This window comes from Trachypithecus francoisi, unplaced genomic scaffold, assembly GCF_009764315.1.
Source record: "Trachypithecus francoisi isolate TF-2019V2 unplaced genomic scaffold, Tfra_2.0 Lachesis_group1, whole genome shotgun sequence".
In the NCBI taxonomy this organism is placed as follows: Eukaryota; Metazoa; Chordata; class Mammalia; order Primates; family Cercopithecidae; genus Trachypithecus; species Trachypithecus francoisi.
Window position 1 is genome coordinate 107,073,069 of NW_022681454.1, and position 127,890 is coordinate 107,200,958.

At 37.7% G+C, this 127,890-nt stretch overlaps 1 protein-coding gene across 1 annotated transcript; it reads left to right on the forward strand.

The window, feature by feature from the left end:
* The first annotated feature begins 11,181 nt into the window (after positions 1-11,181).
* ENPEP (glutamyl aminopeptidase) lies at positions 11,182-95,595 on the forward strand. Its single transcript, XM_033215005.1, has 20 exons — positions 11,182-12,162; positions 23,980-24,121; positions 26,460-26,591; positions 41,851-41,971; positions 44,527-44,681; positions 45,119-45,232; positions 48,578-48,712; positions 50,536-50,601; positions 55,461-55,526; positions 55,667-55,818; positions 63,749-63,828; positions 75,588-75,724; positions 75,858-75,913; positions 81,055-81,205; positions 82,231-82,304; positions 82,413-82,517; positions 82,601-82,771; positions 86,341-86,481; positions 92,946-93,024; positions 94,699-95,595. The coding sequence occupies exons 1-20, from the start codon at positions 11,519-11,521 to the stop codon at positions 94,849-94,851; spliced, it is 2,874 nt and encodes a 957-aa protein (XP_033070896.1). The 5' UTR covers positions 11,182-11,518; the 3' UTR covers positions 94,852-95,595.
* Positions 95,596-127,890: the final 32,295 nt, after the last annotated feature.

Here is a 127,890-nt window from a genome sequence, read left to right on the forward strand (position 1 = left end):
CAAATTAATCAAATTGTTAGACAAATATACATGTATCTTTTTGCCATGTGTGGACATGGTTGTGTTAGAGTCAGCAGTATTGAGTTTCAGTTGCTAAAGAAAAGCAACAAAGCAAATAATTCTATACTAAATGACACACAGTCATTATGCAAATTATTTTATAGGCAATTGGGGAAAATAAGCAATGCCAGCCTTCAGAAAGAAGCAGAATAGAAGGATCGAGTATTATGATTGAAATCACAGGATTGGTTCAGAACTTGAACTCATAGCCAGAATCACCACAGGAAAATGATGTGGCGAACTTCTTGAATGTGGATGTGGGTAAAGTTACTTTATATCTACAATGCTGTATTTGAAATACATAAGAAAAATCAATCATTGAGAAAGCAAAATAGACAATTAAAATAATCACATAATTAAAATCATCTAAAATTTGAGAAGACTTGATAACTTAAGTCTATGATTTGTTTAAAAAATAGAATTACAATTAGTTTGCATTAAACAACATTAGTGCATCACACTTGGCTACCTTATTTTTGTTGTTCTTTCCATATTCTAACATTTGTCATCATTTAACATGTAAGCTACACAGTATTTATGCTACCTAAATTACAAGGCTACTTTCTGAACACACCAAGCAGTTAGAGACTCCCCCAGGACACTGGAGGAAAAAAAGTAATGCAATGTCCACCTCAGTTGACACGTGTTGGGGTGGAGATTCTCTCAGTGTACTGCTAGGCTTGGCACCCAGATAAATATATATGTTGGATCTTGTAATACAGTTTTCTTTAGAAACTGTATTATAAATGTGATTTGTTGTCTATGCTACCTGCAAAGGTCTGGATAGCTGATCATGTAGCTAAAATACAAAATTATTCATGGAGAGGTCTGGACTAGGCCATAAACAGTACCAAATCCCTTCTATTAGATTTGGAGTCAGCCTACTACGGTAAGTGGCAGCTGGGGCTCATAATAACAAACTCATAACTTTGCCGGATGCACTAAAAAGACAGCAAATAAAAGACATCTGGGACCAAGTATGTGCCATGAAGGTTGGTTCTATTTCACTCAGTTTCCTTCATCTTTTCTTCCACCTGAATATAATTACCTTAACTCCCATCTGTTTCTATGGTATTCTGAAGTGCAAATAAAATTATCTTTTGGAAAATAAAATAAGCAGTTGCTGTACCTGAGCCATCTCTAGAAGCAGTGTGGGCTCTAGGGCAAATCACTTAGCATGTGACCCTCTCAGAGTAAACCAAGTCTGCTCAGGAAAAAAACAGTTAAAATAAATATTCAGAACAGCCATGATGAGAAATAAACATAAACTGTGAGCAAGTAGCTGAATAGTTTTTCTACAAGTGTAAAGAGAGGAGAGATTTTGCTTCTGTACAAATTTTTGCAGCAACAGTGAAACATTTTTCTTCTTATGGCCTGTCCATCTGAGTAATTGCACTGTACAAACAAAGTAAGTCCTAAAATGAGGGGAGGCCAGTATAGGACAGAGTGGCTAGGTGATCACCAAAGACACCTTCTCCTCTCTCTAAGGATGGTGTTGTTGATCCCTATGTATCCCAGCCCCCTTGCTATTAAAAGTAGTCGCATGGACAGGGCGCAGTGGCTCATGCCTGTAATCCCAGCACTTTGAGAGGCTTAGGCGGGTGCATCACTTGAGGTCAAGAGTTTGAGACCAGCCTGGCCACCATGGTGAAAACCCGTCTCTACTGAAAATATAAAAATTAGCTGGGTGTGGTGGTGCATGCCTGTAATCCCAGCTACTCAGGAGGCTGAGGTGGGAGGATCTCTTGAACCTGGGAAATGGAGGTTGCAGTGAGCTGAGATCTACACTCCAGCCTGGGTGACAGAGTGAGACTCCTTCTCAGAAAAAAAATAAAATAAAATAAAAAATAAGAGTAGTCACATGATTCATACTGGCCAATGAGTGTGAGTGAAAGTGTGCATGACTTCTAGGCTGAGGTGATTTGTCATCCAGTGGAAGCTCCTCATGCTCTTTTCTGTGGCATCCTCAGAGGCGATATGAAGAGGGAAGCACCGCAGGATGAAAGGAGCCTAAATCCCTGAGTCACTGCTTGGAAAAATGCTTTCCAGTAGAGTTCTCCAACAAAGAATATCCACCTTGGATGTGGCCAGAGTGAGAAACCCATGTTTACTGTGTTCTATCACAGATATATTGGTACTGTTTGGGCATTAGACTCGTCTTATTAATACACAGCATAATTGGCCAGATAGGGGTTGGTCTGAAGATAGCTGGCAAGTGAGTGATATCAAGTGTAACTATTTACAGGAGATGAGAGAAGGATTGGCCATTGTGGGTCTGTCCAGATCAATGAAGGTTTGCTCGGGAAGAGAGCTAAGTTGGGTCCTGAGAATGTATTAGAAAAGAGGGAGAGGAAAAGAAATCCAGGCAGGAGCACAGTGATGATAGAAATGTGTAATTTATATCTTAAGACGTAAATAGATCAGTTTGGCTTGGAGGTAAATTTGAAAAGGGATTTTGAGAGGCTAGGAACCCTTTGGAGAGAAAGGAAGTGGGGTTTTGAGTCCCACACCAAGAACCTATCATATCAGTGAGTGGAACTCACTGAAGATGTTTACATAGTGCAATGGCAATGTGAAAGATGGTTTTAGGAAAAAGTGAAGAGGTAGGAGAGAAAAAAGAAAAGAAAAACCCAGCCAGTTAAGGTGCAGGGGAGGAGACGGGTGGCAGGTAGTGAAGGACGGGAAGTGCAAACTTCCCGTTCTCCTCAGCCCTGTCTTTCCCTCTCCCACGAGTATCTTGCATTCAGTCCATGTTTGTGCTCCTCAAAGTGTGGCAGCAGTCTTATCGTCTACCCCAAAGCCATTTCCCCCTTCTTATTTGCCAACAAATGTTCCGACTTTGTGGCAGCAATGTGTCCTGTTCTGGAGATGAACTGGTATTATTCAAGTCAGTCGCTTCTATTACATTCCTCTCAACAGAATGTGGCTGAAACTACGGAAAGAACTCATGATTTAGGCTTGGACAAGGCGATATCAGGGGAAGCCTGCCGAGGGCTTCTGAGAAACATCTTCTTCACTGATAAAAGGAAAGAACTGCTTAAGATAAAATCTTCTACTCTTCTTCCCTCTCTTCACTTCTTGCTTTCGAATGATATTGTGATAGTTGAAGCTATGGCAGTCAGCTTGAGTCCACACAGTAGAGACGGTGGAATGAAAATATAGGCAGAGCTTAGTTTCTTGATAATATCATTGACTGCCAAGGCATATTGACAGTCTCTACCTCCACACTTTTTATTTTTTGAGATAAGGTCTCACTCTGTTGCCCAGGTTGGAATGCAGTGGTGCAATCAGAGCTCACTGCAGCCTCGACCTTCCAGGCTGAAGCAACTCTCCTGCCTCAGCCTCCCAAATAGCTGGGACTGCAGGCATGCACCATCACACCCACCTAATTTTTGTATTTTCTGTGGAGACAGGGTCTAATTATGTTGCCCAGGCTGATCTCAAACTTCAGTACTCAAGCTATCTACTTGCCTCAGAGTCCCAAAGAGCTGGGATTACAGGCGTGAGCCACCGCATCTGGCCCCAGATTTCTTATGATGAGAGATAATTAGATGTCTTTATAGATTAAGCCAGAATTAGCTGAGTTTTCTGTTATTTGGAACTAAAAGAATCCCTGACTACTCCAAAATAAATTCCTTCTCAAAAGGTATTAAGATCTAAAGTTTTCATATGCTCCAACCCATGGTGGGCCATAGCTGGTGATTTCACACATGAAGACGTATCTGAATCCTTAGTAAAGAGATTTAAGCAGTGAAGCTAAGACTCTTACAATACATGCACATAAATATCTTAAGCCCAGATACAAATGATAAACCAAGAATGAAAGAGTCACGTGAAAACCCTTTAAAAGCTGAACGGAAAGTGAGATATCAAAGGAAAGTATCTAAAATATAGAAGTCAAATAATCCACCAGACTAACCATCATTGAGGACAGTAGGAATAAATGAGCCAAAGCATTCAGAAGATGGAAGGAAATTACTGTATCCACAAGAAATAGTGTTATCTTGCCCTGGATTTGTATATCATTAACCTTAAAAAGGCATCTGTAATTAAAGCTTCAAAATCAGAGGTAGGTATAAAATTTCCCCAGACACAAATTTAATGAAAGACTCAAATAAAATCAGTGGGCGTCATATTGCTTATACAAAACTACATACAGCCTGTTAACTGAACAAATAATTTATTAACACTGTAAACAAATATTCTGCCATGAAGACAACTAGAAAATAAACACACAAAAATCTTTGAAACCTTGAGCAAAATACCTCCCAAAGAACAAAAACCAAGTTGTCAAGTATATTTCTAGAAAAGCGGAAGTGAATGAAAAAAGAGAGTGTGTTCTTATTCAAAAAACTAATATTCTATCTCATTGTGATCCTCTTTCTACTTAAAAAAAACCACTATTCTGTCCTGAGGCTATGTTTTCATTTGTGTTTTTATTTAGTGCTTTTCAACAACATTTGAAGTGCCTGGGACATTATGGTTTTCAATAAATGTTTGTTGAGTGAATATGTAAAATCTGCTGTACTCTTTTTCTGTGGCTGCTGTAACAAATTACTGCAGACTTGGCTTAAAATAACAGAAATGTATTCTTTCATATTTTGGAGGCCAGAAGTCCAAAATGAGTATCACTGGGCCAAAATCAAGGACAGCAGGGTCGTCTTGATCCAGAGGCTGTAGGGGAGAATCTGTTGCTTGCCTCTTCTGAGGACTGTAAGCATTCCTTGGCTTGTGGCTGCATCATTCCAATCTTAAAGACCAGCACCTTCAAATCTCTCTTCTCTGTCTTTACATCACTTCTGTCTGTGTGTAAAATCTCTCTGCCTCCCTTTTATAAGGACACATGAGATAGCATATTAGGACCGACCCTAATAGTCCAGGATAATCTCCCAACTCAAAATCTTAAACTTAATCATATTTGCAAAGACATTTTAAAAAAACTATATTTTGTAACATGCACAGGTTCCAGGTATTATCATGTGGATATCTTTCAGAGGGGGGCATTTTTTTTTAGCTTAAGACAAAAACATTCTAAAAAAGTCATAAACTGAAAACAGAAGAGATGCTAAATAAAGAGAACAACAACAGGAGAAATAATGTCTCTATTACCCACACGGATGACTTTGATCATCTTAGTGCAATTAAAGTCTTTACTTCCAAAGAAAACAAAAATTGAAGACAACTTTATTTGGTTAAAGTTAATGGGGCAATAAAGAAATTTTCAAACCAAACAGCTAGCACTAATAAATACAAATTGTAAAATTATAGGCCTTTCCTCTGAAATAAATAATTAATATTACCTAAGGTAAAGAATGGGTCTATTAGAATTTTTGTGGAGAACATAATCCAAAATAATCATCGCTATTATAATTCACTTGGACTCTTTATGGAGTAAAAGAACATTGGATTAAATAGTTTCCCTATACCAACATTATTTTTGCAGACTTCTACAGATAGAAGAGAAGAATATATTGCCTAGAAGTCTGATACCACAAAGGCTGAAAGGAAATGTTGAGTAAATTAAACATTTCAGGAAGTTTTAAAACTCTTCAGAATATAGAACTATTATTTAGTGCACTCAAAAAATATATATAAAGATAATTTCAAAATTCTTAAAACAACAGAAATTTAGACTATATTATCACTATAATTTTTCTCCTGCTGTTTTTATATCCAACCACTTTCTCCCACTGCATTATTGCACATTAGGGAACTCAATACAAAAGAAGTTAAAACTTATAGGAATCACGAATCATTTAGTTTTATTTTGTTTGCTTTTCTAAATATTTTCAAAATCTCTACATGCTGAGAACAAGGCAGGGCTTTACATATATGCCTTTAAGAATATTAAGAATATTCACTATTATTTCTTATAATGCTCACATTTTAAGGTTTATCCTAGCATTCCTTACCTAATAAATATTTGTTGAAAAGTAAATATTTATTTTGTCTACAAATATTTGTTGAGTTATTGAATGAATTAATAAACAAATAAATAGTGGCTGAGAAACAGTTTTCTAGGCAGGGCGGGGTGGGAGATGTGCGGGCGAGGAGCAAATGAAGTGAACAGATTCTCTCTAGAGTTATCGAAATGGCTAACAGGAGCATAATCCTTGCTTGTGAACTGACATCTCCTGGCATTCAGGGATTAGCGGTGAGAGATATTATGAGCATCAGTCTGAGTATCCCAGAAAACTTCAGAGAATTCTCAAATCAGCCTGGAAACAACAAGGAATAGAGAAGATAGAAACTTATTGTTTCACTGATTTTTATTTTTATTTTTTTGAGACAGAGTCTTGCTCTGTCGCCTAGGCTGGAGCACAGTGACGAGATCTCAGCTCACTGCAACCTCATCCTCCGGGTTCAAGCGATTCTCCTGCCTCAGCCTCTTGAGGGATTACAGGTGCCCACCACCACGACCAGCTAATGTTTGTACTTTTAGTTGAGATGGGGTTTCGCCAGTTGGCCAGGCTGGTCTTGAACTCCTGGCCTCAAATGATCCACCTGCCTTGGCCTCCCAAAGTGCTGGGATTACAGGTGTAAACCATCTCACCAGGCCTGATTTTTTTAAAAATTAAATTATATTTGGATGTGTTTTGGAGGTTTATTTTCCTTTTCATCTATTTCGAAAGTCCTCCTTCTTTTTCCTCTCCCTTTCGTTTGCCTCTTGTCTCTTTCTTCTTCTCCTTTTCCTCATCTTTCCACCATCTCCCTTTATTGCGCCAGTCATTGGACAAATTCATCATTTTCCCACCAATAAAAATTAGATGTGGCGTGCTGAACATTTTCTGTCTTAAAACTACTCCTGACATCTGCATCAGTTTTCAGCTCTTGGGAAAAGTTAATCTAGTTCACTTAGTCTTAAAACCAATTGAACCTTTTAAAACAGTTGTTGAGGCCAAATAAAAGATGACAAATAAGGCACAGGCATTGGAAATACAGCATCACAAAGAACATTGCCAATATGGATTTAGACCTCATGGTTAGCCAAGTCAGTTGCAGTGACTCTCTCCTTTTACAACTCTCACTAAATCTTTAAAGTTTGGAAATGCCTGAATTGACCAAGGCTGTTTACAGAATTTATGTACTTAATAATAGTGGCCCTGTGGCAAGATGGAAAGAAACCGGTTCATGCCCTCCTTGTTCCCTATATATACAGCCTAATTTGCAGATTCTATTTCTTCCATTGTGAATCTAGCTTGCCCCCCACTTTTTTTTTTTTTTCTTTTTGAGATGGAGTCTCACTCTGTTGCCCAGGCTGGAGTGCAATGGCGTGATCTCGGCTCACTGCAACCTCCGCCTCCCGGGTTCAAGCGGAATTCTCCCACCTCAACCTCCCAAGTAGCTGGGGTTACAGGCACCCACCATCACGCCTGGCTAGGTTTTGTATTTTTGTAGAGATGGGGTTTCACCGTGTTGGCCAGGCTAGTCTTGAACTCCTGACTTCAGGTGATCAGCTCTGAACCATAGAATTCAGCTCAGATCACTGATTAAAGGGCCAGCGAAATAATCACACTGTAGTGTTAACTGCTGACTACATTTCCTGAGATGCTCCTGGTGCCCAGGTGAGCCAGCAGCACATGTTATGGTCTGGATATGGCTTGTTTGTTCCAACGGAAACTCATGTTGAAATCGGATCTCCAGTGGCCGTGTTGGGAGGTGGGGTCTAATGGGAGGTGTTTAGATGGTGACAACTCTGGCCTCATGGGTGGCTTGGTGCCCTTCTGTATTCTACAGCAGTAAATGAATTCTTGCTCTGGCAAGACCGAATTAGTTCTTGTGGGAATGAATTAGCTCCCGTGAGAGTGGGCTGTCATAGAACCAGGATGCACCTTGGGTTTTGCCACTTTACACATGTCTGTTTCCCCTTTGACCTTCCCTAATGTTGTGATGGTGTGAAAGCCCTCACCAGAAGCCAAGGAGGTACTGGTGCCATGCTTCCTGTGCTTCCTAGCCTACAGAAATGTGAGCTAAGTAATCCTCTTTTCTCTCTAAATTACCCAGCCTCAGGTATATGTTACAGCAACAAAAAACAGACTAAGACAGCACTGTGTATACACAGAAGGCCCAGTAGTTCTGTGGGATGTGTAATTCCTGGTACCTAACAGAAAAGCTTTAAATGGAAGCTCTAAGTGAAAAAGAGAGGTGCATACTTGGCCTTTGATGTTACAGTGAGTCTCTTACATCAGTCTACCGGCTACGGGAAGGAATTTGCCAAGAATTTCCTCACCTACTCAAGATCAGATGTGATTTCCAGGTCCTCACCCCAGGAAATGTCTTTCCAGTCTTTTCTGGAATTTGAACAGAGTTTCTCTCAACATTCCTGGCACGGTATGTCTATTAACCTTTCCCATTCTGGATTATTGTTTTTTGTTCATTTATTTGTTCATTTGTTTATTCACTAAGCAATCAATAAACATTTATTGAGTGTTAAATAGGGAACAGATATCTATTTAATGTTAAATAAGGAGCAGATACTGGAATTTCAGTACTCAAAGTAGATGATGATAATGTATGTGTCAAAAGGGATGGAGATTGTCATATAGAACTTATGGTAAACTATTGTTCTTGCAATCCACTGGCTTGGACCTAATAAGTGGAATTGACCAGCAGTAGCCTTTTGAAATTATTTCTATCCAATGTAGATTCATTCAGTGTAAGATTACCCAATATCAACTATTTAATCTAGGAGAGTGCCTGTGATGGTGCACTGCTGGCTCTTCTACCTCCGCTCACCTGGCTGTATTCGGTAACCCTAATACGCTGACCCTCACAAGATGTGGTGCCCGTCATTGAATGCAGTCAGCTTACACAAGTTGGTATAATAAGATAATGTGGCTAGAACTGGGCCGTGAACTCAAAACTTACACACACACACACACATACACACATACACCCCATATGTGGTCTTAGGGCACTTTATTTCTTCTGGCAAAAAAAAAAAAAAAAAATGCATTTAAATAGTATATTTCTTATGGTAGAATTCCAGGCAGAGTAGAAGAGCTATTTCATAGCAGGTGGCCATTCTTAATCTTCCTTAAGTGTAGCCAATGCAAAGGTCTATTATCTTCTCTGTACATAAGACCTGGTGATAAGATTGTTGTCTTTCTAAATAAGGTCAAGTTTAAGAGATTTCATATATGTTTGCCACATCTGAGATTTAAAAAAATACTTCCAGTTTAACATAATTTTATGTACATTCTTCCAAATACTTTTTGCTTTTCCTTTCACTATATTGAGGTAAATGTGAGCCACATTTTTGCCTTTCATTCCTAAGAAACATATCAAAATATTTGACCCATCAAACTTTTATTGAAATGTCAGATGATCTTTTCAATAAAAAGGGGTTTCAAGGGCTAAAATTCAGGGAGTTAATGTGCCAAACTTAAACATACTATGATCTCAAGAAGTTTAGGATTGCTTCAGAATGTAAAATTAATCAATACAAGATGGGTCTACAATTTAGAAAAGCATATCCCTTTTTCCTTTGGTTCTTTTTCTGTTGCTACTATTTTGTGAGAAAAACAACAGAAATGTTACAGAGTAAAAAGGACCTGTTTGCTTTTAAAGTTTTGTTTGTTTGTTTGTTGAGTTTGTAATTTAGAACAGTTTGAAACAACGTTTCTCAGAGTGTGCTCTACGGAACATAAGGCCCTCAAAAGGTACCTCACCAGGAAAAGCTCTCTTGTCAACTAAATGGGGAAAGTACTCCATTGCGTTTCCTCTCTGGGAGGCTCATAATGTGTGTCACCATCTGGAGGCTCTGCAAGAATAGAGAGTAGTAAAAGAAGATTTTTCACTTTAACCCAGCATTGTTTGCTTGGCAAGTAGATCTGTTAATATCCATGGATTGCATTTGGGGAAATACCAAATGTTTCATAGTTACTTAACCCTTGAATATGTATCCTTTAACGAATATTTAACGATTGCAATAGAATGCAATCATTGATATATGGACTTTAATTTTTTTTTAAATTTTATTTATTTATTTAGATGGAGTCTCACTCTGTCACGCAGTCTGGAGTGCAGTGGCACGATCTCTGCTCACTGCAACCTCCGCCTTCCAGGTTCAAGTGGTTCTCCTGCCTCAGCCTCCTGAGTACCTGGTACTACAGACGTGTAGCATCACGCCCGGCTAATTTTTGTATTTTTAGTAGAGACAAGGTTTCACCACATTGGCCAGGCTGGTCTCAAACTCCCGACCTCAGGTGATCCACCTGCCTCAGCCTCCCAAAGTGCTGAGATTACAGGCGTGAGCCACCACACCTGGCCAGATATATGGGCTTTAGACTCAGACAACCTGGGTTCAGACCCCAGTTCTGCTATTTGCCACGCGTGTGACCTTGAGCAATAACTTAACCTCTCTAAATGTCAGTCCATAGCTAAGCTGTCAGTAAATATGAAGTTCATTGCAATTTTTCTTTCTGATCTTGTCATTCAGAAATAAAATGATAGATTTGCATGGATGATGGATTTACCAACAGGTTAATTTTCACATCTGGAATCTACTTTAAACGTGCCCTACCTCATCAAAGTCTAAGGAAGTCCATCTCACTTGGAGGCACACTGCAGAGACAAGCAGGGCTTCTTCCTTGTCCCTCTGTCCTTTCAGACTTCTCCCCCTCTTGCTCTCTCTCTCTTCTTCTTAAGCTTTCCAGCTCCACTACTGCTTTGGCTAATTTCTTTGAGATCCCCCTCTCGCATTCATCCAGCACCAGCTGAACTGATTTAGCGTTACCTGGCTACGCTTTCCTAATCTAATTCCACAAATATTTACTGAGTACCTAGGTGGTCCTTGAATCACCCTGAGCACCCAATTCCAGGATATGACTTCTCCAAAGGACAGATTTTGAATGTTTACATACTATGAGGGGGAAAAAATAAAAGAAAACATTTAGTGTCTTTGGCAAGCTATCTGATAAAATAGCTGAAATTCAAGAAGCCCTTTAGTTAGGAAGGAGAGATTGTGAACACAACAGGAAGAAGCCCCAGGCTGAGTGGCAAAGGTTGAGATTTTCTATCGTAAGCACACCTCTCCCAAACGCTTCCTCCCTGAAAGCTGCTGACGGAGCTTTGGCAAGGGCTCATCCTCCCCTTGGCTGATAAGCGAAGCCCTGTTTTATATTTAACTCGCTGCAGTGCAGGAGGGGTAAGGGTGGAGATGCGTGGTTTATAAGGGGAGCTCTGACAGTCTTCTCTCCAGCCCTCTTCCTCCCACTCGGCTCCTCTTACGGAGTCCTCATTCCACCCTCCTTGTTTCCGCATTCATCCTGAGTGGCTGGTGGGAACGTGAAAAGGGAGAGGAAAAGGCACAAGAAGCCAGAGAGAGAGGTGTGGGAAAAGCGAAAACAGGCTGCCAAATCAGGGGATTCCTTCCAATTTAAAAAGGAAGTCTGCTGACGTTAGTTAGTTAAATTTGACATCTTTTTATGTGTAACACTTGACTTCGGAAGCAAAAATGAACTTTGCGGAGAGAGAGGGCTCTAAGAGATACTGCATTCAAACGAAACACGTGGCCATTCTCTGTGCGGTGGTGGTGGGTGTAGGATTAATAGTGGGACTTGCTGTGGGCTTGACCAGATCGTGTGACTCCAGCGGCGACGGTGGGCCGGGCACTGCGCCGGCTCCTTCCCACCTGCCTTCTTCCACGGCCAGCCCCTCAGGTCCTCCTGCCCAGGACCAGGACATCTGCCCGGTCAGTGAGGATGAGAGCGGAGAGTGGAAAAACTTTCGACTGCCGGACTTCGTCAACCCGGTCCACTACGACCTGCACGTGAAGCCCCTGTTGGAGGAGGACACCTACACGGGCACCGTGAGCATCTCCATCAATCTGAGCGCGCCCACCCGGTACCTGTGGCTGCACCTCCGGGAGACCAGGATCACCCGGCTCCCCGAGCTGAAGAGGCCCTCGGGGGACCAGGTGCAAGTCCGGAGATGTTTCGAGTACAAAAAGCAGGAGTACGTGGTGGTCGAGGCGGAGGAAGAGCTTACCCCCAGCAGTGGAGATAGCCTCTATCTCCTGACCATGGAGTTCGCCGGCTGGCTGAACGGCTCCCTCGTGGGGTTTTACAGAACCACCTACACGGAGAACGGACAAGTCAAGTAAATATTAATTTTTGTTTTACCTCCCTTAAGCTCACATATCTGCTTTCCGTTTCTTTTCCTTTCCTTTTCACTCTCCACTTTTAATTATTATGTTGGTCTGATCTTGATCGGCTCTTGGTTTCAATTCTGGCTGTCCATCTGGGAAGCCAAAATTGTTGCCCTGTTGTGTTTCCAAACCCTGTCATAAAACTTGAAAGTAGTGAACGAGCTTTGTGGAGTCAAAAGTTAGTGTAAGTCTTTTATTCCATCAGGAGAAATAATAATATACTGCACCCTATCTTGAAGATTTCCATACATTATCTCAGGTGTAAAAACTGCTTTTGGTAAATTTCACTAGTGATATTCCCAGGCTATGTAGCAATATATATATAGCAATGTATGTGAATTTTTAAAGTGGTATTACACTAAATTTACGTGAAACATCAGTAAATTTCTGTTATTATTTTGTCCATTTTTTTTTTTTTTTTTTGTCCAATGTCTCTTTTTTGGAGAAGAGAGACATTGAAAAATCACATGTGATCCACAGAATTGTCTTTGTGTCTTCATCTGGAAAGGAAGACATGACTGCTTTTTTTTTGTCTCCTATGGCCAGAACCATGCTTTGCACATAGGCTTTCAGGAAATACCCATTGAGTCCACACATCAGTGGCATAGATAAATTTTGGGGCTTGTTGCTTATCATGCAATATGCAAACGTAATGCTAAGTCTTTTACAACATAAAAGATATATTAAATAGTTAAATACATACAAATATTTGTATACAAATATCTATCTAGGTAGATAGATATTTATTCTACTTAGCCACCTATTTAGCCTTTGTATCTATCAGTGGCTACTACCAGAGCTATGTTAAAGGCATAAACTCTCTCACTGAACTCCAAAAATCTTCCTTCACACTGTGGATGTAGCCCTTGTATCAGGGAGGAAGGCTACACTACACCTTGTGTTGTCTCCGGACTGCTTTGCTGGCTTAGATTCTGAAGAGGTAAATGATTAAGAAAGATTTGTGTCATAGTTTAGAGATGTGAGCCTTGGGCCAGTCCACCCACAAATATCCCTTTTTCTTGTTGTTTTAAGCATCCTACAGAGCAAGCAAAATTTTTGGTCAAAATTCTTTCTATAGTTTGTCAGACAGACTCATGGACTAAAACAAAACATTTAAATATTCCTATATTCCTGTGTGGTAAACTGATAAATTGAGTAGAGTGATAGTTTGAAGAAAATATCTGGAGGGGTCATGCTTATATAGATCCTATATCTTAATATTGCTAGCAATAAAACACTCTTACCATTTACATTTTTTTATGTTCATAAAAATTACATCATTGAAAGCATAAAAATTATCAAAAAGGATAATCAAAAGAATCTGTAAGTAATTTCACTGCCCAATGGTAATCCCTGCTAGCATATTAATGTATATTCTAATGTTTTTCTAGGCAATCAAACCTTTAATTGCATTATATCTGTCTATCTACATGCCTTTTTTACTTAATGTCTTGGGAAGTTCCCCTTGTTCTTACATGTTTTCAAGAATCTGTTTTTTGTTTTTTATTGAGACAAGGTCTTGCTATGTTGCCCAGGCTGGTCTTGAACTTCTGGGCTCAAGCAATCCTCCTGCCTCTACTTCTCAAAGTGCTGGGATTATAGGCTTGAGCCACTGCACACAGCTAAGAATCTGATTTTAGAGATGTGAAATATTCCATTGCTTGAATTCATTGTATTTTTTTTTTTTTTTTTGAGACGGAGTCTCACTCTGTCGCCCAGGCTGGAGTGCTGTGGCTGGATCTTGGCTCACTGCAAGCTCCGTCTCCCGGGTTCTCGCCATTCTCCTGCCTCAGCCTCCCCAGTAGCTGGGACTACAGGCGCCCGCCACCTCGCCCAGCTAGTTTTTTTGTATTTTTTAGTAGAGACGGGGTTTCACCAGGGTAGCCAGGATGGTCTCGATCTCCTGACCTCGTGATCCGCCCTCGCGGGGTGCAGTGGTTCATTGTAATTTTTTAAAACAAATTCTATTGTTGAGCATTTGAGTTGTTTCTAGTATTATATTATTATAAACAAATCACCAAAGAACATAGTTCTAAATACCTCTTTGTATGTGCATCTGTTTATTTCCTTAGGATATAGTCCTAAAAATAGAATTGCTGGGTCAAAGTGTTACAAATATACCAAGATATTGTAATAGTTACTTTGTTTATTGATAACATAAATAATATACATTTATTGAAGAAAACTCAGAAAAAAGAGAATAATTATAAGAAAAAATAAATTCATCCATAAATTCTTTACCCAAGTATAGCCATTGTTAACATTTAGGCAGAGACTCTTGTAGTACTTTTCTGGACATAGATAGCTGTGGCATAATTATATTATACATAGTATTGTGTAACATGCTTTTTCAATATAGCATCAATGCTTTAATACGGTCATTTGGTGTTCTTCCACAAACGATTTGATGGATACATTGTAGGCCATTGTATGAATACAATGTAGTTGATTCACTTTTCCATTAAATGTGGGTATTTAAGTTGCTCCTATTTTTTCACCTATAAGGATCTAGAAGAAGGCACATACTTATATTGACTATCCTTGTAAATAACTGTTTATGAATATTTTCTAATATTTCTTTAAGAAAATTCCTAGAAGATGGGCCAATACTACCTGTGTATAAACACGTGTATGTCTGGGTATGTATGTGTACATGCATATACATATATAACATATATATGCATGAATATGTGTATGCATGTGTGTGTGTCTCCAAACTGACTTCCAAAAAATATGTCCCAAACTCCATTTCCACCAACAATGTATGAAAGCACCTATTTCTCTAAGCCTTATTAATAATACAATGATTTTTTAAAAGTGTTTGCCAATGGTCGAAGGAAGGGCGATATTCTGAAGAATATCCACCTTAAAGAGATTCTAAAAATTCATTAAAGTGAAAGCGAGTCAAGATTTTTCAAATATTATTGCTAAAACTTTAAAACTGCTTCTTAGATCATAAAGACAAGAGAAATTTTATCTGAGTAAAACCATCAAAATATTTATAAAATAAATGAAATAAAATTTTACACATATTAGGAAGGCCAAAAATGGGAACTACGTAGTTTCCATTAATGTTTGTATTATGTACTTTATAAGTCTAAAAAAGCATTATATACACAAATACTCTCACTCTTTGAGTTAATTTACAGTACCAGTTAATTTTGCCATAAAGTGTATACCACAGAGCTGCCCTTCTGAAGCTCAGTTGACTTAACTTTGATTGGAGAATGTGAAATGACGGCAAGATCGGTGAGGAAGGCTGATGCTCAGTTCAGCTCTCTCTGAGGACTGGTGTTCCCAAGTTTGTGTGTTTCATTGGGAGCAGTTGAAGCTCTCACATTACAAAAGATGCTGCCAGTTCTGTACTGCACACACATGGTTTTGGAACAGATCTGGCGTCAGCTCAGTAACCTCATTTAGGCTAAATGGAATACTTTTTGTTTTCCTTGTCTGAAATATTTCAAGCATATGAGAAAAGTGCATCATGCTTTTTTTTTTCAAGCCTGTGAGTAATATTTTGGCAATGCAGCCTCTAGGAGTTCTCATCCACAGGCTCCATATAAGGGCCGCCAGAGGGAGTTCACCCGGGGCAGAGCCTTTCTTTCATACTATAGAGTGAGTTTCATCATATGTGACATTTGTATCATTTTAAACATCATCATAGTAATACATGTGAAGTACGGCGTCAAAAATTGTATTTTCTGACCTTAATGTAAAATGTAGCTCCAGGATTGAGTATTAGCAGTTAGGGATATTAATGTGACAATCACAGTGCAAACTAAACAGGATTGCACTCAGCAGTCACCAAAATTACTTAATTTCTGCAAATGCAATCAGGACTTTGAGCTTCACAAACTTCACAGCTACCTAAGATGCTTCCTCTCAAGATTGAGACATGGGGAAGAAAGGGGGCACAATTTAGAATTCCACATTGTCTTTCTGGGAACGGAGTTTTAGTGGGGCGTGGAAGGAGAAAGTTTGAGAAACATCCAGTCACTTTTCCTTTATTGATCTACCTCTTCCTACTTTCTAGTCTATTCTTTAGGGTCTGAGGAAATTCACTTGGAAGGATTGGAACCTTTGGAATGTTCCTCTGACCACACCCTCCTTTTTCCTATTTTCTCACCGTGTTATGTAGGATTTCCAGCTGTTCCCTTCCCTAAAAGAGTTTCCCTCCACCCAAACTCCAAAGTATATATTTTCTTCTCTCCAAGATTTGACTTTTCCTTGTAAGCATTTGAATTATGCTTACTTAGCATTTCCCAAAGTATGGACCACAGAATTCCAGTTGCATGGGGATTTCAGTGGATATTACCAGAAAAATGGCAGGGGAGAGATTCTGTGGCTAAATCAGTTTGTGCAATAATACTAAATACACAATGATCTGTTTTGGATTTTGTTTTTTAATTATGGAATTTTTAGAGACTTTTTTTTTTTTTTTTAAAGAGATGAGGTCCAGGCTGGAGTAGATCTTCTGGCTTGAACTCATGAGTTCATGAGTTCAAGTGATCCTCCCACCTCACCTTTCTGAGTAGCTGGGATTATAGGGTTTTCAGAGATTTTTATATGATAATGTCCTCTATGTAATTTCCCAACTATCTGTGGCTATAGATTCTTCTGTGGGGTTCTTAAGAGTAGGGATATATGTCTCTCATTTACTGTTTGGCACACAGTGAGCACTCAAATATTGTTAAATGGAATATATGGAAATATTTTCATATAAGCTCTCACATGACTAGTATCCTCTGGCAAATGCTGGGACACATTGCATTACCACAGCTCCTTTCCCATAAACGAGCCCAACTTCCACCAAGAACATCTCTACCTTCCCACTTAGGTAAAAACTTTCCCTTGGTTCCTTTTCTCGCTGCCCTTTGGAAAGGAAGAGTTTATATGTGTGTGTGTGTGTGTGTGTGTGTGTGTGTATTTGTACTTAGGAATGTAAATTCCATAGTTTAAAGGCAGAGAAACAGTGGAATTGACAGGAAGTACAACCAGAATTTTAAAGAGATCATTTCTAGTTTGGGCTTCCAAGGTGTTCTTTGTAGCACTAGTAGGATTTAAGCTGAATTTTGATGTTATGGTGGGAGTTCAGCAGCAGAGACCAGTGAGAAAGTAAAAGCAGGCGTAAGGAAAGGCACTAAGTCAGAAAAGCATAGTGGGGACAAGAAAATTAGTTTGTAGGGGAAGTTTATATGAAGAGGCTAGCTAGACATCACTGAGGAAAACCCATATGGAGGAAAAGGAAAAATAGCCATGATAGGCATTACGAAGGAGGAATTACCTGGTGACTTTTTGGATATGGATGGTGAAAGAAAGAGTTAACTCAACTATACACTTGGATACATGAAAGATATTGGAGCAATCCAGGAAAGAGAAGATAAGAATCAGACAGGAAAAGTAATTTCAGGATAGACAAGAGAGGGCACAATGGAGAAAATAGTTTGGAGGTAAAGTAGTCAAGATTTGCAGACTGATTGACTACGAGGAAGGGTGAGTTAAAGTTATGGGTGTAGGATACCCCAGCTAGCCTTCCCCTCAGTTGATATTGGAAATAGGTGGGAAATAGCCACGTTGGAAGGGAAGGTCGTAAGTTCAGTGTCAGATGTGTTTATGGCTTGTCAGACATCTAGGAAGAGATGACTAGTAAGCACTTGCATATGTAAGTCTGAAGCACAAAGTTAGAGCTTGTAATAAAGATTTAGGAGTTGAGTGGAAACATCGGTGAGATAATCATTATTAAGTGTGTGTGTGTGTGTGTGTGTGTATGTAATGTATTCTTACATGCATGGATGTGTATGTATACTCAAGCACATGTAGCTTTGACCTTGAAATTTTTATTGTATGTCAGTTTGTTGATTATATTCTTAGATTGGTATGCTGAGCTATTATCCCATTGTCAGTAAGAATGTCAATAAGGAATAGATTTTTGGTTGGGCAAGGTGGCTCATACCTGTAATCCCAGCCCTTTGGGAGGCTGAGGTGGGTGGATCACCTGAGGTCAGGAGTTTGAGACCAGCCTGGCTAACATGGAGAAACCCCGTCTCTACTTAAAATACAAAAATTAGTGGGGGGTAGTGGCAAATGCCTGTGATCCTAGCTACTCTGGAGGCTGAGGTAGGAGAATTGCTTGAACCCAGGAGGCGGAGGTTGCTGTGAGTCAAGATCGCGCCACTGCACGCTAGCCTGGGTGACAGAGTGAGACTCCATCTCAAACAAACAAACAAACAAAGAATATATTTTCTTTTTGGTCTTGTTTACTTGTTGCAGGAGGCTAAGTAAACTTATTTTATTTTAGAAGCAAGAAAACAAAAAGAAATTTTACTTGACCTTGAATATCTTCTATATAGAAAAAAAGCAATTGGAAAATAAAATTAAATAACTAACTGGATAATTCAAACCACCATAAAAATACACAGAAGTCTGAACAATCTAAAGGGGTTGTTTTTCACCAGTCTGCACCTGTACATAATTCTGGAACCCTTTATTTAGTCTATATAGACTTCTAGCAATTGTGACTACCTGTTCTGAATCAGAAGCTCTGTGTTTAAGGATTTCACCCAAAACTTGCTGTTTATTTTGCTGGTTCAGCTATAAAATTGCTCAACACAGCTGGAGAGTCTTCCCTGGAAGCAGTATACCAGATGATTTATGAGAAAATTAGGTACCTTTCTTGGTTTTTGTTTTTAGAATCGATTCAGAGTGATCCAAGCCATAGTTTGTGCTATCGTCCCTTCTCCCTCAGTTTTCTCTGAAGTCACCTTGATCTGATCCACTGAGAGATGCCAGAGAAATGCTCTTCCCTTTTGGAAATGACTAAATTGCATAGACTATCATTTTATTGTTCTAGGTCTAGTAAGTGACCTATTAATGTGGCATGGGGGGCCCTTGTGGGAAGGTGGTTTACTCCAACACATTTGCCTGGTGTGATAATTATTCAGGACATATCCACAAGTCACTCCTGAACATATTGTGCTATTAGTCAGCCTTTTTCTCTTAATTTGCAACACAAGTCATCTGATTTTAATTACTGAATGAAACCTTCCCAAATAAGTTGTGATCTAGAATTGTTTTGTATTGTTATCTCTTATTCCTTGTTTTCAACTTTGCATACACTTAGAAAAATTTAGGGCCGACTGATGGAATTTAGGATATATAAAAAGGAGCTTTTGAGTTATTCTAAAGTTCATGAGAAAAAGAACAGGTTACCATTTTAAAAATGCTTATATTGCATATAGTGTATATACACCAAGTAATTTTGTTCCAGTATGTATTACAGTCAAATGAAAGAATTTGAAATATTTCAGATTGCGAAAGTGCTAGGTCACAGTTAGCATTCTAGATTTATAAGAAGTAGATTCTTATATTCTAGATTTATAAGATGTAGAATGAGGTATATCCTAACCGCATTATGTAAATTTTAAGGGAGTTTCAAATGTATTACTACATGTAATCTACCCCTTCTCCTTTCCCCATAATGCTGTGAAGAGGCCATACATGCTCTGGTGACCAGGTTTTACAGATGAGGACACTAAAAGTCTGGGGTTTTGTGACTTGGTCAAGATCCCACTTAAGTAGCTGAAGTGGATTAGAATGTAAGAATGTTTGCTCTTAGAAAAGGGTTTTCCCCATAAAATCATATTGGCTCTGAACTTTAAAAAAGAAAAAGAAAATAAACATTATATAGCTCTTCTGGTTGATGAATGTCACTGTATCTATATCTGGGTCACTGTGATTGAGTTAGACTTGCTGTGATTGACATTTGCTGAGAGGACCACTAAGCTGGACCAAACACACTGCACAGAGAAATCTCCCACACTGTTCTGTTCCATGTCCGTTGGCAAGCTCAGGAGTATGCTAGTTTAGAAAGGTAGTTTTTGCCTACAATCAAGCAGAATATCTTTTAAAAAGAGAAGGTAAGAAAAGGATTGAAAATTATTTTCTTTCCTGGATTCTTAGGAATATATATGTGTGTGTGTGTGTGTGTGTATGTGTGTGTGTGTGTATTCATATTCTAGCATCCAGCCAAGAGTAAAATAGAGTATTTGAAAACATACCCCATGGCTATAGCTTAGGAAAATGTAATTCCACTCCCTCCTTCCTCTCACCTCCCACACACGAAGATGTGTGTGGTGCGCGCATGCACGCGCGCACACTCACACACACTCATTTTCTCAAATTAGTTAGCTGGCCTATTTCTGAGGTGTGACTCAGCGGAGACATTCTTGCAAGGAGTGACTTTTCCTTTTCCTCTGCCTCTGGAAGACATCAGAAGCCAGAAGAATTCAGAAGAAAAAGGCAGCTGACTAAACATGGAGTTGGAGCTTGGTGGATCTTACTATAAAACTTTCATACTCTGGGAAAATGTACAGGCTTTTTTAGAGTCTGATATATTTGCAATTAACTACAATCTGCAAGGTGTTTAGAAACTTCAATTGACTAAACTGTTAATGTCACAAAACTAAATCAATGATTATTCTTTTGCAGAATGCATTCTTAACTGAGGCTTTTCTTGGGTAAGTTTATTGTGACATAATTTCAAACTCATAGGAAAAGTTATAAGAATGGTACTAGGAATTCCTAGAAAGACTTAACCTAGATTCACCAATTGTTTACATTTTAGCCCATAACCCTTCCCCTTCCTTTCCAGAGCACATGGAAACATCCTCTCCCTTTATCCCTTAACATCAGAGCATATTTCTTAAGTACAGGGGCATTCTCTAAAATAAGCATAGTGCAGTCGTCAAAATCAAGAAATTTAACATTGATACAATTATCTAATTCACAGTCTGTAATAAAATTTTATCAACTAACCTAACGATGTCTTTTTAAATGATTTTTCTCCCAGTCCAGTACCCAGTCTGGAATGGTGCATTGCATTTAGTGTCATGCCCTTTTAGACTCCTTTAAACTTTAAACTAAAAGAAGTCCCTTAGTCCTTCTTTGTCTTTCTAAAGTTAGTATTTTTGAAGAATACAGGCCAGCTATTTTGTAAATGTCCCTCAGTTTTAGCTTGTCTGATTTTCCTCATGATTTAAAAATGCAAGTTAAGCTTTCTTTTTTTTTTCTTTGTCAGGACTATTACAGAAGTGATGTGTCTCTCTCAGGAATCACATTAGAGACACATGGTGCTTGTTTGAAATCTTATTAGTGATGCTTCCTTTGATAGCTTGCTTAAGGTAGTGTCCAACAAACGTCTCCATTGTAAAGTTACAATGTTTCTCTTTAGGTAACTTTCAGGGTGTTTTTTTGAAACCTTGCAAATATCCCTTCCTCCCCAAACTTTCACCCCCTTGATTTGGCACCCACTGATGATTTTTTAAAATCAATTTTCCTTCAAATATTATTAGTAGACAATCTACTGGAAGGAAGAAATTTCCCTTGTCACCCATTTATTTATTCATCTTTAAAAGTTAGAGTAAAAACTCAGAGATTGTTAATTTATTCAATGAGTTATAATCCCATTGTTTATTTTGATGTTCCAATACTCCCATATTTGGCCAAAGGCAGTCAAATCATTGACTGTAATAAATCCTTCAATCAAAATAAAATGCATGCTCTTCTCATGATCTCTGATATTTTCCTGATCTGGCCTCTGCTGACCTCATGTCCAACTTATCTCTGGCTCCAGTCCATCTGGATCAGTGTTCTTTAGCCACACTGGACACCTTTCAATTCTTCAACCACATCAGGTTCTTTTTCATCTTAGGGACTTTGCACTAATGGTTCCTTCTACTTGAACATATCTCCCTGAATCTCCACTTGCCTGGCTTTTTCTTATTATTTAGATCTTGGCAAACCAAGAGATTGTGACTACTCTACCTAATGTTGTTGCTTACCACTTTTCCTAGTCATTCTTTGTCTCTTCCAGTGTTTTATTTTCTATATAGCTATCATCACTCTCCTAAATTATTTATTTATTTGTGTATCTCGTCTAACACCCTGTAAGCCATCTGGAATCTAATCTATACATGTAACCGCCCAGTCAGTTCACCGTGCCCGCTGCCTAGACAGAGCCGATTTATCAAGATGGGGGAATTGAAACGGAGAAAGAGTAATTCATACAGAGCCGGCTGTGCAGGACACCGGAATTTTGTTGTTACTCAACTTTGTCTCCCTGAGCATTTGGGGATCAGAGTTTTTAAGATAATTTGGCGGGTAGGGGCTTGGGAAGTGGGGAGTGCTGATTGGTCAAGTTAGAGATGGAATCATACAGGGTCGAAGTGAGTTTTTCTTGCTGTTTTCTCTTCCTGGGTGGGATGGCAGAACTGGTTGAGCCAGATTACTGGTCTGGGTGGTGTCAGCTGATCCATCAAGGACAGAGTCTGCAAAATATCTCAAGCACTAATCTTAGGTTTTACAGTAGTAATGTTATCCCCATGAGGAATTTGAGGAGGTTGAGACTCTTGCAGCCAGAGGCTGCATGACCTCTAAACTGTAATTTCTAATCTTGTAGCTAATTTGTTAGTCCTGCAAAGGCAGACTGGTCCCCAGGGAAGAAGGAGGTCTTTTCAGCAAAGGGCTATTATCAATTTGGTTTCAGAGTCAAACCATGAACCGAATTCCTTCCCAAAATTAGTTCAGCCTGTGCTCAGGAATGAACAAATACAGCTTAAAGGTTAAAAGCAAGATGGAGTCGGTTAGGGCTGATGTTTTTCACTGTCATAATTTCCTCTGCTATAATTTTGCAAAGGCAGTTTCACACAGCAGCCAGAAAAATGTCTGCAAATGTGTGCATGCATGCATAGGTGCTTGTGTGTGCATGTGTGTGTGTGTGGAAGGGACTCAATTAATATTTCTTGCATGAATGGATAATGTAATAATTTAGCCTGATATTCTTTATGGTATGTCTTTCTTAGTTTTGAGAATCCTGAACGACAACATTTTTCTTTATATATATTATTAATGAATAGAAATTACCATTTCTTTACTTTTATATTTTTTACTTTGCTTGATTTTCTAATAAGCAAATATACAATATTCTCTTACTGTAATATGTCTACATGTAAGAAGTGTATGCTTATTGATTTTTTGAGCAATTACTCAGAAAATAATATTTTCACCTTGAAATTATGAAAATAGTAAACATTAACATTTTAGTTTACACAAGCATATGCCTAGTTAGAGCCATAAAAATAAACACTGCTGTCTCTTTTTAAGAGTGAGCTTTAATCTGGGACAAAGGTTACTTCACCTAGGAGATTACTCAGCACTGCCTTTACATGGAAATGAAACTGGGGGTTTTGTCCCTGGTGTAACATAAATAACAAAGAATGTACCATTAGAGGCAGGGACTGGGGACTCTGTAATAAACTCCACTCTGTGACAGAAGACAGCTGTTCACTTCCCATAAGGGCAGTTAGACACAAGCTTTTAAGTTTGGCTCTCTGTTTATCTACTTGTTGCTCAATGGGTTTGGAGTGGAGAGAGTACTAGCTCATAATTGGATTTATTTTTGCTCCTCCACAGAATTTTAGTTATGGCACCAAAATAGCTGTTAGGTTGATGCAGAAGTAACTGTGGTTTTTGACAAATAAATATGTGAATGAAATATCTGAAGCAATCTGTCTCAGAATTTTTAAAAAATTTGTTAACCTAAAAATTCCAGGAAAACTTTTGACAAGTATTTGATAGTCTTCAAATGGAACCTCATTTTTGGAAATGTAATAGTTATAATTGCATAGCTGATTTTTTTTTTCCCCAGGAATAGAGACGTAGGGGTTGTCAGAAGAAGCAGCATGCATTTTGTTTGTGTGTTTCTTTCTAAGGAGCATAGCGGCCACCGATCATGAACCGACAGATGCCAGGAAATCCTTTCCTTGTTTTGATGAGCCCAACAAAAAGGCAACTTACACAATATCTATCACCCATCCCAAAGAATATGAAGCACTTTCAAATATGCCAGTGGCGGTAAGTATTTTTTAAATGTTTTGTTTGTGCAGAGAGTCTATTGACAACATTAGACCAATTACCTGATTTTCTGTGAAAGAGAACCTATTGAAGTCTAAAACTAAATGTGCACTAATAGTTTATTTAGCCGAGTGAAATACATTTTGGCATTCTTTTTCTTTGAGTCCTAGAAGTCTGTAAGATATCACAGTCTGGTAAGAAAGGCACACTGGTGTTTCCATGCAAGAGACAATGCCGTAGACACATACATCTGCTTGGGCTCTGCTTAGCTGCCAGCATCCCTGAGTCATGACAAATTGCAGTAATGGCAAGCTAATGGAATTACAGACTTGAAAATATTTGAGGGCTACTCACTATTTAGTTTTCAGGTGAATATAAACCCAGTTTTTGTTTTTGTTAAAAAAAAAAAAGATAAAGCTACTATAAAAAAAAATCATCACTTAAACACTGGGTTGTGGAAGCAAGCTCCAGGGAACACTTTGCCCATAGACTCTTTTGGTGAATGGGAAGTGCTTGTTAAATGTCTGGAGAAAAAAAACAGGCTATAAAAAAAGATGAGTTCATGTCCTTTGCAAGGACATGGATGAAACTGGAAACCATCATTCTCAGCAAACTAACGCAGGAACAGAATAACCAAACACCGCATGGTCTCATTCATAAATGGGAGTTGAACAATAAGAACACGTGGACACAGGGAGGGGAACATCAACACCAAGTCCTGTCAAGGGGTCGGGGGCTAGGGGAGCGATAGCACTGGGAGAAATACCTAATGTAGGTGATGGGTTGATGGATGCAGCAAACCACCATGGCACGTGTATACCTATGTAACAAACCTTCATGTTCTGCACATGTATCCCAGAACTTAAAGTATAATAAATAAATAAATAAATAAAATTAAAAAAAGAAAAAAGAGAAAAAAATTTTTAAAGGCTGATAATTTCTGCCTGCATAAATTATTCATTAACATAAAACACTTTTCTCTGTTATTGCATCTATCCCCATAATGGATAATGTTGTTACCTAGAGTTTCATTACCTCAAAGTTGAGGTTTACATACTTTATACATTTGACATGTAAAAGGGTCAGGCTCATCTTTAGGTATAATAATCAGAAGGACACTGGCCCCAAATTATGTCTCCCATCTTTTTGATCCACTATTTTCAATATTATCTTAAAATTCATCTTTTTAAATGATAAAATGTTCCTTGAGAAAGCAACAACAAAATGAAGCAAATAAACACTGGAGGATTAAAATGGACTCTTAGCAGCCATCCATGCCTCAGTGAGAATTAATTACCAATTTGTTTTCTTCTAAGGTTTGATTGGAGAAGAAAGAGGAAAGGATAAACTTAAAGTATGACACACCAATCTAGATGAAGTTGGGGGGGAAAATGGCAAATTCACCAACTTCTGCTTAAGATCTTCCCTTATGCCCTTTTCACTGTGCAGAGTTACACTTTACCTTCTACTAGATCCAAATAGTAGTCCTGGAAGAAGGAGAATATCTGGGTTCTTAGGAGATCAAAACTAACACTACTAGGTTTTTATGGTAGAGTAATGTAGCCTGGAGCCCCACCACGATTATACAAGGGCATGCACACACATGCTTGAAGTGTCAGCGGCACCCATTCTAGTCCAGCCTCCCTCACTTAATCTGTTTTTAAACCATCCCAAATAGAGTGGCTGCAGGAAATGTGGAAATGTTTAATAATGGAAGCAGGAGTTGGGCAAGTATTCATGGTTGAAGTGTTAGGATTGGTGATCGACAGTGAGGACAGCAGAGCTGGCACGGACAAAACAAGCCAGATAGGTCAATAGTTGTGTCAAGCAATAGAATCCTTCTCTCTGTCCATGGAGACCGAGGCACCGACTTCAGTGACGATACCTTTGGTCTTTGAAGTAGACAACCAAAGATGGAAAGGAGAAGCCAATGTTCCACTACACTGGGTACAGCAATTGCCCTCCTGCACAGTCGAATCAGCAAATACCTGAGCACAAGCCTGTTTTTCATTAGGAGATTGCAGTACTCTCAAATATTATGGTCAGCATGATGTGTTTAGTGTAGACAGATAAACTCCTATTCAACTGATAGTCCAGTCATCATTTTATTTCTCCCTGAAAAACCTAACACAGTGTGTAATTCAGTCAGTCTTTAACAGTTCTAAAAACAAAGTAAATTTTCCTATAGTCTTTTCCACAGGACCACAAACAATTAGACTGCTAAGCTTTGACAAAGGACTTCTGACTAGAAAGCAAGGTTTGGGGCAATCGTTTGTTTGTCTTGCATATATATGATTGATATTTTGATAGCTAAAAGTTTATCTTTTCTTTTCAATAGAAAGAAGAGTCAGTGGATGATAAATGGAATCGAACAACTTTTGAGAAGTCTGTCCCTATGAGCACGTATCTGGTGTGCTTTGCTGTACATCAATTTCACTCTGTAAAGAGAATATCAAATAGTGGAAAACCTGTGAGTCTCATTATATTTTAAAAATTTACCACCTATGCATTTGTAATTAATTTTCTACCTTTTTTGAGTAGGTTTTTTTTTTTTTTTTTTTTTTTTTTCCCAAACAACATGCCAGAAAAACCCATTAGTCCCCAGGGTCTGTGAACTTGATAATACATAGAACAATATAGAAAAATGTAGGCTGAAAGGACACAGGTAAAAAAAAAAAAAAAACAACACAACTGACATAGATATTTATGGCCTTAAATTATTTCAAGAGAACATTTGCTATAAATCAAAAGCTATCTCCTAAGTATACCAGCACAAATATGTTAACATGTTTGGGTATGCCCAATGTAAAAAAAATGGTTGGGTATATGTGTACCTCTCTCAGATATAAACTAGAGAGAGAGGAAGAAACCTGAGGTAAAGGAATATCCTTCAAATTACGAGGCACTGAGAAGTTTATGGCTCCATCCCTATATGTAATCAAAATGGGTAGCAGCAAAGTATCCAAAAGCATTTTTTAAAAGTATGATAAAATATAAATAAGCTTTTCAAAAAAATATCAAGACGACTAGTTCAATGGTTTTCTTTTTTTTTTTTTTGAGATGGAGTCTTGCTCTGTCACCCAGGCTGGAGTGCAGTGACGGGATCTCAGCTGATTGCAATCACCACCTCCAGGGTTCAAGCAATTCTCTTGCCTCAGCCTCCTGAGTAGCTGGGACTACAGGCGTCCGCCACCACGCCTGGCTAATTTTTGTATTTTTAGTAGAGACGGGGTTTCACCATATTGGTCAGCTTTGTCGCAAACTCCTGACCTCAGGTGATCCACCGGCCTTGGCCCCCTAAAGTGCTGAGATTACAGGCGTGAGCCACCGCGACCGGCCTAATCGTTTTCTTTTGAAGAACCACATACTTTTACCTAATTAATTTTTTCATTTCGGAGGCCCCCATTTTGCTTATGTCCTGAACATATGTTCAGGTTGTCTATTGAGCCAGTTCCAATTAATCCACCTCTGCGCCATATAGTTTAAATATATAAAGCCTCGCCATCTTTGCAATATAATTTTATAAGGAGGAAATCATCACCCCCATTTTAGAGATGAGAAAAATTGAAGTTTAATGAATTTAGGTTATTTATTCAAGATGACCCAGCTGGCAAGTGGTAGAGACTTAAATTCCAAACTCCTTCCAAATACTGTATCTTGTTTAGCCTTCTGAAGTGTGGTATTCTGAAAATATCTTTACCTCTTCATCAGTCATTGGAGGAGAGAGGATGGGTTCCTCTATTTCCTGTGAAATTAACAAAGGGAAAATTTGCCTTTGCTTTGGTGTAGTAGGAGTTGATATTTAGATGTCCTCAACCTGGGTTGCCAGCATGCTGCCTATACTGTATCGAAATTATAGCGAGTGGCGGATGTCCACAGACCTTTTCAAAGGGGTCGCATATCATGAGGACTCATCCATATTCTAACTTTCCCTTGCCACATAGGTTGCTTTGATGCAAACTTCAGTCATGGTAAAGGGAACTACCAGTGGCTGACAGATAATATTAGGTATGAAAAGGAAATGGCTTCAGAAAGAGGAAGTTGTTTTTTCTAGATTGTGCTGAGTGCAGTCGATGGCATTCCTCTTGCTTAATATAGAGGTGAGAACATTAGTCAAGCTTGCTTTTTTCTTTCAGTCTCATAGCAAACATGCAATTTTCATCTGAAGCTGCTTTCTTCATCATTGAAAATTCTATTGCATGGCTGTCTTTCATCATGTGCAGGTGTTTCCCATACCACGTTTTAAAAATTATTATTACATTCTGGGCAAATTTTTCTATTTGAGGTAGAAATACCAAGAGGAAACAGAAAGGCTAAGCAATTGTACTAAAGATGACAGAGTCTCGTAGGTAAGAACAATGCATTTAACCAATCAGCAGAGGACATAGTATTTGCAGTTATTTTCTAATAATGACAGTGAGCTTGAATTTCCAATATGACTCTATCACCAGGTCCTCTGACCAAGGACACTTACTTGTAATATTATACTAGCTAGGTAAATTGTTAGAGCCTGTACAAGTTAGTTAGCTGGGTTCTTAGGATGGGTTTTATGTAAAGGATTTGAAGGGACATAATGAAAAACTACAGTTTTGCAAAAGATTTCAAAATGTCCTGTAGGTGGTAATTATTTCTTAAATGGTTTTTCTATGAAAACTGAAAGCATAACATTTTGTCTTAAATAATGATACATTCCATCATTTGGGAGGGAAACAAACATAATATTGTTTTAATACATTACTTTCCAATCATCTATTTTATAAAAGATCAACAGAAGCCAAATTCCCTTTTAAAACTTCTCAGAGGCTCTGAGCCAGAAAAGTTCCAAGAAAACGAGATGTGCCGCTTTCCCCTTCCTCCAACCCTTCCATAGAAGATAGGCAGCCAGAATTTCCCCTCCTGAAAAAACTGTGGGTCCGTTTCCTTTAAAAGTTGAACAGAACCTTATGGGAGAAATTTAAGGCATCTAGTGTGAATGCAAATGCTCCACAGTGAATTCCTCCTATTTGGCATTTGGGAGGTTCGCCTCCTGGCTCCCTACCCACTCACTGTAAGTTGAAATCTAATAGTTGACACCCACCCAAGTACAAACTGCTCCTGGTATGATTTCCTACTCCAGAGAGTTACAGAAAAACCAACCTACTTAAATCTATTGAAATGTAACACCAGAGGAAACTCACACCAGCCTCAGAGTCCTCCGTTCTTAGAACTTAATAGACAAGCTAAGAACAACCAGGTATGTGAGGAAAACAAGTAACATAAAAGAAAAACATCTAAGACAAATAGAAACACAGTGGGAGAAAATAGTGATAATTGGAAAAACAAAAGAGAATTCCAAAAAGTCATAACAAAATTAAACATGTATACACACAACCTTTAATTAATATATTCAAAAATTCAAGAATATGATTGTCATAGAATAAAAACCTAAAAGTGATGAGAAAGCAATCAGAAATAGTAGTCAGAGTTTTAGAACATGATTTCCAAAGCATGACTTGGGTCTGATCCCCAGGAACCTGTTTCTGACCGATTCCTTCCAAAACTGGAGCTCAGTGTGCTTATAGCTCCCGATCCTTATGTCTTGTTCCCATTTTTATATTTTATCACTAATTTCTGAGTATTAGGATTAGTGGGGTACATCAAAGCATCCCTTTACTGTACCACCTGGACCCAAAGTCATTTTATTACTTTTTTAGTAAAAAACAAAAATAAAAAATGAAGCCATGTAGCTGTTTTGTACACCATTATTAGGTGACTATTCTTATTCACTCTTCTTCTGGTACATTAACCACCTGCTATTCATAATCAGATTATACTATGCAATCTAAGAATCTATAATGCCCTGATTAAACTCTCTTGGGCATATTTGCCTCTCTGACAATAGTTCCTTTATATCAATAAACACAGAATCAATGCCTGTATTCTTAATTGTTTAGTTGGAGAGAGTATAGCCGACTTTAGAGTTGAACCATTCATTATGTTTAAAATATCCTTGTTGCTCATGAGAAAAATTAAACTGGTTTTGAAGGTAGCTCAGAAGTCTTTTCTCTCTTCATATTTTCCTTTTAAATTAATTGCATTGCATTTTGATTCAATTCTAAACAGAGTAACATGAAGAGTTACTAAGAATAGTTTAGCAACAATTGAGGCCAGCCACTGATGGAAGGATTTTTTACAACTCTGCAAGAAATCTACTCCTGAGGCCTTCTTCAGGTTTAGTTGATTGATTAGGGTTTTACAGTAAATGAAATCACTGAATTTTGCCACAGAAAAATAAAAAAGTGGACACACCCTGAACTGTGCATAGTATGGAGAGATTATATGACTTTTTAGTTATGTGAACAAACTGTCTAGTTATTGTTTAAAAAAAAAACAAAACGTAATCCTATTGTTCCCGCAGGAGTCATCAGAGAGGAAACAATATTCCCAATAAGCATGTCATGAACCTGAGAGTTCAGCACAAAGTTCCCCACTGGAATATATTGCAATTCATTTTCAAACCAAGAACAATGTACATTATAAATATGTTTTTGAGTTTTTAAAATTATAGGTTTAATTCATGTACGTTATTGAAAATTGAGAAAACACAAAGTAAGAAAAAGAAATCACCCGTATTAGTATACATAAAATCATTTGAAGTTGTTAGGTTTGTGATGATGCCTTCTGAGGTACAGTTGGTCTACGGTAACTTTCCCAGAATGCTTTAGCTTTGCATGAGTCTTTAAGGAATCAAATTCAGGACGAGTTGTTAAACGACAATGGTGACTGGGCGCTGTGGCTCGTGCCTGTAATCCCAGCACTTTGGGAGGCTGGGGTGCTCAGATTATTTGAGGTCAGGAGTTTGAGAGCAGCCTGGCCAAAATGGTGAAACCCTGTCTCTACTAAAAATACAAAAATCAGCCGAGCGTGATGGCGCGTGCCTGTAATCTCAGCTACTCGGGAGGCTCAGGCAGGAGAATCGCTTGAACCCAGGAGGCAGAGGTTGCAGTGAACCGAGATGGCGCCACTGCACTCCAGCCTGGGTGACAGAGCAAAACTGGGTCTCAAAAATATAAATAAGTAAATAAATAAAAAATAAATGGCATGAGTGATTCTGTTGCTGAGAAACAAAAATCTCAGGAGGCCTTGAATTTCTTTGGGCACATTTGGCATCTGTATTTTACAAAGAAGTATGTGCAAAAACAAGAAATTAGCTTGTCGGAATTTATTTCAACTCTAGTCAAGTTTTCCTTGGCTTTCCTGAACAGAAGAGGAAGTTGGGAAGAATTATTCACTAAGAGAATGCTGGTGTAAGATATTATCCATTTAATTAGGCTTATACTATGACCACATTAATTCTTATATCTCAGTAGAAGGGATTATGTTGTACTTTCTTCCAAAAAGTCTTACCAGATGCTCGCTGCATAATTGCATCTAGGATTTTATCTGTGAATGGGTTCTTTCTCCTGTCTGTGTCTTCTTACTTGCTTCCATTGTTTGGCTGGATTAGAAAGATTGGCTGAGGGCAGAGAGTATGTATGTATATATGCCATGGATTTTTAAAAACAGCCTATCTTTATAACAGTTTTAGGTTTTGTGCCATAGACTTTGATTTATGTATTTCTCTTCATAGAAATAATCTTATTTTTTAAGTTTCATTGCTTTAATGCTCAGAGGTATATTTTTAAACTTCTTATTTTGAAATTTAGATTTACATGGAGATGCAAAGACACAACAGAGTCTCCATGTAACCTTCCCTTAATGTTCATATCTTATATAACCATTTATCAAACATTCGTCAAATCTAAGAAATCAATATAACACAATACTATTAACTAAACAGCAGTTTTTACTTGGATTCCACCAGTTTTTTCACTCATGTGCTTTTTCTGTTCCAAAATCCAATAGATGATACATCTACATTATACTTAGCAGTGTGTCTCCTTAATTCATTCCAATATATGACATTTCTCAGTTTTTTTTCTTTTTTACGATCCTGACACTTTTTTTAAGAGTACTGTTCAGATATTTCGTAGAATGTTTCTCTGTTTGGGTTTGTGTGATGTTTCCTTAAGATTAGACTGAGGCTTTGGATTTTGGAGAATATCACAGAGGTGAAGGGTCCTTTTCATCACATCCTATCAGGGGGTACATGACATCCTCATGACTTATTCCTGGTGATGCTAACTTTGATCACTTGGTTGAGATGGTGTCTGCTAGGTTTCTCTGCTGTAGTTTACTAGTTTTCTTTTCCATCTTCTGTTTGTTAGAAGCAATCACTAAATGCAGTCCACACCCAAAGGTAAGAGAGTTAAGCTCCACTCCCTGCAGGGAGGAGTAACAAAGAATTTATGGATATACATTATGACCACCACAGTGATTAATAAATATTTAGGGAGTGATAATGAAAGGCTGTGTAAATACCCTGTTTGTTCTTCAGTTTTTGACCACTTATTGTAGCATTCCGCAGTGGATGTCCACAACTGTTATTGTGGTGTTCTAAAGGTGATTTTTCTGTTTTCCTCAGAATTATTTTTGACATGCGTTCATTTCATTATTTTAAAAAGTTATTTTGGCTGTGGCTTTGCTAAGTTTTCAGAATGAATTTGATGTCCAAAATATTTTAATTAGTGTTTTTTAAATTAATCTCTTTACTGGAAGGGTTATCTTTAAATTGAAGGTTATTAATCTTCCTTGAATGAATCTGTTTAATTTAGCAAGCCATGGAGGATTGCTAATGATTCTTATTTTTTATTTAAATTTACAAAAATATAAGGAAAATAATAAAAATAATGTAAAATTTTATGGGGTAATTTAGATTTTTTTAATGTTCATTTTTTAATTTCTTAAAAACTATACTGCAGTAATAATCACTAAGCATCAGACAACTTAAATTTTAACTTAAGTGGAAAGTAAGCAGCCAGTAAATGCTTTGTATAACCTAATGGCCATGCTGAGTTTCTTCTCAAACAAAACTTCATAGCAGCTGAGTTCTGAACATGTTTTGAACCAGCATAGCCACAGCAAAAAAAAAAAAGTGTTTTTTCACCAAACTTCAAGCCAAGGTTTTGCGTATACATACTAATTTATCTATGAGGAAGGAGCAAACTAAAATTTAGACAGAGTATATCACATTGATAAAGCAAAACTTAAAAAGAAAAAAACTGATATATCATTGTTCCTTTCTACTAAGTACCTTCCTCTGCTAACTTTCCACCTACTGCTGGAAGAATATTTAAAAGAACATAAACTTTATAAAATTTAACACATTAATGGCATGTTCAGTAATACCAGCTATGCACCTTAAATATGCATTTATAAATTTAAAAAGATACAGTTTTATTTTCTTTTTCTCATCCTGGCTACCTCAGTATTGATACTGAAACAGTTTCTTCAAACTGATTATTGCATAAATCTTTATTGAGCATCTACTCTGTGCACAGGAGGATGCTAAACCCTGAAGGGAGTGAAATACGCTGATATCTGTACTTCAATTGAGATGTGCAACAGATACAGTCACCACTGCCCTGTGCCACCCAAGTGTGTTTTCAGGTCTTTCTTGGTGTTACTAGCCCTGAGTGCCAAGGATCTCAGCTTGTGTTTTAGGGATCCTTTAAGCACGCTCGTCATTTAAAATAATATGCCTCTTTGAAGCAGCTCAGATGACATCTTGCCAAAAAAACCTCAAGAGATAAATAGTGCTACTTCTGTGGGATGATCAGCAGTGAAAAGTCAGGCTGCTGTCAATAAGTAGAGTGACCATGTATTTTATCATCTATAAATATATATAACAAATAATAGAGGAGGTGTTATTAATTATGCTGGAACAAGAGGTATAAACAGGTAAGCAACAGATTTACATTCCAGTGACATTCCTGGGCAAACCTGAATGCATGGTCACCTCTATCAATAGAAAAAACACTCAATAGACAGGGACAGTAAGGATGTGGATCAGGGCACCGCGGGGCTGCAACACTCCCAGGTGGAACCCTGCAGGGCCCTGCCTGGCTTCTGACCCAGGTGACGGTGCAAGTGGTAATGGGCAGTCTGTCTAAGCTGATTCTGTTCTGTTCACACGGTCTTTCCAAGTTCAGTGTCCTCATCTCAGTGCCCTCACACTCTTTTAGGATCTGTTTCAGGTCTTGTCCCTTCAACTTTCCCTTACTTTCCTTGGCCCAGGTAAATTTTGTCTAGTTTTTTGAGACAGAGTAGCCTGGACATCTCTTTATTCTCTTTTCGATCTATTATTAGAGTGAAAAACCCTGTGGTTTGCTTTTTTCCTGGCCTTCTGTTTTTATTGCTAAAAGTCTTTTGGAACCAGGCCCTTGCAATCCAAAAAGTTTGGGCTTTTAAATTTGTTGTGTGGGCATCAAGAGCCTATTTTGAAAGTCAAAACCATAACATTTATTTTTTCCCCTGCATTTTCATAATGTTCTTACTGGCAATGTGGTCACCACAGTGTGAGTATCAATCACGTACAAGGAAGTATGCACACAGAAAATTACAGAGGTTAGTAAGTCAGTGTATTATCTCTAATGATACTAATCCTTTTGATGGGACACATAGAACTATTACATGTCAAACATTGCTTATGTGTTATCTTATTTAATACTTGCAATAACCCTATGACATAAGTGCTGTTGTTATCTGTATTTTACAGCTAGGGGAAGTCAGGATTCAGTCCTATAAGTAGAGAAAATAGGCAGCATGATATAGTGAAAACAAACTTTGTCCTGAACTCTAGCATCAGTCCTGTCTTAGACTTCATTTTTCTCATGTATACAATGAGGAAATTTATTTTCAAATCACCTTCAAACTCTAAAATTACAAATAGAGGTCTACAATCCTTATCCCAAACCCTCATAACCAGTTGTCTGTTGGAATTCAGAAGTTTTCAGATTTGTGAAAGGTAATGTAGTTTGAATACTATATGTTAATGATTAACTACAGTGGGATTTGGGGCAACGCTTTATAATCAGTGATACTCCTGCAGCAATTTTTTTAGTGAAAAAAATAAAGATTTTTGAAAACCTCTCAACAGTTCAGGTCATATGATATTGCCAAATTAGTTTGCTTAAACATATAAAAAGCTTTCGATTTTTAGAACTCATTGGATTTATTAGTGTGGATTAGGGGTTGTGGGAACTGGACCAGTGAAAGGATTGGGGTAATTATCAGTGATGCAACATAGTTTTTCTATTATTATTAATAATTCTGGATTCATAGAATTGATGTGTGGAGTAAAAGAAGTGTTGCATGGAAAGTGTTTATCACATTCCTTGAAAAAATTTAAGTTCTCAGTAGTAAGACTAATAAGTAATCGTGATACTCCTATCTTTGAGCTTTGTGCTTGGTTTTGGTTGCAGGGACGTAAATAATCACTGAAGATAAAGATGGTGCACAGCCACATTCAATTGTTCAAGGAAAGTTGATCTAGTGCATCCATCTAGTCATGATTGTCAAGTAAAGTCAAGTCTGGCAAAGGGACACTTAAAGAAAGTAATGGTAATCAACCAGGAATCAATTCTCATGGACTTAAGTTCTACCTCTCAAATGGTTTGAGACACTTGAATGAAAGGGATAACGTTACGAACTCTAACAGCCTACATTACAGTAGGCTCCAATATGAAAGGGAAAAGCAACAGCTATGTTAAAGCAGATATATCAAAACTCCCAAAAGAATATCAGCTGAATAAGGCTGTAGAAAGCCCAAACTTTTTCCACTGATATTAGCTCCATAGATTCAGTGCTTTGAAAGATGACTAATGGTATCCAACAGTGGTATACCAGGTAATTTAATTTGCCTAGGGAAGTTACTCTCTTCAAAAAGTAAATATATACATAAAAGTTAAGTTATTGAAGCCTTACAAACTTCATATTTATGTTTATATATAATGTTTACATATAAAGTGATAAAGTAGACATACAAACTTTATATTTAACCTTTAATAGGTTTATATTTATTAAAATATATACCTATTATATATTTAATAGGTTTATATTTATAAAAATATTTTATATTTATATATATAAAATATATATAAATATAAATAATAGGTTTATATATATTAAAAGTTTATATTTAACCTTTAATAGGGTTCTTAAATTAAAAAAGAAATATATGACTCTTTAAAAAAATAAAGAAGGAAGAAAATACATGTATGCATCCCTCCTCACTCCATGTTATTTGAATATGGGTAGTCACACACTTAAAAAATCATCTCAGTAAAGCAGGCACGTAAACTAGAAAAATGCCAATTATTAAATAATGATGACAGGTCACAGGTAATTGACTGGACTTTATCATGGACAGAAGTGCTGAGGCTTAGCAGATGATAGGGGAGAGTCAGTCACCTCTGCCAAAGCCCAGAGAGAGGAGAAGGAGATGCAGATGGAGCATACATTAAAGGTAGGGTCAGAGAGCAGGAAGTGTGGTGAGGATGAGTGAAGGCATCAGCATAGGGGAGGATGCTTTTTAAAATCACCAAATCCAAACATCACAGATGTTCTGTTGTTACATGGGTTACAGAAACCATGTTGGAGCTTTAAATGACAGAAATGTTAGCGTGTTGGTAGAGTCCTTAATATAAAATGTTTGTGATATATGGTAGTTAAGACACATTTATGCTTTGGCTACTTATGTTATAAAATTAATGGACTGTAGCTATATATTCTCTGACTGTTTGGCTCTGTTGATCAAAGTAGCAGTCATAGAATAAAATCTATGATCTGATTTTTTTATGATAACTTCCTGTAAAATATTTCTTTTTTTAAATTTTATTTTAGGTTCGGGGTATATGTGCATGTTTGCTATATAATAAATTGCAAGTCATAGGGGTTTGGTGTACAGATTATTTCACTTCTTAGGTAATAAGCATAGTGCCCGATAGGTCGTTTTTCCATTCTCACCCTCCTCCCTCTCTACTTTCAAGTAGGCCCTGATGTCTATTGCTTCCTTCTTTGTGTCCGTGAGTACTCAATGTTTAGGTCCCACTTATAAGTGAGAGGATGTGGTATTTAGTTCTCTGTTGCTATGCTAGCTCTCTTAGCTTTATCCATGCTGCTGCAAAGGACATGATCTCATTCTTTTTATGGCTGTGAAGTATTCCATGGTATATATATACCACATTTTATTTATACGTCTACTGTTGATGAAAATAGGTTGATCCCATCCATGTCTTTGCTACTGTGAATAGTGCTGTGATGAACATATGGAGGCCTGTGTTTTTATGGCAGAACAATTTACATTTCTTTGGTTGTATATCCTGTAAGAAGATGGCTGGATCATTTGGTAATTCTGCTTTAGTTCTTTGAGAAATTGCCAAACTGCTTTCCACAATGTATAAACTAATTTACATTCCCACCAACAGTGTATAAGTGTTCCCGTTTCACTACAAGTTTGCCAGCATGTTATTTTTTTGAGCTTTTAGCAATAGCCATTCTGACTGGGCAAGATAATATCTCATTGTGGTTTTGATTTGCAGTTCTCTAATGCTTAGTGATGTTGAGCGTTTTTTCATATGCTTGTGGGCCATATATGAAAAGTGTCTTTTGAAAAGTGTCTGTTCACATCCTTTGCCCATTTTTTAATAGGGTTGCTTGTTTTTGCTTGCTGATTTGTTTGAGTTCTTTATAGATTCTGGATATTTTACCTTAGTTGGATGCATAGTTTGCAGATATTTTCTCTCATTCTGTAGGTTGTCTGTTTACTCTGTTGATAGTTATTTTTGCTGTGCAGAAGCTCTTTAGTTTAAGTCTATTTGCCTACTTATGGTTTTGTTGCAGTTTCTTTTGGCATCTTTGTCATGAAATTTTTGCCGGGTCCTATGTTTGGAATGGTATTTCCTAGGTTATCTTCCAGGGTTTTTATAGTTTTAGGTTTTACACTTAAGTCTTTAAACTGTCTTGAGTTGACTTTTGTTTATGGTGTAAGGAAGGGGTCTAGTTTCAGTCTTCTGCATATGGCTAGTCATTTATCCCAGCATCATTTATTGAATAGAAAGCCTTATCCCTATTGCTTCTTTTTGTCAACTTTGTTGAAGATCAGATGGTTGTAGGTTTGTGGCATCATTTCTGGGCTCTCTATTCTGTGTCCTTGGTCTATGTGTGTATTTTTGTCTTAGTACCATGCTCTTTTGGTTACTGTAGGCTTGTAGTATAGTTTAAAGTCAGGTAACATGATTCCTCCAGCTTTTCCTTTTTGCTTAAAATTACCTTGGCTATTATATTTTTGGTGCCACATAAATTTTAAAATAGTTTTTTCTAATTGTGTCAAAACTATCTCTGGTTGTTCGATAGGAATAGCATTGAATCTGTAAATTGCTTCGGGCAGTATGGCCATTTTAACGATATTGATTCTTCTTATTCATGATGTTTCTTTATTTTTGTCTGACTGAGTTAGTTTGGGGAGCCCGTTTTTAAGCTCTGAGATTATTTCTTCAGCTTGGCCTATTCTGCTGTTAATAATTGTGATTGCATTATGAAATTCTTGTAGTGTTTTTTTTAGCTCTGTCAGGTCACTTTGGTTCTTTCTTATAATGGTTATTTTGTCTTTCAGTTCCTGTATTGTTATATTGTAATCCTTAGATTCCTTGGATTGGGTTTCAACTTTCTCCTGAATCTCAGTGATCTTCCTTCCTATCCATATTCTGAATTCTACTGCTATCATTTCAGTCATTTCAGCCTGGTTAAGAACCCATGCTGTGGAACTAGTGTGGTTGTTTGGAGGAAAGAAGCCAGTCTGGCTTTCTGAGTTGCCAGAGATCCTGCACTAGTTCTTTCTCATCTGTGTGGGCTGACGTTCCCTCAACTGTGGTGGCGGATGTTCCCTCAACTGTGGTGTAATTTGAGTACAGTCAGTTGATTTCTTTCCTGGATGTTTTCAGAGGACCAAGTGTTTGTGCTGGGTCATTATTTGTGGCTGAATTCATGTCCTTGGTTTCGCAGGGGTTTATGTTAGCAAAGTATTTTTGGTGTGAAGTTTAGGCTGTGATCCAGTAGATGGTGCTTAAGCATAATGGCAAGTAGTTAGGCTCTTGCTCAGCCACATGGCTCCTCTGTATTTCCTCCTGATTGCAACTGTGCTCTCTCTCAGTGCTCTGAAACTGTGGGCTCCTCTCCCACTCAAGTGTTGGCTGCAGATTTCAGCTTGGTACTCCTGGGCTGCTCACCACAGCCTTGGAGCAAGTTCAGGCTTTATGCTACTTCTGCAGCTTGGAGGCAGCAGGGGAAGGGACCTTGGCAGTCGTTGTGGCAGAGGGCTTTTCACTGGTCTTTTGGAACTCCATCCCAGAGAAATGCAGAGCCACTACTAATTGGTGCCATCAGCCCAGGGTCAGGTGGTTGTATCATGGGCCCAAGTCAAGGGCCTGCCTGGTGATGAGCAGGGGTAACAGGATGTTGTGGCTGGGACAAACTAGCTTCTTCTCCTTAAGAAGGGTGGCTGCAGCTTACTGGAGGTATGGTTAAAGCACTCGGTCTTTGATCCGTCCCTAGTCCAAGGGCAGCAAGGGCAGTACCATTGCAGCAGCCGTGGCAGAGGGGCTTTCAGTTGCCTCTGGGAGATCCACCTTAGAGAAAGGCAGAACTGCTGTTACTGGGAATGTTCAGCCAGGGGATGGGGCCACTGCATTGCCGGCCTGAGCTGAGGTCCCTGCTTAGTGAAGAGCTGACCCTGATTATGAAGGGTCATAGATCACAGATGATCTGCAGACTGACCAGGCTGCAAAGACAGAGGATATTTCTATGGACTTGAGTTTCTCAGAAACAAAAGAGGAAGGGACTGCTTTTATTTTGATTGAATTTACATTAACCATCAATCTTCTTTAAACACATTGCCTTCCCTGTCACCAACAGAAATACAGAGAAAGAAAAATAAATTACATTGTCTCAGAAGCGTATTGCTTAAAGGGAGTTCATTTAGTGACATGGGAAATGAGAAAATATTAGCAGAGAGAACACGTTGAGTCTTTCTCCTTCCCATTGCTCCATCTATGGTGGGAGACCTCAGCATGATCTTTCGTCTTCTTTCACAATTCTCTTTCGCTCCCCAAATATTATGTGCAGCACCAAAGCACTGAGTGTGTAGACAACAGTGCAGCGGGTCAAGAGGACTGCCCTTCCGGAAGTTTTTAATGGTAGAGAACAGACGTGATAGAAAATCTGAGAGTTTTGACACACCAGTTAGTTCACAGAGGAAAAATTCTGAGACTCTTGGTTTATGATATGGCAATCCTGTATGAACGTGGTGACCTTTATTTTAGATAGTCAATTCCCTTTACTCTGTTCAATGGCCAAAAACTGGAGACTTAGTTTCACTCAGTTTCTTGGAAATTGCCTGTCATTGTTCACAAAGAGGACAGGAGGGTAATCCAAACAGTTTCACTTTCTGATGGCTTAACAACTATTAGAGAAAATGTATCATCGCTTCTGTAAGAAAAAAAAAAAAAACTTCTAAGAATATTGAGACGATTGAGTGAGTTGTGCCATCTTCGGAGGTGAAGATGAACACATCTTTATTTAAGCAAATAAAGCAAGAATGCCAATTACCCAATGGATGTGAGAATAGTGAGCCAGCACTGGTAATTTAAGGGATGTTCTTGAATGTGTTCTTTACATTAGTGAATCATTCCAATGTTCTTTGCTTCTAGGAAAAGGTGGTTCAAGATGTGTGCCTAAATGAATACCAAAACTAGCAATGCATTGGGAATAATCAAGAGAGTAGGCAATATTTTCTTTTTTTCTTGTTTAAATCCTGAGTCAGCTGTTCTAATTAGGTAAATGATCTTGAACTTACTAAATGATTACATCTTTTGCTTTCTTTGAGGGTTTTGAATCAGGTTGTAGGCTTAGCAGGTATGTTTTATTTGAATTTCTCACAAACTTTTAGCAGACACTAGTTGTCTGAGGCACTGCTTCCTCTTTCACATATTGAGAAATGCCTAAACACCTATGATATTCTTGTCCGGAGACCACATCTGCTTTCATAACACTATATTGAAGAGGATTCTTGAAAATTTTTTATAAAGTCATATATGCTTAGAATTGGGGACAAAAATCTGTACTTGGTTTGATTTATAAATTACGTCAAAAGGACACAAAGTAGTAACTTAGGGAATTGATGTACCTTACCAAGATGACTTTCTCTCAGGAAAAGTTTGGATCATTATGTTTTAGGCTCTGGAGCTGAATAGTTGGAATATCAGAACAGTTATTTTGAAATAACTAGATAGAATAGCACAAGTGGAAAACACATATTCAGGGGCTCTTTAGATGAGAAAAATCCCATTAATTCAATTCCTCAAGGACAAATTACACAGAGAGAAAGAGACAGAGACAGAGAAAGAGAAAGAGCACACAAGAAAGAAATTGATAGGTGAGTATATGGATGGATGGATAGATACATTCATAGATTTTAAGAAGATAATATACGTTCTAAGTAGAAAAAACTAATAACATTTTTCAAATGTCTGGGACATTGTGCCAACCGTTCTGTCTTATATTATTTCTAGTCATTAGAATCACTTAGTGAGTTGTGAAGTTTTATTAACATTTTATGTAAAATTCCTCCAGAGTCTCAGAGATGTGAAGCAATTTGTGAGACAACACAGCTAGTAGGAGGCAGAATTGGAATTCAAGTTAGACATATTTGGCTCCAAAATCCACTTTCTTTCAAGTATGTTATGCATCACAGTTTTTGTGTTTTGTTGAACGAAGAATAATTTTCACTGAATTTTTTGTGTTTTGTTTAATAGCTTACAATTTATGTCCAGCCAGAGCAAAAGCACACAGCCGAATATGCTGCAAACATAACTAAAAGTGTGTTTGATTATTTTGAAGAATACTTTGCTATGAATTATTCTCTTCCTAAATTAGGTGAGGATCATTTTAAAAATTTTCTTATTTTTAATATTGCCTTTGTTTTTATCTACGTTAACTCATTTCTTCTAATTATGTCACCATCAGTTAACAGTTATCCTTAAGTCCTTTTATTATATGCCTACAATATCTTGGGCTCAAGTGAGCCACCTGCCTTGGCCTCCCAAAGTACTAGGATTACAGGCATGGGCAACCATGCCCAGCCTGTACTCTGTTCTTATCTGATAAATATGTAGTCTTGTGTTTCCAAATTAAGATGAAAGTATGTGCACAAAATTGCAGAGCTTGGTAGTGATGGAGCCACAAATAGCAACCTAAATCAGTTGATTTCAAAATCAGCATTCATCCCAATACCTGCTCTGCCTCCCTGTCATCAGTGAGTTAAAAAATAATAGGGATAAATGATGTTGTAAGAGTCCCAAGTGCTTACAGTCTTTCCATTGTTGTATAAGGCAAATTCTAGATTCCCCAGCAGTTTAATGAAATACTGGCGCTCCTTCCAGCAATAATGTTTTCTAATACAGAGGGAGGCATGCATTCTTATTAAAGCAAAAGTGGGGCTACAACCAAATTGGTGTGCATATGACATTTCTGTCAATAGTGGAAATGCTTTAATAAGCTCGAAAGCTTTAAATATAACACCCATATAGATGTTTGTAGGGATAAAATGAAGGTGGTAAAACAAATTAGCCAACAGTTGGCCTCCCTGTTTCTGTTTCTGCCTTTAGTTTAATAAACTATCAATGCAAACAAGAGGAATGCCAAATTCTTTGCATGGGAATGGCTGTGGCTCAGAGCAAGTTTGTAAATGCTGCATGTCTCTTCAATGGATACAGTTCTATTTTTTGATTGCTTAACAAATGTTAGAGAAGGAGCTGAAAAAAGAAACAAGTTTTCATCAAAATCAGAATATTGAGCCAGGTACAGTGGCTAACGCCTGTAATCCCAACATTTTGGGAGGCCCAGGCGGGCCGAGTCCAGAGGTTCAAGACCAGCCTGGCAACATGGTGAAACCCCATCGCTACAAAAAATACAAAAATTAGCCAGGTGGTTGTGGCACACACCTGTAGTCTCAGCTACTCAGGAGGCTGAGGTGGGAGGATCACTTGAGCCCAGGAGGTTGAGGCTGCAGTGAGCCATGATCATGTCACTGCAGTCTGGGTGACAGAAGACCTTATCTCAATGTAAAAATATTAGAATAATATTTAATAAAATCTTGTGCACATGAATTTAAAGATCCTTTGCCTTTTATCTCAGTTGTAACACCCAGGATAACCTGAGAAGTGGAAATCTCACAAATTTATTACTCTCTTCTTCTCTCTTTCTTCTTCTTCCCAACTCCTTTATTCTGTTTTATGTGCATTTTCAACCCTCTCAGAATTAATTATATCTTAGACTCCTTAGAAGTGACTTCTGCATTTATTAGATTCCAAAGAGTTAAATATACAAGAATTAGTTAGTTATAATGCCAATACTAACCAAAAAAAAAAAAAAAAAAGAAATTGCAAAAAATTCCTTTTGTTCAAGGATTAAGTGCAAACTGCACTCCACAACATTATGAAAAATACTGGCCCTTGGGGGAGATACTTCTCTACCTTTGAAATGACTGTCTCGTGATAAAATAACCAAGCCTAACAATGACGATAACATGAAAAGGAAACTACTATTGTAATCTTGACCTCTATTTAAGATACATCCCTCTTCATTCTTTTAGAAAAAGCTTTAAGAATATTTTAACCAGAAAGAAAGGGCTTTCTCTTATATGTTAAATGAAAAATCAATTTGTTTTCATTTCTGTGCCTCATTTAAATTATACATAATAATAAAGAAATTACATTCTGTTCACTGCTCATTGACTGAGGAAGCTGTATTTTGGCCACTAATCAACTGAGCATTTTCTTTCTTGGAATTTAACATAGAACTGATCAACACTGCCTCCTCCTGTCAGATATTATGTGTAAGATTATAGAAACTCCTATCCAACATTTTAGAACTTTAAGGGAATTTAGAGAGAATGTAGTCAACTCCATGTTTCTCCAACTGATTTAATACATAAAAGCAGATGGTAAGCTATTAGATTGGTAGAGAATCAATTAAATTTCATAGAATTAGAGAAAAATGGAGTTTTATATTCTCAAATATTCTGTGTCTTTGGATGGAAAACTCTATCTGTACACTTGGAAGCTCAGAACTTCTAAATACTAACCTGAAAACTTCTCTTTTTCCTCACAGCTTATCCCCTAAAACAGATGTAGCTAACAAAAATGAAATACAGAGAGAAACAAAAGATATAAAATTATAGAGGCATTGCCATTACTGTCCTTCTTTAAAACAAAAACAAAGCATTGATATCTGGAGCCAGCAGGGAATGCTCTATGGAAATTCTGAGTGCATTAGGACTGAAATGTTTGCACACATGATTACAGTTCTTTACTCTAAGAAATTATTTTTAGCCTTTAAAAAAAATTCATCCAAATAACTTAATTTGGTAAGAAATGCTATGAACAAATGGAAAGAATGTATTTCTCACTGGACTCTTTCTTCTTCTATAGATAAAATCGCTATTCCAGATTTTGGCACTGGTGCTATGGAGAACTGGGGACTCATCACATACAGAGAAACGAACCTGCTTTATGACCCTGAAGAATCAGCCTCATCAAACCAACAGAGGGTGGCCACTGTGGTTGCCCATGAACTTGTGCATCAGGTATAGAATCTTATTACTGAATCCACTTGTTTTTTAAAAGTGGCTTAAGACCACAGGAATAATTCAAATTATTTATGACTTAGCAAATAAAAAATAGCCAACTCAGAAAAACTTGCATGAAAATCTTTCTTAGTACTAATAAACATTTAGGCATAAAGAGACTTTGAAGCACATTGTTTTGCCTTCAGGAAATACACACGAGGCCTTCGTTTAAATTTACATACCCCAGTAATAACTAAATAAAGGCAATAAACTAAGGACAATTTAATATCATTTAAATAATCAGAATAAAGGAGAAAATAAATGTTAAATACAATGCCTGCCACTTCTGTCACAGTGACAACATTGGCACGGACAAATAAATGTTTTGATATTTTCTAGGCCTCTCTACCATAACCATAAGAATGTAATTATCTCTTTATTGCTTATAATTTCAGTGGTTTGGAAATATTGTGACCATGGACTGGTGGGAAGACTTGTGGCTAAATGAAGGATTTGCTTCTTTCTTTGAGTTTCTGGGAGTAAACCATGCAGAAACAGACTGGCAAATGGTGAGTCCTAGACACATAAACTTGAAATCTCTCCTTTCCTCATGCGAAGCAGATAGAAGACTTGGTACTATGATCATGGTCCCAAGTCAGATGGCAAGTACGGTGGTGAACAGGGAATTCCACTGTGAGGGATAGGGTGGAGCCAACTGACTTCCACTGAATCCACCTTGCCCAGAGCCTTTTCCCAGTCCCTAGAAGGGCAGCTGATCATCCCAGTCTGGGGATATCCTTGACAGAGTCACTCAAAAACACATTATCAAGGCAGGAAAAAAAAAATAGGTGGCAAAGAAAATGTGAATTCTGTGTTCCAGAAAGTATTTATAGCACTAACCCTTTGAAAAAATGTCAGAGTCTCATTTGTGAATGATTTATCTTATTTCAGACAGATTGTGGAAATAGTGTGATGAAGAGATAACATAAACTTAGTAGTTAGATTGAAGTTCAAATCCTGAACACATCATTTCTTGGATGCATGACAGGGAATATGACCTTGAGCAAGTTACATAATATCTCTGAGTCCATTTTCTCCTTTATGAAATAGAACATTATTTTCTATCTTGTAAGCTGAAAAGCTCCCAAATGCACATGTAATGACTATTAACTTGTAGTGTGTCCCTCAGAGGCCTAGAATAGAAACTTTTGTGGACCCTAAATTTTTTTTTCAGAAAAGTTAGGTATATTTGTTACTTATATTTATATAACGGGAGTATTCTTATCTGTATATATGAATGTACAAATATGTGGATGTGTCTAATTACCAGAGGTTTTGTACTATGTAAAATACCGCCCTCTACTGGACAGAATAAAAAAGTTAAATGCTTGAAGACCTTACAGTTTCCTAGCCTAATTTACAAAGTGAAAAGGCTCATTTACAACAGCTACTTCTTTAAAAATCTTATCTACATCTGGGATTTTTTCAACTATGGAACTATTGACAGTTTGGAGTAGATAATTCTTTTTTTGTGGGGGACTTTCCTGTGCGTTGTATGATACTTAGCATCCCCGACTTCTACAATTGCCAGTAACCCGCCGGTTCCTGTTGTGACAACCAAAAATGTCTCCACATATTTCCAGGTGTCCTGTGGGGGACAAAAATCTCCTCCAGTTGAAAACCACTCATCTACATGGAAAATTGCTGATTTTATAATTTATTGAAAATAAACTGTATAAATGGAAAATTACGTTGTCCTTTATTTTCTCCCTTACAGTGTCCTGAGACCCTTACAGAAAACTGTTATAAGAAATTATAACATTTTAATATTGTCTAATATTCCAAGTTCTGTGTTTCAAAAGCAGTGGCTAAATTCCAGAAAAATTTACTCTGCACTTCTTAAATGAAATTTAATCACATGGTTCAACACAATTCATTCATTCCTTCATCTGTTCATTCATTCCTTTTTCTTTTTTTTTATTTTTGAGATGGAGGCTCGCTCTGTCGCCCAGGCTGGAATGCAGTGGAGCAATCTCGGATCACTGCAACCTCCACCTCCTGGGTTCAAGCAATTCTCCTGCCTCAGCCTCCTGAGTAGCTGGGACTATAGGCCCTCACCACCACTCTTGGCTAATTTTTATATTTTTAGTCGAGATGGGGTTTTGCCATGTTGGCCAGGCTGATCTTGAACTCCTTACCTCACGTGATCTGCCTGCCTCGGCCTCCCACAGTCCTGGGATTACGGGCTTGAGCCACTGAGCCCAGCCTATTCATTCATTCTTCATTCAGCAAACGGAGGACCCCAAAATGAATAATGAATAAAACACATTTCTTGCCCTTAAGGAGTTCTCAATTTAAGATCTTGTGGAGGGAAGGGTCAGATAAATAAAGATATTTTATAAGCGAGCTCAATAAATACCACAATCACGGACCCTCGTTTCATGCGTGAAAAATCGGAAGGCCAGGAAAGTGATGTAACTTTCTAGCATCACAGAGATAGCTGGTAGCAACATCCCAAACCACACACACAGTTGGTATAGTCAATCTTCCTGACACTGAGGACAGGATCTTTCTACTCACCATACCTAAACTTGCTGGGTATACAAAAATCAAAATCCAAGTCAAAATTATCTTGATTGGCAGTCATCACTTGACAGCAGTACCTTTCCTGTTATAAATGAAATCTGCATAATTGGAAAATGTAAGCTAATATAGCATATTCTTCTTTTGGAAATGTTTTTAATTAAGGAGAGCCAATGAAATTTTTAAAGTTAGTAGTGATAGGCCGGGCGCGGTGGCTCAAGCCTGTAATCCCAGCACTTTGGGAGGCCGAGACGGGCGGATCACGAGGTCAGGAGATCGAGACCATCCTGGCTAACACGGTGAAACCCCCTCTCTACTAAAAACTACAAAAAACTAGCCAGGCGAGGTGGCGGCGCCTGTAGTCCCAGCTACTCGGGAGGCTGAGACAGGAGAATGGCGTGAACCCGGGAGGCGGAGCTTGCAGTGAGCTGAGATCGGGCCACTGCACTCCAGCCTGGGTGACAGAGCGAGACTCCGTCTCAAAAAAAAATAAAATAAAAAAAATAAAAATAAAGTTAGTAGTGATTTAGCAGAGTTAGATTTCACAATCTTACTGCTTAAGAATCAAAATAACTGCATCAGCTAATGGGTGAGGTTCTCATTCTGTGCCAGGTACTATGCCAAGTACTAACCATGAATTTTATCATTGAATCCTGTGCACAGTTCCAAAAAGTAGAGGCCATCATTTCTTCTATTTAATGGGCGAGGAAACTTGCTTAAACTTATATATCTAGAAAGCAGAAAGACTTGAGCTTTGAGCCAAGGAAGTCTGTCAGTACTGCTAGGCCTGTCACCCACTCTGTATTGCTGACAAAACCTAGGAGGGAAACAAGACGTGATTAGAACGAATGGATAAACTGCTAATATTTTCTTTCATTAATTATGAATTATCCAAATTCTGACAACAAGGTGATTTAAAAAAACCCTGAACATCAATATTTGGCAAATTGATATGCTACCTCACTTAATTCTTAGGCCAAATCTGTGGGGTCATGTCATCGTTCTCATTGCACAGATATAGAAATGGGGCTTGAAAAGTTTGGCACATGTCCAAAAGTCATACAGAAGTAGCAGGAGCAGAATTCACAGAAGTTGATGTCTTCTTGGCCTGTCATCTGGGAGAAAAATTAAAAGGAATTATTAGTAGAAGAAGGGAATGAAATCAATATCGACCAATCAGTACAAAATATGATTAATTTGAAAATCTAATGTTTAAGTAACTTAAGTCATTTATATTTATTTTCCTCCAATTTTTCTTATATATGGTATTTTAATTTTTAAACTAGTATAAAGAAAACACTATATTTCTTTGGCTCATTCTTTCATTTCAGCGTGACCAAATGTTACTTGAAGATGTGTTACCTGTACAAGAGGATGATTCTTTGATTTCTTCACATCCAATTGTTGTGACTGTGACAACCCCTGATGAAATAACATCTGTTTTTGATGGAATATCCTATAGTAAGGTGGGGGAAATAGAACATTGTTTCGAACATTTTGCTGTTTAGTGACTTTTCTTTTAGTAGATGCCTAAAAATGGTAAGAATGGTCACACTGTGCCAGTGAGCTTTGGAAAATGGTGTAGAACTTATTCTGAGTGCTGAATATTCAATAGTTCGTGCTTTTCAGTAGAATGTATTGCTGGTCATTGTCACAGGATTTTAAAAGAGATTTTAAAAAATTTCTCTTTACACATTTGTTTATAATTATTTTCATTCTGATAATTGAGTATTTAGACTTTAAACACCACAATTCAAATTGTTTTATTTGATTTTTTAAAAGACAATAAATCTTTTTCTTCTATGTGGTCAACAAGAAATGCCATATATGTGCACAGCTTTTCTAGTAGAACCTTTTAGTGTCTGCAATAAACATGTAAATCCAACTCAGAAGGAAATACTTTTATTCCTTTTAAGAAGGTGTAAAGATGAATTTGTTAGCATATTGTAGGTGAGGTTTCCACTAACATTTTATGAAAAGTTGCTGAAAATCTATAACTCCAAGATTTATGTGACACATTCTGTCCCACTATATTTCATATAATCTCTCCTTCAAACATATTCCATATCTGTATGTAACATAATTTAAATTTTTATTTTAGTCATTTTCTACCTCAGCTTCTTATGGTTTTCCCGCTACATTGAAGTGCTTAGAAGCTACTGCAAACTAATATATTTTGTTATCCTGAGTGATACCTAAAGTTTTATTTGAGCCAAAAATATTATAATTATTAAAATGAATAGTTGAGTGAAAAAAACTTCTATGTATTAGAATTGGAAATTTTTAGCATCATATTTTTTGACTTTCCCTCTCACTTTCTCATATGATTCCCATGGTGTATGTTCAGCCTTCTTGTATTCATTTTTCTTTGACATTATGAATGATTCCTTTTATCTTTATGTTAAAATGAAAATTTCAAAACCACTTATAGCCTATTCTAGTTGTTCACATTGGAGAAGTTTAAATTTATTGAACCATTTTTCCCCTTAGTCCTAGATACTCCTCAGGTTTAAGATATCAAGTCCAAGATAAATAAATGTTTCTAGGCCTTTAGCTTTCTAAATAGCTATAAAATTAATTTAGAATGCTTAATTACTTACAGTAAAAATTACTAACTTAAGTGGGGGACAGTGTTTTTTTAATTCAGTTACTTGAAAATTGATTTAAAATATTATAAATTGTGCATTTCACTACTAACCGTATAACACATAAAAAGAAAATACAGAGCCAAGGTGTTCATCAGATTCTTCAAATGAAAGAAAAGCAAATGAGATAGACCACTGAGAAGATAAAGATTGTATGCCTAAATTATGTATCCATGTATATTAAGCTGTTTGACCAGATAATTCCTTGACTATCTGCTTCCCTCTGCTAAATCTAATTCTTATTTTCAAGTATGAAAATATATTTAGTAAGTTGGCAGAATTTTACCCTGAAACTACTTTCCTCATTCATCACAGAATGTGATTTTTTTAGACTATTTCTCTTTCATTAAGAAAGCCCCATCTGCTGGTTTATTTGGGGAAGTGCAATAATTATTTGAATCTGAAGTCCCTGAAGCAATTTCTCTTTACCTTTTAGTTATTTTAGAAGCATAGATACAGATACAGGGTCTGTGCCAAGTGGTATTTGCATCCTCAAATCATAGAGCCACATCATTTAGCAGAATCCTCTTGGGGAACTAATCTAACGAATATGATCATGAAATACTAGTTGCAAGAGTAATAACTGATAATTGTTCCTTACATAGCCTTTATTAGTTTCATTTGTCTTTTTTTCTCCATTGTAGGGAGCTTCCATTTTGAGAATGCTTGAAGACTGGATAAAACCAGAGAATTTTCAAAAAGGATGTCAGGTATGATTTATTACTTTTAGTGATATCAAAAAATAAACTACACTGATACGTGGCTGGTGACTGTTAAGATATGTGTTTAGCCGGGCGCGGTGGCTCACGCCTGTAATCCCAGCACTTTGGGGGGCCGAGGCGGGCGGATCACAAGGTCAGGAGATCGAGACCATGGTGAAACCCCGTCTCTACTAAAAATACAAAAAATTAGCTGGGCGTGGTGGCGGGCGCCTGTAGTCGTCCTAGCTACTCGGGAGGCTGAGGCAGGAGAATGGCGTGAACCCGGGAGGCGGAGCTTGCAGTGAGCCGAGATCGCGCCACTGCACTCCAGCCCGGGCGACAGAGGGAGACTCCGTCTCAAAAAAAAAAAAAAAAAAGTATGTGTTTAATCAAGGATAATTTCCTTTTTATTCTCTTTACTGAGGCATAGATAATATAGCAAAAGATAAAAAGATGATTTTACATCCAATTGAGTACCGGCATTGTATCTGTAATGATCATTTAGCAGAAGTCTCATGGAGAAGTTGAAACAAATTACTTAGTTATTTTTGAAACTCCTTACATGTGTATTAGTCAACTTGGGCTGCCATAAGGAAATATCATAGACTGGGTGGCTTAAACAACAGAAATGCATTTTCTCGCAGTTATGGAGGCTGGAAAGTCCAAGATCAAAGTGCTGGCCGATTCCGTTTCTGGTGAAGCCTCTCTTCTGGGCTTGCAGATGGTAGACTTCCCACTGTGTCCTCACATAGAAGAGAGAAAGAGAGGGGGAGAGAGAGAGAGAGAGAGAGAGAGAGAGAGAGAGAGAGCACTCTGGTGTCTCTTACAAGGATACTGGTTCCATCATAAGGGTCCCAGACTCATGATCTCATCTAAATGTGACACCTCCCAAAGGCTTCGTTTCTAAATACTATCACACTGGGGGTTAAGGCTTATGTGAATTTCAGGGAATACGATTCTTTCCATAGCAACATGATATAAACATTTAAATCTGTCTATAAAGTTCATCCCTTACACTGAGTATAAGACTTTTCCCTTATTATTAGATTAGAAAAGATCAATATTGGTATGCTTATTACAGTGGAGTCAGTGAATAAAGAGGCTTCCTTTTGGTAACAGAAATGACAATAAACTTTCTGAAGCATTTCGCACATCCTATTTAAGTGTATTATTTATTTCAGCAGATGTTTCTGTTTCATTTTCGTTCTTCTAATAGACCCTAAGCCAATCGGCCCAGGTCTGTTTATTTTAAATTTTATCAAAGTAGCTACAATGTGTCCCTATAACTGCCGTCTCTGCAGGTTGGCCCCATTCCAGCCTAGAAATGAAGTTCTCTTCGTACTCTTTCCCTTCCATCTCCATCCTGCCTACTGTGGTAACCCAGGTAGTCAGGCGCAGCAGTGCTCATGGTAGCCAACCCAGAGAGCAGAAAACAGGTTGGAGAAATGCCCCCTGCTGGCTGCCGCAGAAAGTACTTCCTCTGTATGTGATTGTCCAGGAGGTGGTCACCGTTCCCATAGATTTCACTCCCATCAAGCCTTCTTATGTGGCATTTAGCCCTCTCTACACTACTCTAAAAGAAAATGGCCCCCTTCTACCCAATAGTGAAACACCTAGGTGATTATTAAAGTAAGAAATAAAGTCAAGAGTTAGGAAATATTTGGGAAGTGTATCAGTATATTTTAACCCCTTGTCTATTAGCAAAATAAGAGACATTAGATGCAAAGAGAGAAGCTATGTGCTCGTGCTTCTGCATACATGAGAACATCTTGTAACTTTTCCATAAGTTTCAAACTCAAATTTTATAATATATTCCCTCATTGTAAGCATTATCATTATTATTATTGAGACAGAGTCTCACTCTGTCGCCAAGGCTGGAGCGCAGTGGCATGGTCTTGGCTCATTGCAATCTCTGCCTCCCGGGTTCAAGCGATTCTCATGTCTCAGTCTCCTGAGTAGCTGGGATTACAGGCACCACCACACCCGGCTAATTTTCATATTTTTAGTAGAGACAGGGTGTCGCCATGTTGCCCAGGCTGGTCTTGAACTTGTGAGCTGAAGAGATCCGCCTGCTTCGGCCTCCCAAAGTGCTAGGATTTACAGCCATGAGCCGCTGTGCCCAGCCCATTGTTAGCATCTTTAATCAGGAACTCTGTCTTCTATATCTTTACCTATACTGCAGGGCCTAGTTTAATTACACATATTAAGTTGTCCTGAAAATGTTTGTTAAACGAATGAACGAGTGAATAGTCTATAATAAATTATACAGAATATAGAAATAAAGAAAATTTGTTTTCAAAAATTAAGTTAAAATTTGATTTGTATAGTTTTGATTTTAAATTAAATTGTAATTAATAAATAACATACTTTTGGCATCTTCAGAGCTGACTTCAAATTAAATCATCTTTCATATTGACTTTTATAGAGAAGTACCAAGAGTCCTTGAAAATGAATAGCTATCCTCATATTTCCTTTAACCCAGTATCTATGTTAAAATTAATACTAAAAACCAGTTTTGTCTAAAACTAATAATTCTCAAGTTAAAAGTTTTCCTTTAACTGTGATCACAGATGGTGTTAAAAACTGAACTAGGAAGTATAGATATTTATATTTCATACCATTATAGTGCTATGGAATGAATTTACACAAAACACCCAAACACTCTTTTCCTTCAATCTTCAAACACTAGCTAATATCTGAAAATAGTATATGATAGATACAGGCCACATCCAATAAGCAATCTGACCAACTGGAACATGGTTCCACAGTTCAGATAGTTTGAGCATCCCAACAATATCCTCCTTGAGTTGTCATCATCACTCTATGATTGTTGCCCTGAAATCCCACAGTCTGTGAATGGGAGTTCAAGGTATTTCCATTGCAAATACTAACTTTCTTCCCAAAGTGACTCTTTATTAGCTAACCTGGTGTGGAACTAAATCTGGGGGTGGTCAGTTGTCTATTCTCTTTCATGCTCATCACCTTGCCCCAAACTCAACCTCAAACAGCAAAATAGGTGCAGGATGGGGGAAATAAGAACAAAATTATTAACTGGAAAATCTTTAAGGCTATACTTGTACATAAAAGATGTAATAGAGAAGGGGGCATTCGTAACAATATGTGGTCATGATATAGAAACAGAATACATTCTTCCTTTCTTTTTCTTCTGGTATCAGTAGTACTGTCGATAAGACAGGAGTGGGTCAGCTGGAAAATGTCTTTTCCCTTCTTGGAATACTCGTAACAGAAACATTGTTCGTTTCCTTTTGTGCTCACTGATTCCAATTAATAATGAACTGTGACCTAGGTCATCATGTAATTTGGACTTGAATGACTACATGATTATTCAAGGTGAAGAGGGAAGTGTCTTAATATAGAATATTCAGAAGCACTAATCTAGACAATATAAAATTAGTACCTTTTATATGCTGATTACATAAATTTCCATTCAGCCTGTGGTTCATGAGAAGCAAGAAACTGCAATTTTAAAACCAGTAACAACAATAACAGTGATGAAAACCACACGCACACTGATTCAGGGTTCAGAATTCTCCTCTCAGGCAAATCTCTTCACCTCTGAAGGCACCCAGGTAGTTAGGGGGAGCAGTTTCCTTCACCTCAAAATGTGGGAGCTCTATTAAAAATATTTAAAGTCCCCTCCAATTCCATGAATGCATGTTTCTAAGCGAAAGACATTGAAGTAGTCAAATAAACTCCTCTAAATTAATTTTAAAAGACACTATTCAATAGAAATGGTCACCAAAACACAGCTATGGTTATAATTATTACTATACAAGTATTCAATTATTATTATTTTAAAATATTAGACATTTGATTTACCAAATAGTCAACTATTTTATTAAGATACGATGAACGATTTGTGCAACTCTGTAATGAATACCTGAAAGTGATTGCTACTGCTCCCTTCCTTTGCCTGCCCTCTGGTGGTAGTGCCAAGAAGTGAATTAACTAAAAGAACAAATATGGAGGCCGCATTCCGAAGTGGCTTCACCCCTCTTCCAGACTTCTTGGAGTCCTGGTAATACTGTTTTATCTCTATGCCTGAAAAGAAGAGGCATTTAGGAGGTAACGTGATTTAGGTACAGCACCTACTGAAAATTGTAGCAACTTAGAGTGAAAATGATATGTGCAAAGTTAACATTAAGAACACTGAAGATGGTTCCATTTCTATCAAAGACCTCCACTTTCAGTCAGGACAATTCTAGAAAGCAACGGAGAAGTGATACAACAGGAACTTTGGAAAGTGTACTGGCAAACTCCAAGTGGCTCCCAGTTATGGGATTAGAAGACTGAGAATTTTTTTTCTGGGGATAAATCACACTATCTTTGAAAACTCACATATAGAAAGAGGTTTTGTAAAGAAAATTGCCAAAAGAAACTTAAAGCTAAAAGACTTGTACTTTAAAATATTTGAAGAGTGAAGACTTATGCTTTACAGTGAATAATGTCCCCAATTCATCCACCACCACCACCACCACCAGCATCATCATCATTATTATTCAAAAGGTTGTATATTGATTTCCTTAGAGCAGAGATCAGCAAGCTACTGTCTTCAGGCCAAATCTGGCCCACCATCCATGTATTTTTTAAGGCCCATAAACTAAATATGGTTTCCACATTATTAAATGGTTGAAAAAAATCAAAAGAAGAAGAATATTTTATGATACATGAACATTGTATGGAATTCAAATATCAGTGCAACAGCCATGCTCATTCATGTACATGTTGTCTATGGCTGGTTTTGTGCAATGGAGGCAGAATTGAGTAGTAGGGGTTCGGTTCATCTTATGAAAGGATGAGAAAAGCAAACATTGACTTCTAACATACTGATTATCTTTTACACACAGATGTACTTGGAAAAATACCAATTCAAGAATGCAAAAACTTCTGATTTTTGGGCAGCACTGGAAGAGGTAAGGAAGAGTATATATCCCCAAATATTTCTTTGTCTGATTTACAAATGGCTTACCAATCATTTTCTAATCTAACTATTCTATCCTTTTTTTTCTTGTATTTGTTAATTAATTAGTCTCCATTTTGTTTTCAATCTTAGGCGAGTAGGCTCCCAGTGAAAGAAGTAATGGACACCTGGACCAGACAGATGGGTTATCCTGTGCTTAACGTGAATGGTGTCAAGAACATCACACAGAAACGGTTTCTGCTGGACTCAAGAGCTAACCCGTCTCAGCCCACTTCAGATCTTGGGTAAGGCTCTATAATGCATTTGAAAAAAACACAGAAATTTGGCAGAAATATTGGCCATTTATTTTATATCCTATTCTTGAGTACATGATGGATGACTGATATACAAGTATAAAGCCACAGTGCCTTTAGGGGAACAAGGGATTAAAAAATAGCCAAGTGATTTCCAGGTTTGAAATGGTGGGCAGAGCACATGCATCCATGTCCTGTTCTTTACAGATATTGAAGAGAGGAATGGAATCACCTAAAGAAATAAATCTACAGGAATAAAGAAAATAAAGGGAGGGGCCGTATGTGTCACAGAGTTCTGAAGAAGAAAAGCAGAAGGAAAAATACAGTCTGAGGAAAATACAATCAGATAATAATAAGGGAACTTCCCTATCCCTAGACAGGTTCTAGGTTCAGTGTCAGCATGAAGACTGAAGAGTAAGAGTGAGAAGTGAGGCTGAAAATAGGGCAATGAATTGATAGTCTAGTCTCAGGACAATTGTGCCAGTTGGACCAACCCTCACCCCTACTTTCTCTCCGCCACCTACCATTTCTTTGTCTGCACAGAGCTCTCAGAAATCTGGCAATGGCCCCAGGAAAAATACAGTGGGCTTGTTTCCTAAAGAAATTGACTAAAACAGTAGAGGAGAGCTAAGGATTTCCATTTGGTTGAGACTCTCAGAGTAAAGCCTCCCTCATTATGTCATTTGCAGGATGGGTGGGCTGGAGCTGACAGCATCCCTCATACACACACACAGAGCTCCCAGTCAGACCTTCTGCTCAGCAGAGAAACTTATTTCAAAAATACAACTCCCTGCAGCCTGGGCAACATAACAAGAGCCCGTCTCAAGGCACTGGAGTATGGTAGTTCACGCCTGTAGTCCTAGCTAGTCAGAAGGCTGAGACCTGAAGATGACTGAGTCATCTCAAGTCAGGAGTTTGAGGCTGCAGTGAGCCACGATCACACCACTGCACTCCAGCCTAGGTGGCAGACAAGAGTTCATCCCTAAAAATAATAAAATAAGATAAAATAAATAATAATTATATATATACACATTTAATCCCTTCTCGATAATAGAGAGTACACACCAGTCATCTGAATCAATTTAATTCTTTCTTAAATATGAATGACAAAGATCACAAGATACATGAAAACAATTTGGAAGGATAAAAGGTTAAAATTTCATGTGAAAAAACAAACAAACAAATCCTGACTTTATAAGATGCATAACTAAGGAAACAAAATAAATGTATGAGATATATTCAGAGATGAAGAACAATTACACCAGTGAACTAGGAGCAGAATGTCTTAGAAAGGACAAATTGAGAACACAAAATAACTCTGAAAGATTAAATTTCTGATTCTCAAAAAAATTAATAGACCAACTAAAAATAAATTTGGCAAATCCTCCAAAAACATAGGGCAAACACACATAGAGCTGGCAAATATGAAAGAGAAGACAAATATGAAAAGTCTAGTACCCAACAGATAGGCGTTCTTTTTGTTTGTTTGTTTGGCCTTTTTTTTTTTTTTTTAAGACAGAGTCTCACTCTGTCACCCAGTCAGCCCACTGCAACCTCCGCCTCCTGGGTTCAAGCAATTCTCCTGCCTCAACCTCCCGAGTAGCTGGGATTACAGGTGCATGCCACCACACCCAGCTAATTTTTGTATTTTTAGTAAAGACGAAATTTCACCATGTTAATCAGGCTGGTCTTAAACTCTTGACCTCAGGTGACCCACCCGGCTCGGCCTCTCAAAGTGCCGGGATTACAGGCATGAGCCACTGTGCCTGGACTAGATAGGATTCTTTTTCCCGTTTCACCCATGCCCCGTTGTTACTGCCCCCTCTTTCAACATTTGAATACTTTGTTTTAGTAGAGAGAATCTTTCACCCATTCCCACCCAGGGGTCCTATAATCTCCACTGCCTGATTGTCGCTGAAGAGACCCTTTGTCTTCTTTTTCTCTTTCTTAATGATTTCATTGACATAATTTTACAGTCACATATATAAATTATTGTAAGATCAATTATCCTGTAGCAATTAGAATAACACAAAAAGATGTTTTAGAAAGTCTTTAATAACTCTAAACTGATTCCTTTATAGTTATTGGTTTATGTTCTAGCAAATTAGATTGACCACCTCTAATACCACTAGAATGGATATTAAATCTAAAAATATGTCTCTTGTCAAACAAGCTTCCATTTGGAAAGTTTGACAGTAATTATTCTCTCTTACTATATGAGTCCACTGATTTGCTGATCCTCAATTAACTGGGAGACGGAAGCAGGAGGTGGAGTAGGGTAGGGAGGGTCACAGAAGGCTTTATTTTCCAAGGATGTGGTATTTTAGGTGAGCAAATTGGTGTGGGGAAGTGACTGCTCCAGATGTTCAAAACAGAAACTGTGGCCGGGCGTGGTGGCTCATGCCTGTAATCCCAGCACTTTGGGAGGCCAAGGTGGCTGGATCACTCGAGGTCAGGAGTTCGCGACCAGCCTGGCCGACCTGATGAAACCCTGTCTCTACTGAAAATACAAAAATTAGCCGGGCATGGTAGCACACACCTGTAATTCCAGCTACTTGGGAGGCTGAGGCAGGAGACTCGCTTGAACCTGGGAGGCGGAGGTTGCAATGAACTGAGATCATGCTACTGCACTCCAACCTGTGTGACAGAGTGAGAATCTGTCTCAAAAAAACAAAACAACTCCCCCACCCCGCAAAACAGAAACTATAACATATATGAAAGCCCCAAAGTCTTGTACACATGATTTACAACACTTATTGAACATTGACCAAGTGATTGGTACTATTTTAAGCACTTCAGATGTATTTTGTTTTATAGTAAATGAGGAATTTGTGGCAAAAGTGATTAAGTAATTTGTTCAAGGTCACACAGTGTAAATAATGGAGCCTTGATGTGAACCCAGGCAGTCTGCTTCCAAGAAACGGGAATAGCAGAGAGTGACTGGGAAAGTGATGTGAGGTGAAGATGAAGAGGAAGGCAGGGACCAGATATGCAGACCATGTTAAAGATTTTGGAAAATAGTGTGCAAATTTGAGGATTTTAAGGAGAGAATTGGCAGGATCACATTTAAATTTTTCAAAGTTCTCCTCTGGCTGCACTGTGGAGAATTGATCACAGATCCTGGGCAGTGGGGGAGGAGTGGAGGCAGGGAGACCAGTTAGAACAATATTGCAATGAGCAGCCCACGTGACAGTCGACAGAAACGAGAGGCCTGGACTAGGTAAGAGTGGCTGTGGGCTGGAGGGCATGGTAGATGTTCCAAAGATTTTGTTGAGCTAAAATTCCTAATTAAAGAACAATGTGGAAGGAATTCAATCAGGTGAATTGGCAGAGAACAATCTCCTTTTAGAATATCGTTCTCATCTTGCACCATTGTGATCGTAGTCATATTTATTCAGAAGAGAAAGATTTTTATAGTCTCATTTCATGATGAGTACTGTATAAGGGGGGTAACAGAGCCTGTTTCCTGGATTACAGTTCAGGGGTTGGGGAAATAAGTCACACTACAGCACACTCAGGTGTTTCCAAAAATTAAAATTGCCGAAACACTTGACTTTCCAAGGCATCAGAGAATGATGAACTCTCACAATTATTAAATTAGCTGCTTCCAAGATGCCAGTTGACACCTGAACTGGAGAAGCCTTGAGAAAGCCATTGTACTCACCTCGTTGAGGACCATCTTTGGCCTCTCTTCCTGGAAACCTCAGGCACCCAGCCTCGCACACTAAGTGACATTCAGAGAAACTGGGAATCCTGCTATAATGCAAGTTCTGAAAATCAATAGGTCACACTTCAACAAAGGAAATTTGACTACTTAGACCAATATGAGGTCCCTTCAGGGAGTGTCTGTATACTCCCTGAACTACAAAGGTAAGTGTACTCCTTACCTTTATTTTAGAAAGGAAAGATGAGATGATGATGGAGAAAACCTTTGTTTTTCACTTTTTCCTCTTCGTGATACATGAATTGAAACATAGATCTGACTTGATTTCAGGTGATAATTCAACTACAAAAATCATAGAATAATCTCTGTGATTGTTCTGTTAACAACTATCAAGTGTTTCTTTTATAGTTACTGTTTTGTGTTCCAGCAAATTAGATTAACTATTTAATACTGCTGAAGCCTCTGGATATTAAAATTTAAAAAGTATTTCTCTCTAGAGAAATAAACTTACACTGGGAAAATTTCCCAGTAACTGTTACTTCCTCTCATATGTATCCATTAATTTGTTAAGCCAAAGACAGTCAATAATTTAAACTAAGGAGTTTTTTAAATTAATGGGGTTGGATTTTTAAAAGCTGCTTGTTGGTTATGAATTTCTCTCCACACAAACCAAACAATTTTACTGCCAAGTGAACTAAATATATCATTAGGTATAAAATCACTTTTTGTAACAATAAATTTTAAAATTTTATTCACCAAGACTTAGAACATAGAACTTTATTAACATTTATACTTTCTTTAATATTTGTCTTCAGTTTCCATCTTCAGATACTATTTTCGTTTTATTTATATTCATAGTTGCATGATTTTTTGTGATGGCTTATCATAAATTTAATATGTTCATTCTATTTTTATTTTTTAAGAAGTCATATATGCATAGGAAAAGAAACTTAGAAAATAGGTTCTTCTCTGTTGAGTACGTTTGTTAAAAATCAGTAGTAGCTTCTGAACAAATAAGAAAGAGACATTATAGCAAAAGGATTCTTCTTTATTTAAAAGAAGAATTTGATCATAATAAATGACTTCATGCAACCAAAAAGGAATTAGCTTTTTTTCCAACCCTAACTTCCATCTGCTTTCTGTTCAGATGTATTCTTGTTTGGTAGACAGTATGACGAGTTAAGTTGTACTGTGAGTTCAATGGTCTTCTCTAAATATTTTCTCACTGTTTAAATAATCCAAGATTAGGGAATTCTTACTGACTAGAACCTTTTTATAATTTAAATGGCTCACCCATGTGTAAGTTATTGCTTTAACACCATGTCCTCAACCATCTCTTAGAAATGAGCCAGTTTCGGCCGGGCGCGGTGGCTCAAGCCTGTAATCCCAGCACTTTGGGAGGCCGAGACGGGCGGATCACGAGGTCAGGAGATCGAGACCATCCTGGCTAACACGGTGAAACCCCGTCTCTACTAAAAAATGCAAAAAACTAGCCGGGCGAGGTGGCAGTCGCCTGTAGTCCCAGCTCCTCGGGAGGCTGAGGCAGGAGAATGGCGTAAACCCGGGAGGCGGAGCTTGCAGTGAGCTGAGATCCGGCCACTGCACTCCAGCCTGGGCAACAGAGCAAGATTCCGTCTCAAAAAAAAAAAAAAAAAAAGAAAGAAATGAGCCAGTTCCACATCTCCATCCCAGGATGTCTCTCTCAGGAAAGCATACGTGTCTTTGATAGTCCACTCTGTGTAAACAGGCAGAGGGAATGGGAGTAAGTGTGTCACCTTGGTGCAAAGTCAGTTTCCTTAGAGGAAAATTAGAGTGGCCATATTTCATACTGCTAGAACTTCTTACATGGTTAGATAGTGAACTATGTCTATAAAAATGAATTCTGATACTCCTGAATTTTAGCCAATATGAAGAAAACTCAATCATTTCATTTATGTAATTTCCATTTCTTCATGTTTTATACTCTCAAGTCTGTCATTTTACTCAGCTTAGATTACATTAGATTATGTGATTCTAAAACTATAAAATTGTATAGCTTCAACTTTCTATCATTTCAATCTTATGATACTCTTAAAGACCTCAGAGTAGTATTTTTGTACATGACCTTAGAATATCTTCTGCCCTTTTGAGGCATGGTGTAGTCCCAGAGACCATGTTTTAGAGAGGATAGTCAAAATAGGAAATCTTAACTGTGGGCCTAGGTCATCCAGACACTGCCTGCTGTGTTCTTTCAGTCTGATTGGTATTGGGGAAAGAAGAGGAAGCATAAAATGTTAGTTTACGTGGCAGCAGCAATTCAGCAGAGCAGTGAAAGTGAGATATATAAGTAATATGTGGTGTTTCAGCAATGTTCTTTGTCGGTCTTCTGAGAAGCTGCAAGGGCTCTTAGTTTGATGTTCCTAGAAGCAGACCCTGAAATGATCGTGTGCATGAAAGTGACTTGTTAGGAAGTGTTTCTAGGAAAGATCAGTCGGGGAGCAGGCAGTGGATAGAGAAGGAAAGGAAGATAGAGAAGCAGACAGTGGATAGAGAAGGAAAGGAAGCCCAGCAAAGGTGCTGTATGAAGCAGGTTCTGAAGAGGGTAACTTTGACTCAGTCCTGCAGGAAAGTCCTGGAGCCAGTGCAGATCATACTTCAGAGTGCTCCTGATGGATGGGGCAGGAAACATTCTCACACCTGTCAGTCATTGCTAAGGGCCACATCCAGAAGGATGTAAATTCCCAGGAACTTTTAGCTTTCCTTGCTCAGGTAGCTGGAAGGCAGTCCTCTGTCAGAGAGACCCAGGTATTGATTGTTGGCAGAGGAAGCACACTGGCATCCAGGGTGTACAAAAATGACAAAGGGGGCTGGGCACAGTGGCTTATGCCTGTAATCCCAGCACTTTGGGTGGCCGAAGCAGGTGGATCACCTGAGGTCAGGAGTTTGAAACCAGCCTGGCCAACATAGTGAAACCCCATCTCTACTAAAAATGCAAAAAAATTGGCTGGGTGTGGTGGCAGGTGCCTGTAATCCCAGCTACTTGGGAGGCTGAGGCAGGAGAATCACTTGAACCTGGTAGGCAGAGGTTGCAGTGAGCTGAGTCCATGCCATTGCAACAAGAATAAAACTGCATCTCAAAAAAAAAAAAAAAAAGAGAGAGAGAGAGAGAAAAGGGTCTAAGAACATAAGGGCGAAGCACCAACAGTGTCCACTATAAGGCCCAAGAAGCAATTTATGTGTTGGTTTTATGAAATGTATAGCCAAAAACATTCCACTGCAATAAAATGCTCCAAAGAAGCTGATTTAAAAAAAAAACTCAATCCTGTAAAACACTTCAATAGTTATAAAACAAGGGATTACTTCTTTCAGGTATATAGCAAAAATATATTCTCCTTGAACGACATAAATTTTGTTATATCTTGAAAAGGTGAAATGTTAACCCTAATTCTCTGTTAGGAAATTTAATCTGTCAGATAAACCAACTTTGAGTTGAAACCTAAACCAGCCAATGGTACGTAGATTCACCTTCTCTCCAGATCTGCATTTTCTGATATGAGATGATATAAGAACAAACCATCAAAAAAAAAAAATGAGATTTCAAGACAAAACTGTTAAGTATATATATCAAAATACAAAGTTAGCTCCCACATACCCACTCTGCAAGAAAATATTAAGTAGCTAAAGAGAAGCACTGAAAACTCCTGAAACGTGCTTACCTGATGATTCTTCCCTTGAGCACATCAGTTCTAGTTCTAAATAAGGGATATTTAGGGGAGAGTGTGAGAGGCTTTAGGGGATGATGGTGGTGGTAGAATTTCAGCATACTTTCTAAAATGTGTTATTTCCTTTACAGAGTTTACTATTTGTCTTCTAATTTCTAAAAATGTTTTGTGTTCCTTGATGGAAATGGTAGCATATTAGACTGTGTGCAAGTATGTGTGTGAATGTTCAATATTATAATAAGATGTGCTATATTTGTGTAAGTTATGCAATATCTTTATTCTAAAATGCCAAGATATTTTATTGAAATAATCTTTTTCATGCTTAGCTAATTTTTGATGCAATTTCTAAATTTTACAGATTTATAGAAATTGAAAACAGTTATACAGCTTATCTTCATCCCTAAAATGTTGTATTAGCTACATTAATTGTATAGTATGGACTAGATCATCACTTAACAGAAAAATACACTTGTCTACTGCTTTTTAGTGATTTTTACTCTTGAAATTTTATCTTTTAGTAATAAAAGTTAAATTTTTCTTTTTTAAAAAATTTTAGTTATACATGGAACATTCCAGTTAAATGGACTGAAGATAATATAACAAGCAGTGTGTTATTTAATAGATCAGAAAAAGAAGGTAAATATTATTAATTGATTTATTTCTTCTTTGAATTGATGTACCACATTAAACTAATATAAGTATAAAGATGCAACAATAAAGCTGGAACTTTGTAAACTTCAGCTGAATGATCTCTTAAATAATTTATTGATGATTCCGAATCATCATCTACAATGAGAACTGTTCTATCTTGAGATATTCTTTTCAATGATTTATCATGACTGACTGATTTATCCTAAATACCCATATCCAAAGGAGAAGGGTCACATGCCCAGCCATTGGAAGATCAATGTGTAAGCTTCCTTCCTTCCTTCCTTCCTTCCTTCCTTCCTTCCTTCCTTCCTTCCTTTTTTTTGTTTTTTCTTTTTATCAGATAAATAAGCCATTGAATTTCTTAAACTGTTATATGACAAGCCTGAGGATTTTCTTTTAATGCTCCCATTAAATTAGACCATTTTTTGGAAATATATTTGTGTTCTATCTGCATTGATTTATTTTTTCCTTAACTTGAAAAATGTTAGAGTTATATAAAAACAAGTAGACCTTATCACAAAATTCCAGACTGATGGAAAAAATAATAGATAAGGCAAGCTTTAGCAGCAATCTCAGAAGAATCGTTCTTTTTATATTTTTTCCATTGTACTTGTTTTGGTGTTTCAAAACTATTTCTTTTCTAAGACAAACCAGACTCATCTTTGCCCCATTTCATGAGGACTTGATTTCAGAATAGCATTTGGTATGGACTGTCTCCTGGGTCTTCTTGAGGATAAAAGTAGATCACTCATTCTTTATTTACATATGCCTCATTGTTCCTGTAAAATATTTTAAAATATTAATGAGGTATGATTTCTCCTGGCCAATACATTTTTACTCTGTTTCCAGTAGATTGCCTTTTAAGAACAGCTTTACTGAGATATAATTCACATATCATAAAATTCACCCATTTGAAGTGTACAATCCAGTGGTTTTTAGTATATTCACAGATGTGTAATCATCACCACAGTTAGTTTTAGAAACCCCATACCCTTTAAGCTATCATGCCTGCAGCCTCCCATATGTCCAGCCCTAGGCAACCACTAATGTATTCTCTACCTCTACAGATTTGTCTCTTCTGGTCATTTCACGTAAAGAAAAGTGTATATGCAGTATTTTGTGACTTTTCAATTAGCATAATGATTTCAAGGCTCATCCATGATATAGCATGTATCACTACTTCGTTCCTTTTTATTGCCAAATCATATCCCATTATACGGATATATCACCATTTGTTTATCTGTTTTTCAGTTGATAGATATTTGGATCATTTCCACCTTTTCTCTGTTATGAATAATGCTGCTATAAACATTTGTGTATAAGTTTTTCTGTGGATCCAGCGTGTTTTTTCCACTTTTGGGCCTTTTAAGAAAACGTTTATTGTTAACTGTTTTTGTAATTTTTTACTATTACTACAAACTACCAGCTTTGTCATTGTAGAGGTGAAACTCCTTCTGAAGCCCTTCTGCACAGGGATTGCTATTACAGCAAACCATTCTCTTGCTTATTTATGTTAATAATTATTGTAATATCGTGGTCCAAAAAATTCTAAATTTTTCCAGAATTCCCAGATCAATGCCACTTTGTCTTCGTATTTTATGCTGTGTTTGAGTGCCAGGCTCTATCTTTGTGGTCTTCTATCCATTTTCTTATTCATAAGGACATTTGCCAAAGGAAAAGGGAGAAGACAGAAAAAAAAAAAAAAGACATTTTTAACAATGCGTAACAGCACTGACAAAAGGCATAATAAGAAGGTTAGAATTCCACTGGAAGGTTTTCAGTGGATTTGGTTTAACTATTACTAAATATTTTCCCCATTGGTCACCATAGTTAATTGAGGATTGGAAGAATATCACGGCAGCTGTTTGATTTACTGTGTACAAGTTTGAAAGCGTGAATAATTCATCTACCCTAGTACAATTCACCCAGCACTTTCATGGAATGAAGTTTCCATACAAGTGAATTTTCCAGATAACTAAAACTTACTCAAGTGCTTTGTAAAATGCATTTCAAGAGTTCACAATAGACATTGTTCTAATATGTGTTATGTACTTCTTAGAATATTTGGAATAATAAATTTCATCCTTAATTACTAAATTAATTCTTTCAAGCATGTATTGCTTACATGCCAAGAACAGAGAAACCATGGGTGTAGTGTTGGGGCAAAAAAAAAAAAAAAGAGCAATCCTAACCCTTGCATAGGTGATTGTCTAGGGATGGGTTTGCAGGCAGATGTAACGCTGTGTCCTAAGTGCCTCTGTGGCAATGCAGATCACCAAAAGCACTCATAAAAGCATCAGCCCAGGTTTGGGGATTCAGGAAGCATTCCTAAAAAATGCTTAGAGTTCAGAGGCTAAAGACAGACTATAAATGGGTGATAGAATTGACTGAATGTAGAGGAGACATGTGCTCTGGACAGAAGCATAACTGTGAAAGTGAAAGAGCAGGGAGTTCTCACACTCCTTCATATCCCTTTGTCAATACATTTCACACACTTTTTTGTTCTAACTATTGACCTATATAGGTCTCCCTTCCCCACAGAATATTCTTTGAGGAAATGGAGCTTGTTTGTTATTGTTGTTGTTCTGGATCTACAGCAGGCATCTAATAATTGTTTATTGAATACATGAATGAATAATAAATAAATGAAGAGGCTGATAGTCATCATGTCTGGTCACTGAGCCAGGAGCAAACTAGAGGTCTTTTTCTACTTCAAAGTGCCTGCTCCATTTTTAGGCTGTACAATAAGTTCCTGTTTCCTGTTTGAGGACATCTTCAGCTCTCAGCTTAGAGCACGGATGACGAACATGTCCTGAGTGTACTAAATGGGCAACCAGCTCATGTTACCAGTCCTACCTCCCTCCTCTTGGTTTCTTTGATGATTCATTAGTTAGAAATTCTTCAGGCAATAGTGGGACTCTCCCCAAGGTCTTTTATTTACATGTCTATTGTACGTGCTATTTTAGGCATTAAAACAACAACTAAACTCATAATTTCTAACAAAAGAAGAGAACCTCTATCACAAAACCTTTTCTGGCTACTCCAGTTACCCTGAATAATCTCTCCTGTCATCATCTCCTGTCATAAAATATAGTATATTTTATCCTGTCAGTTTCATCCATCCTTATTCCTAGTATTATTACTTTATATCTTAAAATCATTTATTAAGCTTCATATGCTCTCTCTTTTCTTTCTTTCTTTCTTTCTTTCTTTCTTTCTTTCTTTCTTTCTTTTTCTTTCTTCCTTCCTTCCTTTCTTTTTCTTTCTTTTCTTCTCTTCCCTCTCTCTCTCTCTCTCTTTCTTTCCTTTCTTCTCTCATTTTTTGACAGAGTTTTGCACTTGTTGCCCAGGCTGGAGTGCAGTGGTACGATCTCAGCTCACTGCAACCTCTGCCCCCAGGGTTCAAGTGATTCTCCTGCCTCAACCTCCCATGTAAGTGGGATTACAGGTGCCCACCACCACAGCCGGCTAATTTTTTGTATTTTTAGTAGAGATGGGGTTTCACAGTTTTGGCCAGGCTGGTCTTGAACTCCAGACCTCAGGTGATCCATCTGCCTCAGTCTCCCAAAGTGCTGGGATTATAGGCATGAGCCACCGCACCTGGCCTCTCTCTTTTTTTTCTCAACTAAATTATAAGCTTCCTGATGACACAAACTACACATATTTCTTGTCTCCTGTCCACCCTATTATCAACAAGATGCTATGTACATTCTAAGAGTTCAGAAAGTCCTAGTTTAATGAAGGGTTGTTTGCCCCAGACAGTTGTACTTTTAGAGGTTAACTGCATGTATTTTAGTTATGTCTCTGTCTTTTAGTGTCAGCTGCTATTTTGGCTATTGTCAATGCATCTACATTTAGTAGCATACCACCTTTTTGTATTTAATTTACTGCTTTCTAACATTTAGAAGGATTGAAGGTTGTTATATCGTATCAGGTAACCAATCTTGCTAAAACATAGTATTTTAAAAGAGACATTTCTAAGTGCATAGGATCTGGGCAAGGTCTAAGGTCTAGCAGGTGGTGTAGACTCTGTAATAGCTGTTTTCATGACTCTTACTTCCAGATTTGAGGGTGTCCCCTGGATGGTTTGGACTATCCAGACTGTCCAGTTTCTATGATAGAAATAGATTTACTAAACATCTATGACAGTTATATATAAATATTTAATACCAAAATAATGATGGGCATATATTTTTGTATTTGATGACAAAGAGGGAAGCACTTTCTTCATTTTTTTTTTTTTTTTTTTTTTGAGGCAGAGTCTCCCTCTATCGCCCGGACTGGAGTGCAGTGGCCGGATCTCAGCTCACTGCAAGCTCTGCCTTCCGGGTTTACGCCATTCTCCTGCCTCAGCCTCCCGAGGAGCTGGGACTACAGGCGCTCGCCACCTCGCCCGGCTAGTTTTTGTATTTTTTTTTTAGTAGAGACGGGGTTTCACCGTGTTAGTCAGGATGGTCTCGAACTCCTGACCTCGTGATCCGCCCGTCTCGGCCTCCCAAAGTGCTGGGATTACAGGCTTGAGCCACCGCGCCCGGCCACTTTCTTCATTTTTTCAAGCTAAGCCTCATAGAATGCGCAAGCTTTGATTGGATGATTATGAGTTCGGTTTTGCTGGTTTAGAAACTCAATTTGTCAGTTCAGCCGTGGTCAACCAAGTCTTGGAAGATTTACTCATCTAAACCAAACATACAAGAGATTAAGAATGCTAATTTGTTAATTTACACAGTTAAAATATATTTGTTAGTGAATCCAAATACTCATGTCTCATACCTAATTAGGTATCTCTTTCCCGGAAGAAAGTTACTAAGTAAGAATTAAGGGGCCAAGTGCAGTGGCTCACCCCTGTAATCCCAACACTTTGTGAGGTCAAGGCAGGTGGATCACCTGAGGTCGGGAGTTCAAGATCAGCCTGACCAACATGGAGAAACACCGTCTCTACTAAAAAAATACAAAATTAGCCAGGCATGGCGGCACATGCCTGTAATCCCAGCTACTCGGGAGTCGGAGGCAGGAGAATGGCTTGAACCTGGAAGGCAGAGGTTGCAGTGAGCTGAGATTGTGCCATTGCACTCCAGCCTGGGCAACAAGAGCAAAACTCTGTCTCAAAAAAAAAAAAAAAAGAATTAAGGAAGAGTTAAGGTAGATTAATTATTTTACAGAGGTCTTTAAATTGTGATAGTGTGATATATTGCATTAGACAGGTGAGTCTAATTATTGCACTTTAGAGACAATCAATAGTGGCTTGGTGCAATAAAAGTTTCTTGTTCATGCAACAGTCTAAAGGAGATATTCCTGACTGTCATCTCTTCTAGGTGGCTCTCCACCAAATAATGACTTGAAAATCCTGTCTTCTTCTTTCTTATGGCTTTACCATCCCCTGCATCTGGAAATCCCTCACTGGATCTTTTGCATCTAGCCCAAAGACAGGGGAAGATAATGAAGGAATCAGGCCTCGAAGTGCATCTGTTACTTCTGCCCACATTTTATAACCAGTTCTCAATCATGTCCTGCAAGGAAGGCTAACAGAGTCCAGCTCTGTACCCAGGAAGAAAAGGGAACTGTGTGGTAAACAACTAACAGGCCTCTGTCACATACACTGTTTTCTGTAAGACCAGACTTGTCAAATAGCCTGAAACACATGTTCCAACTCAATTTGGCACCTGTTTCCCTGTGCACATTGGAGACACGTTGACAGATCTTCACTACCCACCTCTCCTTTGCAGTTATTTTTTTTCAACTACCAAAATTACTGCTAATTGTAATCTTTCCTCATGGTAATTGACTTGCATTTTTCCAGTTTCCTATTCCTTGCATATTACATATTAAAGCCACAGGCATACCTGAGAGATACTGCAGTTTTTGGTGCCAAGCCACTGCAATAAAGCAAATATCACAATTAAGTGAGTTACACAAGTGTTTTGGTTTCCCAGTGCATATACAAGTTATGTTTACACTATACTGCAGTCTACTAAGTATGCAATTGCCTTATGTGTAAAAAAGTATATATGTTAACTAAAGTAATTTATTCCTAAAAATGCTAACAATCATCTGAGCCTTCAGCCAGTTGTAATCTTTTTTACTGATAGAGGGTCTTGCCTCAGTGTTGATGGGTGCTTGCTAATTAGGGTGGTGATTGCTAACGACTTGGGTGGCTGTGGCAATTTCTTAAAATAAGACAACACTGAGGTTTGCTGCATTAATTGACCCTTCCTTTCACAAAAGTTTTCTTTGAAGCATGTGATGCTCTTTAATAGAATTTTACGCACAGTAGAACTTCTCCCAAACCCTCGTGCTGCTTTCTCAATTAAGTTTATGGAATATTTTTAATCCTTTGTTGTCGGTTCAAGATGCTCATGGTATCTTCACTAGGAGTAGATTCCATTTCAAGAAACCGCTTTTTTTGCTCACCCCAGAGAAGCAACTCCTCACCTATTCAAGTTTTATCATGAGATAGCAGCAATTCAGAGACATCTTCAGGGTTCACTTCTAATTCTAGCTCTCTTGCTATTTTCATCACATCTGCAGTTACGTCCTCCATATAGGTCTTGAACACCTCAAAGTCATTCATGACGATTGCAATCAACTTCTTCCAAACTTCTGTTAATGTTGATATTTTGACCTCCTCTTATGAATCATGAATGTTCTTAATGGCTTCTAGAATGGTGAATGCTTTCCAGAAGGTTTCTAATGTACCTTGTCCAGATCCATCAAAGGAATCACTATCTATGGTAGCTATTGCCTTACAAAATGTATTTCTTAAATAACAAGACTTGAAAGTCAAAGTCACTCCTTGATCCGTGGGCTTCAGAATAGATATTGTGTTAGCAGCTGTGAAAACATTAATCTGCTTATACATTTCCATAAGAGCTCATGGAGGACCAGGCACATTGTCAATAAGCAGTACTATTTTGAAAGGAAACTTTTTTGGTGAGCAGTAGGTCTCAACAATGGGCATAAAATATTCAGTAACCCATTCTATTAACAGATGTGCTGTCATCTGGGCTTTGTTGTTCCATTTATAGAGCGCATGCAGAGGAGATTTAGCATGATTCTTAAGGGCCTTAAGATTTTTGGAATGGTAAATGAGTATTGGCTTTAATTTAAAGTTGCCAGCTGCATCCACCCCTAATGAGAGAGTCAACCTATCTTTTGAAGCTTTAAAGCCAGGCATTGACTTCTCTCTAACTGTGAAAGTCCTTAATGGCATCTTCTTCTAATATAAAGCTATTTCATCTACACTGAAAATGTTTTTTAGTGTAGCTGCCTTCAAAATGATCTTAGTTAGATCTTCTTATTAACTTGCTTTAACTTCTATATCAGCACTTGCTGCTTCACCTTGAACTTTTATGTTTGGAGAAAACTTCTTTCCTTAAACCTCCAGAATCAACCTTTGCTAGCTTCCAACTTTCCTGCTGTAGCTTCCTACTTTTCTGCTGTAGCTTCCTCACCTCTCTCAGGCTTCATAGAATTGAAGAGAGTTAGGGTATTTCTCTGAATTAGGCTTTGGATTAAGGGAATGTTGTAGTTAGTTTGACCATCTATCCGGAGAGCTAGAACTTTTTCCATATCAGCAATACAGATGTTTCTCTTTCTTATCATTCATGTGTTCACGGGAGTAGCACTTTTAATTTCCTTCAAGGACTTTTTCTTTATGTTTAGAACTTGGCTAACTGTGTGGAACAAGAGGCCTGGCTTTCAGCCTGTCTCAGCTTTTGACATCCTTACCTCACTAAGCTCAATCATTTCTATATTTTAATTTAAAGTGAGAGATGTTTAACTCTTACTTTCATCTGAACACTTGGGACCATTGAAGGGTTATTGACTGGCCTAATATTGACATGGTTGTGTCTAAAAGAATAGGGAGGCCCAAGCACGGGGACGAGAGAGAGAAAAAGAGAAAGAGAAAGAGAGACAGGGGAATGGTCAGCTGGCAGAGCAGTCAGAACACACACAACACTTACCGATTAAGTTCTCACCTTATGTGGGTGCGGTTCATGGCTCCCCAAAACAATTACGATAGTAACATCAAAAATCTCTGATCACAGATCACCCTAACAGATATTATAATAATGAAAATTTTGAAATATTGCAAGAATTATCAAAATATAACCTAGAGACATGAAGTGAGCACATGATGTTGGGAAAATGGCACTGATAGACTGGCTTTGCTACAAACCTTCAATTTGTAAAAAAATGCAGTATCTGCAAAGTGCAATAAAGTGACTTCTGTCTAGCGCAATAAAGTAAGGTATGCTTGTATACTTTTCTTTACAGGCAGATTCTCTAGGCCACTTGCTGAGATTTAGAATAGACTCTGTAATTATTACTAAAACAATCACTAATACTTTCTTGAATGGGTAATTTGTTGAAAGCATTACCACAAATGGATAACCGATCCATTTTATTATGGATCATGTTAGCTTTAGTTTCAGAAATTAAAGTTTTCTTCTACGACCCCAAAGTCTAATAATGCATTCTACTTGAAACTTTTAGGTCTTCAAGTATATTTTGCATGTCATTAGTTAAAAAGTACTACTCGTATCTTTCAGTTGTTTTTTGTTTTTTTTAAATAAATTGAGATGGGGGTCTTGCTATGTTGACCAGGCTGGTCTCAAACTGGTCTCAAGCAGTCCTCCTATCTTGGCCTCCCAAAGTACTGGGATTACAGGTGTGAGTCACTGTGCCCAGTCTCAGTTGTTTTACTATCAAGTGATACACAAAATTTAATAAGAGGTAAACTCTGTAAGTTTACATTGAAAAATAATTCACTTAAAGGATTAGTGCAACACAGCATTTATATCACCTAAGAAAAATGTTTTTTTTCTCTAAGAATCTCAGGCTATCATAAACTGTCTACTTGTCTAAAATTTGTTACAATTATTTATAACAGATAGTAACATTAAAGAACTGTTACTTGTGCTCTGTTACTGAAATGTATCAGGATTGAAATTAAAGAGGCTCTGGATGAAATTTTGAAAAGGTAATGATCACTTTTCTCTATCATCTAAGCAAATAATAAAAGAAAAAAGTAAGAATTTCTAGAAAGAGCTCCTACTCAGAAATAATTCATTCAATGCTTTTTGGCATAGATAGAACTATTAAGAAACAGAATAAAACAATTTTTAAGTTGATACAGCATTATATATCCATTCAGCTTAGATTTCCAAATATATAAAATGAAATTGCAAGGTGTTTAAAATATAATTTCAAATGAAAAAGGATTACTAATAATAAAAAGCGTAGGGTCCCATTATGCTTGTTGTGTGTTTGTGCGTGTGTGCATATAGAAGATACACACACACATACAACAGGTAAAAACATGTTAACTGTGGTGGGTAATTTTTATATTCTTCTTTATACTTTTTTGCATTTTCCAAGTGCTCCATAAAGAATACATACTATTGTTATAATCAGAAAAAAAATAGTAAATGGAGTAACAGAAGGAAACATACAGTATATTAGTCCTGTATTTTAATCTTACCAGAGTATTTTAGTTCTACTCATTATGTAACTAAACAACTGAACAGTATTTTGCTGTTGACAAGTGTTCCAAAAGTAGCATGAACTTGGAAAGTCCTTAACTACTGGCTTCCTGGATCTCAGCTTCCTCATCTATAAAGTGAGAAAAATCACAGTAACTCTAGACAGGCTTAACTAGGTACATATAAAGCACACTAAAATATGGCAGTATTTAGATGGATTGCCAGGAACTTCTCAATGTTATTTATATTTGCTTCGCTATTTATAGAACTGGCAGCACATCCCCTTTCATTATAACGGGGATAGCTACCATCTGTTGGATACGTAACACATAACTATGTGACCAACACTTTACCTATGTTATCTTATTTAATCTTCACAACAGCCCTGTGAGGGATTTTTGTCCCTGTCTTCCTTGGGGTGAACTGGGACACAGAGGGGTCAAGTGATCTGGCCAAGGTCACACAGCTAGTAAGTCACAGAGCAAGGATTTTATCCTAGGTCTGTCAGACTCAAAAGTTCACGATCTTTCTCCTGTAACATATGGCTTTATGCTTAGCAAGCAACTCTCCTTCTGATACAAACATTCAAAGTGTACAGATGCCAAAAGATTAGCTTCCTTTCAACAACTTGCCCATGGGAGGATGACGAAGAAAGAGAAATTCTACATGAGTGAGGTAAGGGTTTATAATTTATCAAATACGTACTCCAAAAGTTCCTAAAGAAACTTATTGTCTTGTTGGAGAGCTTATTCATATATTATGAAAAACTACCGTGTCCTGGATATCTTCCAGACCTTGCAAACACTTCCAAAATTTAAATCATATTTCCTCCCAAACTGACTCACCTTCCTCTATTCTCTACTGGCAAAACCATTATTCATCCAGTTGTACAATCCATTTTCCCCTCCTCTGACTGTCCACATCAAGCCAGAAAAAGGATTTCGTTGATTTTACCTGTGATATGTCTCTTGAATAAATCAACTTCTTTCTAGTTTCATCATCTCCACGTTAGTGTAAGCCCTCATCCTGTATTGTCCTACATGACTACAGTGGACTCTAAATTAGTCTTCTTGTCTCTAGAATCGCCTCCAAAATGTCTCCCATACCACTATTGAAGTTAGCTTTCCAGAAAATAGCCTTGAGCATGCTACTTTTCTGCTTACAACTCTTTTCTCTTCTCATAAGATGGATTCTTAACATGGCATGTGACTCTTCATACTGGAGGCCTGACTTTTATTTCCAGCATCACCTCCTATTTTCCAATATCACAACCTACATTATTGGTACCTTAAAATATTTGAAACTTCTCAACTATACTGTGTTCCTATAGCATTATTTAAATTGTATATTGTCCATGTAAACAAAAGAGTGTATGATGTATGAATTGAAAAGTATAGGAGTAATGATAACAAACATGGTTATATCAAAGCATAGCTATTATTTTAAGTACATATCTTTTACCTAAAACATAAGTCTCTGCTCCTTCAGCATTGGGCTTCTAAAATCTATACAACAGAGCCTGACATATAATGGATATTGTTTTAGAAAGAATGCTAATTTGATGAATCCATTGATGGAAAAGTATTGTTGTAACCAACTGAAATAGGCAGTAGACGGCTTTACAAAGATAGATAAATTGGAAAAACAGGTATGAAGTCGATTACAAAATCAAGAGTGTTTCATTCAGATCTCAATTCTATTGCAGGTCTTCTTGATACAGTAACATTTTTAAAGTGTTGCTGCTTATCAATGTATTATCCTGCTTAGCAATAGCCACTTCCATCAACTTCAATATTGATTTTAATAAACAAGGTATTATTTTGAGTGTTTACATTTTTATCCCTTCCCCAGGCTGCCCCAGTGAATATTCTTTATATAATTAGTCCATTATGATTAGGGATCTATGGTCTACCCCTGAAGGCATGGACTTCTCTGTCTTGAGGCATTGTTTTCTTATATTGATGGATTGACCAGCACAAAATTATTTTACCCATTTGGCAAACTTCTGCCAGCAAAAACTATCCATCATAAATTACAGTATAATTATTTATATTACTTATTTCTTTTTTAGCTCTCTCATTATAGTGACATTCTAAAGTTAGGCAACTAAGTAAAAATTAGGCTTTGGGTTTTGGATCCAAATCAAACCAGCCTCCTTGAGCTAATATTTCTTTTATTTTCTTTTTGCCCTCTGGGTCTAATTTCCCTGTGTTTACAGTGCATGCAAACATGTTGCTCATTAGTGTTTATTTACTACCACAGGAATCACTTTGAACTCTTCTAATCCTAGTGGAAATGCTTTTCTCAAAATAAACCCAGATCATATTGGGTTTTATCGTGTAAATTATGAAGTAGCAACTTGGGACTTGATAGCTGCAGAGCTCTCCTTGAACCACAAGGTAAGAAGAGAGAGCAATGGTTGGAAACTGTTTTATTTTTGTTCTAAGAACAGCATCTTAATGATATTAATTTTTTTCAACATGCTTTGCCTTAAGAATTGTGTTTTTTATCTCTCTTTCTCCCTCTTCCCAGACATTTTCTTCAGCAGATCGTGCAAGTCTTATTGATGATGCTTTTGCCTTGGCAAGGTGCGTTTCAGAATGAGACTAAATTACCTAAAATACTGTGGGTTTTGTCATAAATCTTTTAAAAATGAATTAAACATTGCAGTATTAATCAATTTTAGCTTAAAATATCCAAAGCCACTATTTAAAACATTATTGTTTTCCTTAACTCTCTTTTCAAAGTTCACATGAGCCTAATAGTCAAAATACTGACATTAGCCCTTACGGTATACACAAAAACTTACCTAACCTATTGACTTTGAGTATGGTTTGTCTGTATCAGGATCCTTGAGCTAATTAGGAGTGACATTTGCAAATGATCGAAAGTGTACCTTCATAATTTGATTTAATAAAAAGACAAACAACGTGTTTTGTTAATTCAGTTCTGTGAGCCCAAGCCCCGTGTAAGATTTTATGGTTGGAATTGTCAAATCTTATTCAGGTCACTGGGGTAAGAAGAATGAGCTATGGTGCTTTAGAATTGATCAGAATTAGGAGACAATTTGGAAAATTTGACTCTTTTTCTCATAGTCTGAAGGTAATCTGCTCTTTAGAAAAAGTGTAGATTGGGGGAACTAAGTAGTATCCATGGTACCTCTAATTTTTTTTTTAATTCATATAGTCTAACACCAGTAATTTAACAAGCATTTATTGAGTTCCTGGCACTTTGCAGAAGCTGGGGACACAGCCAGTTTTATTTCTCTGGCTTTGCAGTGACCTCATTCTAGATATAAGCAATGTACTAAGAATGAGGAGCCACTTCCCTCAGTAACCTCCCATGGCCTCTTTCTCTGGATTGGGTATCCTTCTTAAGGGACCCTATATTTCCTCATAATACTTTACTGTTATTGTTTAATAATTGTGCATTTCACCCATCAAACTGAAGGTTCATGAGGGTAGGCACCCAAACCCAGCTCCTGACTGTATGTGCCCAATAATAGTTGAAAATAAATACTGACTAAATAGAGAGCTGGAAGAATAGTATAGTAGTACTAAAGGCATGGGGAAACTATTTTACATAGAGTTCCTAGATAGTATATTGAAAGTCAGAAAACCTTGACATATTTCAGGGAAGGAATTATGGGGTTTGAAAACAGGCTCTTGAACCCCATTAAAATCCTGGTTCCATATAGCCTTAAGTGAGTCTCTTAACCTCTCTCTGGCTCAATTTTCTTATCACCAAAGTAGAGATGACCTTATAAAACTTCTGTGAGGAATAAATGAGATAATGGACATAAAACACTTAAAAGATTGTCTGGCATGTAGAAACTCAGTACATTGTATTACATGACCAAAATGCATCCACCATTAATTAGTAGTGAAGATGCATTTAGAAAAGCTCTTCTGAATTTGTAATCTACACTCATTTTGTAGCTAATAGACAATATGATGTTCTAGTGAATCTCCAAGTTTAACCTCCTGGATATGTAATAGATTATTTTCACTATATTACAGTATACCACTCACTCATTTAATAAATAAACATTGAGGGCCTATTATGTGCCAGGCACTGTGTAGAATAGAATCTGGGAAATTAAATGATGAAATAAGATTATCAATAAGTATTTTAAAACAGAATCATTTAGTTACTATTTTTAAATTGTCCTGTTCCAAAGCTCAGCTTCTTCACTGTTAGAAATTACAAAGAACTGTACTATCTCTACAGTTTAATTTGCATCTCAATGTAGGAGGTCCTTTCTATTCCAAGATGAAGTGAAAGCCTCTTGAACAGCTCTCTCTGAGGAACTGAGTATCAAGCAAATAACTTACACTACTGAAATATTTCCTCACGTTTGCTCAGCTCCTTGGCCACAGCCCCATAAAATTGTGAAGAGCCGTGGAGAGGAAGAAAATGAAACAAATTTGAAATTCAAAACATATGTAGGATCACACAAGAGAGCTAGAGAATACCTGCACTGTCACCTGGCTCAGTGATGTTCTGCAGCACATGAGGAAAATGGGACTCAGAGAGAAACAGATTCAACTGGCATTGGTTAGAGCCAAGAGGACAGCTTCAAAGACTACTTAAGCTAAGACCACCATGAAACTTTGGTGGAGGGGGTGGAAGAGAGAAGAAATGTGTAGTTAAATAGGTGAGCAACTGTGGCAGGATTAGAATTTACACAAGTCTACTGAGGTATTCAAAGGAAGGTAGTAACCACTATATTTAATAATCAGAACTAAATGATACATCTGAAAATAAATGTATTTTTCATTCCCCTTTCTCTTCCCACTTGATCTGAAGAGGTAGTACTCTTACTGCCCTGACTGGGCATATGGCTCTTTTGGTCAAGGAAAGAAATTTACCCATCACCACTAGTTCATCCAAACCCTCTCAATTCCATAATTTGCTCAGTCAAGTAAAATCATCAAAGCTTTCTACTTCATTTAAAGCTTCTCCCTGCTCCCACCTTAGGCCAGGTTCAGGCCAGTCACCTGCAATGAGAATGGGGTGATTGATTTCCTCTTCGTTTCTCTGCTTGAAACTTCTGCGTCTCCCCAGTCACTGTGCTGCCTCTGGTTTCTCCAAAGTTAAGGCAAAGAGAACAGGGAGGGAGAGTAGGTGAGAGGGAGAAAAATCCTGATATGCTGCCTACTTTTGGTCCTCTCTGAACTTTGTTGATGTTTAATGCTGATTCTTTTCCCTTGTGTTGTGTTTTTATGAGATTTTTGTCACCCATATTTATTCCATTGAGAAGGATCTTTCTTCTGCAGTTTCCTTCAGGTGGGCAGGTGGAAACGTCTGACCCATTTCCGATCCATAGGAAGTTGTCATGTATGCTTTGCCCTGACAATATGTGGAAGACAGGCCACCCCATGCAGTCCCACCTTTTCACTCTGAGGCCAGAGCAGCAGCCAAATAGCCTCTTGTCTTTTAGGTTTCTCAGGGTTTCAGACACCAAACCACTGTGCCTCCAAGTTCCAGGAGACACAGGTAAACCTCTTCGAGTGGTTCCACTGAAACCTCTCTCCTGAGGCTTAACTAGACAGAAAAACATCTGGTCCTCTAGCCCTTGGAGGGAAGAGCATTTACAGTGTACTCAGTATACTGACAGCACTCTTTGAAAGGCCGCCACTAAAATGTTTCTCCTTAGTTTCTTCAATCTTATTTATAAGCTGGTGTTGGGCTATCAGCAAAGAGTCACACAGTCCTGTTCTTGACCATGTTAGTTCTGCTTTGGGGTCCTGCTTCTTTCTTTGGAGCATAGGCCAAGAGACTTCGTCTTGGGGCCTTGCCAGAACAGACACAGAAATAATTCTTCCCCCGACCCCATCCCCTGCTTGTTACAATAGTTTTTTGTTTTGTTTTGGTTTTTGTTTTCTCTTTGCAATTACTTGATATTGTCGTCTTCAGCCCACTTCTTGCTACAGCCTGGAGAGGGTGGGTAATAACATAAGGGAAAGCAGAGCCTGCTGTCTGGTAGGCCTGTGAGAGGGGCAGGAGTCACTAGGTAAGGGAAGAATGGCAAAGGGAACCGCTGAAAGGACCACCTAAGCTAATGATCTAAGCAGAATTTCAGCCAGGTTTCGAGGACCACTGGCTCCAAGGATATCCAAGGTAACAGCCACGTTAGCAAATAAGAACCAGCAGGTGAACATCAGTCAAGCCAAGATCGTGGACTTAGATACAAACATTTCTGTAAGTGTTTGCAGAGATAACCAGAGAACAACACAGAACTCTAAAAGCAACTTTTCCCGTCCTCTCATGGACTTCCCTTAAAGAAAGTGAGAAGATGGGGAATGGGAAGAGAATCCAAAGGTGATTTAGTTAATTGCAAAATGACTGTTTTAAGCCAGAAATCTGAATTTAATTGGCAAGTTCAGTTGAGTGACTAGACAGCTGGGAATTTTTTATGCCCTTCACACCACCTGAAAAACTTGCCAGAGGACCCAAGCACATGGGGTCAGTTTTACTCACCCAGGCACCTCTCTCAACCATTTTTATTGTCCCTCTAGAGAGTCATGTTTGACAAGACACTATACTTAACTACTTAACTCAGGCTTCTCTAAGAAGGACCGTGCAGTCTTTCCAAATTACACTCAGGAAAACAAAAAACAAACCTTCTGCTATAAGAGTCCCCCAACCTTCCTAGGTGCCTTAGCCCAATATAGAAGAGCAAGAATGCTCTCATAGGACCTTTGTCCTCTTCTCCATTTTATTTGGTGGAAATTTTAAGCTTTAACTTCCAACCTCTCTACACTATAAGATATAGTAAACTTCTATAATTTAAGTTCCCCAGGCTGGATTCTCATTATATAAACAGAATAGTTTTGAACAAAGAAAAGTCTCAACCAAGTCTGGCCTTCAGAATTGCTCTTTGCCTATGGACTTAAATGGAGTTTGAGACCCAAAGTTGAGTAAGAATGCCAGCAGTCTTGAGTTGAGTTCCCTAGAAGCAGGGTCAGAAATAGAGGTTCTTGTACCAGTAGTTTCTTGAGAGAGTAATTTCATGAGACAGGGAGTAAAAAAAAAAAAAAAAAAAAAAAAAAAAACAGGACAGGGAAGTGGGAAAGCTGAGCTGATTTCAAAAGGTTCAAAAATTCTTTTGAAAGGGAAAGAAAGTTGATTCTTTAACCTTTGAAATGTCAATAGTATCTTCAAGATTTTCTAGAAGAGAAAAATTTGCTTTTTTAATGAGTATTACTGGGAAATGGATAAGAAAGAAGATGTTATAAAGGAAAAAAAAGTTCAATTTGAATGCTTTACGCATTCAGGATTCATGAATACTGTTAGTTATGTTTCTTCTTCATAAGCAAATGTAAATAATTTCAACCAAATACATTTATAATGTGCATTTATATGTTATAATCTGCTTGGGAACCTAGAATTTAAAAGTTTCTATTTATGAATATTAACTGTATAGCCAAATGGCTTTTGTTTTATTTGAAATTTTGCTCTTGTGCTTTTTCAAATGTACATTTTAATGCCTTTCTTCCTCCTTACTATTGAATGTATGAAAGCACTACTATATAATTTTGGACAAAACTTTTTGATTGGGCTTCAACCAATAAATGCAATTCCTTGATTGTTGAATGGAAGAATCCTCATTAACATGGAATGCTTTGATCGCCAAAACTTTCAGTTAAATGGAAACTAAAGCCTGTGGTTTTTAATTAACTGTGGGGTTTTTGTTTTGTTTTGTTTTGTTTTTTGTCTTTCTCAGAGCTCAACTTCTAGATTATAAGGTGGCTTTGAACTTGACCATGTATCTCAAAAAGGAAGAGAATTTTTTACCATGGCAGAGAGTCATTTCAGCTGTAACCTACATCATTAGCATGTTTGAAGATGATAAAGAGCTATATCCTATGATTGAGGTGATGTTAATGCTATGGTATCTTACCAAAGTAAATGTTTAGCCATTAGTAGAATAGGATGCTTTCTGAGAGAAGGAGCTCCTGGGGACATAAACCATGTTTGCTTGCCAGGTGGAATCAAAAGAAAGTGAAATGACTAATCAAAGCAAAGCTATGCCGTCTATTCTTTTTCAATTTGAAGTACATCAGAATTTGTGGTTCTGCATACATACCACTTAGGTGTATTTTAGTGTTAGAAGGAATACAACAATTAATATTTTACTTAAAATATACAACATTTTAAACAATAAATACTAATTAGATCTTTTTAAAAATGGACTTTATCTATGTTATAATGAATTCTTCTTCTTAAGTATAATGTTATATCTTCTTATTCTTACTGCTGATATTTCCACATTGAGATTTTATTATAAGTAGTCATTCTAAATACTGTTTCTTTGCTTTATGATTTCCGTAGCACGTAAGTAGGACACTTGTATTTTTGAACAAATTCTGGATTCAAATCTCTAGCTCTTCTATTTACAAAATGAAAGATCTTGAACAAATGATTTAACATTTGTGAGTCTGAATTTCCTTTGTACGTTAGGAATGCCAGCACTTGCCTGCCTACGGTAATGGTATAGTGAGGATCAAATAATATGAAAGTGTTTTGTAAAACCTAAAGCAATATACAAATATCAGTTATTTTTGTTTTTTCATATATGCTTAAACAATCTTCTTAGTGCAGAAAGTATGTTGAGTGTTTTCCTATTTATTACATATGTTAACTAAGAACTAGGGGTTAAAAGGCCTTGCCCTAACTTGTATAAAACATTACAGGAAGGTCCAGGATGGTTTATATTTTCAGGATTGAGGCAAAATTGCAATGTGATAAAAACTAAATACATTGTTATTTTAAGGACAAGCGCTAAGTCCTCTGAACTAGTAGGAAAACCGATTATAACAGGAGCTGCTGAGTATAATAATTGGGATACTACTGATACGTAGTAAATTATTACTTATTGTACATAATGCTTTTATTTCAGGAATACTTCCAAGGTCAAGTGAAGCCTATTGCAGATTCTCTGGGATGGAATGATGCTGGAGACCATGTCAAAAAGTTATTTCTCACTTTTTAACAACTAAAATTCATTTAACATTTGTTTTTTGTTTTAAGACTTGTTGAAAAGTGCTTAAGGCCATGGATTTGTGTTTGTTTGTTTTTAAGGTTACTCCGTTCCTCCGTGTTAGGGTTTGCGTGCAAGGTGGGAGACAGAGAAGCCTTGAACAATGCTTCCTTTTTATTTGAGCAGTGGCTAAATGGGACCATAAGGTGATTACTCACATTTTTATGTTTAGAAGACACAATTGAGAAAAGAGTAGTTGAAATCTCTGAAACACTGTTTCTTCTTCTAGTCTTCCCGTAAATCTCAGGCTCCTAGTGTATCGGTATGGGATGCAGAACTCTGGCAATGAGATTTCATGGAACTACACTCTTGAGCAATACCAGAAAACTTCATTAGCTCAAGAAAAAGAAAAACTGCTTTATGGATTAGCATCAGTGAAGAACGTTACTCTTTTGTCAAGGTAAGTTGGGCTTTTATTTCACATATATAAATGGCAGTCTCTTTAAGAGTCTGATTAAAGTATGATGTTTTATTGCCAAAAAAGTCCATAAAAATTATTTTCCTTGCAAGAAACAAAATATCCATATAAGACTGGCCTAAACAATAAGGAAATGTAATCTCATATGAAAACATTCTGGAGGTAGGTAGCTTCCAGTTGTATGCAGCGGCTCAACATTTTCACCCAGGACCCAGGCTCTTCTCTTTCTGATTTTCCATGATCGACATGTTGGATGTCTCATGACTTACAGAGCTTGAAACATTTTGTTTTTACACAAACATGTGTAATGGAGGTAGGACAGGAGCAAAAGAGTTTCCTCCCAGGCTCTGTCTTTTATGCCAACAGGACAATTGTCTCCAGTTCCCCTCCTAATCCAGAACTGGGTCACCCTTCATCATTGTGGCCCATACTCTGGGACTATTACTTGATCCTTTGCTCACTACGGTGAACTTGAATTCCTTTGGCTGATTTGAGCCCATTAGAATTTTCTGGGACTGGGGTAGAAGTCTGCTTTACCTAAGATCAAGGATATCTAATGGTATCAGAGCAAAACTGGTCTCTGTGATTAGAGAAAGAGGAGTGTCTGCCGCAAATGTATTTACACTTTACTCAGAAGGTGCAAAGACCACTTGAAGCTCATCTAGGACTCATTTCCCACTCTGCATTTATACTCGAAATCAACAGACTTCTTCCTTAATTCATTTTTTGCTTAGTTATAGTATCTGAGTGATTTACTTCATTTATTTAACCAACACTTACAGTGTCCTTTCTATGTATAGATATGTAGATTGTGGAAATAAAAACGAATACAACATGAATAAAAATGACATCTACCCTTGAGATACTTACAGCTTCATGGGAGAGGCAGAATGTAAACGGTAAATTACAATGCAATACCAATTTAAAAGTACGACCAGAAGCAGTTTGCTTTTACCAGGTAGAGCCAATAATATACCTTCAGCCTCTTACCTCAGGGCTATATATTAATTCTCCTGCTCTCTGCCATGACAGTTCATCAAGAACCTGATCATCTTGGCTGGGCCCAGTGGCTCGTGCCTATAATCCCAGCACTTTGGGAGGCTGAGGTAGGAGGTTTTCTTGAGCCCAGGAGTTCAAGACCAACTTGGGCAACATAGTGAGACCTCGTATCTATTTAAAAAAAAAAAAGAATTTGATCATTTTCACATTTCACAAAACATCACTAATTCATTACTTTGATGGCATTGTGCTGATTGTTATCTGGTGAGAAAATTAGCAAGTACTTTAGATGCCTTACTAAGAACCTTGTGAACTGGGGGGTGAAAGATAAACTGCGTAAAAATTCAGGATCCCACCACTTTAGTGCGGTTTCTGGAAGATCCATAGGTTAGAGCATATCATAATATTCCCTCCAAAGTAAAAGAAATTTGTTGCACCTTGACTGACATGCCACAGAAAAAGATTATTTTAGTGGGGTTAGTAATCTTTTTTTTTTAATTTTGGAAGCAGCATATCTCACATTTGAGTATGTTACCTTAACCATTTACAAAGTCTTCCAGTTTCAAATAATGACTAGAGTAAAAGAAGATTCTGTAGCAAGTCCAGGCTGCAGTACGCGCTTCCTTGGAATTCCTTTCTTCTTTGAAACATGTGATCGATATGTTGTATTTTCATATAAGTAGATTTATCCACACAACTGCAAGTGCAAAGAAAATGTAGGACCTTGATTTTCTATCTGATTATTCCCAAGAGTTCTCACACTGCTGGGTGATGAACCCATGAGAGGGAGAACAACTGATGTTGACTATTTTTGTCTGCCAGTCTAGTTTTTGAATGAGTCGTTAAACTAGAATTCTCATTTAAATAGTCTTTTGGAGTAAATGTTCAGTCTTCTAGAGTTCCTTCCCTACCTCATGCTCCTTCTGCATAGGGAGACATGCCACCTTTGTAGTGATGGAGAAAGAGACCTCTGATTTTTGCTGCTTTGGCCTTAAGGTGTTTACCTATTTTGGTCTGGGCCAGAGTCCACTGAGTTTTCATTGATCACATTTTACCTTCTGGTGCACTCTCTGTCATCCAGAGATGAAAGCAGTGGTCCCAGTCACTTGCTTCTGTTCATGAAGTACCTGTGCTGTATGTATGGTATTTTTGTGTTCCCATCATGTCTTCCAGTATCCCTGCCTCTTATTGCTAGGCTGAAGAAACTGCTAGGACCCCATAAACAGGACCCACAAGTCAAAGGAACCAGGATCGTTAGCTTAAACTCATTCATATATTCACCTCACCTTGTCTATGCTATGATGTACTATCACTCTCCCATGCCATTTTGGCATACCGCAAATGTACATGCTGAACTACAGACCTGTTCTTAAGGGGTTGTGTTTTCCAGTTTCCCATGTGGCATGGACTTTGTTTAAGCTTGAGTTTTCTCCAGTCTCATTTAGGGTAAATTTCTATGTCATGTATGCTAAGGGTCTTGATATATTAATAAAAACATACGTAATTTAGAAATATCTTTTCTCTTTGACAAAGGCTGACTCTCAAAGGCTCACAACTCAAGTTGAACAGTGATCCCTTTGTTGTAGTTATTTTCTTATATCCTCCTAAAGATATAAAGGAATTAAGCCAATGGGTAGGATGCCATGGGGCAGCAAGACTTCAGTAACATGAAAATACATCTAATCTATCAGTAGTAGACATCTATTTTTGAGGTTCCCTTGTCACAGTGAATAAAATGTGTGCTGACCTTATTTGGAAACACTTTTTCAGTAAAATATACACTTGTAAGGTCTTGGGCTAGAAATGCTACTCTAGGTATAGCCATGGCATACAATTAAACCTATCCATTTAGTCATTTAATTTATCTTGTACTTATTTGTGTTCTTAATTATTGCCAACTAATATAACCATATAGGTTACATTATAGGATTATTTCTTACACTCTAGGGAAGAGCAAACAACTGCCTTCCTATAGAATATAAGAGCATAGATACATTCTCTTAATTTGTTGGCTTCTTTTAAAAATCCAGTTGGGGCCGGGCGCGGTGGCTCACGCCTGTAATCCCAGCTCTCAGGGAGGCAGAGGCGGGAGGATAGCTTGAGCCCAGGAGTTTGAGACCTGCCTGGGTAATACAGCGAGACCCCGTTCTCCACAAAAAGGAAAAAAAAAAAAAAAAGACAAAAAAAAAAATCCAGTTGGATAATAGGGAAGTGTGTGAAGTTGTCTATTCAATAAATGCTGCTTTACAATATTAATGGTTAAAATTCTGTGTTTTAAAATGGTTTTTGATGCTTCTAAAATAATTTAATTTTAAATGTTTTTATAATTTACAGTCCACTAGTCTTTAAAATCATAGGTTGTTCTTTAAAAACAGTTAAGCATATCAGAAAATTTTAAGTTGTCTTTCATCATTTGTCATATTTAATTAACTTTGTCAGTTGATACCTCAAGAATTGAATTGCTGGCATGAAAACTATTTTGTATTGGAATTTAGCTAAGGGTGAACATTATAAGTTCACTTTGAATTGTTTTTCTGTTTGGCTTCTCTTAGGTATTTGGATTTGCTCAAGGACACAAACATTATTAAAACTCAGGATGTGTTTACAGTCATTCGATATATCTCATATAACAGCTATGGGAAGAACATGGCCTGGAATTGGATACAACTCAACTGGGACTATCTAGTCAACAGGTGGGATGATCTGATAATGGTCTGCTGTTCTCTTTGTTTCATACTATCTACTGGTTCCTCCATTTTTCTTTGGGCCACCGTCTCTGACATCTATACAATATCTAAAATGGCATATTATTAGAGGTAAAGGATCATGGTATTGTCCTTCCAGGGAATCAATGTACTAGTTAATTTTAAGAACAGTTTTTTTCTGGAAATTATTGTTTCAACTGACCTATAGGATTCTGAGATCTGGAAGACTAAATTGCATTATTTTTAGTTTGGTTAAAACAAGTTAATACAATTCTACCTGTTGTGTTAATACCTAGCATAATGCCAGGCACCTATTTAGTTCTCAATTAATATTTGATGAAAGCTAGGTAAAAATTGTTGGATCTGGGTTCAAATTAGAGTTCTATATCGTACTGAACTTATATGGGTGATAACTATTACCTATCCTGACCAGATAATGAAATTTCAAGTATTTTGAATGGTTCTTAAAAGGGAATTATACTTCCTAGGCAATAGAAGTTTTAAAATGGGAAACAGTAAGGACAAAAGCAAAATCAGTTAAAGAGATGCCTTTCCAAACTTTATATTTCTTCAGCCCTGTGCAGAAGAAATATTGCTGCTCTTGGTTCTGATACTCTAAATATAATGCACAATTTCCATCCAAAAGGCAGTTCTTTGACAGAGTATAAAATAGAATAATACACATAAATAATTCTATAAAATAGAATAAACGTATGTCCCAAATAAATGTATAAACATTGATGAGAAGACCTTTACCATTTGTAATGCCTACATTAGGAAACAGTCTGTGTTATCTCCTCTTAATCTCTCCTGTCAATCCAGCAGCACTGCCTCATTGATAATGACTGCCTTATGAGAAATACCAACTACAATGATAACTTTTAATTATTTTCTCTTTTCTACCCCACAACTCACCAGAATGCTATTATCTCCATTTACATTTCTTTTCCTTCTGAGATTCAGATCCTGTCTCTAGCTCCCAACCAAAATACACTGCATTGCTTCTGCCTGTTTGTGATAAATTTTTACCTTTTCTATTCTTGTAGCTATTGAGTGTCACTGTTCATCCATCTCTATGAAGACTGGTTGGTGTGCATGCGAGTGTGTGTGTGTGTGTGTGTGTGTGCGTGCACATATGTGCATTGTTCATCTTTTATGATTGTTTAAATGAAATGCTTAATTTAGAATGAATGAATCTAGCTATTAAGAATATGTTATTATCTAGATGTAACAGTTTATATCATGCAAGGTAATACTCTCCATTTTGAAAAATATACGGCTAGTGATAAATACTGCGTATTTTGTTTTAATTGAAAAGACCATAAAACTATCTCTTTTTTTGTGGTGTATGGTGCAAGAAACATATGTAGATGAAGCACAAAATTTACTTTTGAGTTATTATGAAAAGATAAGTAAATAATGTTTTATTTTGCGTAATAAAATGGCCATTAACTTATCATTTATTGAATAAATATTTCTCAAGGACTATTTGAGTAGCTTTGCTGTGATTTATTTCAAATAATGCATTTTTAATTTTTAAAAATTAGTTGTTACACTTCAGGAAAATTAAGAAGTAGAAAAAAATATGTTTTACCTTGTCATAAAGTTCGTATATGTATGGCCTTAAAATAAATGTATTAGGCCTGATAAATTGATTATTTTTCAAGATTAAAAAAAAGAAGATAAACTATTTCCAGAAGTACTCCACAACTCTTGACCAAGGCGTTTAGCATTTCTCATAATCTAATGATCTCATTCTCATGAGATATTATTTCAAGTGGCCCAAACATAAAATTTCATAATAACCTCATGTCTAATACACACAAACACCCAATATTAATTGTACTTGGCTTGAATAAGCAGAATTTCCCTATGAAAACTGGATAATAAAAATTAAACAAAAATGAGCCAAACTGTATCCAAATATTTCCAAACACTTGAATGTTTGCCAAATTTCAGGATGAATAGTTTTACTCTCTCCATTTCTGAACAATTTATTGTTATCCTGAAATAAATAAGCTTCTATTTAAATAAAGCTTTTGTCATGTGATTTTTATGACAACTGATGGCCATACTACTCATGTCCTTGCCAACTTGAGACTTAACCACAAAGTCCCAAAGATACTTCAGAAATTATTCTTTGCTGTTGTTTCTTCCAATAAACTCTTAGATGAAACCATGAAGCTGAGTTGACTCAATAATAATGTGGTATGATTTTAGCTTATGACGGTAGATGAAAAATTAAGTCAATAAGACATGACTGAAACCCTTCAAATACTACCTGATAAACCAAACAATTTAATAAGCACTTCAAAGTTTTGTGTGTATTAAAATTATTTCTTTTGGATAATGTAATAATACTTGTATAAATATTGAATCCAAGAAGACAATATATGTACAATTTTTTTCAAATTGTTTAAAATATAATTAAATTCTTATTTTAGTTTTCAAAAATAAGCAATATGATAAGCATGCAGTATATTTTCCCTTATTTTCTATGCTTTATATGATATTAGTTTCCTGGGATGTACATATTTTGTTCTGGCCTTTCTGGTATTTAAACAAGTAGTTGCAATTTTCACTCAGTATGTTGATTGCTAATTTCTAAATATATCCTTTAGACAAAACAAAAAAAAATTACAGAAATTATAGAAGGTCACTGAAAAAATTGTTTTATTAGCTGCAATTAGCAGCCTTTCTTTGAATCTATAGAATCTCATCAAAGCAACTCAAGTGTGATTTGCTTTTTTAAATTCCTATTTTCTTATTGTAAAACTGATATGTGTTTTTTGCACAATGCATATGAGCAAAAATGAGTATAAAAATTACCTGAAATGCAACCACCAAGAAATAACTCCTATTGTCGTATTACCGTTTCTCCTTGAGTTTTTCTATGTCTGTTTACTTAATTTACAGAAATGGAAACACATTATAAATATGGTTTATAACTTGCTTTTTTTCTCATCATCCTATATTGTGGGTGTCTTTTCATGTCTTTAAGTGTGCATCTTCAATGTTATTTTGAATGGCTTAATAATGTTTCAATGTGTACATATATCTTAGTTTATTTAGCCAATCCCTATATGTTGGACAATAGAACTGTTCCCTACAACTATATGTAGTGTATTGATGAACAGTCTTTTACACTGAATCCTTCATTGTTTTTTTAATGCCCTTGATAATTTCTTTAGAATACAAGTAATAGTAGAAGTAATACTACTGGGTGAAAAGATGTGTTTATTTTTAGGGTTTTTGATAAATGTTGCAAAATTACCATTCTAAAAAATTTTGCTAGTAACTGCCTATTTTCCCAACCCTTTTCAATGCTTGGTGTTGTTATTTTTATGTATCTTTGCTAATTGAATATATGAAAACTGATATCTCATTTTAAATTACATTTCTTTCATCCAGTAAATATTGTGGAGCGCCTACTCTGTGCTAGGCATTATGACTGGCATTGGGGATGCAATAGTAAGGAGAAACAGACCTGGTTCTCTGTCCTCATGAAGCTTTGATTAGAGACAAATTTTAAGTAAAGAGTCACACAAATACTTGTATACTTTATTAGACATAAATTATTAAAGTATAAAAAAGTTCAGGTCTTAGGCAAAAATGTTATTCAAAATGGTAGACCATCTGAACTACATAAAGAAATAAATGAAAGCAAAGGAAAAACTGATGGTTTAAGAGATAGTAGGGGTGGGGATAGTCAAAGGACCAGAAATCCAGGTACAGTGAAAGAACAGTCACAGTGGAAACTGAAAGATAGAACATGCCATAGAGGATGAATAAATTAACAATTTTAGAGGCGGATAACTTATGGATGATCACAAAGTATCATAGGAGTTTGGTGGCTGAAGTCGAGTGAAGAAAATATCATTGGAAATAAGGTTAAGGAACTAAGAGAAGAGACGGTATATCATTCATCTGTGTGGACCTGGAAATTACCTAGGATGATGGCATGGCTTGGAGGAGTGAGGTACCAAAACGTATCATTAAATGTGAGGGAATAACATAAGGGAACAGAGGTTTTTAAAGAGAGTGGAGGAGTGCTGGTCTGGAAGCAGCAATGGGGAGCATGAGCACACTGACTCCATTTCCTGACCTGATGCTACAAAGGTTGTGGGAATATAAACATTCTCTACGTGAGAATGAGAAGTAGTGTTCCCTGTAAAGGGACAGTTTCAGAGGGCTAGGTGAAAGGGTTTGAGAGCCTGGGGAGATTTAGGAAATGTGTCAGAGGCAAGAAAATACACGCATTTAGGGGCAGCGTTACTAATGCCTCAGAATCACATTTTAGGTAATGACTGATGACATTAGGGATGAAAAACATTGGCTTTAAATTCAGTGGCGTCTGTGATAAGAGTGGGCACGGCCTGGTACGCTGAAATCATGCTTGACTACTAGAACATTTTATTCTTTTCCCATTGGTACATTTTCATTCCTTTGCTAAATTCATGCTGGCATATTTCTCCCTGTTACCAATTTGGAAGGGTTCTTTACATGGCAAAAATATTTGCTCTTTATCATATATGTTACAACGATTTGTTCTCAATTAGTATTTGGCTTTTAATTTTGTATATGGTAGGATTGTGTGTGTGTGTGTGTGTGTGTGTGTTTGTATAAAACTCTTTTGTTGCCCAGACTAGTCTTGAACTCTTCGGCTCAGTGGATCCTCCCATCTCAGCTTCTCAAGTCACAGGGATTACAAGCGCAAACCTTCACCTCCCAGCTCAGTATAAAAGTTTTTAATTTGCATAAAACAAACTATCAGCTTTTATCTTCATGATTTCTGCTTTTGCATATATATGTGTGTGTATATATATATATGAAGGGAAACATTTAATATTTATATAAAATTATATATATGTACTATATATATAACTATATAAATTTTTTTTTGAGACAAGTTCTCACTCTGTCACCCAGGCTGGAGTGCAGTGGCGCAATCTTGGTTCACTGCAGCCTCGACCTCCCCAGTTCAAGCGATCCTCCCCGCCTCAGCCAGCAAGTAGCTGTTACTACTTGTGGGACACACACCACCACGCACCCAGCTACTTTTTGTATTTTTGTTAGAGATGGGATTCGCCGTGTTGCCCAGGGTGGGCTCGAACTCCTGACCTCAAGCAATCTGTCCACCTTGACCTAGCAAAGTGCTGAGATTACAGGCGTGAGCCACCGCACCCGGCCTGTAATAATTTTTAAATGTAAAATTTATCCTATTGCTGTGTACATATTTTCTTGTGTCCCTCCTCAACATTCCAGGGGTTTAAGGTTTATACATAATTTTGTGGGTTTCTTGCACTGTGACTAGTTGTGATGAGATTTTTTTACCTCTATCACAACCATTTGTGGTCTATAAGGAAACTTCTGATTCTTGCTCTTTATGAAAGAAAATGCAAAAAGAACAGGGATAGAATATCATCTTTTTAAATATATACTTTAAGTTCTAGGGTACATGTGCACAATGTGCAGGTTTGTTACATATGTATACATGTGCCATGTTGGTGTGCTGCACCCATTAACTCATCATTTACATCAGGTATATCTCATAATGCTATCCCCCCTCCCTCCACCCTGCAGCAGGCCCCGGTGTGTGATGTTCCCCTTCCTGTGTCCAAGTGTTCTCATTGTATCATCGTTAAAATTCTATCTTGGAACCTAGCTTTAGGTTTCTTTGCTTAGGCAGACTGATATAGATCATAACCCCCACATGCCAGCAACTAATAAAGCTTTTTGAAAGCAGAATAAATAGCCTATATTTAAATTTCAGTACCAGCAGGAAGATGCATAGAGTATTAGGATAACGATGCCGGAGGTGTTCTGCCGTAACGGAAACGTAGAAAGGCAGCCGCTGAAAGGGCGTGTGTGGGTAATTAGTCTCACTACGGTGAGACTCCTGAAGTGAGTGGTCCAAGTTGTGAGTGTGGTTCTGCTTTGTGAGGCCAGGCCAGTATCCTGTCTGCATGGCTGAAGCCATATCACTGGTATGTCCACGTTCTAGCTTGGAGGAACGGGAGAAAAAAAACAAGAAGTCTAGGCAAGCAATTTCCCTTTATTTAAGCAAAGAGGCTGCAGTTGAACATTGTGCTAACGTTCTGTTGGTAAGAATTGATTATCTGTGGACACCTACCTATGAGAGAGCCTGAGAAACAGTCTCTAGCAGGGTGCTCATGTGTGCAGAAAAAAAAGGAAAGATTTGGGGATGACAACAAGCAGTCTTCCATATCTGAGAGGGTTGAGTCAATTTGTCTACAAAAAGAAGTGCAGAATTTACTAAGAATTTATCTTGAATTGAATGATTTGAAGTAAAATAGGTTTTCTTACTGTGTTTTGCTAACTTTGAAAGTTACTTTTACAAACTATGAAATAAGAAGGAAACATCTGCATTTAGAGAAAATATGTAACATTCTGAGCACTTACACTTCCTTTTACTCTAAATTTCTCTCCAGATTTACACTCAATGACAGAAACCTTGGCCGAATTGTCACAATAGCAGAGCCATTCAACACTGAACTGCAACTGTGGCAGGTATAAAGATAAATTCCTCTGCATTTGTGCAAGAAAGAACAGACTGAAATGCTTTAAAAACATTGTACTTTAAGTTCTGGGATACATGTGCAGAATGTGCAGGTTTGTTACATAGATATACATGTGCCATGGTGGTGTGCTGCACCCATCAACCCGCCATCTAGGTTTTAAGCCCCCATGTGTTAGGTATTTGTTCTAATGCTCTCCCTCCCCTTTCTCCCCACACCCTGACAGGCCCTGGTGTGTGATGTTCCCCTCCTTGTGTCCATGTGTTCTCATTGTTCAACTCCCACTTGTGAGTGAGAACATGCAGGGTTTGGTTTTCTGTTCCTGGGTTAGTTTGCTGAGGATGATGGTTTCCAGCTTCAACCATGTCCCTGCAAAGGATATGAACTCATTCTTTTTTATGACTGCATAGTATTCCATGGTGTATATGTGCCACATTTTCTTTATCCAGTCTATCATTGATGGGCATTTGGGTTGGTTCCAAGTCTTTGATATTGTAAATAGTGCTACAATAAACATACATGTGCATGTGTCTTTACAGTAGAATGATTTATAATCCTTTGGGTATATACCCAGTAACGGGATAGAATGAAACTATTTTTCCAAATAGAAATGATATTTTCTCAATTCAAATCACAGAAGACAATGAGAAAGAGAATTCTTTTTGGTTTTGTATTTTTTAATCGTATACATTTAAAGTGTAAAACATGTTTTTATTTATCTGGATAAGTATACATAGTGAATTGAGAAATAATTCTTGTATCTAATAAAATGTACGCCTATTTTTTTTTCTAAACATAAAACAATTCAAAGAACCTCTGAGACAGTTTAAAAGCTGAGAAAGTTGAGGCCGGGGGTGCTGAGAAGGCCACACCAGACAGTTTAGCTCACGAAAGCATGGGCAGAAAGTCTCGCCTCTCCTGTAAACGTAACTCTGGAATAAGTTGGTCAAGATTTGATTCCATTCAGAATTCATAGTTTTGCAATTTCAAAACTAATCTCAAATCTTTCAGGTTTCAAATATCTCAAGTCCAAAGGAGGAAAAATGTCTGTTAATGTTGAACAAGTAGAGATTGTATGAAGTTTCAATATCTGTGTGTTAGATATTAGAATGCTAAGAGTTTTCTGTACGTTAAAAACCAAATTATTCTTATTTTTATAGCAAATAATCCTAGTATAGTTGAGTTTGGGGTAGGGCTTTGGAGGTCAGAGGGAGGCACTAATTTTAACAAAGATTTGTTTTGTGAGTCCTTAATAAGTGAACTGAAAGTACATTAAAATACTCCAGAATCCTGGAGTGAAAGGCTAAGCAAAACCATCACTCCATAGGTCAGACTTTCCAGGGAACACTTTGGGGAATTCAGAGAAAATAGAGAAAGCAGCAGAAATGTAAATGGGCATGCTAGCGATTGACATACTGCCATCCTTCCCCAAAATATCAGAGCCTATTTTGGCTTGACATGCTGCAGGGATCCAAAAACCATGGGTAACAATTGCTAATCTGAGAGATGGGTTCAGTCTGAATGATGCGCCAGAGGTGTAGCTCAATGTTGTACAGTGATACTGAATTTCTAGGTAAGAAGGAAGCAAATCCAGTTTGTGAATGAAATTCTTGAAGACTTATTTGGCTATAAATGACAATCCTAATTACTCCTCTCTCTTTTCTAGATGGAGAGCTTTTTTGCAAAATATCCGCAAGCTGGAGCAGGAGAAAAACCTAGGGAACAAGTGCTGGAAACAGTGAAAAACAATATCGAGTGGCTAAAACAACATAGAAACACCATCAGAGAATGGTTTTTAAATTTACTTGAGAGTGGTTAATGTGTTCAAATGTTAGAGTTTAATTTTGTGAATCTATTATTTCTCCTCTTAAGCATTTGGTGGCCTAATTTACAAGCACGATGGAGAGAGCCTTATAAACAGATAATGTTTTTACTAAGCACTGTGTTTATATGTCTTGCAAAGCCTTTAAATTGTTCCTCTTTGTTTATGAAGAAAGATACTAATAGAGTATTTAATATACTCAGGGATTTCTTTTAAGTGTACTTCATAGGAGATTCTTTACAAACTGAAGATAATGTAATAGTTATTTTAATATCTTTAAATATCATTCTTTGTATCTTAAATCTGTGAAGTAGAACAATTTGGTCTTAGCTTTACATTTTTAGTACCAAAGAAACACCACTTAATCTTCTCTCTTGATTGATTTTTAAAGTTTAAATACCAGTACTTGAGGGACCAATATTACCATCTTAATCTTTATTTTATTATTCAGAATTACACAGACCTAATATCATTTTATTCACATATGTCTTACTACTTTAAATCCTACCAAAGTAACCTGGGCTTAAGTTTTACTTGAGGATCGCATGAATTAGCCAAAAGAATGGCTGACTGTTGCCTTTGCTCTTATAAAATCAACAAGAGAACTCTCCTCTCCTTTTAAAAATAAATCTAAATGATTATCTTGAAAAAGTATTGTTTTCCAGTGTCACTTTACTCTTGAATAAAAATGACTGCAGTGTTCCCCATATAATTTAACACATTGCAAATATGATTCAAGAATCTGGCCTTTTTCATGCTTGGTACTCTCTTATCTTGCTCCATTCTTTACAAAGCTCCTTCAAATATGCTATGAAATTAGAGGGAACATAGTGCTTAACTCTGCTCCATGGATTTTAGAGGAAAAAAGCTAAATAATTGGAAACTGTTCAGGAAAGACAGAAGGCAGATTATTTCTTAAAACTAAATGGAATTAGAATTTAGCTTTGACTTCACCTAGCAATCTAAGTGTGAAAATGGGGAGACCCGTGGGCATCCCCAGCATGACTCTGCATGTCTGAGCATATATCTCCTTATAGATCAATCTTATGTATAAACCTTTAGATCCTAATCCATACAGAATAGCACTGATCAAATTTATATGCATGACTTGATTAAAGACATCAATTTCATAGAAGCTGGTGGCAAGAATATGTTTAATATGGCACTTGATACCTCCTAGATCCATAATGTAAGTCCAATAGTCAGAAAAGATGGTAAGTTACTATGTTTCAATCTGCTATATCTATAAAATCTAAATTTATTTGGAACTTTCAAAAATGTAAGGTAATTTGGAATCGGCTTGATGAGAATTGAAGCATATGGAAACAAAACCTTAGCTTTAACTTTACTTATACAATAATGCGCCCTAATCATGTACTCTGAAACTTTATAAACTTTCCTGTTGCTGTTTCTTAATTATCCCTTCTCAATCCATACAGCCAAACTAGTAAATTCGTAGACTGGGTTGTGGGTGGCAGATATAGAAGAAGAAATTTCTAGACCAAAAAATATTAAATATGATTTTAAATTATTTCAGAAGCAAAAACATATTAACATCATAACTTACCAGAAAAACCCCACTATCCTCATAAGACTTAACATTCTGACCACAATCAGAACCAGCACTTGAAGTCTATGTATTATTTCAAGTGGACATATTATGAAGTGAGATGGTTTATCCTTCTGTTCTATGAAATTAATAAATTTTAAAAGAAAGATGTTAGTTTAAGGGTGTGGTAAATAAAACAGATTTCAACTAGCCTACAAGACATTCTATTTCATGCCTTTTCCTTTTGTTGTTCTATTTCATTCTATTTTAAGCATTAAAACTGAGAACAAATTGTTTACTTCTTTTCACTCCACATGAGAAAGAGCTATATATACTTTGTCAGAATAAGTCTTCTAGATCATCAGGTCCTTCTCAAACAATACCTGTTTTTTAAAAGACTGATGCCTAATAGATAAATCTGTGCCAAGCACAGTTTATTACTTCGCTTGCTTGGTTTTGCACAGTATTCACAGGGGACAAAAAATTTAATATGATGTTTCCAAAATTAAGCCACAGTAAATTTAAATAATTAATTTTAATTGAAAAAAGTAACCATCTAATTTCAAGAATTAACTGGAAAATATGGGAAGGTCATGTAGCAAAAAGCAAGGCCAGTATTACTGCCGCCCCTCTAGGCAGCCTACTCCTGTATTCCAGATCATTGCTATGTACCCACATAATTATAAATTAGGATTTTAAATAATAAAACATAGATGTAAAACTGACAGGCAAGAAAGGTTTGGGAAGCAGGGGTGAGATGTATACCTGGGTTGAAGGCAGTGATACTCCTATGGTTTACCCTCCAGGTTGGTGAAGTGTTAGTCCAAAAACAGAAAAAAAACAGAGTAGGGGCAAAAATCTAGAACAATAATTCTCAAAAGGGATGAGAAGGGAGCAGAAAAGAAGGGATTCAAATTACGAGTGGAGCTTTCTAAAACATGGTTAGGTAATCATCATCATCAAACTTTTTTTTTTTTTTTTGCCAAACATTGTTATAAACACAAGCGCTCCATATACATTAATTTTTACAAAACCCCCTTTAAGTAGATATTGTTATTGTTCTTATTTTAGAGTGGAGAAACTGAGATGGAGAAGTTATAGAACTTGCACAAGGCTATAAAAGTTGTATTTGGCACCAGCCAGTATTGGAACTCAGGCAGTTTATCACTCTAATCTACATTTTAATCTGTATTAGAGTAAAAATATGCTTTTGAAATCAGAGTGACCTGGGCTGGAATATCAACTACTTGGTAGTTGAGTGCTTTTAACCTCTCCATTGCTGTTTCATCTATAAAGTAAGGATCAAAATAGTAGCCACCTTAATGGTAGTTGTGAGGATTAAATACAAAAATGCATGTAAAGGATATATGTATAGGAAGTAGCAATCACTCAATAAGCGTTAACTCTTATTATTGTTACTATAATATCTCCTCGTCCCTAGTTAAGACACTAGTTTGAAGAATAAAATAAACTTTGGTTCAGGAATAACCAAACCTAAGCAACTGAATGCATTAAAGGTAGGCCATGTGTTAGCCTGTGTTATTGTTCATGAATAGTAATTGCCCTGGTCTGGAAGAGGATTCTATATCCTACCCCATTGTAGTATAGTGTGGTATGTGACTTGCTTTGGCCAGTGAAACAGAGTGAAAATGATGTATGTCAATTTCAGGCAGAAACGCCCAGAGCCAGCACTCGGATAGCCATGTTCTCTGTGTTTCTTCTGCTCCCAGATGAAGCAGTATTCCAGATAGAGGCCGCACTATGAGCCCAAATTCCAGGATGAAAACAACATGGAATAGAACTTAGCCAGCACAGAGTACACATGTGCTGTGAATGAGCAATACCCTTTTGTTATTGTAAATCACTGAGATTTTGAGGTTCTCTGTTACTTCAGCATAATCTAGCCTAATATAAACACCAAACTAATATACTCTTCTACCATAGTCATTTATTTCCTGTTCTTTCTCCTCCTCCTTCCTCTATTTCAGGGTTTAGTGACTGTTTGTCTGCCTGTTTTTATAAGGCTTGAAAGCTAAACATAGTGTTACATTTTTAGAAGGTTGAAAAAATCAAAAGGAAAATAATAGTTCATGATGTAAAAATTATATAAAATTTAAATAAATGTCAGTATACTTAAAGTTTTATTGGAACACAGCACATACATTCATTTATGTATTGATTATGGCTGCTTTTCCTGCTACAACAACAGTGCTGAGTAATTGCAATAGACTTTATGGCCCACAAAGTCTAAAATATTCACCATCTGGCCCATTACAGAAAGTGTGTTGACCCCTGCTGGATATCATCTTTATTCCTTCCCTCCTTTTGCATTCATTTCTTTCTTTCTTTCTTTCTTTCTTTCTTTCTTTCTTTCTTTCTTTCTCTTTCCTTCTTTCTTTCTCTCCTTCCTTCCTTCCTTCCTTCCTTCCTTCCTTCCTTCCTTCCTTCTTACCTTCCTTTTCTCTCTCTCTCTCTTTCTTTCTTTCTTTTTGATAGAATCTTGCACTGTCGTCCAGGCTGGAGTGCAGTGGAAAGATCATGGCTCACCACAGTCTTGATCTCCTGGGCCTAAGTGACCCTCCTGCCTCAGCCTCCCAAGTAGCTGAGACCACAGGCATGTGCCATCACCCCAGGCTAATTTTTTGTAGAGACAGGGTCTCACTATGTTGCTCAGACTGGTTTCAAACTCCTGACCTCAAGCAATCCTCCTGTCTCAGACTCCCAAATTTCTTTTTTTTCTTCTTCTTCCATACTCTAACCCAGAGTTTCTCAACCTCAACACAATTCACTTTTGGGACCTGACAATTTTTTAGGGCTATTCTGTGTGCGGTAAAGTGTTTAGCGCCATCCTTGATCTTTATTCTCTAGTTGCCAGTAACACCTCTTCTAACCAAAAATGTCTTTAGACATTGCCAAATGTCCTCTGGGGGGCCAAATAGCTTCAGTTAAGAATCACCACCCAACCCTAAACTTGTGAATAGAAGCTGTAGACATTATTTAGGCACCCTTAATGATAAGAGAATGCTGCTGACTTAACGTAGTCCTACCGAAGGTTGCAGAAATCAAGAGACTAAAAATGGCTGGGGAAAGGAGCAATAATAAAGGAAATGCTAGCATCAGTCAGGGTTCTCCAGAGAAATAGAACCAATAGGAGCTATATCTATATATAATTTATATGTGTAATGGAGATTTATTTTATTTACATATAAAAGAAGATGTATGACATAAAAAAGAATTTTATTATGAAGAATTGGTTCATGTGATCATGGAGACTGAGAAGTCCCACAATCTGCCATCCACAAGCTGGAGATCCCTAAGTCTGAAGGCCTGAGAACCAGAGAAGCCAATGGTGTAAAACCCATTTACAAAGGCAGGAAAAGATGAGATGAGCTCTCCCAAGTCAAGCAGTTAGATAGAAAAAAAGAGGGGCAGGGATGGGCAAATTCCTCTTTCCTCTATCTTCTGTTCTATTCTGGCCCCCAAAAGATTGGATGTTGGATGATGCCCACCCATATTGGTGAGTACAATCTACTTTCGTGAGTCCCCTGGCTCAAATGCTGATATCATCTGGAAACTTCCTTACAGATACACCTAGATATAATGTTTAATATGGGCCCTCTGTGGCCCAGTCAAGTTGACATATGAAGCTAGTCATTACAACTGAATAAAGTACTCATTCATTCATCCATTCAAATAACTAATATTTATAAAGTTTCTGTTATATAATAAACCCTATTTTAGGTACCGGTTGTCCTACATTACTAAGTGGATTTAGAAAACAATTGGAAAGAAAAACTAAGTTAAGAGAGTAATGGGATAGGATGAGACAAATGGAACAAGAAGAACGACTAACTTCAGCAGTTGACAATATTTTCGTCTGATATTCAGCTAGAAAGTCCTTAAATATTAACTTTTTCCATGTACATAAATAAAATGTCTATGACCTAATGGCAATTTAGATTGTAAATGGCAATTTAGATGTAAAGATCTGCTAGATATTGTCTACTGGCCCTGGGCCACCATTTCTCCCACCTTCTATATCCTGTCCTCCTTAACTGCAGGGCTGGGATGCTAAAGACTGCATTCCCTAGGCTTCCACATGATTTAAGTTCCACTGATGATGTGCAGTTGTATGAGATTTGGAAGGAAGTGAGAGAAGAGGCTATTCTTCTTTCCATGACAGTGCAGGGGAAAACAATGTTGAGGGTAGACAGGAATTGGCAGCCTCTGAACTCTATGTCACTGTCTATTTACTAAAACTCTGTGGTGCAGATAAGCTCAAATATATTCTCATAAAGTCCTAATTTCTGGGTGATCTTAGCAGTTTTTAATGTCTGGATCAGAAAGGTGGAGATATGCCACCTTTAAAGCAAAAGGCTGGCATGTATCCTCTAATTTCTATTTGTCAAGACCTTTTAATGGCATGTAATTGGCCAATCTCCTGAAATAATCCATTTCTGCTTGGAATACCTTGAGGAGTCCTTGCACTAGCACCTGAATTATAAAAAGTGGAACTGCAGATTTTATTTTGGTTTATACTTTCATTTAACTCTGTGTTCCTTTCCTGCCCATTGCCTTTAGCATATAAAAAACTGCAAACAGGGTCTTTCACTTGGCACAGACTGGTGGACTGGACTGACTCTCAGAGAATCTACTTCAGCCTTGATAATTTTGGGAGTATTAGAGAAATGATTACATATAGCATTTGGAACAGATTATTTCCTGTGGTAAAGGGAAAAGCGATGGAACAATGTGTTTTTCTTTTCTGTTAGGACACATAGACCTATTTGAATGCACCATCGATAAAACCATCAAGATTGACTTCCCTAGTTCCTCAAATGTTAAATACAGAGTTACTAAATGATATAGCAATTCCACTCCTAAGAATGTACCCAAGAAAAGCAAAGCCCATGTCCACACAAAAACATATACATAAACGTTTAGAAAAGGATTATTCAAATAACGAGAAAGCAGAAATGGAAATAATCGAAATGTCCATCAACTGATGAATAGGTAAACCAAAGATGGTATAGCATAAGAATGGGTAAACCAAAGATGGTATAGCCATAAAATGGAATATTATTCAGCCATAAATATTCCATAATGTAATGACACATATGTTACAAAGGATGAACCTTGAAAATATGCTACATGAAAGAAGCTATTCACAAAATATTACATATTGTATGATTCTATTTATATGAACTGTCCTGAATAGCCAACTCTATAGCGACAGAAAATAGATTGGTGGGTGTCAGGGGTTTGGAATATGGGGAGAGACTGCTAAAGCTTTTTTTTTTTTTTTTTTTTTGAGACGGAGTCTGGCTCTGTCGCCCAGGCTAGAGTGCAGTGGCCGGATCTCAGCTCACTGCAAGCTCCGCCCCCCGGGTTTACGCCATTCTCCTGCCTCAGCCTCCCGAGTAGCTGGGACTACAGGCGCCCGCCACCTCGCCCGGCTAGTTTTTTGTATTTTTTAGTAGAGACAGGGTTTCACCGTATTAGCCAGGATGGTCTCGATCTCCTGACCTTGTGATCCGCCCGTCTCGGCCTCCCAAAGTGCTGGGATTACAGGCTTGAGCCACCGCGCCCGGCCAGCTTTTTTTTTTTTGAGGTGATAGAAATGTTCTAAAATTAGATAATGGTGATGGCTGCACAACTCTGTAAATATACCAAAACCCACCGAACTGTATACTTAAACAGGGTAAATTTTACAGTATATGAATATACCATATTTATCTTTCAATAAAGCTACTGTTTAAAAACTTATTTTTCCTCCTAGGCACTTCACTAAAATAAATCACAGAGTGGCACTGGTTGAGGAAGAAGTCTTATAGTACCTGCAACAGACAGTGATAATTTTCCTTCTGTCAAGGTGCTAATGAAGTTTGTCTCCTTAAAATTGCTTCTACTTTCAAGTTTAAGAATTTGCATCATTAATTCTGAAAAATCTTTGTATTATTATTCAGAGATAAACCCATTCTTTTACTGGATTCTTCATCATCAGGACTCCATGTGATCTTGGTAGAATTGAAAATCACAGAGCTTCATTTTCCCCTACTTCCCACCATAATATCCAATCCTCCAATTGCAGTAGTAAGTTCAAGTGTATTCACTTGATCTGAACAGAGTAAATTAATGGATTTATTCAGGGTTATGGTACATAACTATTATGGCAAAAAGTTTCTCTTTCTGCTTGGGTTGCTAATCTAGGAAATTCCTGGAGCTGTTGCTGGTCATTTTACTACTATATGGAGAGAAACCAAGCAGAAAAAAGCTGATATAAGAGAGGAAGGATACAGAGAACCTGACATTACTTGGGACCCTAAATGTATTTAATAGCTGCCTGTATATAGACATCCCCCTAGATCTTTGAAATAAATGAGCCTATAAATATCAAGGTGTAAGCTGGTTTAAATGGAGCCTCTCTCAGTTTCAATGAAGAGTCCCCCAATGCAATATTTCTTTACATCACCCCAAGAAAAATTTACAAGCTAGGGAAGAATGTTATGGAAAATAAACTGTTAAGACTAACAAAAGAAACCAGTAAATATTATTGAAAAAAAAAAGGAAGGAAGGAAGGAAGGAAGGAAGGAAGGGGCAGAAAAGAGGAAGAGAGGGAAACTGAAGCAGAGATGGAAGAAAAGATGCAAGTGAGGGAATACTTGAAAAGAAGATAATAAAATTGTCATAATTATCGCCATATATCAGCATGTGAATGGAAGGAATCTCATTTCTTTTCCAATAATTTACTTCCCAAAGGGAAAAATGATATGCATTTTATTTTTCCATTTGAAAATTTAGAAATAGAAACATTAAGCAGTAGTCCTAATGACTGAGACCAATGTTATATGCATTATCATTAAAATAAAGGCAATCAGTTGTTGAAATTCTAGGTCCATGTGAAATGCAAATAAAAACTCTCCCCTTTCACCCATAAACTGAGACTAGTACTGGGGAAAGCAGCTAAACTACATAAAGAAAAAATAAAAACAAAATGGAACGGGATAAAACACATGGCTTAAAAGATATTAGTTGGTTAACTTAATCATGTGTTGTATTAAATTGTGTATTTTTAAATGCCTAGGGAAATTTTTAATTTTTATGACAAGCACAAATTTTTACAAAGTTTATAGTGTGTTACTTTTCTACAAGAAGGAAAAAGACTGTCAACTGCAAAGCCTCATTCTGTATTCTTGAATCCTCAGACTTTTCTGAAATGTACATACTTGTCTAATTAAAAGAACATGATCTGGCCAGATGTGGTGGCTCACGCCTGTAATCCCAGCACTTTGGGAGTCTGAGGTGGGCAGATCAGGAGGTCAGGAGTTCAAGACCAGCCTGACCAACATGGTGAAACCTTGTCTATACTAAAAATACAAAAATTAGCTGGGCCCGGTGGCACGTACCTGTAATCCCAGCTACTCAGGAGGCTGAGGCAGGAGAATAGCTTGCACCTGGGAGGCGGAGATTTCAGCGAGCCGAGATCGCACCGCTGCACTCCAGCCTGGTCAATGGAGCAAGACTCTCTCAAAAAATTTAGTCTCAATAGTTGTTTCTGATCATCTAAAATTTCTTTCTTGTGCCCATTCTAATCAGACTTTCATCCCCACTCTTCCACTAACACTGTGCTTGCTGAAGTCACCTTTCTAAATTCAGTAGTCAGTTCTCAAGGCTTTCTACAGAAAGTCAAAATAATAATGTCTAAATACAGACTTAATTGATAACTGGCTAAGTCTAAAATTAGATTTTAGAATATCTGACAAATTAAATGATCTATATTCTTCAGAAAATCTCCCTAAAATACTCAGTTGAATTTTGGTAAGTTTCATGAAAACAAGTGAGTTTGAGTATAGATGTTCTCTATTGCTGCTTTTGCAGTCAGATGAACTGAGGCAATGTTGACATATTCTTATGAAAGTTGAGCGGTAGCTATCTCAATAAAATCCACTCCAAAAATAGAACCATTGTGCAAAGGTAAGGTTTTCTTACGTCAATAATTTTGTATGCATGTACTCTAACACACGGGCAAAATTATTAAGTTCCCCAAAATTACAGGATGCAGAACATGGACCCAGTTGTTTTAGTCTATAAAAAGTTTTAAGAAAACATTGCTGTGCTTCCTCCTCAGCCATCTCCCCCGGAGAAAAATAATAATAAAACAACTCTTGATAAAATAACATAAAATCTATAACTTTAATCAATACATGTTTGCAATTAACACAAGATAAATTGAACATGTATTATAATTGAAAGGATTTACGTCAAAATTGTAACAATGATTATGCCTGAGTGATATAACTCGTTCTTATCCAAAGAGTTAAAGGTCTAAGTCTAAGGATCTTTAAAAGCTCAGATGAATGTATGCTTTTAGTGAGAGATTTATGCACCACATGATTGTGAAGAGAATACATGCTCTCTAATTTTTCAGAAAAGTTCAAACTTGAAGTTTATTAAGAAGAAAGTTATAAAAATTTAGACAAACTGCCTGGTAAACTGAGGAGGGGCTTCAAGATGGCCGACCGGATGCATTTGCTGTTCGCCTTCTTCATGGAGAGAAACCAAAATGAGTAGATAGTCACTCTTCTGATAGATCATCTAAGAGAGAACACTGGAATTCAACAGAGAAGTGATGGCAAGCACCTAAAGCAAGTAAGGAGGGGGAAACAAGGCAGCCTGTTCATCTGGGATCAGCTGGGAGGCTGAAGAGGCTCCCTAATGTGGGGAAAGGGAAAATGAGAGACCCACAGCACTACAGTTCCCTATAATTCTAGGCACAGGAGAGCCCCTTGAATCTTGAAGACTTTGAGAATAACACAGGGAGCTGCCTACAGACCGTAAAAAGGCATTGCTCCAGACAGAGAGCTCATGCTGGGTCCCACCAGCCACTGAGTCTTAAGCAGCTGCAGCACGGTACCATTTTGAGAGCCCAGCCCCCAGTAGAATGCATCCTGTCCTGGGGTTCAATAGCCTATGAATCTCCACATCCCTGGAGCCCCACTGACATTGCCAGTCCACAGTGGCTACCACCTGAGCTGAGGCAGTAGCCACAATCAGCAACCCTGGCCACCTCAGCAAAGGAGTGGTCAGGCATGTTCATTGTCCTGAGGACAAAGTCCACTGTCCGCAGCTGGCATCACTGTGATATCCCCCATCCCCATCCCAAGCCACCTGCCTATGGCTGCTCCCTCTTAATGCCACTCTGCCCTCCCCACTAACAGGGCCACAGTACAGCCACTGTTGCCCCCACGTGAGCATTCAGCCAGAGGCCTCAAGATTACCCTGTCCCTGCTTCAAGAGCCATCACCTGCACATACTACAGGGGCCTGAATGCAGTACTTCCCAGCCTGGAACAATCCCCCACCCTCGTACCTGAGCACACCATCCAAGGGCCTGGGGATTGCTCAGCCTAGTCCACTGCTTTTGACACCTGAACACTCCTCCCAGGGTCTAAGTTTGGGCTTTCTCAACCTGCTGCTACCAACATATGTGGCACCCACCCACATGTGACACTTGTGGGCCTGGGGACCAATCTGCCCAGCCTGTCACAGCCACCAACACCACCAGAGCAGACCTCTTGGGCCCAAGGGGGTTGTCTCACCACTGCTACTGATATCACACACACCATGCCCACTGCCCAGGGTCTCAAGAACCTGCCCACCTGCCTGGCCCACTGCTGCCATTCCTGGTGTCTGAGCAAGACACTTGGAGGCCCAATAATTGGCCTGCCAGGACCCACTAACACCAGTGCCAACATACACCACTCTGAAACCCAAAGATAGACATGTTCAACCCATTGCTGCCACCACTGGGACCCAAAGATTGGCCTACCTGGCATCCCACTCCCCAGCAGAACTTGCCTCCACTAATAACTGCACCCTAAGCCACTGAGGAAATCACAGACACCACTGACATTGTTTACAGCCAAAGAAATCATATAGAGACTACACTACTGCATGTACTCAGAACCAAAGCCGAAGTACCCTACCCGACCAATGCCATAGATCCATCTTCAGAAAAAGTCTTTCCCTGGGAAAGCAAATTCAAATAATTAGAATAAGTGACTGTTATATCAGATACAAAAATATTAAAGTATGGACACAGGGAACATGAAAAAGCAAAAAAATAAGACACACCCCAAAAATAATTAGCCAGGAACAAATCTCAGCAAAAAATCTCAGTGAGATACACAGGAATACTGAAAAACAATTCAGGATATGAATGAGAGATTTACCAAAGAGAGATATTTCATAAAAACGAACCAAACAGAAATTATGAAACCAAAGAATTCATGGAATGAAATACAAAATACATTCCAGAGCTTCAACAATAAACTAGATCAAAAGGAAGAAAGAATCTCACAAATTGAGGGCAGGTATTTTGAAATAATCTAATCAGACAAAAATAAAGGAAGAAGAAGCAGAAGAAAATGAGTAAAGCCTAAGTGACATACGGGACACCATAAAGTGACCAAATACTTGAATTTTCAGTCACCAGAAGGCAAAAAGAAAACGAAAGCATTAAAAACTCCATTTAATAAAATAAGAGATGAAAACTCTTCAGGTCTAGCAGGAGATTTAGACATCCAGATACATGAGGCTCAAAGAGCCTCAAACAGACACAATTCAAAAAGATTTTCTCTGTGGGACATTATAGTGCAACTGCAAAAAGTTACAAGCAAAGGGAAAATTCTAAAAAGAGGAAGAGAAAAGCATCCAGTCACTTATAAAAGAACCCCCATCAGATTAATGAAGGATTTCTCAGCAGAAACCTTGCAGGCCAGGAGAGAATGGGATGATATATTCAAAGTGCTGAAAGAAAAAACTTCCAGCTAAGAGTACAATACCCAGCAAAGTTATCCTTCATAAATGAACAACAAGGTAAAGACACAACCTGTGAATGGAAAAAAATATTTGCAAACTATTCATCCAATGGGGGATGAATATCCAGAATATACAAGCAACTCCAACAGTAAAAAACCAAATAATCCCATTAAAAAGTGGGCAAAGAGCATGAAGAGATATTTCTCAAAAGAAAACACACAAATGGTTAATAAGTACATGAAAAAATGCTCAACATCATGAATCGTCAGGGAAATGAAAATCAAAAATCAAAATGAGATATCATCTTACCTCAGAGAATCTATAATTAAAAAGCCAAAAGATAACAGATGCTGATGAGGATGTGGAGAAAAGGGAACCCTTATACACTGTTGGTAGGAATGTAAATTAGTACAGCCACTATGAAAAACAGTATGGAGATTACTCAAAAAACTAAAAATAGAACTACCATATGATCCAGCAGTCCCACTACTGGGCATTTATTCAAAGGAAAACGAATCAGTATATCAAAGGGATACCTGCACTTGCATATTTATTGCAGCACTATTCACAATAGCAAAAATATGGAATCAACCTAAGTGTCCCTCAATAGAAGAATGGATTTAAAAAATGTGGTATATATACACAGTGGAGTACCATTTAACCATAAAAAAGAATGGATCCTTTTATTTGAAACAACATGGATGGAACTAGAGGTCATTATGTTAAGCAGAGAAATAAGCCAGGTACAGAAATGTAAATTTCACCTGTGCTCACTCATTGAGGTAGAGAGTAGAATGATAGATACCAGAGACTGGGAAGGGTATGTGGGTGAGAGCAGAGTAGGGGAGGGATGAAGAGAGGTTGGTCAATGGTTACAAACATACAGATAGATAGAAAGTATAAGTTCTAATGGTCAGTAGCAGACTGGGGTGACTATAGTTAGCAACAATGTAGTGCGTATTTCAAAATAGCTAGAAGAGAGAACTTGAAATGTTCCAACACATGATAAATGATAAATATTCAAGATGATGGACACCCCAAATACCCTGACTTGATCATTACACATTCTATGCATGTAACAAAATATTACATGTACCCCATAAATATGTAACATGTATCAATAAAAACTTGAATGCCTGGTAAACTAAGAGATCCATAATTTGGGGTAAGTAAAAGGCTGTGCTTTTTTTTTTTGTTTTCCTTTTAAACAGAAAGTAATAAACTACGCTCTGGATCCAGCTAAGGTTAATCAATGACTGTACATAAAGTTTCAAAATTTAGCTTAAACCCTTAAGTCAAATGCGCAGTCACAAAATGAGAGTAGAGCAGAGCAACAGAAGATCTACAACATTTAGAGCAGGTGGGCTTGATTTATGAAGCGAAGAGTCCCGGGTTTCAGTTGAGATCTAATCTTTGTCATTCACCAAATTCATGCGTCAAGTAATTGTGCCCAGGAATCCACTTTAAATCCTGGTTCTGACTGCCATGTTTAAATTTTCTCACATGGATTATTATTATTATTTTTTTCATGTTTGCGTTGAGAGGAAGAGGTTCTTTATTTTGAGGCAATAAGGAATAAGATTTAAGTGTGACAAGATCTGATGTGGATGCTTTGATTTCAAGTGGTACCTCACACATAGGGCCATAATTTTAGTTGTGCCTTGTTTTGTTAACTGCCAATCTTTTTCAAACCGACAACAAGAAACTATAACTATGAATTCAAATGTATGGGTATCCATAAAGTAAACTCAAGAGTTAGGTTAATCTTTGGGCTATTTTAGAGACAGTGGAGGGGAAGGATTCTTTCTTGAAGTTTTTCAGAATACTGATCCAAGTGCTATGAGTCCCTAGGAAACTCCTCAGGAAGAAATCTTTCCTGACTGTTAGTGTGAACTTATTGCTAACTCCTAATGTGTCCTCTAAAGGGGAGGCACCTCTAAACAGAGCAAAACTACTGGCCTTTCTCTCCTCCTCACTCATTCCTTTCTTTTTAGGAGCAGGAATCAAGCATAAATGGGTCAAACTACCCTTTATTTTTTCTTCCAGGGATCTTCTACCTGTTCCAAAAAAACATGTGTTCTAATATGCTTTCAGCAATGAAGCAAACTTAGCAATAAAGGCTCCCTATGGGATAGGGGAAGTGAGGATGAAGGTTCTCAGAATGGCTGTGACAGAGTGGCGAGTCTACCTAATTCTTTGGGTTCATTGTTATTACCATACCCCTAAGCTATGTCCTCCAATCTAGTTTTAATCTGTAATAACCCCTTACTTATCTCTTGGTTGGCTGAAAATTCAGCTGGAGGAAAAGGAGGCATATAAATTATGGATGCACTGAAATCCACTATCAATATGGAGTTCCTTCTAGAGCGGCACAAAGTTTTACTTGCTTAGCTACGTCAGTTAACTAATGGCCTATGTAGGATTTTTAGATAAAGGCAGGATTGCTTGACTACTATTATTCAGAAATAGTCCCAATTTTCCACTTTTTGCCTCTGTAGATACATCTTTAAATGTATATTTGTAAATAAAACTAAATTGTTAGCTTTTAACTGACATTTTAATAACAGAAGGTAGTCTTAATTACTAGTTAGAAGAGACAAAGTCCTAATGGAGATAGAGCTTAAACTTCACCTTGAAGGATAGTAACATATAGCTAGAGGGAAACACAAAGAAGGAAAGGGAGGCTGGAGTTTTTCATAAATTTGATATATGGAAGAGAGAGTAAGGGACAAGGTAAATCTGAATTGGCATAGTAGGGCAGAAAGGTAAATCTGAATTGGCATAGTAGGCCCCAGAATATGTGAAATCTTGAAAGCGAACCCAAGGCCTTTATCCTACAGGCAGTCAAAGAATCACTAAAAATTTTGGAACAGAGAAATAAAATGCTGAAAATAAAAAATTAGAAGGAATAAGTCAGTCACAGTGGCTCAAACCTGTAATTCCAGCACTTTGGGATGCTGAGGTAGGAGGATCGCTTGAGGCCAAGAGTTTAAGACAAGCCTGGGCAACACAGCAATACCCTGCCTCTACAAAAAAAATTTTTAAAGTTGGTCAAGCATGGTGATGCATGCCTCTAGTCCCAGGTACTTGTGAGGCCGAGGCAGGAAGATCACTTGAGCCCAGGAGGTAGATGTTGCAGTGAGCCACGATCACACCACTGTACTCCTCCAGCCTGGGCGACAAAGCAATAATCTATATTAAAAAAAATAAAAGGAGAAAGACTAATTTAATATATTTTTTAAAAAAGCAAAATGGACAGAAGTAGCCAGAGAGTCAATACAATTAAGCAAGAAGTCTGAAGTGATGAGAGCCTCAACAAACCACTTTCCCTTCCATGTCCATGTGTCATCAAGTTTATTTAAAGTAAAACCTGTGAATGGTCTGTATTTGGTCTGCTACTATGCACTCCTTGATCTGCCAAAATAGGATTTCTGCATCTGAAGTGGTTCTTGCTAAAGTTTCACTGACCTACTAGTCACCAACTCAAGAGGTGTTTTGTGTGTGTTTTTTTTTTCATTTATTATCTAACCAGAACAATCATTAGTAAGATGGGCCAGATACACAGTGGATCATGCCTGTAATCCTAGCACTTTGGGAGGCCAAGGTGGGAGGATCGCCTGAACCCAGGAATTTGAGAAAACCAGGGCAACATAGCAAGACGTTATCTCTGCAAAAATTTTTAAAAATAGCCAGGTATGGTGGTGTGTGCCTGTGGTTCCAGCTATTTGGGAGACTGAGATGAGAGGATGGCTTGAGTCCAGGAGGTCAAGGCTGCAGTGAGCCAAGATCACACTACTGCACTCCAGCCTGGTTGACAGAGCAAGGCTTTCTCTCAAAAAAAGTAAAATAAAATAAGCAAGATGGCTGACCACTCCCTCTTATTAGTTTGTTAGGGCTGCTGTAAGAAAGTATCACAACCAAGTGGCTTAAACAAGAGAAATGTATTGTCTTACAGTTCTGGAGGCTTGAAGTCCAAAATCGAAGTGTGGGGAGGGTTGGTTTCTTCTGAGGACTGTGAGGGAAAGATCTGTTCCAGGCGTGTCTCCTTGCTTGTAGATGGCACATACATGGCATTCTCTCTGTACGTGCATCTCTGTAGCCACATTTTCCCTTTATCTAAGGATATCAGTCATATTGAATTAGAGCCCACCCTAATGATCTCACTTTAACTTAACTGCACCTATAAATACTCCACCTCCAAATAAGGTCACATCCTGAGGTATTGAGGGTTACAACTTCAGTACTTGAATTCTGGAGTGCACAATTCAACTCTTAACACCCTCCTTGACATTTTACTCCCCTGGCAGCCTTACGACTCTTTCTCGTACATCTTGGACCACTCTTTCTCATTCTCTTTTTCTAGATCCTTTTCCTCCACCTGCCCCTTAAAAGTTAATGCTTTCTATGTTTCTGCACTCCTTTTTTTTTTTAGTTTCTGCTTTAAAAAATTTATTTTAGGTTTAGGGGTACATGTGAAGGTTTGTTACACAAACACGTGTCATGAGGGTTTGTTGTACATATTAATACATCACCAGGTATTAAGCTCAGTACCCAATAGTTACCTTTTCTGCTCCTCTCCCTTGTCCCTCCCATCAAATAGACCCAGTATCTCTTGTTTCCATCTTTGTGCTCATAAGCTCTTATTTAGCTCCCACTTATAAGTGATAACATGTGGTAATTGGTTTTCTGTTCCTGTGTTAGTTGGCTAAGGATGATAGCCTCTAGCTCCATCTATGTTACTGCAAAAGACATGATCTCATTCTTTTTTATGGGTGCATAATATTCCATGATGTGTATGTACCACATTTTCTTTGTCCAGTCTGTCATTGATGAGTATTTGGGTTGATTCCATGTCTTTGCTGTTGTGAACAGTGCTGCAATAAACATATGAGTGCATGTGCTTTTATGGTAGAATGATTTACATTCCTCTGGGTATATATCCAGTAATGGGATTGCTGGGTTAAATGGTAGTTCTGCTTTTAACTCTTTGAGGAATCACCATACTGCTTTTCATGATGGTTGAACTAATTTATACTCCCAGCAACAGTTTATAAGTGTTTCCTTTTATCCAAAACCTCACCAGCATCTGTTATTTTTTGACTTTTTAGTAATAGCCATTCTGACTGGTGTGAGATAGTATCTCATTGTGGTTTTGGTTTGTGTTTTCCTAATGATCAGTGATATTGAGCTTTTTTTCATATGCCTGTTGGCCTCATGTACGTCTTCTCTTGAGAAAAGTGTATTCGTGTCCTTTGCCCACTTTTTAATGGGGTTGTTTTTCTCTTGTAAATTTTTTAAAGTTCCTTATAGATGCTGGTTATTTGACTTTTGTCAGACGCATAGTTTGCCAAAATTTTCTCCCATTCTATAGGTTGTCTGTGTACTCTGTTGATAGTTTCTTTCGCTGTGCAGAAGCTTTTAAGTTTAATTAAATTCCATTTGTCAATTTTTGCTTTTGTTGTGATTGCTTTTGATGTCTTTATCGTGAAATCTTTGCCCGTTCCTATGTCCAGGGTGGTATTGTCTAGGTTGTCTTCCAGGGATTTTATAGTTTTGGGTTTTACATGTAAGTCTTTAATCAATCTTGAGTTGATTTTTGTATACGTTGTAAGGAAGGGATGCAGCTTCAATCTTCTGCATATGGCTATTGTGCTCCTTCTGTTTTTATACCACATGCTATCCCTAGGGCTTCATGGCTGCATGCTTTTAAGTGGCATCTATATAGGGATGCCTCTAAAACTTGTATTTGAAGGCCAATATCTTGCCTATGCCTTACCTAGGAATATATATTCATTTATTAACCTAATACATATTTATTGAGTGCTTATGTGAGTTACACATTACTCCACACAGTAGGCAAAATAGACAATGTCCTTGTTCACATGGACATAAAGGGGGAGAGGTAAAATCTAATAAATATATAACATCAGATCATGATGAACTATATTATACCCAAAAACAAGGCAAAATTAAGGGGATAGAGGGACAAATGCTATTTTAGATAGGGTTGTCAGGAAGTCCTCTCTGACGAGGTAGCACTAAAGAGACCTGTACCTCCAAAAGCTAAATGAAAACCTTTCACTGGATAACACCCAAACACCCCAAACTTTGTCAAGTTTCAGTCCAAAATGAAACTTGTTGTCCACAAACCCCACTAATCTAATTTCCTGTATTTCTGATTCTAGCCAGTGGCATAACCACTTTTCCAGAAACTTCTGAATCACAATTATACTATATCCAATTAATTAGTCACTAAATCCTATCCATCTATCAATTTAACTTCTGAAATATCTCTCAAATATAAGCCTTTTTTTCTATCCCCACATTGACTACCTTGGTTCTTACCAATTCTCATGTAACCTATTACAATAACCTTTCTATACCCTGCTATACTACTAGCAAAGTAGTCTTTCTTAATGAAAATCTTGGCATGCCATTCACCAGCTTGTACAGTCCCTTCCTTTCACCCTGTCTTAACAATAGACTTCAAAGTACTCAACTTGACACTCACAATCTACTGGGATCTGCACCCCTTCAGCCTCAGTCCTCATTGCCAAGCCATTGCACCCTAAGTTCCAAAAGTGAACCGACCAAACACTGTTCCGGCCCAGAGGGCCTCCTACAAATGTTATCATTTAGCAAATACTTATGTCATTTCTATGATGGTGCTTTCTTTCTCTCCCTATAGAACTATCTACTCCAACCTTTTCTTCCCACAAACCTGTAACACTTATCATATCTCATCACTATTCATTTCCACTTATTAAGTTGTCAGCTTCTTAAGGGCAGCACTCTAGTTACACCTTTGTAATCCCTTTATCTGTATCATACCTGGTACACAATAAAAATTCTATAACTGAAACTACAAAACACTTGTGAAAGAAATTTTTAAAAATCTAAATAAATGAAGAGAGATTCCACATTCATGAATTGGAAGATTCCACATGGTTAAGATATCAGTTCTTCCTAACCCAATCTCTAGATTTAACATAATCCCAATCAAAATCCCAGCAAGCCTTGTAGTACCTACCAATAAATGAATGCAAATATTACATGTAAGGTAAAATACCTAGAATAGCCAACACAATACTGAAGTAGAAGAAAAAAGTTGGAAGTCTCACACGTTCTGACTTTTTTTTTTCTTTTTTTAATGAGATGGAGTCTCGCTCTGTTGCCCAGGTTGGAGTGCAATGGCATGATCTCAGCTCACTGCAAGCTCTGCCTCCCGGGTTCACACCATTCTCCTGCCTCAGCCTCCCAAGTAGCTGGGACTGCAGGCGCCCCCACCACGCCCGGCTAATTTTTTGTATTTTTAGTAGAGACAGGGTTTCACCCTGTTAGCTAGGATGGTCTCGATCTCCTGACCTCGTGATCTGCCCACGTTGGCCTCCGAAAGTGCTGGGATTACAGGCGTGAGCCACCACACCCGGCCATGTTCTGACTTTAAAAATTACTATAAAAATACAGTCATCAAGACAGCATGATATTGGTGAAAGAAGAAACATAGATTAAAAAATACACACACACAGCAGAGAGCCCAGAAACAAGTTACAATGATAACCAACTGATATTAGACAAAGGAGCAAAGGCAATTCAAATGGAGAGAATGTCATCTTTGCAACAGATGGTGCAGGAACAATTGGAAATCATATGCAAAAAAACTGAATGCAGACACAGATGTAAGCATTCACAAAAATTAACTCAAAATGGATCATAGGCCAAAATGTAAAGTGCAAAGCTATAAAACTTCTAGAAGAAAATATAGAAAGCCTTGGGTTTGGTGATAATTTTTATATACAACACCAAAAGCACAATCCATAAAAAAAAACTGGTAAGTTGAACTTATCACAAATAAAAACTCCTGCTAGGTGAAAGATACTGTTCAGAAAATATTTGTAAGACATATCTGATAAAGGTCTTGTATAAAAAACACACATAGCTTTTTTTTGTTTGTTTTATTTTGGTTTTTTGAGATGGAGTCTCGCTCTGTCACCCAGGCTGGAGTGCAGTGGCATGATCTCGGCTCACCGCAGCCTCCACCTCCGGTTTCAAGCGATTCTCCTGCATCAACCTCCGGAGTAGCTGGGATTACAGGCACCTGCCACCATGCCCGGCTAATTCTTGTCTTTTAGTAGAGATGGGGTTTCACTCTGTTGGCCATGCGGCTCTCAAACTCCTGACCTCGTGATCCACCCACCTTGGCCTCCTAAAGTGTTGGAAGTCCAATTTTTAAATGGGCAAAAGATGTGTATTATTTTATCACAATGAAAAATATGAATACATTTTCATCTACCTCTGTATCTATATCCATGTTCTGTATCTAGTATTCACTAGGATTGTTCACAAGGTTTTGATTGTTTACAAGTTTTCTCTTTTTTAGGCCAATGGTAGAATTGCATCTTCCCACAGCAATAATCAGACATGGCCATTGTACTTGGTTTGATCACTGAAATGTAGGGGTAAGTATCATGTGCCATTCTTTTTTTTTTTTTTTTTTTTTGAGGCGGAGTCTCGCTCTGTCGCCCAGACTGGAGTGCAGTGGCCAGATCTCAGCTCACTGCAAGCTCCGCCTCCCGGGTTTACGCCATTCTCCTGCCTCAGCCTCCCGAGTAGCTGGGACTACAGGCGCCCGCCACCTCGCCCAGCTAGTTTTTGTATTTTTAGTAGAGACGGGGTTTCACCGTGTTAGCCAGGATGGTCTTGATCTCCTGACCTCGTGATCCGCCCGTCTTGGCCTCCCAAAGTGCTGGGATTACAGGCTTGAGCCACCGCGCCCGGCCTCATGTGCCATTCTTAAGCAAAAGCTTCCAAAGCAAACAGAACTTCAATATGTTCTGTTTTCCTTCTGGCGCAGCAACTGTCAAGTTCTAGATAGTGGCTGCATTGGCCTAGTTTAAGAAGAACAATTATGTATGAAAAAGAGCCCTCCGCCATACCTCAATGAACATTTAACATGAGTAAGAAGTAAACATCTTCCCAGAAGTTTGGGAGGCTGAGTGCGAGGATCACTTGAGCCCAGGAATTCAAGACAATCCTGGGCATCACAGAGATATCCCATCTCTACAAAAAACATGTTTTAAAATTAGCTGGGCGTGGACGTGTGTACCTGTAGTCCCAGGTACTAGGGGTGGGGAGACAGGGGCGGACTGAGGTGGGAAGATCACTTGAGCCCAGGTCGAGGCTGCAGTAAGCCCTGATTGCACCAGTGCACTCCAGCCTGAGCAACAGAGTGAGACCCTGTCTCAAAAAAATAAAAATAAAAATAAATAAAAAATAAAAAAAAAGAAGTAAACTTTTGATGTATTAAAGTAAAAAAACAGCCTGAACAAATGGTTTACCAATGATGATCTGAACGACAGTTTACTGATTAAAATATGTAGATGGTAAATTAACATAAGAAAATATACTCACCATCATGTGTCATTAGGAAATTGAAAAGTAACGTATCACTACAAACCTATTAATGGCTAAAACTAAAAAACTAGCAATACCAATTGATGTGGAGCAACAGGAAGAAACTCTTTCTTTTTTTTCTTTTTTTTTTTTTTGGTGAGACAGAGTCTTGCTCTGTCACCCAGGCTGGAGTGCAATGATGCAATCTCGGCTCACTGCAACCTCTGCCTCCCAGTTTCAAGCAATTCTCCTGTCTCAGCTTCCCGAGTAGCTGGACTACAGGTGCGTGTCACCATCCCTGGCTGATTTTTGTATTTTTAGTAGAGACGAGGTTTCACCATATTGGCCAGGCTGGTCTCGAACTCCTGACCTTGTGATCCGCCTGTCTTGGCCTCCCAAAGTGGTAGGATTACAGGCGTGAGCCACCACGCCCGGCCAGGAACTTATTCACTGGTGCTGGGAATACATAATGGTACTTTTTGGATGACAATGTTTCTAACAAAGCTAAACATAATCTTACCATATGATCCAGTAATTGCACTCCTAGCCATTTACCTAGCTTATTTGAAAGTTTATGTCCACAAGAAAACCTGCATATGAATGTCTATAGCAGATTTATGCATAATAGCCAAAAGTTGAAAGCAACAAAAATGTCCTTCAACAAGTGAATGGAAAAACAAACTATGATAAATCTACAAAATGGAATATTATTCATCAATAAAAAGAAAGGAGCTATCAACTTATAAAAAAGCATGAATGAATCTTCAATGACTATTACTAAGTGAAAGAAGCCAGTTTGAAAGGGTACAAGATATATGATTCCAACTATATACAATTCTGGAAAGCAAAACTATAGAGATGGTAAAATGATCAGTGGCTGCCAGGGGCTTGAGGCCAGGGGAGAGGTAAATAGGTGAAGCACAGGGGATATTTCAGGCCAATTAAACTACTGGATGATTTTGTGATGGTGGATACATGGCATTAGGCATTTGTCAAAACCTAGAGAATTTACAGCACAGGAATAAACCTTAATATGTACAAATAAAAAAATTCATTTAGGGGCTTAGGGGGCTCCCAGATCAAATACAAAAAGTAACCAAAACTCTAACTGTATTACAAGTACATTTACAACCTCATTTAAAGGGGTTGGGGGAAAAGTGTTGACTTCTGTAACTATGAAAATGAATGAAATTTGTAAGATTGAGGGCAAAAGAAACTATACATAAGCACTGTACTTTAGTTGACTGTTATTTCCCATGAGAATATTGGTTAACAATTCTGATACTGCTATACACATATGGTGGAATTGAACAATTATGCAAATAGACAGAAGATGGCAGGAGCCTGGTTTCACATTACTGGAGTGGGAGGTTACAGACAAGCAAGGGAAGGAGGCTAGAATGAGCCATGTGGTAATGGATTAGAGTTTAAGGCACCAGTATTAACTTAGCTTAATGTAGAGACAAATGGTCACATATAGAGATATTTATAGATATGTGTATATATAGGGGTCAGTATATACACGTGTTTTTCCTTGCTCTGTCAGTTGACAAACACTAGAAGCAATGACATAGTAGTATGGAGCACATTTAGCACCATTCTCCCATGAAGGAAACCAGGGCTCCTTGGAGAAATGACTCATTCTAGGACTGGGGCAGGAAATATACAAGATGAGCTGGTAGCATCTTATAGTGTCAGAAAGCAAGGAAGTGCTCAAAAACCAAACAAAGCAAAATAAAAAAACTTCATGATTGGAGTATATCAGAGGGACACAGAAGTCAACTGAAAGAGCTCCCAGTGGCCAAAGCTGGAGCAATTGGAGCAAGAAAATAAATAACATAGTATTGAATTATAACCCAAAGTATAAAATAAATATCCATGAGTCCATATTGATACAAATAAATGTATAAATTAATAAATTGGAGACACAATCTCCTATGCAGAAGTCCAAATAAGTGATGTAGTTGCTTCTGCCTCAAGGAAGTGAGGCATAGCTCCCCATTCCTTAAAAGCAGACTGTCCAGAGTGAATTCCTCCCAAAAAATACAGTAAAAAAAAAAGGAGGAGGGGGAGATATCTGGGCCAGGTGCATAGATGAGAGTTTATTAAGTAGTATTAACTCACATGATCACAAGGTCTCACAATAGGCCAAGGAAGCCAGTCCGAGTTCCAAAGCTGAAGAACCTGGAGTCCGATGTTCCAGGGCAGGAAGCATCCAGCATGGGAGAAAGATGTAAGGCTAGGAGGTTAAGCCAGTCTAGCCTTTTCATGTTTTTCTGCCTCGTTTATATTCTGGAAGTGCTGGCAGCTGATTAGATGGCGCCCACCCAGATTAAGGGTGGGTCTGCCTTTCCCAGTCCACTGTCTCAAATGTTAATCTCCTTTGGCAACACCCTCACAGACACCCAGGATCAATACTTTGCATTTTTCAGTACAATCAAATTGACACTCAGTATAAACCATCATAGCAGGTCTTGTATATTATGTAGAAGGCTGAATGTTTATTTGAAGTCTCATGTTGCAGATTAATACTTTGCCATCTGAGATACTTAAGGGGTGGGCATCACTTGTCAGAAATTCAAATACTTTTTAATGCAATATGCCTTTGATAAGAAATAAAGCCTCTAGACACTATTGGAACTTTTCATAAAACTTCACCTTGTACTCATCCTGTATTTGCTTATTTGAGATCTAATTATATCTTGCCTATTTAGAAAGTCCTTTTTGAATATTCCTCATTTTATTAAAAAGGGAATGGGAAAGAGAACAACCATTTAATTCACCATAATGGTTAATAAGAAAAGCAATAGAGACAATGCATTTTGGTTATAAACTGTGCCTTATTAAAGGATGGGTTTTCTTTCAAATTGCAAAAAGAAAAATTTAGTAACAGCAACCAAAAACACCGTAAGCCTATATACTGTACTGAAATACAAAAGCATAAGCCAAAACTAAGAGTGTCTTTATTTTCTATTTGGATGCAAGCCAAAATCAAACAGAACTGACATAGCACCATTCTGCCTCCCTCACGAAGGAAGGAAGGAAGGAAGGAAGGAAGGGAGGGAGGGAGGGAGGGAGGGAGAGAGGGTGGGAAAAAGAACAGTTTGCGGGAAAAAGACATCAAATAAAAGCAAAGGAATGCAACTTCCAAAGAAATCTCCAGTTCCTTACTGACTGTGAGGAAAAAAACTTCTCACTGGATTAGTCCTAACATATTAAGAATTAAGAGCAGCCTCTAGTGGCAGATTAAAGATTTTACAAAGTAGCCTTGCAGAAACCAAAATGCGTTCTATTTCTTTTACTACTTGCTCTAAGCAAGCTCAGAGCCAAATTAGCTCATCAACTTTAGCAAGTATGAATAATTTCACCCGGCTTTGAGTGTCCTTAATACTTATATTTTATTTTATTCTTTTTTATACGTAGTTTAGCTAGACTATTATAATATCATGGTGGGGTGGGATGTGGTGGGGGAGGATTTTATTTCAAGGAACAAAAGATTGACTGAAGCCTAAATGAAGACAGATTTGATGAACTGAAGTCCAGTTCTCACTTAGCCTTTTCTATATCGTTAAATGAGGAGTGATCAAAACTAGAAATATCCTAAGGAAAACATAAGTACCTGAGAAACAATGAATTTCCCTGAACTTCATCTCTCCAAAAGGAGTGCCTTTCTCCAACGCTGAAAATGCTAAATGTCTCGTTTTACACACCTGCGTTTCTCCTTCCTCTGAACTCTATCATCCAAACCCTTGGTTTCTCATCACTTATGAAATTAAAAATAAATGAATAAATTGTACTTCCTCATCAGTTATTGTTACAAAGACGCTGTTATCTTGGGATAAACTCAACACGCCGTGATACGGTGTGAGGATTACCTATCATGGCAGCTGTCTACTATCCACAGAAACTGTCAGAAAGTTTTAGGAACACCCAAGGGCAGGTTTTTTTTTTCTTCTTCTTTTCAGATTTTCACAACGGACAGTACCAGGCAGCTGGGGGAAAATTGCTGAAAGCTGGGACACAAACTGGCGACTCAGAGTGGATAGAAGTCACCCCACCAGAGAGACCAAGGAACTTCACCTACCACCAACCACTTCCCTGGACTTTTTTTTGTTTTGTTTTGTTTTTTGACGGAGTGTCTCCTTGTCGCCAGGCTGGAGTGCGGTGGCCCGATCTCGGCTCACTGCAACCTCCGTCTCCTGGGTTCAAGGGATTCTCCTGCCTCAGCGTCCCGAGTAGCTGGGACTACAGGCGCCCGCCACCACGCCCGGCTAATTTTTTGTATTTTTAGTAGAGACAGGGTTTCACTGTGTTAGCCAGGATGGTCTCCATCTCCTGACCTCGTGATCCGCCCGCCTCGGCCTCCCAAAGTGCTGGGATTACAGGCGTGAGCCACCGCGCCCGGCCGTTCCCTTGACTTTTAATCAGACTTTTAGAGAAAGTGTGGACTAGTAAAAGGCGGAAACTCTAGCCTGCCTTCCCCTGGTGTGGACACCCTTTCCGGTCGTCAGGAGCCTCAGAGGTTCACCCTCTCCGCCTGTTCCTCTGGGGCCCCGCTTGGGAGCGCAGCGCAGGCCAGGCCCGACCCGGGACGCCGCAGCCCTGGCCCACCAGCACTCCCGGCCCGCCTGTTCTCAGGATCCTGTGCATCCAGCGTTGGGCTGGTGCATCCTGAAGGTCAGAGCGCGGTTCTACCTAGGATGCAAGAGCAAGAGATGTGCGCGGAAAGGCTCCAAGGACGAGGACGAAGCCTCAGGAGTCTCAAAATAAATGGCGCGCTTGGCCTTGGAGGGAAAGGCGGAGGCCTCCTGCAAGGTGTAGAGGAGACCGGAAGTCCTGACCAGCATCGAACTCGGATTCGCCGACCGAGATTTCTGCTTGGAGGAACTTGCGGGGCGGCCACATGGAGCCTCATGCGCGTGCCCAGCGTGCAGGACAGGAGGCTTCTGCTGTTGGCGGGGTCCAGTGAACCCCAGGAAGGGCTGGGTTGGGTGCCTGGGGCGACGGTTATTCTTGGCCTGGGACTCGGTCACGTCTCCGTGGAAATATTGCTAATTGTTCCTTCACTTGAAAGACGAGACTGTAGACAAAATATTTTTAAACCTTGACGAGCCTGTTACTCCCAAAAGCTTCTCTTCAAATTACTTGGAGGTAGAATGAACCATAAAATAATATTGCCTTCTTTCATGTCCTTATATAATCATTTAATTTTTTAGAGCTTCTCTGCTTCTCTTACACATGTGCTTTCAAGTAAATTAATCTAGATTTTATTTTTTTTATTAAAAATTCTTACCTCTTCATAGGAATGCTACAATGATGAATTGATATTTGCTAAGCACTTGGAAGGTGAAAACTACATAAAATTTGGTGGAATTACTCTATTATTATTGACACAGGAAAACAGTAACTTGATGGGACTGGTAACCCGGGCCATCTGCTATGTTGAATGTAATCATTATTGTAAAAATGCTTTGCCTGCTCAGGCAAAGTGGTGGAGTACAGAAATAATTATCCGGGTAATTCAAATTCCCCCAGAAACTGCAGTCCTACTTGGAAGGAAAAGTGGATATCCTCACTGATTTTGTTTTGGTCTTCTCTATTATTATTGTCACATTTAAGTTAATCAGTTGTATAAATGGAATCACTTGGTAACTTTTCCATTTTAATTTCTCTTTCCTGTGATATAAAATGAATTAAGGCCAGATCTGCATTAACAAATTGAGAATTAAATAATATTTGTCCTTTTACAGCAGCCCCACTATTTTGATTTATATTCTGGTGTTGTAACAGCAGTTTAAATACAATTCCAATAATTTCAAATATTTTACATCTGATGATTAGTTGCACAATATTTCTGACTAGTAGAGAGGAATAAGATTGATAATGTCTAATTTTTCTTAGGTATATGGTAACCAGAGCAAAGACACGCATTATGGCTAAAATTAGATTTCCAGTTAATCTTACTCCCCTCAGAACGCTTTTAATTATTAGGACAATTGCATTAATTCTCCTCTTTACTCTGCTAATGTCAACTTTGTCATAGCCCTCAACATCACATAGTACCAATTGTGTTTCAGAAATAATCTCGAGAGTTTTAGAAATAAATTATTTTTTCAACACAGAGTTTTTAAATGTAATGTTCTAAAATATCCAGTAAGCAGCTGTAATCAATTGTTATTAACTTTCCTGTCTTCAAGCACAGAAAACATTAACATTTAATATCCAAAAGTAGGCCAGACCACTATCATCAACGTAATAGTCATCATCATTTATATCACTTATTAAATTACTCAGTACAGGAGTGCCAGGAAATGAAATAATATTGTGACTTCACTAGAGGGAGCAATTCGTTTTAGTAAATTGTATTACTTAGCTCTATATATTTAGTAATCCTAGAGTGGATCTAGACATTTAACATAATTTGAGAATTAAAATGTACAGAATTCATGAGAGATCTCAGTGAAGATGTACTGTCATTTCAAGAGTTGTTTAGAGGTTTTCTTAAACTATCTGAGGAGAAAAGCAGGGCTTGAGAACTCAATATGGAATAAGTCCAAGGTAGTGATACTTTAGCTGAACATCTGTCAGCATTTCCATTTTGTTTTAATTTTCACACATTTGTACTTTTAGAGAAGAAATCACTGTCCACTAAAATTGGTGCAGCATGTAATTCATTAAAAGTTCAACAACAATCGCAGCAATAATAGCTAGTTTCCAAGTATCTGGTTATAAATGCAAATAAACTCCAGACTCAATTGAATAAAGATACTTCTGCTGGTTAACCACTTAAGTGACAGATGTTCAGGCCTAGTCACATTTCTGCTATACATTTCTATTACTAGCTATTTATGACAACCTCAACAGTTCACTTAGATTTGCATCCTATTTGATATGTTTCATACTCTTGGTTTTAGCCAGGAAAATGTTTTTAAGCAAAAATTAATATGGAATTAATGCAATTAATAATATTGCTACAAGTATGATTAATTATATTGTTTTGATTACATGTTAAATGTTAATGTTTAATGATATAGATCTGGCCTTTGAAAATAAAGTAAAATTTGAGTTACTCTCATTGAATTAATGCTAAATCTAAAAATACAAAAGAAGCTACGTTTTCAAAAATTATGGTATTATTTTATTTTAGAAATAATTCATTCAACACATATTTAGTAAATTTCTACCTAATGATGGATAGTGTTAGGGTGTGAGGATACAAAGATAAGTAAAGATCCATCTAGGCTCACAATTTAATGATCCTTATAAAATATAATTGTTTTCTAACAATTTAATTCCATTTATGTTTTTAAAAACCTATGTTTTTAAAAGCTTCCTCAAGTCTTTTTTTTTTTTTTTTTTTGAGACGGAGTCTCGCTCTGTCGCCCAGGCTGGAGTGCAGTGGCCGGATCTCGGCTCACTGCAAGCTCCGCCTCCCGGGTTCACGCCATTCTCCTGCCTCAGCCTCCCGAGTAGCTGGGACTACAGGCGCCCGCCACCTCGCCCGGCTAGTGTTTTGGTGGCTCAAGCCTGTAATCCCAGCACTTTGGGAGGCCGAGACGGGCAGATCACGAGGTCAGGAGATCCTCAAGTCTTTTACTGAAAGGAGTGGCTTTTCTCCTTTTCTAATCACTGAGAAACCATGACAAGGACTCCGAGGTTAAAGAAAGTTTTAGTTTTCCAGTACATGAGACATGTTTAGGATATAAATTGTCAATTCTGTCTGCTCCAACTATTTACAACTATTTGTTTGTATGTCTATGTGCTAGATGTTCTTCAGACTGCATTTCCCAAACTTTTCCCTAAAACCCTTCTCAAAAAAAAATGCAGTCTGAATTCTTGTGCTACTGCATTGATGGTTTTGATCTTGATTTTTACCTGGGAATGCAGAAAGAGAGCAGGTAACTGATGAATCCCTGGTAATAGTGTATTCCACATGAAATCTATCTTCTTTCCTCATTATATCATCTAAAATATTTTATAGTCCCACAGTGTTATAACAGACTGAGTTAACCATAGGCTTTTGTGAAATACAATGTATCAAGGTTTCTATGAAGTTATATTCCAAAATATTGAGATGCATATTGTTTATTGCACTGATAGTGTCATTTCACATATTTTTGTGCTGTGAATTAAAGTATAAATATCAGAGCCACAAAGGGAAAACTATGACTGAAATATATTAGGGCTAAGGATTACACAGTGGAGATGGACTAATTTTCTTTTAAGTGAAATACTGTGAAAACTCACTTTATGACAAAGAAAAGGAACACTGGATTTCAAAAATGTTCTATATACTTATAATAATGAGATATTTTTATATTGGCATGTCATTTATGGAGATAGTTGAGAAAACAGAAATCCATTCATTTTACATTTTAAAGTTTATCTTCTTTTAAAATTATGTGAGGTTAGTTCCCATTATAGAAAATAAGTACATATCAATAAAAATTATACTCCATATTGAAAAACATTCTGGCAATGTGTTACTTGTTTATGCTATAATGTTCTTAAAACTAAATCTACAAACATAATGTAAAAGTCGCTTTAGAAGTTAGAAGCCCTAGCCCTTTCAAAAAGGGAACTAAATACATTAATTTTTTTAGTATTTTAATATTTAACATTGAGTCACACATAGCCATCCAATATGAAGCGTTTAATTGACTCACAGTTCTACAGGCTTAACAGGAAGTATGACTAGGAACCTCAGGAAATCTACAATCATGGCAGAAAATGGACCCTGATGGGGTCCTCCTGTCATCATCAGAAATTTACTTTCTTATACATTTTAGATTCTAAACTCAGACCAATTGAGTTTTTAGAGAAACTTAATTTAATTGCAGTATATATTGAAAATGAGAGTTCTCCATTCTCCTTAATGATGATTTGTATTACCTCATTTTACCATTGCAAGGAAAACGTATTTATATCTATTTGGAAATCCTTGGCCCTTGGCTTTTTCTGTATTTGTAGTTTATAAATGTTAATCCCAGTGGATCCTAGGGACTGGTAAATGCTCATAGGCTGGGAATGTACCTTATAAGAAGTGAAAAAAACAGACATTCCCTTTCAGTTATAAAGCAAATAATTTAAAAACTTTGAGCTAGAATCTAAACACCTTGGCATAGTAACTAAGGTTTTGAAAGGCATTTATACATAATACATGAATGTTTTTATGCATATTTCGCTTTATATTTTTTCTACTTAATCTATATTAATAATATAAGACAAAAAGAAATCTGCTGGACAAATAAGGCTTAGCCTGAAGAAGCAATGATAAGAAAAAGTCCTGAACATAAGATTTTTTTCAAGACAGCAATTGAAGAATGGGCTTTTATATGAACCAGGCTCTTGGGGAAAGAGCTCAGAACACTGGGGCTCTATAATGTCAAAAAAAAGTTTACTTCAGACTTAAAGTCAGCATTTTCACATTGTCATTCTACTGATAATAGGATTAATGTCTTAATAACTTTGCAAAATGAAACTATTAACAAAATATTTTACAATTAACGGGCTCTTCATCTTCAATGCACAATAGATAACACATAAATGTTTGTATAACATTTATATATGTTCTACATAAATGTTAAACCCAGTTTCTATGTGGTAAAACTGAGAAGAGTCTTAACTTCAAAGACAACTGGTAAAAGACTATGGCTTTATTTTCCACATTTCTATTTAAGGAAATATTATTACATTAGGCAGAATTATTGATATGCTTTGGTTCCGTGTCCCCACCCAAATTTCATGTCTAATTGTAATTCCCATATGTTGAAGGAAGGGCCGGATGGGAGGTGATGGAATCACAGGGCTGGATTTCCCCCTTGCTGTTCTTGTGATGAAGTTCTCAGGAGATCTGGTTGTTTGAAAGTATGTAGCACCTCCCCAATCACTCTCTTCCTCCTGCTCTGCCATGGTAAGATGTGCTTGCCTCACCTTCATTTTCTGCCATGATTGTAGGTTTCCTGAGGTTCCTAGTCATACTTCCTGTTAAGCCTGTAGAACTGTGAGTCAATTAAACTGATCTTTTTCATAAATTACCCAGTCTCAGGTAGTTCTTTATAGCAGTGTGAGAATGGACTAATACAATTATCTAATAAGGAGTATTGCAGATATATTGCTGTTCTTATATTATCCCTACAATAATTTCTAAGTTGTTTTTAAGAATTAGGGCATGAACTCGTCTTCTATAATTCTTTTTATTATTCAAGAAAAAAAAACTATGTCTCTTAAAGGACCCCAAAATTGTGAGTATTACATAAAGAATTAAGAATTTAACATCCTGCCAGGGCCTGATTGTGGTGGTTCATGTCTGTAATTCCAGCACTTAGGGAGGCTGAGGCAGGCAAATTCCTCATGCTCAGGAGTTTGAGACCAGCCTGGGCAACGTGGTAAAACCCCGTCTCAAAAAGAAAAATTAAAAAAAAAATTAACTGGGCATGGTGGCCCATGCCTGATACCTGTAATCCCAGCTATAGACTGAGGCAGGAGGTTGGCTTGAACCTAGGAGGTGGAGGTCGCAGTGAACCGAGATTGTGCCACTGCACTCCAGCCTGGGTGAAGGAGAGAAACCCTGTTTCAAAAAAAAAAAAATCCTGTCAGGGATGATGGTTTATGCCTGTAATCCCAGCACTTTGGGAGGCCGAGGCAGGAGGATATCTTGAGCGTAGGAGTTCAAGACAAGCCTGAGCAACATAGTGGCCTCATCTCTACAAAAAATTAAAAATTAGCTGGTGTGGTGGCATGTGTTTGTAGTCCCAGCTACTCAGGAGGCTGAGGTGGGAGGATCACTGGTGCCCAGGAGTCAAGGCTGCAGTGAGCCATGATTGTGCCACTGCACTCCAGCCTGGGTGACAGAGCAAGACAAGAAGAGGAAGAGGAAGAGGAAGAGGAGGAGGAAGAAGAAGAAGGAAGAAGAAGAAGAAGAAGAAGAAGAAGAAGAAGAAGAAGAAGAAGAAGAAGAAGAAGAATTGTGTAAGTTTGGTTTACTGACTGAAAGTTTAACACATGTATGGCATATAATGGACCATCTTGATAAGCCTCAAACAGTATTAAAGAAATGATTCTCAGTAAATGATTTGTGCTTATCTTCTTTGTACTTTGTGATATGCAAGTTAGCTTTAGATTTTAGAAATCATTCTAACGCAGAGTGTTTTTACTTTAAAATGAAGCCAAAGTTGGGAATCTGAATCTTAGCTTCAAGAAATACGTTTATACTGGAGAAGCCTTAAAAAAAATCTTTAGACCAAATACTAATGAGAGGCATCTTCCTCTGTA

What these genes read in the sequence shown, in the direction of transcription:
- ENPEP (XM_033215005.1), top strand. Translation starts at nt 11,519, where the DNA reads ATGAACTTTGCGGAGAGAGAGGGCTCTAAGAGATACTGCATTCAAACG. An exon ending in TAATAGATCAGAAAAAGAAG is followed by an intron (nt 63,829 to 75,587) that starts GTAAATATTATT and finishes TTACTACCACAG; the next exon opens with GAATCACTTTGAACTCTTCT. An exon ending in AACGTTACTCTTTTGTCAAG is followed by an intron (nt 82,772 to 86,340) that starts GTAAGTTGGGCT and finishes GGCTTCTCTTAG; the next exon opens with GTATTTGGATTTGCTCAAGG.